General features: G+C 45.2%; 4 protein-coding genes across 15 annotated transcripts; all 4 read left to right on the top strand.

The window, feature by feature from the left end:
* The first annotated feature begins 34,968 nt into the window (after positions 1-34,968).
* Positions 34,969-39,715, top strand: SRSF6 (serine and arginine rich splicing factor 6). Its single transcript, XM_031433778.2, has 6 exons — positions 34,969-35,219; positions 35,444-35,592; positions 36,878-37,002; positions 37,149-37,357; positions 37,598-37,681; positions 37,774-39,715. The coding sequence occupies exons 1-6, from the start codon at positions 35,113-35,115 to the stop codon at positions 38,135-38,137; spliced, it is 1,038 nt and encodes a 345-aa protein (XP_031289638.1). The 5' UTR covers positions 34,969-35,112; the 3' UTR covers positions 38,138-39,715.
* A 12,282-nt stretch (positions 39,716-51,997) lies between these two features.
* Positions 51,998-89,108, top strand: L3MBTL1 (L3MBTL histone methyl-lysine binding protein 1). Of its 7 annotated transcripts, none has more exons than XM_064475664.1 (22): positions 51,998-52,076; positions 57,141-57,286; positions 57,451-57,683; positions 58,003-58,144; positions 58,448-58,598; positions 58,740-58,872; positions 59,526-59,610; positions 66,361-66,449; positions 66,950-67,054; positions 67,916-68,051; positions 68,383-68,474; positions 69,695-69,846; positions 70,255-70,331; positions 70,870-70,955; positions 71,141-71,251; positions 71,721-71,835; positions 72,570-72,669; positions 72,844-73,181; positions 77,458-77,615; positions 78,058-78,120; positions 85,577-85,685; positions 85,807-89,108. In XM_064475664.1, exons 2-21 carry the CDS (start codon positions 57,151-57,153, stop codon positions 85,637-85,639), a joined length of 2,565 nt encoding a protein of 854 aa, XP_064331734.1. In that variant the 5' UTR covers positions 51,998-52,076; positions 57,141-57,150; the 3' UTR covers positions 85,640-85,685; positions 85,807-89,108. The 7 variants fall into 7 exon arrangements, with proteins under 7 accessions (XP_064331734.1, XP_064331737.1, XP_064331738.1 ...); XM_064475667.1 differs by lacking the exons at positions 85,577-85,685; positions 85,807-89,108 and adding an exon at positions 82,332-85,118 and having other exon boundaries at positions 72,918-72,986; positions 73,132-73,181; XM_064475668.1 differs by lacking the exons at positions 85,577-85,685; positions 85,807-89,108 and adding an exon at positions 82,332-85,118 and having other exon boundaries at positions 73,132-73,181.
* Positions 89,109-92,048: 2,940 nt separating this feature from the next.
* On the top strand, positions 92,049-112,268 carry SGK2 (serum/glucocorticoid regulated kinase 2). 4 transcript variants are annotated; one of them, XM_010977745.3, is made up of 15 exons: positions 92,049-92,181; positions 96,010-96,254; positions 97,336-97,395; positions 97,920-97,969; positions 98,521-98,578; positions 98,784-98,867; positions 99,754-99,885; positions 100,924-101,036; positions 101,336-101,372; positions 102,421-102,507; positions 104,607-104,702; positions 105,777-105,932; positions 108,365-108,454; positions 109,814-110,018; positions 111,868-112,268. In XM_010977745.3, exons 3-14 carry the CDS (start codon positions 97,360-97,362, stop codon positions 109,976-109,978), a joined length of 1,104 nt encoding a protein of 367 aa, XP_010976047.1. In that variant the 5' UTR covers positions 92,049-92,181; positions 96,010-96,254; positions 97,336-97,359; the 3' UTR covers positions 109,979-110,018; positions 111,868-112,268. The 4 variants fall into 4 exon arrangements, with proteins under 4 accessions (XP_010976047.1, XP_010976046.1, XP_010976045.1 ...); XM_010977744.3 differs by having other exon boundaries at positions 95,965-96,254; XM_010977743.3 differs by lacking the exon at positions 96,010-96,254 and having other exon boundaries at positions 92,114-92,181.
* A 1,388-nt stretch (positions 112,269-113,656) lies between these two features.
* On the top strand, positions 113,657-140,500 carry IFT52 (intraflagellar transport 52). Of its 3 annotated transcripts, none has more exons than XM_010977742.3 (14): positions 113,657-113,802; positions 115,854-115,978; positions 116,632-116,719; positions 118,356-118,485; positions 118,778-118,853; positions 119,971-120,042; positions 123,383-123,509; positions 126,627-126,713; positions 127,658-127,726; positions 131,290-131,444; positions 135,361-135,448; positions 136,426-136,534; positions 138,475-138,620; positions 140,238-140,500. In XM_010977742.3, exons 1-14 carry the CDS (start codon positions 113,782-113,784, stop codon positions 140,283-140,285), a joined length of 1,341 nt encoding a protein of 446 aa, XP_010976044.1. In that variant the 5' UTR covers positions 113,657-113,781; the 3' UTR covers positions 140,286-140,500. The 3 variants fall into 3 exon arrangements, with proteins under 3 accessions (XP_010976044.1, XP_031289634.1, XP_031289635.1); XM_031433774.2 differs by having other exon boundaries at positions 126,612-126,713; XM_031433775.2 differs by lacking the exons at positions 113,657-113,802; positions 115,854-115,978; positions 116,632-116,719; positions 118,356-118,485; positions 123,383-123,509 and having other exon boundaries at positions 118,837-118,853.
* Positions 140,501-142,168: the final 1,668 nt, after the last annotated feature.

Below are 142,168 nucleotides of genomic sequence, written 5' to 3'. Positions count from 1 at the left end.
ACCATGCTGCAGTTCCCCAGGACCCCAGAATTCCCTGCCTAAATGTCCTGAGTTTCCAGTACATGCACCAATCCTTCTTTGGGTCTTTCCTCCCAAGAGTGGCCTGTTCCCTCCATGTGCATCCCTAGCCTCAAAGGGCCAAAAGGAGGTTATCTGCAGAAGAATCAAGGAGGTGGAAAGGAATGGGAAATGCAGCATGGGGTGACTATATGCACGTAGGGAGACCCCTTATGGTGCAGGACAAAGCTGGGGATGGAAGAGCAGAGGATGGGCTCCAGACCAGAGCCTCCATTTGCATGCTTGCCCCAGACTTCTCCAATAGTGGGGCTGCACGTAAACATCATGACACTGATCATATCCCACCCCTTCCCCTGGGAGGCTGGTGATAAAACACGGGGAGCAAAAACAATCATTGCTGGAGGCCTAATTATGGCGAGCAGCCTGTTAGTGCTGTATATAGACTCTGCTTTGGGGGAAATGTGCTGATTTATGCAGTTCCCAACATTTAAAGGTGGAGACCAGACTGTGGCTGAATCAGATCACATCGTTCCCTGGGACAAACTACAACCCTGAGCTGCTGAGCAAAAAACGTGCAAAAGATTGTCTGTCCTTCCTTCCCCCGACCTGTGACTAGCTTCCCCTTGGGTTCTCTGGCCATTCCTTCCAGCCAAAGGCTCAAGTTGGCCACATGGGTGTTGAAGCAGAAATCAGTAATTACCAAGCACCTGCTCTGTGCAAGGCTCTGAGGAAACTGAGTCAACTCAAACCAAGGCCTCCAGGAGCTTAGAGCCCAGTGAGCTCAAACAGATCCTCTTGGCATGAAAGCTGTCCAGACGTGGAAGATTGAAGAAATGGCACCAAATCCCCTCCACACCCCATATCTGCACCTTCTTGCTGTTACTTTGAGTAACCTCCCACTCTGACTCTGCGCTCTGTCAGGTGACTTGTTGACAACCAGGCCAATAGGATGCTAGCAAACATTATGCAAGCGAAGATTTGAAAAGCTCTTGAGCTGTGGGGCGTATCCTCTTCGGGCAGCTCTTGGAATCCACCATGTGAAGAAATCTAAGCTACTCTCCTGGAGGATGAGAGACCACACTGAGCCAGGTGGAGAGAGACCCCCTGCTATCATCTCAGATGTCCCATTGAGGCCATCACAAGCCATTCAGCCCCAGTTGACGCATTGGCACACTGCAGACCCATGAGTGAGCCCAGACTGGTTCAGAAGAACCACCCAGCTGAGCTCAAGCTGCCAAAATACAGAATTGTGAACTAAATAGATGGCAATAATTTTAAGCCCTCCACAGCAGAGGACTGAGCCAGACCTACAATGATGAGGATTTACCATGTAGGCAAACGAGAAACGGTAAACAAGGCAGAGAAAACAGCACAAGTAAAGGCGTGTTGGCACGGGGGACTCTTTTCAGAGATTTACGAGTCACCCAATACGACCAGATCAAAGGGCTTCTGGGAAAGCTGAGGTTGGTGAGTGAGGCAGCGGCCTTGCCACAGGAGACCTCAGTGCTGAATGTGGGAGTTTGGACTTTATCCAGAAAGCAGTAGGAAGCCACTGGAGGAATCTGAGCAGGAGAGGGCCAACGTGAGATGTGTATTTTGCAAGGTCACTTTGGCAGCAGTGAGGGTAATCAGGTGTCCACCCTCCACCTCCAGCAAGGGGCCAGCACCACTAGCCTCTAAGGGATGTCAAGCAGCAGCCCTTCCTCCCCACTCCCCTCACCCCAACTTCAGACAGGAGGTGCTGCTGGGATCCCAAGACAAATGCACTTCAAATGAACCAATTTCCAACGCCAGTTTCCACGTCTGAGACAACAGTAATGCTGTCTCCAGGACAATGACAGGCAGATAGGGTCCTCAAAGTCAGTGACAAGAGGGACAAGTGTGGACAATGAGAAAGCAGCTTCACAAAATCATCCTTTTCAGAGCTGAATAGGCCAGTTGGCCCAGCTCCCTCTGCAGTAGGTCTCTACCACACACCCTTTCTTACATATCTCCAGTGATGGGGTGCTCAGCACTTTCTCTGCCCAAAGTTCTTCATCACGGGTTTATTGTTGGTCCTTGCTTCCTGCTTCCGTCCACAGCAGCCTTCAGAGGTGAAAAGATGCCTACTGAAACCCCTGATTTGTCTTTTCTCCAACCTGAACATAATTCTGCAGTGATCTGTAGAGAATGAAAAGGGCGGCACTTACTTCATTCTCAAATCCAAAGTTCTGTCAACGTAGCCCAGATAAGCTTTCACGGCAGTTACATCAGTCCCGCCTCCTGTCACCTCCGGGATCCCCTCTGGACAAGGTGGTATTTTGTACGTCCTTCTATTATAGCTGAATTGTAATTCTTTTCCTACGTGACAACATAATTGAAAAACAAGCCCTAGAGCAAATGAATCTTTGTCTTTGTTCCTTCCCCATCCCAGCCCAAGGTCTAGGATAGAGTAGCAGCTCATCAAACGTGTGCTGAATGAATAAGCCTGTTTCCTAAAGAGTAAGGGCTATCAGATGGGACTTAATAAGCAAAACAGCCCAGGACCAAGGATACGGGCTCTGGAACAAGACTGCTTGGATTCAAGGCCGTTTTCACTAGCCCCTTCCTGTGTGCCAAGACACCCCTGGGCACTGCAGCAAACACTCAGAGGTACCACTGGTTATCTTAAATGTTCAAGAGAAACACAGTGATATCTGTCGGACATCCACAAGCTACAGCTCATGGTACTCACAGTTTCAACATTAATTTGTACCACATTCCTTCTGATGCCATCGGATCCTTGCAAAGCTGGGTTTTCAGTGGTTACAGTAATAAAAAGCAAGTACCATGTGAAAATCAATAATAAGAAATGTCCCACCTGATTCTAAGTTTTGAGACTATGTGCAGTTCCATTACTACGTTAATTCTGCTTGTTTAAGATGGAATAAATTTTTTTTCTTTCAATTTGCATGAATTATTTTTTCCAATAACTACTAAGCTATTAGGACATAAATATGTATAAGTTGTTTGCATCTAACTACTTAATAAGCAAAACTACTTGGTATTTCTTTTGGCCTTTGGGTACCATGAAAAAATACTAAGATATTAAGGATACTGGGAACAGAGAAATTATGAGAATCTGTTTTAGGCATTTTACATCACTTCTGTGGGCCTCAGTTTCCCTAAGTATAAACTAGGCGATGACAAGAATAGGACACAGGGTTGTTGATAGGATTAATTAAGTGAGGATATATGCAGTATTTCGGATGATACCTAGTACATAATAACTGCTGTATACATATTATTATTTACATAGAGAAGCCAAATCAGTAACTGGCAAGATTATAGGGGAAATGTCTAAAACACAGCAGAGAACCATTTTCTAACATTTTCTTCTTCTATGAATAATGTAACTACCATATACCAAGTGCTCTGACATTCACTACAAAGAGCACTGGTCTGAGAGTCTCAAGGAGACGTGTTCTAGCTACAGTTCAGCTTCAAAACCTTGAGCGAGGCACTCCCTCTCCCTAAGCCTCAGTCTCCACATCTGTATGTTATATTTGCAGTGGTGGCCATGGAGTTGGCAGGGAGGGAGTTAAGATTCTTTTCAGGTGTGCAAACACCAACAGGAACCAGACCACAGATGGGATACTGCCTCCTGTACAATATAAATAGTGTGAACCTCAGGAAGTAGGTGATTAATACTGCACAATTGATATGCTAATTACAAACCATCTTTATCAGCTTGTTGCTGCAAATTCCCCCAGGCACTGGAGGCCGCAATCTGGAAGAATGAGTTTCTTGGCTTAGTCTGAGTTGAAGGTAATTAAGCACGTCAGAGTTACAAAGCCACATGCTTCAAACTGATTCAGACCTTTCACTAAATGAGACCATCTTAGAATGTGTTGGAGTAGTGAGGTTTTGCCAGCTGTATAATCAGTTCCTTATTCAATTCCTTAAATAGAGATTTGTTGATAAACCAACCTACTGTTTTTAAAATGTAGTTTTTGGGAAAAAATAATAATAAAGCTTTCCTTTAAAAAAGATTTCAGTTTTCACCAGATCAAATTTCCTTGCCTTTTTGCCTCTAGGGTTCCTAGGGATTCTAATTTTTTTTTTTTTAATGCTGAGTTATTCCTTTATTAGATAGTCATTGAAATCGACCTCATTCCCATTGATGGGTGATTATGGGCACAGAAAATACACTCACTCCTTTTACAAGGCTGGTGGCTGACAGAAGTGATTCTGCTGGTAGCTTCAGTGGAAATGTTGAGTTTTATCAAACCAGTACTGAGATTATTACAAAGCTGTTTTTGGCATGTTTTTCTAAATTAAAAAATAATGAAAGTGGAAAAATGGTTTCTCTCAGATGAAGGGCTCTACACGGAGCCCCAAGGTCTAAACTCCTCCAGCCCCTTCCCTCCCAACTAATGAAAGAAGATGAGTGGCACTCCCTGACCTTACCCTCCAGTCCCTTGGGCCACACAGGACTCTCTGAGCCTGCAGCAGAAAGCAGACCGACGGACAGTTCCCAGATCCTCCCTGTGAGCACAAGGCATTTAGACATTGCAACACCAGAATATTTAGTCTTGACTCAACAAAACAAAAAATTCTCTTTTTGGCTTTAAAAAAAATCACCTTACTCCATCCTTGAGACTGACCCCATGATCTCACAGACACCTCTGCTAGAAGGGAAGGCCTCTCACAGTACAAAGGGTGGAGTCCTTTCTACAAAGCTGCTAGAGCCAGACAGCCTAGGTTCGAATCCTAACTCTGCCACTTACTAGCTGTGTGACCTTGAGCAAATCGCTTAACCTTTCTGTGCTTTCCTTTTCTCCTCTGCTCAGTGGCAGTAACAACTGAAACTCAAACGACTTAATATTTGTAAAGTGCTTGGCATAGGGACCAGCATACATTATTTGATGAAAGCAACCCGCTAGGGTTTTGTCTTGTGTCTGGCCAACAGCCCATCCTCCTTCCCTCCTGTCCCTCTGGCACCTAGTGAACTTACCGTTCACTTTCTCACCTTTACACTCCTGCCTTCTGCTCCAGACAAAAGTCTGTCAGGCTGTGACATTGCTCTACAGCCTTCTAATTTGTCCCGGTCTGTCCTCTTATGAAGATATGAGGAGATGTTTCAGATCTGCCTCTGCCACCGAAACTCTGACCCTCACTCTCAGCCCATCTCTCCTTCACAGTGAAAATATTGCCATCAAACAGAATCTCCTCAACCTCCTTCCACATCCCTCACTCTTTCCTGCTCCCAGCCACAACCCCTTACTCCCCTATTCTCCTTCCTGCCAGAGTGAAGAAGGCCCCATCACTTGACCATCTGAAGCTGGTTATCATCCTCAGTGAGGCATGCCAGTGAAGTTGTGCAGGTTGGGCACTGCACAAGGGCCCCTAGCCAAGGTGCCAGTAGGAACTGAAATCCAATCCATCTTTGTTTTCCAAGTCCTACACCCTAGCAAGGAGATGCCCAGACAAGCGTACCTTTTCTAATACATCCACCCAGAGTGGCCCATTTTTAAAATCTGAACAAAAGTATCTTACCCTGGACCTTGAGCACAAGATTTCAGACACTCTTGCTCTTTCAGAGCTTTTTCTCACTCAGTTACCTCTTGATTTGCCTCTTTCTCTACCAGGTTCTACCGTTAGTTCAGAGTTGTCATGGGCAGAAGACAATATTAAGGAAAATGGGCTAACACTTGGAAATGAGACAAAGAAATTACTGTGTTCCTTCAGTGCTGAGTGTTGCCAAGCAGTTGCCCCACCCCCCATTATCTGAGCTTCTTGGAACTGCGCTCTCCAGTATGGTTGCCATCAGCCACATGTGGCTATTGAGCACTTGAAATGTAGCTGATCCAAACTGAGACGGGCTGTAAGTGTAAAACACATACTGGATTTCAAGGATTAGTAAGAAAAAAAAAGAATGTCAAATATCTTATGAATAATGTTTACATTACATGTTGTATTAGTTTCTGATACCTGCCATAACAAGGTACCACAAACAGGGTGGTTTACAACAATAGACATCTATTGTCTCATAGTTCCAGAGGCTAAAAGTCCAAAATCAAGGTGTCAGCAGAACAATGCTCCCTATGAAACTTGTAGTGAACCTTTACTCACGTCTTTCCAGATCATGGTGCTGGCTGCTGATTTTTCGTGTTCCTTGGTTTGCAGCTGCCTCTCTCTGTTCTCTGCCTCTGTCATCATGTGGCCTTCTCCCTGCATGCCTGCGTCATCACATGGACTCCTCCTCTCTTTTAAGGACCCTGGTCATATTGAATGAAGGGCCCACCCTACTTCAGTATGACCTCATCGTAACTAATCACCTCTGCGGGGTATGTATTTCCAAATACGGTCACTTATTCCAACATGTCTAAGAACTTCAACATATCTTTTGGGGAGACATAATTCAATCCACAACACATGTTTAAGTGATACTATTGTGAACTCACTGAGTTAAAGTAAATAAAATAAGTCTTTGCATATGTGGCTGACTTTGGGGGCTTGCCTTGTATTACTTTTGGACAATGCTGTCCAACAGAGGTGTTTTAGGGGTGTTTACTGTATTTATCATTGATCAGGCTACTTTACAACTCTGAAAGCATAGACATCAACCTTCAAAAACTAACGGTGACCAATGAATTTTATCCTGTAGAGAAGTAAAGGCAAAGATGATAACCCAAAGCTTACAGATATCTTTACATGTACTTTAGCAGTCTTATTCCAACGTTCTTTCTTTTAAGTGACTATAAATATTTCTGTCTCTCTCATACTTCTTCGAACTCTCCTTACCATCTTGCTGATTCTCTCATTTCAAGGAGTTAATTAAATCTTTGACACATGCTCACTTTATGGAAAGTTAAGTTTTCAGCATTTTGGAAATTATACTTTAACATGGGGATTCTGAAGGCAGTGCTGCATGTATGGACTCCCTTTTCTTCCCATCCCCACTCCAGACTATTGCCTTTTCTGAGCAAGAGCTGGTTCCTGAGGAAATCACCATTGTGTGACTCCATCCCTCCTGGACAGTTAACTAGAGGGCAGTGAAGGGGTAGGAGCCAAAAGTGGCCGTTCCAAGGAAAATCTAGGCATTCAGGATCTTTAGATGCTACATAAGTTGCTGAGCCTTACTGACATTTAAAGCACCAAGAAGTTGCTGACATGGACTGAGTTATTCACCCTCAAGTCTAGGAGAGTTCAGAGAGACCAGGGAATAGAGAAGCCTCTTTTGGATGCCTTGGCAGGGGGCTGACAGCCTCCCATGGATCACAGGTCCTCAGAGCCAGAGACTTTTTTCCTCTGCCCATTTTTAAAGTCATGTCTCAGTGATCTAAACTCCAAGGAGCAGAGGGCAAAAGATTACCACCCAACAGAGGGGCCTCAGAGGTGGGTGAGACAGAACAATCAGACCACATGGTCAATGAACAGAACTGCAGCAGGAAGAGACCAATTAACACCTCAATTTTTAAAATGATTGCACTCTGTAAGAAGAGCCAAACCCATCACAAAAAGAATTTCTGGAACTTAAAAACAACAACTTTGAGCTTTAAAAAAAAAAAGCCTATAGATGAATTAAAGGAAAGGATGTCATTTTGAGCCCTGAATCACAAACCTGGAAGATAAAGTATAAGAAATATCTTAAAGCTTCGAGAAGAAAGACAACAAGATGAAAGTCATGAGGGAAAAGATAAAAGATTTAGAGAAAAGATCCAGGGATGCTAACATGCAAAGACAGAAGTTCCAGACAGAGACAAAGTAATGGTAGGAAAAGAGGTAAAAATTAAGCTCAGACCAGAAGAAAATTTTCCTCAACAGAGGAAAGATCTGGGTAGCCTGAACAGTCCATCGAGATAAAAGGACAGCTGGCTAAGAAATTATTCACACAATACAGTAGAAGAAAGACACTCAAGGACTTGCAAGAACTCATCATCATCACAGTAAGCCAGCAGATACGTGACAATGTGTGTGAACCACAAAAGAGCTGCTGTTTCACCTCTGTCCTCAAAATATCCCACAGGAATCTCTCTTATGGCCCACGCTAACAAGAAATATGTACATAAGAGAATTTGTAAAATGCAGTTCAGCTGAGCCAAGTTCGCACACTTCAAAGCCACTACAACCAGCTAAGGCTGAAAGAACTGAACAGTTTTTATTATTAGCTCATCTTCACTAAGTGGCTTCTGGTCAATGATTGGGCAAGCAAGTGGTACAACAGTCTAGCCACTTCTGCCCAATGGGGGACTCCTTTCACGGGCAACTGTCACCTCAGAGCTCCCCTGTCAGGCTGGCAGAGACAGTATTAAGTGTACACCATGATGTGATGGTTCCCCTGCCCAAACCCCCTTCTTGGAATTTCCTTTCACAGGTGTTACTACACCATAAATCTCTGTCCCAGCATCTGCAATTCAGAAATTACAACCCACATAAGATAATGTTAAAGCAACTATTATGAGTATGCTCAAGGACTCAAAATATGCTTCAAAAAAATGAGTAAGTAGGGAATTTCAACTATAGAAAAGAACAAAATGAACATTCTAGAACTAAAAATTACACATCTGGAATTTTTTTAAGATCACTTGAGGAGTTTAACAAGAAATCAAAGGTGATAGAAGAGTCAATATGTTTGAAGGTAAGTAGAAGTTGTCCAACCTGAAGAAAACGAAGAAAAAACTAAAAAAATTAAAAAATTAAAAAAAAAAAAATCTCAGGGATCTGTGGAGCAATACTAAAAGGTTTAACATAGGTATAAGCGGAGTCCCAAAAAGCAAGGAGAGGAGGGGACAAAAAAAGTTTTTTTAAAGAAATAATGGCCAAAATTTTCCCATTAAGGTGTAAGTTATAAATTTACAGAGTCAAGAAGCTCAACAACCCCCAAGCAGGAAAAAATAAGAAGAAAAGCACATACAGATACATCATATCAAACTGCTGAAAACCAAAGACAAGAAAAGTATCAGGAAAGCAGCCAGAGAAAAGTTACACGTGGCAGGGAGCAGTGATATGAATGACTTCTGACTTCACATCAGACATCATGGAGGCCAAAAGACCACAGAATAATCTCTAGAGTGATGAAAGAAAAACTGTCAACCCAGAATTCTAAATCCACTAAAATATACTTCAAAATGAATGTATTGTGCATAAGAAATTACTACAAACTTAGCAGCTTTAAAAAACACACATTTACTATCTCACAGTGAATCAGAAATGAGAGGATGGCTCAGCTGGGACCCTGTAAGGCTGCCATCACAGTGTCAGCCAGAGCTCAGTCCTCCTCCAGAAGCTTGACTAACAACAATGAATCCTCTTCCAAACTCACCTCAGTTGGTGGTGAAATTCATTTCTTAGAGTCTGGAAGATGAGGCCATCCTCAACAACTAGATTCTGCCTGCAATTTTCTTGCCCTGACAGCTTGCTTGCTCAGAGCCAAAAAATGAACGAGAAACTCTAGAGTCAGCCAGCAAGACAAGAGTCTTTTACACTGGAACATAATAATGGGAGTGGTAGCCCATCACTTTTGCTATATTCTACTGGTAAGAAGCAACTCACAGGTCCCGCCCACACTCAAGCTGGGAGGTTCTATAAGCACATGGACACCAGAAGATGGGGAATCACTGGGAGTCACCTCAGGGTCTGTGCGCCGCAATGAAGGGGAAATAAAAAATATTTTCAAGTGAAAAAAAAGCTAAGAGAATTCATTGCCAGCAGACCTGCACTACAAGGAATACTAAATGAAGTTCATGAAATGACATAGAAAGAAACTCATCTCTTCTGGAAGAAATGAAAATCCCTGGAAGTGTTAAATATGTAGGTAAATCTGACCAGTTAAAGTAAAAATTTAACATTGTATTGCAGGGTTTATACTGGATATAGTTGTAATATACATGATAAATATGGTATAAAGGTTGGGGGTGTGACAGTAAAGAGACCTATTGGTTGCAAGGCTCTTAAATTTCACGCGAAATGGTAAAATGTTAAATTTAAGTAAAATGAATGAATGGTGTAATCACTAAACAACTGCTTTAAAAAAATGCAAAAATGTATGGCTAAAAAGTCAATTAATAAATAAATTAATTAATTAAAATGGAGTTCTCAAAATTATTTACTTAACCCAAAGAAAACAGAAAAGGAAGAACAGAGAAGCAATGTATGTGTAAGATAGACCTATGTCAAATCATATCCATAATCACAGTATCTGTCAAAGGCTGAACATTCCAACTAAATGGCAGAAAATGTCAGAACGGATTATAAAACAAAAATGAAAGACAGGCTATGTTCTGGCTACAAGACATACTTTAAACATAATAATACAGATAGATGAAAAGAAATGGATGACAAAAGATACATCATACAGTATACCATCAGGGCATAAAAAGTCTGGAATAGGGGCTATGCTATTTCCAATAAAAGAGACTTCAAGACAAAGAGTATTATAAGAGATTAAAAGGGACATTTCATGATAGTAAAATGGTCCATTATCATCAGGACATAAAAATTATAATTACACCTAATGACAGAGCTTCAAAATGCATGAAACGAAAACTGACAAAAATCCAACACTCCTCTCAGAAATTTATAGAACAACGAGATTTTTAACATCATTAAAAATTTAAGAGATTTGAACAATGCCATAAGCCACCTGGATCTAATTTGTATTTATAGAACACTGTACCCCAAAACAGCAGAACGCACTTTTTTTTTTTCAAATGCCCATGGCATATTCACCAAGATGGACCGTAGCCTGGGCAATTACAAAAGTCTCAATAAAATTAAATTGAAGTGATACAGAGTGTGTTTTCTGACCATAATGGAATTAAATTTAAAATCATTAGCAATTAGACACATAGAAAAAAACAAACCTTTGGATATTAAGCAACAAACTTATAAATAATCATTGAGTCCATGAAGAAATCACAAGGGAAATTTTAAAACATTTTTATATGAATAATGAAAATAAAATATATCTAAACTTGTGGGATGCAGCTAAAGCAGTGTTCAGTGGAACTTCACAATCTAAATATTTATATGAGAGAATCAGATAGATGTAAAAAAAGGACTTAAGTGTCCGCCTCAACAAACCAGAAAAAATAAAAGCAAAGCAAATCCAATGGTAGTAGAAATGAAGATTACTTTTTTAAGAGCAGAATTATCAAAATAGAAAATAAAGAAAAATAAAGTCAAAAGCTGGTTCTTTGAAAAGATCAATAAAATTAATAAACTACTAAACTGACCAAGAAGAGAAGAGAAAAAACACAAATTACCAATATCAGGAATCAAAAAGGAGATAGCCTCATGAATCCTTCAGGTATTTAAAGAATAGTAATAGAATATTATAAATAACTTTATGCTAAAAATCATTTAGACAACCTAGATCAAACAGAAAAGTGCCTTGAAAAATACAACTTTCTAAAACTGATATGAAATAAAATAGAAAACCTAAATAGTCATGTATCTAATAAGAAGTTGAATCAATAATTTAAAACTTTCCCACACATTCACACGGAAAAACCTTCCCACAAAGAAAATTTCATGTAGTTATACCAGTGAATTTTATTAAGAATTAATTCCCATCTTATAAAAACTCAGAATGGAAAAGAACTTTTCCCAACTCATCTTACGAGAATAACATAAGCCTGATGACAAAGCTGACATAGAAATTTTCTTTTTCATTTCAGACCAATATCCTTCATGAACATAGATGTAAAACCTCCTCACAAAATATTAGCTAATGGAATCCAATAACATATAAAAAACAAAACGCATTATGACCATATTGGGTGTATCTTGAGAATCTAAGGTTGGTTTAACATATGCAATGCCAATCAATGTAATTAACCATATCAACAGACTAAAAAGAAAAATCAAAGACTTATGTAAATAAAGTCAGGAAATTATTTGAAAAAATTAATCAACAGCCATTCATTTAGAAAAAAAACTTCCAGAAAACAAGAATTAAAAAGAAATTTCAACCTAATTAATGACGTCTTCAAAAATTATGTTAACATTATACTTAATAGTTAAATATTGAATAGTTAAATATTTCCCCTAAGATTGGGAATAAGGCAAGGATATCCATTCTCAGCACCTTTATTCAACACTGTACCAGAGGTCCTAGCCAGTGAAGTAAGGCAAAAAACAAAAGCAAAAAAACAAAAAAGGTGTACAAACTGGAGGAAGAAGTAAAACTGTCTCTGTTTTGAATGACTGTTTACATAGAAAACCTTAAAGAAGCTACAAAACAAAGCCCGCTCCTGGGCACATATCCAGAAGAAACCCTACTTCAAAAAGATACCTTCACCCCAATGTTCATAGCAGCACTATTTACAATAGCCAAGACATGGAAACAGCCTAAACGTCCATCAACAGATGACTGGATAAAGAAAATGTGGTATATTTATATAATGGAATACTATTCATCCATAAAAAATGACAACATAACGCCATTTGCAGCAACATAGATGTTCCTGGAGAATGTCATTCTAAGTGAAGTAAGCCAAAAAGAGAAAGAAAAATACCATATGAGATCGCTCATATGTGGAATCTAAAAAAAAAAAAAAGAACATAAACACAAAACAAAAACAGACTCATAGACATAGAATACAAGCTTGTGGTTGCCAAGGCAGAGGGTGGTGGGAAGGGATAGACTGGGAGTTCAAAATTTGTAGACATTGACAGGCATATGTAGAATAGATAAACAAGATTATACTGTACAGCACAGGGAAATATATACAAAATCTTGTGGTAGCTCACAGTGAAAAAAAATGTGACAATGAATATATACATGTTCATGTATAACTGAAAAATTGTAATCTATGCTGGAATTTGACACAACATTGTAAAATGACTATAACTCAATAAAAAAAATGTTTAAAAAATAAAAGAAGCTATAAAACATCCACTAGAACTAACAAATAAATTAGCAAACTTATAGATATCAGGGCAATATACAAAAATCAATTGTATTTTTATATTCTAGCAGTGAAAAATTGGAAAGTGAGATTAGAAAAGCAATCTCATTTATTTTATTGTCAAAAAACATTAAATACTTAGGGATACATTTAACAAAAGACATTACCTCTACAATAAAAGCCTTTACATCAAAACTACATTTAAAAACTACAAATACTGAGAGAAATTAAAGAGAAGCTAAACAAATGGAAAGATATTCCAAATGCATCAATTGGAATATTCAATGTTTTTAAGATCTATACATTTAATGCAATCCAAACCATAATATAAGTCCATTTTGTAGAATTTGAAAAAGTGATTCTAAAATTTATATAGACATGCAAAGGACCTAGCACTGTCTAAAGCAATCTTTTGTAAAAAGACAAATTTAGAGGACTAACACAACTTGACTTGAAAGGCTTACTATGAAGCTATAGTAATCAAGACATTGGAGCACTGGCATAAGGACAGACAAATAGTTCAGTGCAACAGAGTAGAGAGCCCAGGAATATATTCATTTATGGGGTCATCTGATTTTTGATGAAGAAAACAAAACAGTCCAATAAAGAAAGGAAATGTTTTCAACATATTGTTCTGTTAACTGGATATCCAATATGGAAAAAGAGTGACCCTAAACCATTACCTCGTCACACTTTGTACAAAAGTTTTAAAAAGATTTTAAAAGATTTAAATCAAGATGAGTCATGGACCTCAACATAAAAGCTAAAACTCTAAAACTTCTAGAAGAAAATGTAGAAGACTTTCTTGTCAACTAGGGACTAAGCTACTTTGGCAGGTTTCTTAGCCAGGACTTAGAAAGCAATGTTAAAAAATCATAAAAGAATAATCATAAAAATAATGATCATAAAAGAAGAAAATTATAAATTAGACTTATACAAATTCAAAACTTGTACTCATCAAAAGACACCTTTAAGAAAATGAATAAGCAATTCTCAGAATGGAAAAAAGTACACAAAACATATATATCTGACAAATAGCCAGTATTCAAAGTATATATTTTTTAAAAAAGCATCCTACAATTCAATAATAATAAATTTAAAAGCCCATTAATAAATGGTAAAAACTTTTAACTGGCTAAGCAAACACTTCACAAGAGAAAACATGAGTGGCCCACATGCACATGAAAATGCACTCAACATCATCAGTCATCAGAAAAAAGCAAATTAAAATCACAGTGAGATACCTCCACTTATTTACCAAAGTGGATATATTTAGAGACTAACAACACCCATTGTTGTTAAGAATGTGGTGTGATCAGAACTCACACCATGTTGAAGGGAGTGTAAAATGGTACATTTGGGGAAAAGATCCATCAGTGTCTTAAAAAAAAATTAGTGTCATATAAACATATACCTACCCTATGACCAGCCATCTCACTTCTAGCTATTTACCCAAGAGAAAAAAAAAAAGCATGTCTACAAAAAGGCTTGTACACAAATGTTCATAGCAGCTTTATTCATAATAATCAAAAGTTGAAAACAGCTCAGAAGAATGGATAAATATAGTGCGATGTGGTCATAAAATACTACTGAGCAAAGAAAAGGTATAAACAACAATATAAATAAATCTCAAAAATATTTTGAAGAGTGAAAGAGGCTTACTAAATAAAACATACATATACTAAATGATTTCATTTACATGCAATTCGAGAACAGAAAAAAGTGGTATGTCATGAAAAAGGCCAGTGGTTGTTTCTGAGGAAGTGGGGTGGCACTGACTGGGAAAGAGCATGAGAGAACTTTCTGGAGTGGATGGTAATGTTCTACAACTTAGTTGGGATTTGGGATACGTAGGCGTATGCATTTGTCTGAACTTGTTGAAAGGTACACTTGCGATTCAAGCATATCATTTTATATAAATTATATCTGAAAAAAAATCTGTAAACAAATACTGAACTAAAATTAATAATACGATGCTAAGTGTTTAGAGGTGAAGTGTACGGAAGTCTACAACTTTGAAATGCACCAAAAATAAGATGAACTGATAAATAAAGAGACAAATGAGTAGCTGGTAGATGAGCAAATACAGAAAAAGTTTCACTGTAAATACAGGTGATGGGTATATCGGTGTTAATTGTATAGTTCTTTTATCTATATATTTAAATTTTTCTAGAATAAAATTTTAATGAAAAAAAATACATATCCTCTTCAACTCAACAATTTTATTCTTGGAAATCTATCCCATAGAAATAAAAGTACTAGTCTATAAGAGCAGATGTATAAGAATGTTTATTGTGGGGGAGGTTACAGCACAGTGGTAGAGCACGTACTTAGCAGGCATGAGGTCCTGGGTTCAATCTCCAGTACCTCCATTATAATAAACAAATAAATAACCTAATTACCTCCCCCTGCAAAAAATTAAATTAAAAAAAAAGAATGTTTATTACAATATTGTTCCTAGTGACCAAGAACTGGAAGCAAAGTGAATACCAGTAGGAGTTCACTTGAATAAAGTGTGGCATAACCACACCATGGACTATCACATGGCCACTAAAAAAATGAATCGGAGCTCCTCCAGATAGTTTAAAGGAATTTCACTGAGATATTGTTAAGGGAGAAAAACAACTGTGAATATGATACTTTTTTTAAAAAGCAACCACACACACACATGCTGTATGGGATTATATATGTAGAGAAAAAATATGGAAGAACATGTATTACATTGTTAACACAGTTTATGGGAGGAGGCTAAGCTAAGGGTTGAGTGCTGATGTAGGGTTAAGGGGGGAAATCTATGACCAATACAGCTTGTATATCATCCCATTTGAGTTAAAGAGTCTACATGAACGCAGTATGTGGTATCTAAAGAGGTGCACAGAAGGCTAGGCGCCAAAATGCTGATAATAGTCATCCCAGGGTGGTAGGATTCCAAGGGACTCTTATTTCCTTCTCTTTGTTGGAAGGAGTAGAGGGAGGGAGCTTCCACATTCTCACCTCCCATTCACCCCTCAACCCCGCTCCAACCCCTATTCTCGCTGAGTCCTTATCTTATTTGACCTCTGTCTGGTATTTCACACTGTTGGATTTGTCTCCCTGAAATACTCTTTTCCATCAACTTCCACAGCACTCTGGATCCCATCCCTGCCTCTCTGGCCATCACTTCTCCCGTCAGCTTTGTGAAGTCATCTTCCTCTTCCCATCTTTCCCATCATTTCCCTCTGGATTTTTTCCTCAGACCTTTCCTTGTCTCAATTTAATCACCGTCTATCTGCTAATACCTCCTAAGCTTCTCTCTTGTGTTCCAACCAGACAACTCTATTTGGATGTCCTACCAGTTCATCACTCAGCAGAACCAAAACAACCTCACCTTCTTTCCCCCAAAACCTAATGCTTCTCCCCCTGCAAATCCAGTCTCAGGAAACTGCAGACATCCCTGCCTATCCAGTTGCTCAAGCCATCAGCTTGAGTATCATTACTCACTCGCTCTCACTACCACATCCAGTCAGTCACCAAGTGCTATCAATTCAACCTCTTGGGTCTCTATCAAATCCATCCTCTTTCCTGCCCCTCTACTACCACTATCGTGGCTCAGGCACCTTATCTCTCTTCTAAATGACTGAAGCAGCCTGTTAACTCATCTTTCTGTCCACTGACTCTCACTCATTCTCCATGGAAGCCAGGGAGATCTTTCTAAACCACAAATCTTACCACATCACTTTCCTTCTCAACACTCTCTGAGGCTTTCCCGTTGCTCTTGAGACCAAGATCAGACTCTTAATCATGACCTATTGGTTTAAGGATACGCTCAATCTCCCCCAACACACATCACCTCCAACCCCGTGCTTCACCCCCATGCCTAAGGAGGGGGAATATTGCTGTGGGCCAGGCTCCAGGTTTGGGCACTAAGCTAGTCTATGGCACAGCTAGTCTATGGCACAGATACTTGCAGAGGTGAGCATGTCCTTCCTGCCTGAGAAAACTACTTGCCAGGTAGCTAAAGATGTAAGAAGGTGGAGGCTGCTTCTCACAGAGTGACAGCCTGCCATCTCTCACTTGTCCCTTTGACCCTGTCACTCTCAGGAGGTTGGGCAATGGGCTAGTTGAAGGCTACTGACCACAGGGAAGAAAAGCTGGAGTGGGGATGAAACCGCTTTTCTCTGGCTCTAAGGAAGAGGTTCCGCTCTGACCTTCTGAGTTTCTGCCATTTTAACTCCTGACACCTGAATATCAGAGTTTGTGATCAAGCCCAAAGGGCTCCTTTGCTAGTGACCTTCCCCCACACATACACAGCACAGCGCTGGGCACCATAACTGTTTGATTAAATCTTCTTAGAGGAGTGTACCAGACACCTTTCCCCTCAGCTCCAAGCTCCCAAGCCTGAATAGGCTGGAAAAAACTCAAGTAAAGAGACTGTGAGGCTATGGGATGTTCTGAGGGGACTCCTGCCCTTAGAGGTGGTCCATAAAGTGGCCACACACTGCTTTGGGGTCTGCCTGTGCTTCTAGAGCTGGCCTTGCATGTCACTCACTGTGTGACCTTGGCCTCATACCCTGAGCCTGGCAGAGGGGCAGTGGAGATTACAGGGCTTGTATGTGTCTGCTTTCCAGAAAAGTCCCAACTGGAATGCTTCCTAAAGAACACTAGCCCACTCTTTCTTTGGTAACTTCCACATTTACATATAAATTGCTACCTAATGGCTCTGCCCTCCTTTATCTTAGCTCCAGGTTCTAATGAGCTGGAAAAATAGTCCTGTGCCTAGGAATAACGAAGCTCCCAGCACCGTGGGGAAGCCAAGGAGGGACGGAAACACAACGCCCCCTCCGCACCGGGACACACGTCCCACTGTCCCAAAGGAAGGAAAAAAGAATTTTTGTAACAGTTTGAAACACGGTGGAAAATCAAGCATGAAAGTATGTGAAATCCACTACACAATTTGTGAAAAGCGAGTCGTAATTCTATTTGTTCTGCCCCGTGTACCCGTCGCAAATTTTTCATCCAGACAGAAACTAAAAATAAAGGTGATCCAGGAGCGCCCTCTGGGGTGAGATGTGTCACTACCTCTGCCGCTCAAACTTGGAGGTCTCTGCAGACATGGGGGGATGTGTGAGGCAGGTTATAAAGCCCCTCTCCATCCAACACACACACACACACACACACACACACACACACACACACACAAACCCCCACTGGGTGCTAGGCCCCTCTTAAAGCATCTTAATAATCCTTTTATTTAATTTCCCCAACTCCTGCAATTTCAAGTCCCATTTAGAGACTGAGGAAACTACAAGTATCTGGCTGGCTTGGGATTCAAGTTGAGGTCTGTCTGATTTTATCGCCCAGGTTCATTTAAACTTTTAAGACTGAATGTGTCCATTACAGCAGAGTGTCTTAACTGAGGTCCACGGATAGAATTCATGGGGGGGGGGTCTGTGGTTGAAAAAAAATTACATATTTATTTTCTACTTCTGACTGCAACTGAGCACGTCCTTCTAATCTGAATGTGGGCAACAAATCAGTACCTGTGACTGTGTCACCAATAGAAATCACAGATATTTTCGTATCCTATTACAGTTGTGGCTGGTATCTCAAAATGTCATTTACGTTCATCACTATTTCAAAATGTCAGTAGTTATCAGGCCCACGACAAGATCTCATTTAATGTGTCAATAAAGAAGCACTGGGTAGCCAGGTGGCTTCCCGAAAATGAAACTCTATGCAGCATTTGCTGATTCCCATGGTGTAAATACAACCATTGCCAATTTCAAGGATGGGTATGTCTAATGACTCGTTCGCAAATTTCCTTAAAATTTAACAATTAGAAGCAGGGACAAGATGGTTCCAGCATACCCTTGGCACAGAAGTGGATTTTCCTGGGCCTGACTGCCTCCCTTCCTGTATGTACCTCTCTTTCCTCAAACCAATTGTGGCCTTCAGTATGATGATGTTAATAATAACAATAATAGATTTTAAACATATACATTAAATCCTTACTCTGTGCCAGGCATTTTCATAAGCACTGAACATGACCTGTATCAATGAATCTACTGATAATCCTGTAAGGCAGATATTACTGGAGTGGTTCTCAATGGATTAGGGAGGAGGGGGTGGGATTTTTACCATCCAAGGGATATCCGGCAATATCTAGAGACATCCTTGGTCATTATAACTGGGTTTGCTACTGGCATCTAGTGGGTAGATGCTGCTAAAAATCCTACAATGCACGGGACACACACACCATTCAACAAAGAATCATCTAGCTTTAAATATCAACAGTGCTGAGGTTGAGAAATCCTGTGTTACTGTTAGCCCCATTTTAGAGATGGGAGAACTGCAGCCCATAGAGGTTAATTTGCCCAGGTTCACAGAGCTATCATATCACAAGTTCTCAGTGAAGACGAGTTCCTACTCCCTGACATTCCCTCACTGGATGTAGGGAGAGGAGCTTTCTGAGAGAAAGCAGCCTGTTGGCATTAGTCTTGGCAATGCATGTCTCGTGGAGGCTCAGGCATTACATGTTGCAGGATCCAACCCCACCTGCTTCTAAAGAATGAAAAGGAGACTTGGCCGTGGAAATGATTCTCAAGATGGGTCAACCAGATAGCCTATTGGGCCACCTGCAAAAGGTATTTAAGGTAATAAAATGGAAAGGGGGAGTGAGAATTGCTCTTCCACAAATATTTAGTGAGCACCTACTATGTGCCAGCACTAAGTGCTGGGGATAGTGTAGGGAACAAAACAAAAATGGCTCTTGTGGAGTGCTCAATCTGGTGGAGGGGACAGAAAAGCAAATTTAAAATGGGTTACAATAATTGAAATAGATGCTGTGAAGGAAGCAAGTGAGGTGCTGTGATAAGTAAATTTAGGGAGGCTTTCTTTAGACAGGGGGGTCAAAGAGGACTTCCTGAAAGAGGTGACATGTGAGCTTAAGACGTGAAGGATGAGAAGTCAGCCATGGGAAGAGAGGGGAGAAGGAGCAAGTACCTGGAAAGACTAGCAGGGCAGGTGATGAGGGTCCAAGGAGGGAAAGAGGTGGATATTTTCAAGTCATCAAAAGGATGTCATTGTGACTGGAACACAGAGGACAGAGGGGAGAGGAGGGGCAGAAATTCAGGACCTAAGAGGTCAGCAGGGGCCATTCCACACTGGGCTTTGTAGGACTATGTCTCTTGTGTGCACAACACTCAGAACAGGTGTGATGCAAAATAAGCCCCAGGCTATGAGGGCCAGACAAGAGAGCAGACCTGGGGGGTGGGAGGGATTGTAGGTACCTAGATGGACTTCTGGCCTCTCTTCTACTCCCCCACCCACCTCCCTAAACCCAGCACTTCTGCTGAAACAAGATTCCGAGATGCCAGGACCCAAAACACACAAGTCTGTGTGTATGTGTGAGTACGTGTGTGTAGAATAATGACAATGATCAAATAATCAAATGATACTAGGGATTGTAGGTACCTAGATGGACTTCTGGCCTCTCTTCTACTCCCCCACCCACCTCCCTAAACCCAGCACTTCTGCTGAAACAAGATTCTGAGATGTCAGGACCCAAAACACACAAGTCTGTGTGTATGTGTGAGTACGTGTGTGTAGAATAATGACAATGATCAAATAATCAAATGATACTGGGAAAATCTTCAGCTCCGAGGTGATTCACAGCCCTGGGGAACCAACACACCTAGCTCTTTCCTGAGAAAGCTGCATTAATAATTAGTCACCTGGGTAGCGGCAGCCCACTTATGCCTAATCACTGCACTGCTGAACAGCAGCGGGAGGGGTTGGTGCTCCAGAGCTGGATTAGCTTTGCTGAGCAGGTTAACAAATCCAGTACCAAGCTCTGTTTACAGAAGCCCAGAATTCTGAAGTAGGGAGAGCAGGGAATGGCAGGAAGTTGGGGAGGCAGGCAGGCAGAGGAGGAGGGAAGAAAACAGACACCAAGGGCGTACTCTGTGCCAGCTGCTATGTGAAGCCTCACTGTACACCCACTATCTTGTTTAATCCTTCCAAAAACCCACATGGGGGGGTACCATGTGCCTAAGACAAATACAGCCCTGATGTGGGGAGGTAATGCTAAACAGGAAAACTTGCTGGAACTCTCCCAAAATAGTGAGCACCCATAGTCGGGCAAAGACATTGGAAACTCAGGGACCCACTGACTGTGTCAAGGGGATAATGTTTCTGAAACTATCAAATGGATCCATCTATTTTGCATCCCCATGAATCACGATGCTCTGTGTCCCTTCACCCCACCACCCTACTCCCTGTTGAATCAATGACATTTATTACCTTAAGAAGAGTGCAGACACCACCTGAAATAAAGAAGTCATAGTCTGGCTTTGAGTCTGTCTAGAAAGAGTTGTCTTAGAACCTAGCCACAGGGAAAAAAATAAAGAGTTTCTTAATTCTAGAGGCTTCCTTTTACATATCAAGGGCAAAGTCTAAATTTGGAGTTTATAAGCAATCATGAGGCGGAATTCAGGAAAAGAGGTCAGAAAAGTGCCCACCCCACTAGAAGAAGGTGATCCCTGCCAGGCCTGGTGGTGGACCCAAGGAAGGAGGGAGACTTGGAAGGAATGTGAATAGGAGAAAGACTTGACTGGGTCTCAGGGACCCAGTGCCCCTACCTCCCTCAGCCCAAAGTGAGAAGGTGAGAAAATAGCAACCCAAGTAGGTAAGGGGATAAGGATGGATCAGAGGGAGTTTTGCTTTGCTGAAGCTCTAAGAGGAAACTGTGACTTGGGATACCCCCATGCCCATGTGGAGCAGCTAAGATGGTAGCGAAAGCTGGTGTATGTCCATCAAGATTTAGTCATAGGATTGAAGCCTCTCCAAGTGCTATGGGAATGAGATACTTCATACTGGAAAGAGAACTCGCACAGAGGTGGGAGGACTTGGGGAAGGGAAGGGAATGAGAGGACCAGGAAAACAGCCACTATTGTGTCTGCTGGAAGCACTGACTCTAGTGGGCATATCAAAGCCTACAGGGAAATCCAAGAAGCCATTCCTGTCTGCCAAAAAGAGACTACAAATGGGAACCTCACTGTGGAGGAGTGGTGGCCAAGGAGATGGAGAAAAGAAGACAGACTTAAGAGATGCTTGGAGGTGGGCCTAGGAGAGAAGTAATGGGAAGGAGAGGAGCCATGGAGGATCCCAGATTTCTGGCTTGAGCACCTGAGTGGACTGAGTGCAATCTACCAAGATGAGGATGACAGAGAGACTGGAGCAGGACCAGGATGAGATGAGTGAGGTACTGCCTCGGGCACCAAATACAAGGGTGTGCCAAAAAACTCAGTAATCAAGATTAATAATGTTCTAGTGAAATATTTTTTAATCAAAATGAATGCCAAAAAAAAATCCATGATGAACAAGATCAGTATTACTGATTTCTCCTTTTGCCTCAGGCTCAGCTTGGCACTATTACTGATCCTGTCTGGATTCTGATTTTGTTCATTGTGGATTTTTTTTCATTCATTTCTTCTTTTAAAATATTGCATTAAATATTATTTGATAGCCATTTTTTTTGATGCCCCCTTAAATGTTGTGCCTGGCACAAAGGCCTCAGTCACCTCACCCTAGTCCCAGCTCTGAGAAGTAGGACTAAGAAGAGGAGGTAAACTAAAGATTCCATCTTGGATAGATGCAAGGATTAAATGAGATGGCAGATGCTAAGGGCCAGGGCCAGAGCAAGTCTTCCATCCCTGTTATAGTGGATTTTATGGGTGCCTGGCTCGAATCCACCAGGACTTACCATTTCAGGGCATGCCAGCTGCAAACACCTGCATTCCCTGCTTAAGGACTGTCTTGGACATCAAGTGAAATAGGCCAGAAGCACTGGGTAATTAACACCCCTGCAGCAGCTCTCAACCAATGATCCACAGAAGTCAGTGTATAAATACCCCAACTCCCTCACCCTCCAGTGGGGTAATTTTGAGGTGTATATGATACATCACTTCCAGAGTCCACAGGTAAGATTAAATTCCATCATTCACAATGTAAATGGCTTGATAATACATCTCCAAGCTCTGTCCCTTCCCCATCTCACTTCCCTACTCTCCTTAGGTATTTCCCAGGATCACCTCCCAAATAAACTTCATGTACTCAAATCCTTGTCTTAGGGCCTGTTTCTAGGACAGACAAATCAAGATCTATGGGTGTCCTTCCTTTCTTCCCTTACCCTCTTCTCTGTGGAAATATGGAATATTCTGCACACACTTGGAAATCTGAGCATGCCCTTGAAGAGAGACCCCTGACTCCCACACTCTCCCAGGAGGGAAGTCTGTAGTCGGGTAATTGCCAGCCAGTGCTGGGAGGCCTGGATCTGAAATCGGCTCTGCTGTGTTTCTGTAATCTCTGCACCTTGAGTGGAAAAATAATTGGCAGATACATTTCCTGGCCGTTAATTCTTCACAGCCAACACTGAGCCCTTGAGGCAAAAACTGATTGCTGTTACTGCCAGCCTGGTCCTGAATTCAGAACAGGAAACATGAGTCTCCCCTCACCCTCTTCACAGCCAACCACCCCTCTTACCTAGTGCTCTCCCACCCATCCCCAGAGCCCAGGGGGAGGCAGAGAAGGCTGTTGGTGCAGACTGAAGATGAGAAATGGCCCGCAATCCAGAGGGATGAAGGGGTTGAGGGCCGTGTGTCAAAATTCCTGGAAGGTAGAGACTTTATTTATGCTTCCTTTTTAGAAAAAAATTTTTCAGCATCCACACTTTTCCTTATGATCTCCATTAACACTTGCAACAGTGATGCAGTGCATATGATTGTTATACCCATTTTACAGGTGAAGAGGCTCAAAGAAGTGTCTTAGCTTAGGTGACAAAGAGTATCTCCTTGACCGAATTTTAATCAGGCTCCTCTGCATTCTCTTCCCAGCTAGGGCCTGATTTTGGAACCTTAGCTCATTTCTGCTAATATATACAGTTTCTGCAAGAATCTTGCTAAGTTGATTTAGCCAGAGCCCCCCACCCTTGGTATCTGATCACACTCAATATTTGATCAGGTTCCTCATCTCTACTGTCCCCCAGGTGATGACTAATCATCCTGGCCTGCCTTCAGCAAGAATCCTGTTAGGTTGGTTTAACCACAATCGCCCCTTACTCCTGATGTTTCTTTCCTCTCAGTAATTTTCAATCCACCAACCCCCCCACACCCTGCTCTTTGGGTATAAATTACCTGTTTTCTTTACTATATTTGCAGTTGAGCTCAAGCTCTCCTATCACAAAACCCCACTGCAGTAGTCCCTACACTTATCTCAATTTTCCCTGGGAATTGAGTTCACCTTCCCGTTTTTTAACAAGGGACATGAATAATTTTTAAAGACAGTTCATGTAGAGAATAAGCCAATTTGGACCCAGGTCTGTTTGATTCCAAAAGCTATTCTCTTCCCTATGTCGTATGTTGTTTTTCTTCCTTCAGTAAACATTTCCTACTATGTACCAGGTCCTATGCTGAGCCCAAAGGAGGACACAGATGAGTAGGAAACATTGCTTCCCTCAAAGAGGGAGAAATAAAATCCTCCCCATTCTGCCCATCCTCTACCCCAGGGGTCAGTGCTTGTTTTTAAACATTTACATATAGCCTATGGGGGCTTGAGACTTACAAGGGCAGACTGGGGAAAGTGCAACAGAGACCATCTGGCCCACAAAGGCAGAGTATACACTGCCTCATCCTTTACAGAAAACATTTGTTGACATCTGGTCTACCAGGCCATGCACTGAAGATGCATCATCTTAGTTACTTCTTGACTCAACTCTAGGAGCCTCATCCTACTATTATGTCCATTTCACAGTGCTAACTAAAAATCGGCACTTGCCATCTGCCTCTACAAGGATTGGATCACATTAGCACTTGTCATCTAACTCTGCTTGGATTAAATCACGAGCCACTACAGTCGCTGACCTCCAACACACCCTGCAAGGAGTTCAGGATGGAGGTCAGGAATGAGGCACTCTGTGCTCTGAGAAAACTGGCTGAACAGGCCTTCAGATAGTTAGATATTTTCAGAAGATTTTATGAGCCCAAATTCTTGCATTTCCTCCTATCTAGAAAAACACTCAATTCATCAATAGTGACAACTGCTACTTGTGACTGGCAGCAAGTGTGTGCTTGATTGCACATACAACACCCCCTTCACTGAAATCACATATAATACTGAGTTCTCCCATGCCTCCTCGGAACAGTTTCTCAGAGCTTTCTGAGATGCTGTCTCCCGGGCTATAGTCCTCATTTTGCCCCAAATAAAACTTAACCCACAACTCTCACGTTGTGTGATTTTATTTCAGTCGACAATAGATAAGGAGTGAGACTCAGATGCATGACATGAATTGGCACACTGCGAGAAAGGTGAAAATTTGGATAATTCCAAAGCTCTCCACCCTTTCTTCCCAGGTGTCCCTTCAAGTCACATCCAAAATATTGGTGGCCAAAGTTTTGAAACATTGACATTCACTCTTGAAACAGCCTATAACCCCTACCAGGAGTGGGCCACAAGGCCAGTCCCTTGGCTCCCGCCTTCCCTACCTCCAGATACCTGCCAGGCTGGTATTAGAGCTGAAGCCTGCTTGGTCTCAAACTTTGTATCATGCTTTTCTCCAGCACGTATCAAAGGGCCTTTCATGGGGGGAGGGCATAGCTCAGTGGTAGAGTGCATGCTTAGCATGCATGAGGTCCTAGGTTCAATCCCCAGTACCTCTGTTAAACAAACAAACAAACCTAATTACGTCCTCCCAAAAAATAAAAATAATTTTTTAAAACAAAGCAAAAGGTTTTTCACATGATAAACATGTATTCATGTACTAATCCAAAATCTGAGGCCCCGAATAATTATTTCTGTTGGTTTTATTATTGACCCTTTATGGGAAGGACACAGCAACAACCACTGGGGTTGGCATGTCAAGGAAGAGCTGATGAAGGCAGGGAAGATGATGGGGACAGGGACAGCTGGAGTGTTCTGCACGACAAACATGTCCAAAGGTCAGTTCACGAGAAGCCATACATCTCTCCATTCTTATTAGGGGAAAATGCCATGAAAACAGAATTGCAAGGGGAGGTGAATTGACATGCCCATGGCAGATCTGAACTAGCTGCTTCATCTTCTCAACATTCACCATCTACGGGCAAAGTCAGATTGCTGGGAACATTTGCCTCAGGGCTCTCTGCCCCAGGGCTTGCTTTCTGGCTGTGGGAGACACTCGGCCACTTGGGCAACCTGGGACCAGTAGGGAGTGAATGCTCCTGGAAGCAGCCCTCCTCCAACACAGCTGGCCAGTTGATGTACAGATACCCCAGCTTCCCCTCGGTTGGGAAGAGGCCATTCTCTTCGCTGGTCTGAGATGTGTTTTGCACTGACTCCCAGAGTCCCCAGGGGAATGAAGCCCCAGTTGTCCGGCATGTCATCAGCCCAGAATGCACCCTTTACTGCCTTTCTTCCCTTCCTTGTTCCATATCCTTTTTTCTCCCAGCAGTGTTTCCTAAGATCACCTCCCAAATAAACAATCTGCACTTGTATCTTGTCTTAGGGCCTGCTTCCAGAGGAATCCAAACCCAGACAAGAACAAAGAACTCCACAAGCCATCTCACCTGAACTCCTCCACAGCCCTGGAGCTGAGATCACCCCATTCTTCAGAGGTGGAGACTGAAGAACTCAGAGAGGATAAGCAATCAGAACCCCAGCCTGTCAGGGATTAGCAAAGTCCAGAGCACTCAAAAAAGGCCAAGCATCTTGACCACAGCTTGAAACTGTCCCACACCCAGCTGAGGCCCAACCTTACAGCTTATTCTGCTCTCACCTCCCAAGTAGCCATTCTCTGGGAATCCTCCATCAGTGAAGACAGCTAGAATTGGACCGGAGGCTGCTTCTAGAGTCGGCCTGTCATAAAAGATGAAGAATCAACAGCTCTTAGCTTGCAGCAAGTCCATAAAAATGATCTCAAGGGGGAGGGTACAGCTCAGTGGTAGAGCGTGTGTTTAGCATGCACAAGGTCCTGGGTTCAATTCCCAGTACCTCCGTTTTAAAAAGAGAGAGAGATAGATCTCCATAGCTACATAGGTCAGGGAGTAGCATGGATGAAATTTGCATTTACTAAATAATAATAACCAATACTTACTTAGTGCCTACTACATGCTAGGCGCTGTTACAAATGCTTTAGAATATAACTTTAAAAAATTCTCACTCTTTGTGACAGATGCTAGTCCTTTCTTTACTTTACAGTCAAGGAAACTGAGGTAAGGGGTTAAGAAATTTGCCCAAGGTTACACTCCTAGCAGATGATAGAGCTGGAAACAGAACCCAAGCAATCTGGCTCCCAAGACTTGCTTTTAATCCTTGTTAAAAGATAACATTATAAAGAGTTTATTTGAGCAAAAATGGATTCAAATCAGGCAGCAACAAACCAGAAGGAGTTAGGAACACTACATCACAGGGTGATGGGAAAATTACATAGAGAAGGTGCTGAAGCAAAGAAAGGATACAGCTTAAAGCCAAGTTAGCTGTGATTGGTTATCCTTAGGTTTCCATTTCTTAACCTGCAGGCATCTACATCCTTCAGTTTTGGTTTGCTTACACAGGCCACCAAAACATTAGAGGCGCTTCGGCATAACAGATCCCTCCTTTAATTGATCTAACACTCTCTTTTCCATACTCTGCCTGTAGCAGAAAGCGAGCTTCTCCCAGTGGACTATCAAAATGAGACACTGCAGGAGACAGAACCCCTTTCAGGCCTGGAGGTCCATCTTTCATTTTTGGCTGGATGAGTCGGGTAATGGGAGGCTTAACCCTAGGCTCCCTGGAAATAGCAGATGGTTCAAAGCACTCGATGGTATGGTCTTGTTGGGTGTGGTTTTTATTTAAATGACTTTTATTGATTATAATTTATATACAGTAAAATTCATCTATTTTAAGCATCCACTTCAATGAGTTTTGTTAAACGTACACTTTGTGTACACACTGCCACAATCATGACACTGAACATTTTGCTCACTCCTGCCTCTCTGCTGTCAATCCTCCCCTCCAAACACCAGCCCCAACAACCACTAATCTGTTTTCTGCCCCTTTAGTTCTGTCTTTTCTAGAACACCATATAAGTGAACTCACACAGCATGGAGATTTCTGAGTCAGGCTCATTCTACATAGTATAATGCGTTCATCCACATTGTTCCTTTTTATTGATGAGTAATACTCTATTTTGCAAATCTGTCACCTTTTGTTTATCCATTTACCTGCTGATAGACATTTGGGCTGTTTGCAGTTTGGGGCTACTATGGATAGAGCTGCTTTGAACATTTCTGGTTTTTGCAAAGATTTTCATTCACTTATTTTCATTACCAAGTAATGCATGAAAACACTCTTCCCCTTATCAAAATAATACACAAGTAGGGTCAAAAGCAAGACTCCCTTGCACTTTGCACTGGCAATGTTTCTCACACTTTTAACGTCCACATGAATCCCCCTGGGAATCTTGTTCAAATGCCTGCTATGATTTAGTAGGTCTGGGGTGAAGCCTGAGATTCTGCATGTCTGACAAGCTCTCAGGAGATGCTGATAGGGAGTGGTCCACAGACTACACTTTGAGTAGTAAAGTCCCAGGCCAGGAGTTCCCAAAGCATCTGCTTTACATTCATGCAGGAGGATGTAAAACATGCAGATTCCTAGGCCCTGCCCCACACCCACAGACTCCAAGCCTGAGGGATGGAGCCTGCAAAGCTTTGTGCTGAAATCGTCCTCGCCAATGTCTGAGGACCACTGCTTTGGGACTACAATCTTTGGAGAGCCTGACTGGGTCTGTCTTGACCTAGGAAAGTCCCTGGACCATGCAAAATGCCTTAATAAAGACTTACTTCCCCTCCCTCTCCTAGGAGTTGGGTTTCTGTGCCCTGGACACACCCCTGGATGCTCTCCTGCATGTGGCGGTTCCACTCAGCTTCTCTGCCCTATGATGTTAGAGGGCCACCACGTGATGCAGCTTTTGCTGCCAGGATAAGGGCTGTGGTGGTAAGAATGAGCACTTAAGGCATTCAGGAATATGCTTCTGCTTAAATTTGTCCAAATAATGGCATGTGGAAGTAATGATAGGTAAAATGTCTGCAAGCCGCAGCTCAGTGCCAGGTGGAAGGACAGAAACCCACATGCACCAGCCTCAGGGAACATCTGCAAGGGGACCCAGCATCGCCTCTCATGGGACTCTGACAGGCGTGGAGCCCACAGCACTCGCTGAAGTCTGCTGTGGGTTCTGGACTAACTCTTTTCAGATTTCCTCCATGGCCTCATGCTCTTCACCCAACACGTGGCCAGCTGGGATCTTCCTCATCAGCACTTCTGCCTCCCGGCTGCCCTAGGGACTGGAGCGATGATTCTGAGTCACCTGCCCATGAGCACTGGATTTCCGTTCTGTTGCCTAGCCTACCTCCATTCCCAAGACAAACACTGCCACAGTGGGCTATTCCAGGAGAGTCTCAAACCCCGTTTGGCTCCATGCAGCAGGAGAGGTAGGGCTGAGTAAGGAATCAGACAGCAACCACAGCTCTTATGTGGCCCAGAGAACAGCATGGCCGCAGCAGCAATGGGCAGGTCCAGACAAGCCCAGGGGAGCTAGCTCAGTCTGAGGGCCACACCTGAAGAGAGCCACAAGTGAATCTACACACAGGAGCAGTTAGCAGCCAGAATGATGAGCGGACTTGAAAGCAGTCCCCAGAAAAGACTTTGGGAAAACTGTGGACATTTCACCAAGAGAGGACATGAATAAGGAGAGGGTCTGAGTGCTGCCTCCAGACACCTGAAAGACCTGTGTAGGAAACAGGTGAGGTTACTGAACTGCCTCAGGGGCACGACCAGAAGCAGTAGGCAGACAATTCAAGGCAGAAATTTTTTACTTTTTATAAAGAATTTAATCACAGTGCAAGATGTCCAAGAATGGACTCAGACTTGGATTCCTGGTTAGGCAGTGAACTCTCCATCGGGGCAGGGAGGTGTTCAGGTAAGGGCCAGAAAACCTCTGGGTGAGTAAGGGCTTAACAATTAGAAGATTTGGATTCAGAGACCTTCAAAGACCATCTAGCACCGAGCTTCACTGAGGCATGGATGAGGCAGGTCGGGGGGGCGGGGGGGGATTTATCTTCCATTGTAATAACAAAAAGCCACCAGATGGCGACAGAGCCACATCTTCCCAGCCAGGGAGCAATTAGCCTACAGAAACCTAATTGAAAACAAATAAACTGATTCAAATTGACATTCATGGTCAAAGACTATGGATCAAGTCCCCAGTAGACCTTTAGTCCCTAGCATGACCCAGAGGGCCCCAGGTTAAGTAAGTTATAATTTTCTTAGATTTTTTTTTCACTTTCCACTAAAGTACAACATACATACAGCAAAATGCACAAATCGTAAGCATACAGCTTAACGAATTCTTACAAACAGGGCACAGCTATGTAACCAGCATCCAGCTCAAGAAACAAAATATGGCCGGAACCCCAGAAGTTTTGTCTCTAGTCACTCCCCCGGCCCCCTAGTCCTGAATTCTAACACCATAGCCCAGTTTTGCTTGCTTTTTGGCTTTACATACGTGAAATCATTCACCAGGATTCATTTGTGTCTTTCTTGGAGGGCTACAGTGTTGTGAGAGCTACTGACGGTGCTGTGGATGGCTGTGGTTCCTCCTTGTTGCTGTGTAGTACACTGTGGTGTAAATAAACCACAGCTGATTTGTCCATTGTCCTGTTGATGGCATCTGAGTGGTTTCGTTTGGGGGCTAACGCACATCACGCCACTATGAATTTCTAGCACTTTCCCTATGGAAAGCGTATGTACACAGTTCTGTTGGGTGTGGAGTAGTTAGGTCATGGGGGAAACACTAGCAGCTTTCATCCTTAGTAGACATTATCACTCACTTTTCCAAAGTGACTTTATTAATTTGCACTCCTACTGTCAATGTATGAGAACTCAGGTGGCTCCTTAGCACCCCAGAATTAATTCTCCCTCTGTCCAGAAGAGACTCGGTAGAGGAAATGTGAGATCTTGATGAACATCTCTGCACATGTCTTGACCCTCAGAGGGGGCGGAGGTGAGTGTCTGGGTGGGTGAGCACAAGCCAGGAGGAGGAAGATTCCATCCCGCCAGCATGTCTTCATGAGCTCCTCGGCACACCGCTATCCGCTAAGTGGAAAGCCTCACTTCCCAGGCTCAGAACAATTACGAGCACTGAGCACTTACTGTGGGCCTGGCATTTTCCTTGGTGCTTGGGGTATAACAGTGAAGAGACAGAATATATGCCACGGGATGAAAGTTTAATAAAGAAAAAGAAAACAGGGTAAGAAAGTATAGAGTGCAGGGAAGGATGCTGTTTTGAAGTGGGTGATTACAATAAGCTGTCACCTCACACCTGTCAGAATGGCTATGATCAAAAAGTGAGGATATGGGGGGAGGCGGCGTGTGGGAAGGAACCCTGGTGCACTGTTGGTGAGAGTGTAAACTGGTGCAGCCACTATGGAAAACAATACTAAGGTTCTTCAAAAAATTAAAAATTAAAGTTACTGTAGATCTAGCATTTCCACTTCTGGGTTTATAGCATATCCAAAAGAAATGAAAGCATTATCTCAGAGAGATATCTCTGGTCCCATGTTCATGCAGCATTATTCATAGTAGCCAAGACATGGAAACAAGTAAAGTGTCCATCAACAGAAGAATAGGTAAGGAAAATGTGGGGTGTGATTGTGTGTATGGAATATTATTCAAGCATAAAAAAGAAGGAAATATGACTTATGCTACAACACAAATGGACCTTGAAGGCATTATACTAAATGAAATAAATCAGACAGAGAAAGACAAATACTGTATGTTCTTACATATATGGACTCTAAAAAAGTAAAGGTCATAAAAATAGAGTAGAATGGTGGTTGCCAGGGGCTGGGGTGGGTGGTGGAGGAACTGGGAGAAGTAGGCCCAAGGGTACAAGCTCCCAACTATAAGATGAATAAATTCTGGGGATCTGATGTATATACGGTGACTATAATTAATTATTACCAATACTGTATTAACAACTTGAAAGTTTTTAAGAGAGTGGATCCTAAATGTTATCACCACACACACAAAAATAGTAATTATGTGAGGGGATGGAGGTGTTAACTAATCTTATTGTGGCAATCATTTCACAATATATATGTGTATCAAACCATCACACTGTAGACTTTAAACTTACATGTGTTATATGTCAATACTATTCCAATAAATCTGGGAAAAAATAAAATAAATAAAATTAAAAGTGGTTAGAGGGGTGATAAGGTGACTTGAAACAGAAACCAGAAGTGAGGGAACAAACCATTGGAAAAGAAAGCTCCAGATACAGGGAGACATTCAGTGCAAAGGCCCTGTGGTAGGTGGGTGCTTGGCACATTCAAGGCACAGTAAGAAGCAGATGGGAGGAGGAAGGGTCAGGAACACTGGGAGAGGGTTAGAAGGGACATGATTAGGTAGGACCCACACGGACTGATGCTCAAAGACAACCCAACCCTTACACAAATGTATATTCATATACAGGGTTGGGCTTGGGAGTTAGGGGTGGTGGTTGTTTATAAACATGGCACCATGCATATATTAAAACTGGTCTTTCTTATTTAACAACATACCATAGACATCTTTACAAGTACTTAATGTGGATCTGGAGTAGGCAAACTTTTTCTGTGAAGAACCAGCTAGTAAATATTTTAGGCTTTGTGGGCAGTCTCTGTGGCAGCTATTTGATACTGCTATCATGGCTTAAGTTCAGACAATAGGTAAGTAAGTGGGTGTGGCTGTGCTCCAATAGCATTTTATTTACAAAACTTGTGGCAGGCCCTGTTTGGCCTGGAGCCATAGTCTGCTGCATACATTTCACTCCAGACACCTGAGTTGCCTTGTTTTCCCAAAATCCATTCAAAATGACAGCCTCTGGAATGATCAATTTTTCAGACATAAGAAAGCAAAACCCATCAGAATCTAGCTGACAACACTTCAAATCACTTGGTGCTTGGGAAATACTTTTGGTTTCCAGCTAACATATATAAAAATAGCCATTGGATTGAAAACCACAACTGTGTGCTGCTCTAGACTGTGTTTTACAACCTGGGTAATTATGGATTTGAAGTTATTAACTCTCTTCTGGATCATACTGAGGCTACTCTGCCTCTCTTGCTGACAGAGGGAGCAAGAGCTGTATGCTGCAGTTACCCGCACAACTTTCAAATGAGCAGTGATCTTTATCTGCCACTGTGTCTAAAGACACTTCAGACACTGCCACAGCATCTAAAGAAATGAGCTCCCATGCTGTCCATCCATCATTTCTCCTTTGAGTTGTTCTTCCGAAATATCAAGAGGTGCGTGAGATCATCGGCAAGATCCACAGAATGCTGATGGCCCAACACTCCCTTCACCAATGATATTTAAGACTGTTTCCTCTTTTACTATTCAAAATTTTTAAAGAGTAACCATTTTAAGAGTAACTGAGAGAGGTGAGAGAGAGTGAAGGGCGGTGTCAGCTGCATTTTTCCTCTTTGGGCAAATTATCAGCAAGGAGAGAGGAGGCAACATCCCACTCCAGATATGCATCTTTAATAAGTACCACCTACTTACCTTCCCACAAGGGACGTTCAGTCCCACCAGTGCTACGTGAGCAGCATTTCCAGGTTCACCTCTTACCAACAGTGAATTTTAACAAACTTTATTTAACAAACAAATTGGATGAGTGGGGGAAAAAAGTTATCCCATTGTTAATTCTCCTTACCTAATTACTATATTGCACACACAAAAAAATTTAAATATCTACCTATATATTTTATTTACCTAACTTTAAGCACAGACAGTATAGCCTCTACCACTAAATGTCAGTTATCAACACTCCCCCCCGTCATGACAACCTACAGACCCCAAACTTTGCCAAATGTCCCCTGGAGAGCAAAATCACTCCCCTTCCAACCAGAAGCTGTAAAACATCAAGGCTTCCCTGCTCCTGACGAGCTGGAATATGCGTAATACCTAAACAGCCAGTATTATCTCAGTGTTATCCCCTTCCTCCCTGCTTGTGTGACATCATGCTCACTGGCTCTCTTTCCCACCTCCCCAGTCACCCTTTCCCAGTCTCTTTCCTGTCTTTAAGTTTTAGAAGACTCCAGGGTCTTCTGCTCTCCACTTACATTGACTCCTCTGGAGTTTTCAGCTCTAAATGGCATCTCTAGTGGTAAACTCCCATGACGTGCGTTTCTGCCACATAGATAAGGAGCCTTCCCAACCAAAGGGGTAAGGGATCGGGTTGGGACAAGGGACCCTCCGTAAGAGGGAGAAAATGAGCGTACCTCTGTGGGAGGGCTGCCAGGTCTTGCTCAACTTTCTTGGACCTGAAGACTTGGCCCGGTTCCCCTTGTCAGCACCTACAGCGAGCGTAGGGCTGCCAGGTACACCTCAATCTACAGGTGACTCCAGGTGCCAGTGCTCCAAGAAAGACCTCTGTAAGGAGAGGTGGACATTTAGGGAGGCCGTGAAAGTGAGACCACGAGGGACAGAAGGCTGTGAGACAACGAGAGACAGAAGCCGGGAAGGCAGTGCGCTCCCGGCCGGGTCTCCACGACCTGGGAGCGCAAACCTCGGATTCTCTGGAAATGGGCGACTAACCAAGTTCGAGAGCGCCTTCCCCACCAGGCTGAGCGTGAGCCGAGCGATCCATGGATAAAATTCGCAGCCAAATTTTCAAGGGGCCAATCAGACCACGGAGGCCTATTATGACAACCTGGAGAACCAATGAACACAGGGATTCTCCTAGCCGGCCTCCCGAGCGGCAGTCCCTGACAGAACCCGCAGAGGAACAGTTTCTTTTTTAAGGTACAAATTAGAAAACTAGTCCTCGGCTGGACGACGGGAAACGACGTTTACAAATCTGGGTGGAGAAAATTCGGTAAGCGGGTAGAACCGCACTCGCCTGAAACTCGGCGGGCAGCGGACCTGCAAGTCGCCGTCTAGCCTCGCGCTCCAGCGCGGGAGGGTGCGTGCTGCGCGCTGACGTCATGCGCCGGGCCCCGCCCCTGGCCGCCCGCCCTTATAGCGTAGCCCAGGCGCGCGCGCACCATTGTGTGGCTGGACTCGGCCGCCGCTGCGGTGTGAGGCGCGTGTCCCGGCTCTAGCCGTCCCCGCACCCGCACCGCGGCTTCTGCCTTGCGGTCCGCCGTTCGACAGCCAGCCCTCGGGCCCCTCGCCCGCCACGGACATGCCGCGCGTCTACATAGGACGCCTGAGCTACAACGTCCGGGAGAAGGACATCCAGCGCTTTTTCAGTGGCTACGGCCGCCTTCTCGAAATAGACCTTAAAAATGGGTGAGTCGGGCCTAGGCGCCCGCGTCCGCCCGCAGCGCCCTGGACCTGCGGCGGCAGGGCCCGTCGGAGGGAGGAGACGGCCAAGGCCGCAGCGCCGCGTGGCAGGGCCGCCAAAATGGCGGCGGCCCGGGGCCGCGGGAGCGCGCGGGGGACTGGGCCGCGGGAGCGTGCGCGCCCCCGGCCTAACGACGCCCGCCGGCCTCCCGCCCTCGCACCGCCCCCAGGTACGGCTTCGTGGAGTTCGAGGACTCCCGCGACGCCGACGACGCCGTTTACGAGCTGAACGGCAAGGAACTCTGCGGCGAGCGCGTGATCGTGGAGCACGCCCGTGGCCCGCGCCGCGATCGCGACGGCTACAGCTACGGAAGCCGCAGTGAGTCCCACCCCCGCGCGCTCCGCGTCCTTGGGACCCCGGGGGGTGGGTGCAGGCTTAGGGTGGGCGGGGTGGGGCCTCCCCGCCGGGCAGGCGCGGTGGCCGGGCTCGTTTGACTCGGGTGTCCCCGGGGCCTGCTGCCTTCACGCCTGCCCGGGGAAGACATGGGACACCGGAGCGCGGGGATTGGGTTTTGCCTAGCCAGGGTTTGGGTGTTTGGGGGCGGGGGGTTGCTAAGTTGGGAGGGGGTGGCTTGTGCTGGGCCCCTGTCAGCACTGGCGTGGGCTCTGCCTACGAAGGAAGTGAGGGATGGCTGTATTTGTTGTATCCTCCTTGCTTACCTGTCAGTGCATTAGCTAGAAGTGTGAATAGCTTAGCGTAGAAGTTTGGGACAGGCTGGGGGTGGGGTGGGGGCGGGGGAAGGGGTGGGGTCTTAAGCATAGGTATTAGAGTTATTAAAATTGGCAGGGGCCAAAGAAAATACTGTTTTGAAGTAACGTGGTATTACACCACAAAGTAGATTTAAATGAGCTTTATGCTGTATTTGAACTAGTTGGGGCATGTTATTGGGAGGAGGTGGGGGGATTTTTGGTTATGTTAAATGTTTGATGTTGAAATTGTTGCATGTTGAATTCCAACTTTTTAACAAGTCCTTGATGTTTCAATTTGAAAGTGACCAATGGGGCTGAGGCTGTGTCCACTGAGGCTAAGATGACTGCCTTTCCTGATTGGCCTTGGCTTTTCCATACATTGTGTGACCCTTGCCCTATGACCCTTTGGCTGACCTTACCGGAAGCCATGACGACAGCAGCCTTTTGCCATTAGACGCAGGGTGATGGTGAGGATTCCAAGGGTTAGACAAAACTGGTTAATCTGAACTAGGTGACTGTTACCTTGCGTGTTTTGTGGCCAAACCACCACCAAAAACCTCACACTGTGATGTAAGTACTTAGTGTAACTAGTAAACATTTTTGTAAAATGTAGAAATGCATGTAATCAGTTAAGTTTTATATTTTACAATGTTCTGTAAAATAAAACTTAGCGAGGTAAATTGAATAAAGGAGCAGTCACTCTCTAACAGATTGTAGGAGAAGTTTAGTTGGATTTAGTCTATTTGACTTGCCCTTAATTTAATTTATGGCAAATCACAACTGTATCGAAGGTTTAGCAGTATAATAGCAAAGTCCTACTCCAGTAAATGAAAGTTGATATGTTTGTACTAACTTTCAAAAACATGCATCCCTATCATTACAAAGCATCTAATTGTTCTCTTCATATGATAAAGGTGGTGGAGGTGGATACAGCAGTCGGAGAACCTCTGGCAGAGACAAATATGGACCACCTGTACGCACAGAGTTCAGACTTATTGTAGAAAATCTTTCTAGTCGTTGCAGTTGGCAAGATTTAAAGGTACATATTATAATTTGAGATTAAAATGGCATGACTAATTTTAAAAAGTAGACTATTTAATTGCTCTTTTATCTCTGAGAATCAAATATAGCACATAGATTTTTTTTCTTTACATACCTGGGTCTGACCAGTCTTGATGTTTTTAGGATTTCATGAGACAAGCTGGTGAGGTAACCTATGCGGATGCTCACAAAGAACGCACAAATGAAGGCGTCATTGAGTTTCGCTCCTACTCTGACATGAAGCGTGCTTTGGATAAGCTGGATGGTACAGAAATCAATGGGAGAAATATTAGACTCATTGAAGATAAACCACGAACAAGCCATAGGCGGTCTTATTCTGGAAGCAGATCAAGGTAACTTGTTTAAGGATACGGAGAGGGGAGGAAAGAGTATTTGCCATGAACAGGAAGATTCAAACAGCAGTATTTCAATTGTTGCTTAATTGAAATTGGGTCAGTTCTTAGTTTCCTTTTCGTTGTGCATCACTGGGTTCTTTTTCAGATGTTTTGAAAGTGGATTTAATTTGTAGTGAGCAATTAAACATTCATGTCAAGATGTCTTGACATGAAGGTTTATCATGTTTTTTGTTGTAGGTCACGATCTAGAAGAAGGTCACGGAGTAGGAGTCGCAGGAGCAGCCGCAGTAGATCTCGAAGTATCTCAAAAAGTCGCTCCCGGTAAATGTCACTGTTTTTCTGAATAACATACTTTATAGAATACTCTTATGTTCTGGCAAGGTATTTAAAAAAATCTGGCTTTTCTTGTCTAGATCCAGGTCTCGGAGCAAAGGTCGATCACGTTCTCGTTCAAAAGGCAGGAAATCTAGATCAAAAAGCAAATCTAAGCCCAAGTCTGATCGGGGCTCCCGTTCGCGCTCTCGAAGCAGGTCGAAGGATGAGTATGAGAAATCTCGAAGCAGGTCTCGTTCTCGATCTCGTTCCCCTAAAGAAAATGGAAAAGGTGATATAAAGTCAAAATCTAGATCAAGGAGCCAATCTCGTTCCAATTCACCCCTACCTGCTGCACCCTCAAAAGCCCGTTCTGTGTCCCCTCCACCAAAAAGAGCTTCAAGATCCCGTTCTAGATCTCATTCAAAGTCAAGGTCACGATCCAGATCGAGTTCCAGAGATTAACCCAGAACTCTACGTTCTTTGCACACTATTACGGAGAACACTTTCCTACTTGCTTAGGCAGTTACTCTTCCATGTTTGTACTTGGCCTCTTCTGCAAGAGGAATCTCCTGAAAACAGGGGCACACAAAAATTTGATTCGTGGCCAAATTTAATGAAAAAGATGAGGTTCTAAAGAAATAACATGAAGTCAAAGATCCTCTCCCTTCTTTGTAGAATTAAGATAACTTTGATTTTGTAGCTTTTGAGCTAAAATAACTTTTGTAAAGATTAAAGCTGATTTAGATTTTTTTTTTAAGTATTTCAGCAGGATCTGCTGCAGGGGTTTTGTTGTTACATTTGTTTGCTTTTAAATTAACCGTTTCAAGCTTTGAATACTTAAGGCTTTAGAGGGAGAACCCAATTTTCAATTATGTTGGCTTTTTATAAAGCTTGAGTTATGTAAGATTTCAATAAAAATTTGCTACCAAGATGATTGCCTTACTGAAAAGATCATTCTTAAATTCCTTTAAATACTGATAATCTATTAGTGGAAACTGTAAATTCTACTTAGTATAAAACAAGGCAAGTCTTAGACCAGCAATAAATTATTCAATTTGGATAACATTATTTTGTGCTGTTAATCACATCTGCCAAAGTTATATTGGCCCCTTTAACAGGTTAAGTCAAAAATAAAAGATTTTGTAGTCAATCTGTTATACAGTTTTGCCTAAATAGAGTTTAAATAATGAAACCTTATTCAAACTTGAATTTGATTGAACTCTTTAAGGAATAGTTCCTAATACTTGGATCTCATCTAGCCCGGTAATCCCACTTTCTGGAAGTGGTCCCTGTAGTTAGTGTTTTGTTAGAGTGTAGTTCCATGGTCTCATGTTTGTTACATAAAAATTGTAGTAGCTTTTCTTTGATCAGAAATTTAGTATATTCGAAATGGAAAAGTAAATGCTTCATTTTCTGTTGGAAGATCCTAAATATTTAACAGGCACTTAACAGATCACTTGGTAAATCAGTTGCTGATTAAAGTAAAATTCCACCTAACCATCAGTCCTCTTTGTAGTTAGTGGGGTTGTATGATAATTGGTTAGATCATCCTCGTAAGCTTTACAATGTGTGGTTGGCTTGGAAAAAATTTAAGTGGGTATACCCTGAATTTTTTGTACTTTATCAGGAAGTATAATGAATACTGTGGAAACCAAGTTATAATACTGCAAATTTGTAGGAGTTACTGGGTTGCCAATCAGTCCATACATCTGCAAGCCTAATTAGTTGAAATTGCAGTTTGAGAAATTAACAACTTTATATATCTTTGTTCAGATTTTTAAAATAAGGTAATTTCATGTAAAAGCATTCATTAACTTTAGTGTGAGATGAAGATGTAGGTTATTTGGCTCAGCTTTAACATCTTCCTAGGAGCTGTCACTTTATATAAGGTGTCAAGGGCTAGGTTGTGCCAGGGCATGGTGGCATATTGCCACTGTGTCTCAGATGTGACTAGAAAGCATAATCTCGAATTGGTTTGTAGGTTCACATAATCCAGAAGGCAAACGTAATAAAGTGAGACCGCTTTTTAAAAAAAAAAAAGTCATGAAGATCTAGGTGTCAAAATGACAGTGTAACAGAATATTTGCTAATGAGTAAGAAGACTTGTTTTTAAGAAATTTTGGGGCTTCCTGTTAGGAAATTTCAGAGCCTAATCATAGGACCATAGTGCACCGAAAGGTTGATGCATCTTCCATGACCTTATTTTCTTCTATACTTAGTCTGATTTGGGGTTTGGTTTTCTTTTTTTTTTTTTTTTTAAGGGTATTCATGAGAAGTAAGAGGGGCTTTTTTCTCAATATAAACTTAAGATTTTGAGAGAAGGACTGGTGTTTGCAATTACAGTTCATTATTTTGCCTATTTGAAAGAACAAAAGTTATGACTTTTACACAAAGAGGCAAGCCTCCACTTGCTGCCTTTCAAAATGTGTTTAAAGACAACTAACTTAAGAATTGGTTTTGACCGAAGTTCTCGTTTGCAGGGAAAGAAGAAAAGCTTTTAAAACCGTAGCCTTTTAAAATGGAGGGGTTGGGGTATTACAGTGTGAAACTGGGCTTTCTAGAAGCACGCAGCATCCTTCAGCTGGGCTTTCATGTGTTAGGATCACCTCACTTGGTAATAGGCAGGTTTGTCCGCATTGTCAGCTGACCCCTAGGTGGGTAATAATATAGGTAAATTCCTGTGCCCATAAAATTTTAATAGCAAAAACCAACTTATTAAAAATCGTTTCTATTCCACACCTGTGGACCTACATTGGACATGCTAAACCACTATATTTCTAACACTGGCCCATCTGAGAACAGAGTTGACTGATAAAATTGTTCAGTTCCTTGCTTAGAGTGAGTCTCTGCAACTTGCCACGTGTTCATCTGTGGCTAGATGGAGTACAAAACTGATGGCAAATCGGAAGTGAATGATGCTTTGATTCCTCCCTCCCCCCTTTTTTTTTTACATGGTAGTGTTGACATGCCATGATGCCTTTATGGCCAGTTTGAGTCCTTCCTGCTCCTGTGACTTAACATCCCCCTCTGTGTTGCAATCTTTTCTCTTGATAACTTCTTTCTCCCACCTTGTTAACATATTTTATGCTTTATTGCCTCAATAAAATGTTAACTGAGGGAAAGGCTTGTTTTGAATTTATTGTGTATTCCCACTTAGTGCCAAATATTTGGCAAATGGTTTTTTTCAATTGGAATTGCCATTGGCAAGTCATTCTTGAATATGAGAAAAGGTCTTGTTTTCAGCTCCTCAGAATCATGGGTTTAAGATCAACATAGTAGATGTTTACCTTTCAGAAAGCATTGTTTTCTGAGTTCATCCAGTTTTTGTGGTTGTACCCAATTTGTCTTGTGGAATTGAAATGTTTTATTCTCTTAAGTTCTGATATGATTGTAGTTACAAGAGTAATACATACTTGGAATAATTCTCTCTCCTTTAGAGTCCATTTTACTGAGGTAGCTGCTATTAACCCAGTCTGCCCAGACTTCTCTACTCATAGAGCTTGTGCCCTTCAATAAGCTACTCACACCATGAGTAGTGTTCTGCAACTTGTTTTTATTTAAAATACGCTGGTACAGAGATCTACTTTAAATTGTGGACAGGTATAGAATGGTTAAGTGCCAACTTACTTTTATTAAAGAAGTAACCTTTCGGTTGGTGTAATACCGTGAATGAAAATGTTCACTCAAAATGAAAATACGTATTTTTATATAATTTAGCACCTAGTTCACGCTAAATTTTGAGCTGAGACAGCAAACATCTTGAAAAAGAACGCACCGTATATGCTTCTATTCACTAAAAAGGTGAGTAGATACAATTATGTAATTGGTCTTCTAGAACTATTTAGGTGGTTTAAATTTGTCTTAGAGCGGCTCCACAGATTGGCTCTTGGGATAGTACTTAATAAAAGTGATTAACTTTTTACACTTTTTGAACAGAAAGGGATCATGATTCAAAAATCAGAAGGTAAATACAAAAGGGCAATACCATACAACAAATTCTACCTTTGACCCCTTGGAGGAAGCCAGGATTACTAGTTTCTTACACATCCTCGAGGTAGAAATAGAGAAAAATCTGTTTCCCAGGTAGTTTGATCACAGCTTATTTGCATTTTACAAAGTCAAGTGATAAGCCTAAGAAACTTACTAGTAATTAAATTTATTTTCTAACTTCTATATGTTTGCACCCATTTTTGAGATAACTAAGGAAGTTACGGTTTTAACATGGTTCAGTTCGTAACAGCCCTAAAGTGTTAAAACAACGCCTACTTCAGATACTCAATTCTTTAAAGTATGAATGAGCAGGCTGCTTTTATAGTTATTTCGATAAAATTTCAAACTTAGGAGAAGCTTGCAGTATAGTACAAAAAAGTTTATACCTTTTGCCATTCACCAATAATATTGTTTGATATATAATTTTTCCCCTGAGTCCTCTGAAAAGTTAGAGACATCTTGCTGTTTTATCCCTAAAAACTTGTGTATTTCCAAGAACATTCTCATAACTATATATGTCTACTTATCAAAAACATGAAATTGGCATTGATTTAATCTTGTCTCAGCCATTGTCCATATTATATTTCATTGGTTGTCCCATAATGTCCTTTATACTTTTTTCCATTGGCCCAGATTATTTGCTGCATTTTTCTTGTCATGACTTCACAGTCTCCTTTAAACTGGAACAGGTCCTCAGCCTTCCTTGACCTTGTCATTTTTGAAGAGTAAAGGATGGTTATTTTGTAGAAATTCTCTCAATTTGGGTTTAGACTGTCCTCAGTGCATCATATCTGGTGGCACACCAACAACCTAAATCGCTTACAAAGTCATTTTTTCCCCTTTATAATCAGTGATTTGTGGAGGATAACTGGAGCCTATTAAATGCCCAGTTTCTATGAAACTGTCGCCCACTATTAACATTTATTGTTGATTTTCTAAGTTCTATTCAGCATTCTACTGTAAGGAAATGCTTTTGGAGAGGGGGTAGGCTTTTAAAAGTCAGATCAAAAGGAGAGATGTTTGGTTTTTTGGAGGGGAGAGAATTGTTAGAGTTTAAGAAAGATGCTGAAGGGAGAGCTTTGATGGCATCAGTTTGTACATTATGGAAAGTGGTTCCCCTCGCCAAGGGCCAAAAAGGGAGCTGGAGGCAACTTTTACATAGAAGAGAGGAATATGCAATAGAAAGTAAGCTGTGTTCCTAACTATAAAACAGTCTTCTGCTTATTTTACTAGTTTTTTGATACTGTGGGGAGTAAATACTATTATCAAAGCATTTAGCACAGCCGCTCATGAAATAGTAGCTGTCTTTATTATAAAACATTCTATAAATAGAATAGTCAAACCCTAATGTTCTAGCCAGTGGAGAAAAAGGCAAAGCAGAGTTGCTGAACACGGTGCCCAAGTATCGTCACTACTTTACAGTCATTCATGAACAGCCTTGAGTGTACTATTAAAATATATTGCGGTTACTTTTATGCAAAAATTTCAGCCACCAGCTAGAGAACAGTATGATGAACCCTCCTGTGTGCTCATCCAGCTTTACCACTGCGTATGCCTGTCCACTTGATTGATACTTCTGAAGGAGGTCCTAAATATTCCTCTGAAGATAGTTCAATATATATACGTCTAAAAGACACCTTAAGTTCCATTTACCTGTAGGGTCCTCTTTTTTTTTTTTTTTTTTTTTCTCCTTACAATATAGTTGTTGAAGGTCACCATTGAGTAGAGTTTCCCAGTCCTGATTTTGCTGATTGCATTCTCATGCCTTCAGTTTAGCATATTATCCTGTCCCTTGCATTCCTTGTGAATTAATAAACCTGGAGCAATGGTTCTGGAAGTGTGGCTCCTGCATCAGTAGCATCAGCATCATCTGGGAACTTGTTAGAAATGCAGTTTCCCAAGCCCCACACCAGGTCACTGAATCAAGCAAGGAGGGGCCCAGCCATAGCTGTTGTAACAGGCCTTCCAGGTGAGTCTTGGGCATGCTAAAATTTGAGACCCATTCTGGAGTCTTGTACCAGATTCTGATTCGGCTTTTGTTGTTCATATTGGCAGCCACTGATGATCTTTGTCAAAATTTGTTAAACCATGAACCCATGATTTAAAAAGTTTTTCAATCCATTGCAGTTCTTATTAATGTAGCCTTGTTCTTTCTTTGGTCGGTGGGAGTCAACTCAGGTTGCCTCCTAAGTTCTTTTGAAACAACCCTAGTAATCTTACCAGGTGTCTTTTGTTTGCTTTCTTTTATAAGATTTCCAGGCTCATATTCCTATTCTCAAGCCTGGAAGCAGGCATTTCTCTGGGCCTTTGGGGTGCTCATTGCTGCTAGTTGGGTCTCCCTCAGGCCACACAGATCATGTTGCTTTTTGTGAGTGTCTCTTACAGGGTGGAGGTCACTAGCAGACCCAGCACTCCAGGTTTGCTCTAACCTACACAGAGCACAGCAGTAGTATGTGGCCTCCCTGCTGTAACAGACGCACAGCTGAATTCGGGGCCGCTTCTGGCAAAGGCAGAGGAAACTTGAATAGCCCTGCAGAATCCCTTTTTTAAAGGGTTTAGAGTAGATAATGTGTCATCTTGCTCTGGGTAACAGGAGTTGAGGAAGAAAGAAATTAAAAGCCGAAATTTCAATGTGATTCTAGAGTATACAGTAGTAGTGTAATTAGAATGAGCAAGTAAGATCTTAAATTACCACTTTCAGTCACCTCTGCTGTAGATGACATTGCCCTGCAGACCCAACAGGAACTCAAGCCTTGATAGCTGTGGCTGTGATTGTAATATAATTGATGCTCATAGGTGCTTTTCAGATGCTCTGAAAGAGTGTCAACCTGAGTCACCGTGGTCCAAACTTATGTTCAATAAACACTTACTAAAGGCCTTACCCGGATGTGGGGTAGATTTGATTACTGTCAGAAATCATACTCACACTATATCCCCGTTCTCCATGAGCAGAGTACTTCCCATCCCTTGATTTGACTGTGGCTAATGGAGTTTAGCAAGCATGACGTATTTGGTAGGCTAGATACTGCCCTCATCTCCCCCAAAGGTGCTTTACCGTCTAACCCTTATAACCTGTGAATGTTACTTTACATGGTAAAAGGAACTTTGCAGGTATGATAAATTAAGGTCTGGAAATGGGGAGATTATTCTGGATTATCCAGGCAGGACCAGTGAGATCAGAAGGGTCCTTGTAAAAATAGGGAGCTGAAAGGTCAAAAATCAGAAAAAGTCAATGTGAAGACAAGCAAAGTCAGAGATTGGAAGATGCTACAGTACTTTGAAGATGAAAGAGGCCACAAGGCAAGAAAACTAAATTCTTCCCTAGAGTCTCTGGAGAGAGCTTACCCCTGCCCACACCTTGGTCCTGACCCAGTGAAACCCATTTTGTACTTACGATCTCCAGAACTGTCAGATAATAAATTTATGTTATTTGAAACCACCAAATTTGTGGTGACTTGTTACTGCAGCTACAGGAAACATGACTAAAGGTTTTATAAGTACTTGCATAATTGGACTTGGTCTTTTCATCTCTGTCATTGCCATAAGAACAACATACCTGTCTGCCTGCTGGACCTAGGAGATGATAGACAGGTGGGGGTGAGCTGCCTGTTAGCCCCAGCTACATACAGCTTGAAGCAGCCAACCTAAATCCAGCAACCTGCAGATGTATGAAAAACAGTTGTGAGCTGCTCAATTTGGGGGTAAGCAGTAATCACTAACTGATACAGGGTGGTCAAAACTGTTATTAGGCATTTTATAGATTGTGAAACCAGTGGAATTAATCCATGTCACCCAGGTCACACATAACAGTAATTTGAAATCTGGTATGTCTTGCATTTTGCCTAAACAAGTGTGATAAATTCAAACCCAGTGTGTCTCTGTTCTGAGTCCCAGGAAGCTAACCTCTCTTGACTCCATCCACATACTCCTTTGCCCTCTTGTTTGCTGATCAGGTTCAGCCATTTGGGAGCAGCAGTAGGACAGGGAGGGAGGGAGGATATTGAGGCTGCAGTTCCCACAGCTCCCTCCCTGTAGAGTTCAGGCTGGTGGTGGCTGTCAGCTAAAGGGCACAGTGTCTGCTCTGCAGTGCACCCTTTTGTTCCAGGTCCTTAACCACTGCCTTGTCCTAGCCTCATGGTCTTATGCTAACAATTGTGATTTTCTGACATCCCACCTACCTACACATTTATAAACAGACCTGTTATTAAATTCTTTTCAAAATTACTCGGAGTGTGCCATCTTTTTCCTCCCATGACCCAGACAGATAAGTAAGTTAAGCAGTAAGTAAATATTTAGTATTTTAATAAAGTATAAAATATTATACTGACTGAATGATGTGTATTAAGCACATTTACAAATGTTCACTGTTTTTTCACTTGCTGTCAAAAGCCAGGAAGAGGTTCCTGAATTAAATACACCAGGGAAATTTTTTCTTGCCTCTCAATACATTAGTCTTTCTAAGGCAGATACTACCAACTCTGCCACCCCCATACCTGACTGACATTGTCCAAATGTCTGGCTTGTACCAGAAACCACAGGAGACAGATAGGAGGGGCGAAGACATGGTACAGTCAGGAACCACGCTCCTGAGTAGGTGACTCACAAATGGGAGGATGATGACAGTTGCAGAGGTTCTCTCCAAGGAGCAAGGGGTCCAAGCCCACTGGGCTGCCCAGCCTAGGGGTCCTACACCAGGAAGATGAGGCCCCAGAATGTCTGGTTTTGAAGGCCAGTGGGTCTTCATGCCTTTTGAAGGCACGTGGGAGAGCCAGAGGATGGTAGGAAAAAGAGACTCTGCTCAGAGGGCACATGCAAAGTCTCACACGCTCTGAGTCCTGGTACAGAGGCAGTAACTTCAAAGGAGCCTGAGTCAGACCCACTTGCTGACCTTGGGGAGCCTCCCAGTGAGGCAAGAGGCAAGTGGGACTTCCCCCTGGGGACACAGACATGAGTGGCAGCCATGTTAGGGAGCTCATTCTACCATGAGGTCACGGGTGCTGGCAAGTGTCATTTTGGAGTCCTCCCTGTGGCGTATGAGCACTGGGTGCTAACTCACTAACCATGCCCCAGCTCCACAGCCAACTGGGCCAGGGGTCAGCCTCACCTACCAGTGCACCCACGGTAATCAGCCCCACCACAACAGAAGGGCCATGTAGCCCACACAGGGGGCACTCCTACAGCATATAGGTGCCCAGAGGGGAATGTGCTACTGGGCCCCATGGGACATCTACATACAGCCACATCTTCAAGATAAGGAAATGTAAGCAACCTACCTAATCCATAGAAATAAAAGCAGAGAATAAGGCAAAATTAGGAGACAAAGGAATATGTTTCAAACAAAGGAACAAGACAAAACTCTAAAAGAAATAAGCAAGGTGGAAATAAGCAATCTACCCAATAAAGAGTTCAAGGAAATGATCATAAAGATGCTCAACCAACTCAGAAGAAGAATGGATGAACACGGTGAGAAGTTTCACAGAGTTAGGAAATACAAAGAAGAACCAAACAGCTGAAGAATGCAATAACTGAAATAGAAACGCACTAGAAGGAATCAACAGTAGATTAGATGATACAGAGGAACAGATCAGTGAATTGGAAGAGTAGTGGAAATCACCCAAGCTGAACAGAAAAGGAATTTTAAAAAATGAGGATAGTTCAAGAGACCTCTGGGTCAACACTAGGTGTGCTAACATTCACGGTTTAGGGGAAGGAGAAGAGAAAGGGGCAGAGAATCTTCTTGAAGAGATAATAGCTGAAAACTACACTAACCTGGGGAAAAACACAGAACTCCAGGTCCAGAAAGCACAGACAATCCCAAACCAGATTAACCCAAAGAGGTTCACACCAAGACACACTGTAATTAAAATAGCAAAAATTTGGATACAAAGAGAGAGTCTCAAAAGCAGCAAGGGAAATACAATGGAACACCCATAAGGCCCTCAGCTGATTTTACAGCAGAAACTCTGCAGGTCAGAAGGGAGTGGCGTGATATGTTTAAAGTGATGAAAAGAAAAAAAAAGCTTCTGCCCAGCAAGGCTATCATTCAAATTTGAAGGAGAGATAAAAAAGAGTTTTATGGACAAGCAAAAGACAAAATTAAACCTGCCTTAAAGAAATGCATACGAGGGGGGAGGGTACAGCTTAAGCGGTAGAAAGCATGCTTAGCATGCACAAGGTTCTACGTTCAATCCCCAGTACCTCCTCTAAAAATAAATAAATAAACCTAATTACCTCCCTGCGCCAAAAAAAAAAAAAAAAAAAAAAAAAGCGTAAGAGACTTCTCTAAGTGGAAAAGACCACAGCAAGAAATATAAAAATTACAAAAGGAAAGATCTCATTGGTAAAGGCAAACATACAATAAAGGCAGATTGACGAAAATAATACAGTAAGAGAAGGGGACTTTAACAACCCATTAACATCAATGGACAGATCATCCAGACAGGGATCACTGGCCTTAAATTACGCTTTATACTAGGTGGACCTTACAGGTACATATAGGGAGCATTCCATCCAAAAGTAGCAGAATACCCATTCTTTTCAAGTGCACATATCAAGTATCTTTTCTGAGCACAATGCTAGGAGAGTAGAAATCAACAAGAAAAAAACTGCAAAAAACACACGTGTGGAGACTAAACATGGTACTACTAAGCAACCGACTGGTCACTAAGAAATCAAAAAGGAAATAAAAAAATACCTGGAGACAAATTAAAATGGAAACCTAATGATCCAAAGTCTATGGGACACACACAGCAAAAGCAGTTCTAAGAGGGAAGTAATGTCAATCTAACAATCTAATATGAACAGACCAATTACCAGTAAATTACCAGGAATGACATTGAATCAGTAATTAAAACAAAACAAAACTCCCAACAAACCAAAGCCTAGGACCGAATGGCTTCACAGGTGAACTCTACCAAACATTTATAAAGAGTCAACACCTCTCCTACTCAAACTTTCCAAAAAAAATTGAAGAGTAATAAATCTAACCAATGAGGTGAAAAACCTATACTAAAAAACTGTAGGTCACTGATGAAAGAAACTGAAGATAACACAAATGGAAAGATACACCATGTACACAAATTGGAAGAATTAGCATTGTTAAAATGACCATATTACCCTCAGTGAAGGTGATTATGAATGCGGGCACTTTGTAAGAGGCTCAGTTATTTGACCAGCTTTATTGTTTATGTGGTAGGCAGAAAAATGGTCCCCTAAAGATGTCCACATCTTAATTCTCAGAACTTAGAAATATGTTATATGGCAAGGGGGAATTAAGGCTACTGATCAGCTGACCTAAAATAGGGAGACTCCTGGATTATTTGGGTGGGCCCAATATATTCAAAAAGGTCCTTAAAAGATGGAAAATGAAGGCAAGAGAGTCATGGTCACAGTGACGTGACATGAGAAAAACTTGACCGGACATTGCTGGCTTTGACGATGCAGGGAGGAGCCTCAAGTCAAGGAACGTGGATGGCCTCTAGAAACTGGAAAAAAGACAAGGAAATGAATTCTCCCCTAGAGCCTCCAGAAAGGAATGCAGCTCTGCTGACATCTTGGGACCCAGTGAGACCCATTTTGGTCTTCTGACATCCAGAACTACAAGATAATAAATTTGTGTTGTTTTGCACCACTAACTTTGTGGTAATTTGTTCATGAGAGACTAATAAGCTTAATCCACTGGTTCTTCTCATTGAGTTCCTCAGTACTATCATAAGACATGAATTCTATCGGCGTATCGAGAACAAGATTCAGATATTTAGCAAAGTTAGGAAAATGGAGCTAGCTGATGTTCTGGCCCTCACTGAGACAAATTTTCCTACTGGTTGCAAATATAAGCTTCAATTCCCAAAGTCAAACATAAATTTCATCAGTCTGACGCTTTGGAAAACATACACCCCTACCCAGGAGGAAAGCAGGACCTGAAGCTAATCATATCTGGAAACTTGTGTCTCCCCTGCTTTTTTCACCATGGGCCACCCAGGTAGATAGTATCCAGTCAGAGGGGTCCAGTCTTCATGCAGGGAATTCAGTTCCAACTCCCAGTACCAAGTGGACCCCAGATCCCATCATTGTGTCATTGTGTGTGATGACACACAAGTCTCTAGCAGCTGGTTCCTGTCTCTATCCAGTAACCACCTCCAGGACAAGAGAGACCTGAGGCCACCCCCTGGTTGCTCTATTTCTGTCTTTGTTTCTGGCTCCTGCTACTTTCCCCTTCTTGCAAGTTCAGCCGTGAATTTACTCTCCTTCCTTCTTGGCTTGCCTGCTTCCTTCCTCCCTTTCTTGTAATATTTTATCCAGGATTTGGGGGTGTTTAGGCTAGAAAGGGCTCCCTATTAGCAAAATGTGCCATATCGCTGGAACTAGAAGTGTTTTCCCACTTACAAAAAGGGCACACCCTGATGATTTTCCTAAAATACATAGACTGTCCCAATGGTGAATGAGAATCTCCTCTAGAAACAGAAAGGTGTGAGCTGCTGTGAACAACAGTTTTCTCCATGCTTCTATTCATCAACATTTCAAAAAACTTGGGGTCCACCCTTGGATAGGGGGTTAACTTGGAGAAGACACTGGGGGCTATTAACTTGTAGAGAAGGGGGCTGTCACTTGAGGGAAGAATTGGACTTAATCACTTGCTTCTGAGGGCAGCCTGGACCAGCAGAGCAAACTCTGGCTATATTAGAGGCAGAGCCTTCCCCAAATCACATCCACTTGGTAGAAGCTCCCCATCCCTGAAGGTGTTCAAGCAAGAAGGCCAACAAAGGGATCAAGGCCACCAAAATACTGTTCATGAGCAGAAAAATAACGTCTCAGGAACTCAGATCCACATTAGTTGTTCATTCCTGCATCCCACTAGCTTAGGTTACACTAGTCTGTCTTAACCCCTGTCTAAAAGATGCATTCGTTATTGAAAAGCTGCGTTTGTGTAGTTTCACCACTTTCTTTTAATCTTCTGAGTACCTAAAATAAACCTTTTGGAATCTAGAGCAAGCATAGTCTGGACAGAGATGAGAGAAAAATGAGTGGATGGTGTGTGTGTATTGGTGTGTATAAAGAGACTTCCATTGTTATGGCAACCAGCATCCTCAACTGATGCAATCCTGTTCCCAATAATACGGGTTGTGATTAAAACCTGACACTGCAGCAAGGAAGAACACATGTAATGCGTTGGTGTGGCAACCAGAATAAAGTCTGCATAAATTTAAACCTGATGATCACAACAATTCGGGGAGTTTGCCTACAATTAATTAGGAACCCCTTTTTCATCTGGACTGGAAGTCAGGAGGCTGGAGGTCAGGCCTGTGGCCATGACCTTAGGCCAGATGGACCTCAATATCCTGTTCTGTAAAAGAAGGGATTAGATTAAATCATTGGTGTGGGTGTGGGGCACAACTCTGGGCTGTTCCAAGAACTGCCCTGTTTTCATCACCATGCAGTACATGATTAATCAGTCAACAAACATTTATTGAGCGCCCAGCTGTGCTAGGTGCTAGGGATACAAAAACTAATGTGTTTACTTCCTTCTTGGAGCTTGCAGTCTCAACCTCTCCAATTACACAAATCTATATGAAGTTACAGCTGCCTTGTGTGTAAGAAAGTTGTTTTGTGCTACGAGAACAGGGAGATTTGACTAGTTTGATGAACCAAGGAAATCGAAGCACAGAGAAGCAATGACTTGCTCAAGGCCACACCACCCCAGGAACCGTTATTGAAAAAAAAGAGAAAAAAAAATTCTATGCCATGAAGTAGGCGATAGTCTTTACAAACGGAAAAATGGAGAATCAGGAGGATACAGATCACACCACCAGCCAATGGCAAAAGGGTCACCCAAACACAGGTGCGTCTGCCCACCAGGGACAGGATCGAAACCCACGCCCCGCGGGGCTTCCTTTCCTCTGGTCGCGCGGCCCTTCACCCGCCCTGAGGTCGTTTTCTAACGCTTCTTGGCTCCCCTTCTCAGGTAGGGAGCAGGCGCTGTGGGAAGGCACTGGACAGTGCAGCTACCCGGCAGGGGTGCGTGCGGGAGGGCAGCCTCATCTTTTGTCACTGACCACTCAGCTCGGGGGCCCACGAGGCTCTCTCTTCCGGCTCCGTGGTCCCCGCGCCCCGCTGCGCGCTGCTGGCTGTGATGCTGGGGGTGGAGGACAGGGAGAATCTCGAACCGCCTCGCCTGCGCAGCAATCCGTCCGGGGGCTAGAGGACATTAGGCTCACGAGGGCCGGGCCTGGCAAGAGGGCCTTCGGCCTGCGCCCCAAAATCTGCTCCGCGCGCCGTCCGAGCCCCGCGTCCTGCGAGGAGGCGAGCCCCCTACCCCACCCCCCACCCCCCACCCACCCTGTGCGCGCAGGCGCGCGCGGCGCGGCGCTCGGACCGCAGCTTGGCGCTGGGCGGCCGCACGCGGGCCTCGCAGGTAGGGACCTCGGGGTGCGGGCGCCGCGCCGCCCGGCTCGGCCCGGCACGGCGAGTGCTCGAGTCTGCGGCCCCGAGACTTCATTCCTCCCCAGCGCCTCCGGCGAAGGGCACTGGCCGGGGAGGAGGTTCGGGAGAACCAGATTGCAAGGGGTCTGGGTGGGTGCGGGGCTCGAGGGCGAGACGAGGCGTCCGCCGTGCTGCTGCTGCTGGCGGCTATCAGCAGGGTGGGAGAGAGGCGGCTTGGCTTTTAGAGAAATGCAATCAATTAAGAGTTTTTCATGAATAGAAGAGAAGGTACAGAGGGCGGGGTTTGGGTTCTCTTAGGAAATGGGTCATTTGGCAAACTTTCTCCATACCGTTAATTTCCGATTTTTTATAACGGAAAATTGAATTATTGTTATTATTTTGGCATAAAGGGAAAGAATAAAAAGAATTCCGCCATTTTGGCGCTTTAAAAAGTAACCGTTCTGCGGGGCGAACCGATCAGTGACCGCCCCGCCTGCCGCTGTCTACACTAGACCCGGGAGGACTCGAAAGGCAGGCGGCGGTCCTGACCCTGGAACCATTCCTCCCGCGTTCCCGCCGCAGCTGCGGCGGGGGGCGGGGCCGACGCCCCAAGTTTGCGACGCTCACTTGGGGGCGTGGAGCGTGTATTGGGGGTGTTGGGAGTTATCTGTCTGGGGTGGTAGCTCCCCACCCCGACACCTAGAGCGAGGGCATTTATTGAGCCTCTGTTGTATGCGAGGCCTTGACGGGCAAGGGGTGGGGGGAAGCCTTGGCAGACAGACCAAGAGAAAATAAACACGGACCCATTGGCTCAGTAAATATTTATTGAGCATCTGCTATGTGCCAGACACGAATCTGGGCTGGGGATTCAACGGTTGTTTTAGGTCGGGTTCCCTGGAAACAGACTCTGAGGAGGTTTGAGTATAGGTTTATCAGGGTGCCTTTGGGAATATCACCTGTAGGGGAGTGAAGACAGCAGCGTTGTTGGGCAGAGAAAGAAGTTAAACTGCTGATGTAGTCTCAGCAGAGGCCTCCGCCTATCCCAAGAGAAGTAGGGACGTTCTGGAAATGAGATGGCCCTGCAGAGAAGTCCCAAATTGAGGCAAGAGGGCGGGGCCTTTATACCCCATATAAACTAGTCAGCGGATAGCTGCTTCCAGGAGAGGGCACTTGGGCGAGGCAGCTCTCCTGGCTGAGGGCAATTCAGAGAGGAGCTGATAGCTGAGGGCTGCCAGTGACAACCTGCACAGTAGTCGGGACCTCCCACTTTATCTCCTCTTCTTCCAGCCTGTGAGTGACACAGAAGGAGGAAACAGTATTCTAGCCCCTAAGGCAAGAATGGCTAATCCATTTATGGATTTCTTCTGTTATTGACCACTCTTTACTCCCAGCTCTCTTTCCTTCATTCATTTACTGACTATTTGTGGATGCCATCTCTGGATCAGGTTCTTTGGTGCTTTGTTCTGTCTCCAGGGAAGACAGACAAGTTAATGCATAGTTAGATTGTGGTGGAGTGGAGAACAGTAGAGGGAGTGATTAACTTTGTTTTGGGGGTGGATTCTGGGAAGGCTACAGAGAAAAGGTATCACTCAAGCTGGGTTTTGAAGGATGATCAGGAATTTTCCAGATGTGTGGGATGTGGAAAAGTACAAAGCAGAAGGAACAGCATGCGCAGAGGCCGCAGAAGTGGCATTCTGAAGATGTGACCAGGCTGCAGTGGGGGAGTGGATGGATTCCTGGTATCAGACTCAGGCCTGGGAGCTATGTCAGACTGGTTGTGCTGCTATGTGGACCCAGTGGGACAAAGCTTATGAAAATTCTGTGTGAGCTACAAATTTGGGGGGTGGTAGTGGTAGAGGTGAATTTAAATCACAGAGAAGGTAGTTCCTAGTCTCAGAAAAGTTAATGGTCAAGCTGAGGGGAAACAGAAACAGTAGGTGCTGCTAACCAGGAGCTTACAGCCACATGTGATGGGTCCAAACAACACGGGTGCCCTGGGTTCTCTCCTCTCCTGCACTGTCAAGGACTTGTCTTCTAGAATTTTCTTTTTCCCTTGCTCTGTCAATTTCTTCTTTTACAGGCTCATTTTCATCAGCTACAAACATGCTGTGGCATCTTCTATTTAAAAAACAAAACAACAAACACCCCTTCCTTCCTTGAAACCTCACTGCTGTGCAAATACCAACCCCCACATCCATGTTCTCCTTCACATCAAGACTTCTTCAAAGAGTTGTTAGTCCCACTGTTTCCACTTCCTTTTCTCCCATCCCCCTACAAGGACCAATTCTTAGTGTCAGTTTCCTCACTAGAATGCAGACTCTATAAAGAGATTTTTGTCTGTTTAGTTTACTACAAATCTGCATTGCCTAGCATAATACCTGGCACATAGTAGGTGCTCAGTAAATTGAACTAATCTATGATTTCTCTCTAGAACCCACTCTGATCAGATTCTTGTGTCCACAGCCCCTTTTGAAATGGCTTCTGTCAACATTTCTGATGACTTCCGTATTGTTAAAATAGTCAGCTCTTAGCTCTCATCTAACTTGATCTCTCAGTGGCATTTAACACCATTGAGCAGTCCCACTTTCTAGAAACTTTCTTCCCAAGAGTCTTCCAGAAGCCCAGATGCTTCAGGATGCCCTTTCATCTCACTATAGGCTCCTTCTCAGTTTCTTTTGTTAGATCTTTTTCCTCTTCCCAACCAATAAATCTTGTTGAGCTCCAAGGTTCCCACTTTTTCCTTTATACTCAGTTCTATGGTTTTCACTGCTATCTGTACCCAGTGGTTTTAAAATTTATATCTCCAGCCTCAACCTTATCCCTTATTTCTAGAATATAGGCTTCATGAGAGCACTTTCTCTTGTTTGAGACCATTCCCAGGGCACAAAAGGATGCTGACACCTAGTTGGCTCTCCAATGTCTGCTGAACAAAGGGCAGAAACCTGAACAGAAGGGCATTTCTCTCAGCCACCCTCCCTTGACAAACCCGAAGTATAGGATAGGTTTTGAGACAGAATGGAATTCTTTCAGGAGTAACCACATTCACTCCTAATGACTGACAATGTTTTGAATAAAAAGATTAACTCCATTTAAAAGAACTTAAAGGGGTACAACTATGTCAGCTGTGCAAAGCAAAATAATTGGAATTGAATTTCAAGGAATGCTATTTTGTAATTTTTTCAAAGGGGGACAATAAATCTTGGTTTGAATGTTGCCTTCATTAATTAGGTTATATATCTAAGACTTTGCCTACCTGATTACACATTCTGTATTTAGAGGGTGTGCTCTGTATTTTAGGGAAGAAAAGCTAGAAGATAAATGAATGCACAGGAACAGCAGGAAGGAGGAATGGAGGGTGGGAAAGACAGCAACCATTGTAAGCTCATTTTGCCAGCAAGCAGCTTGTATGTTACTGGGGCTACCAAGCTCCTCAAAATTTCTGTTAAAAGGGAGCGAATTGGTATTTGTTGAAGGTCTGTTGGTATCAAGACTTTACTATTTTTTCTGCTTAATTTTCATCTGAGCCCTTTGAGATAGATACCATTACCACCTTCATTTTACACGTGAGGAAACTGAGGCTCAGGAAGGGTAAGCTGTTCACTCAGAATGACAGGTATTAAGAATGGGAGCTGAGATTCAAACAGACTTAAGTCTGTCTTAAGCCTCCATCTATGTTCTTTCCTTTAACCTGTATGCCAGAAGCCATTGTCAAGCACTGCTAACAACTGAAAGCAACCAAGTATCATTCATGCACTGCTTTTTATTAACCAGTTCCAATGACTGAAATCCAACACAGCACCTACTGTATGCCAGAGACTATGCTAAGTGCTAGGGATGTAGCAGTGGACAGGACGGATAAAGCCTTTGCCCTTGAGGAACTTACATTTACATGGGGAAGACTGATCAAACAGAAATAAGTAAATGAAGATCATTACTGATTATAGTGATGGACGTAAAGGAAATCTACACAGTAATGAGATAAGTGGTAGTGAGATGGGATGAGGGGTGCGCTACTTTAAACTGAGTGGTCAGGAGAGACCTCTTCTGGGAGTGGTGACTGCTGAGCTGAAGCCTGGTGAATGGGGAAGGAGGCAGCCAAATAGAGAGCTTGGGAAGAGCATTCCAGTTGGAAGGAACAGCCAGGGCAAAGGCTCTGAAGTGGGAACGTTTGTCAAGCAATAGAAGGAAACCAGAGTCTGTCGAGGGTAGAGAACAAGGTGAAGAGTGGTGGAGGATGAGGTCAGAGAGGAAGACAGAGGTCGAATTCTATGAGGTAAAGCACTTTGATTTTTTTCTAAGGGCAACTGAGAGCCACTGGGGAATTTTAGATAGGGGAATTACATGATTTGGTTTACATTTTTAAAGCTTTCTCTTACTGGAGAATAGACTGTAGCAGGGGCAGGAGAGGAAGCAGAGAGACGGATTAGGAGGCAATTTCAGAGTCCAAGGAGAGCTTTCTGTCGTTGGGACCAGCACGGTGGCAGTGAAATGTAAAATCATACACTGCCTGGGTTCTCATACAAAGATGCTCTTCATATGCATACATTTGTTCAACAGATGTCTGAGTGCCCACTCTGTGCTTGGGATGGAGGAAGTGGTGGGTAGGTAGCATAAAAGCTCACCTCCTAGGAAAATGAACCTGTATGAGTGATGGAGAATCTGGTACTTGAGGGCTCTGAATCCCCAGAGAAAGAATGGAATGATTCTAGTGGGGATGGAGTTGCAGACTGAGAAAGACGGAAGTTTGGACTTGGCCTGGGCTGTATCGTGAGACAGCTGTCCAGACAGAATCTTGGCCTGAGACACACTCCTAGAGTCAGTCATAGTTTACAAAGCACCGTCACACACGTTCGTTCGTATTACAGAGTCCGGGGGAGGTGCAGGGCCTGGCCAGAGCCTGGGTGACCAGGTGAGAGCCAGGAGCCACACTTGATGCTGGGCTCCTAATACACCCGACGTCCCTCAGGGCTGAGGATTTTCACTGTGGGTGGGTAGTTCCTCCTCAAAGAGGCCCCTCCCCTCCCTGATCGCCCTGGGGGCTATGTTCCAATTGTAGGCCTACCAGGATGGAGGGGCATGCTGAAATGGAGATGCTGAGGACACTGAAGGGGCCCTCCACAGGGGAGGTCAGCGTGCACCTCGTGGCCAGAGACAGCCCAGGTTCCGGTTCTCACCTGCCGGCTACTGCCTTCATCATTCCAGGTGGGCCATGCAAGAGGTCTTGGGAGGAGAGCATCCCCATACCTGCCCAAACTGATGTGGGTCCTGGCGAGATGATACTTTTCACCAGTGTGCACACATGCATGCCAGGATTGCAGGGCCATCCGGCTCACCTACGTCGTGTCTGCCCGTGTATTTGTTCGCAGCCAGCTCGACCACCCTTGGCCTGCCCAGCAGTGCCTTGGATGTGTCCTGCTTTCCGCGGGAACCGATCCGTATGGGCTCCCCGGAGCAAGTGGCTGCCAGCGTACCTATCACGGCCACCGTTCTGCCGCAGTTAAGCGCGGGGCCAGCGGCCAGCTCCAGCGCCAGCACCAGCACAGTGAGGCTCCTAGAGTGGACTGAGGCCGCGGCCCCGCCTTCTGGGAGTGGCGTGCGGGTCAGTGTCTGTGGGGATTGGTGAGACCCAGCAGCTGTGGGGCGGGGCCTGTGGGCCCAGGGGCGGGGCCTGAAGCGGAAGGTGGGGAAGCTAGCCGAGAGGGAGGATTCTAGGGGTGGGGCTTGAAGTGAGGGACTCTGGGGGCGTGGCTTGGAGTGCGGCGCTTCCAGGACATTTGGGGTCTTAGGGGCGTGGCTTGTGGGGGAATGGGTTCTGGGGGCGTGGCTTGGAGTGAGGTGGCGGGAGGGGTACCGTGCTGACTAGGGTGGGTCAAGGGCCAGTACAGGAGTCCCGGTACTCAGACCCTTCCGCGCTCCAGTTCCGGATAAGCGAGTACGCGCCGCCGAACATGGTGGGAGCGGAGCAGCCCCCGAGCCCCGAACTGCGGCAGGAAGGCGTGGCCAAGTGCGAAGATGGCGAGGCCCCGGCGGGAGGTGGCGATGCGGGGCCCCAACAGCCGGGTACGAGCCCCAGGCCCGGAGCTGGGCCACTGCGTGGGTGAGGGGAACCCTGAGCTCCCTGAGGAGCTAAGGCCAGGGGCGTGGCCCGAGGGGGCGTGACCTGGGTTCCTGCAGGTGCACCCACATCCACAGGTTGGTCCTCTGGCGAAGAAGAGGGTGCTGTCCAGTAGTGGATCCCGAGGGGGGCGGGACCAAGGAGGAAGCCAGGCCTGAGGGGGCGTGGGCCCCTAAGTGGGCGGAGCCGGAATGTGGAAGTGATGGGCGGGAGGCCTGAGGCTCCTTTGGCTCCCCCTCCCCCCGCAGCGGACCTCCCCCAGAACCCTCCAGAAGATCCCCCTCAGGACCCACCAGAGGATGATGGCACCTGCCAGTGCCAGGCGTGTGGGCCTCAGCAAGGCGCCGGTCCAGATCCTGGTTCTTCCAATGATGGCTGTCCCCAGCTGTTCCAGGAGCGGTGAGGGTTGGGGGTGAGGGGAATTGCAGCCCTACTTCTCTGTCTTTGGAGCCCTTAGGGCCACACTCTTGCAGGGGGCTTAGGAGAAGGGGTGGGTGGTGCAGGGTGGGTGGTTCTTCCTTCAGGCTGCCCCTCCCTCAGGTCAGTCATAGTGGAGAACTCAGGCCAGAACAACTCCTGCACCAACGCTTCTGAGCTCCTGAAACCAATGAAGAAGAGGAAGCGCAAGGAATATCAGAGCCCATGCGAGGAGGAGTCGGAACCAGAGGCCATGGTAGGAAGAGGGCAGTGGGAAGGGACGGGGAAGGCTAGAGGCTGTACCTCAATCCCCACTGTTCCCTCCATTAACCCAGGTCATGGGACTGGGCCAAAGAACACACATAATGACTCATTCATCATCTTTTGGGGTCCCAGCCTGTGTCAGGTCCTGTACTTGGTTACAGGGAAATGAATAAATCACTCTCCTGTTTTTCTAGAGCTCACATCTCGGTCTAGTGGCAGGGCTAAGTCATATGCACATGAACAAGCACCCAAGTAGATGTGCAGGCAGGTGGAAAGCTTCATCACTAGAACCAAGTCACCAGGCCAGAGGCCAGGGAGCACGGGGCTCTAGTTGCAGAGAATCTGGAAGAGACAGAGCATGAAAGTTCCACTGGGCAGGTAAAATCAGCACAGAGCAGGTATTTATGTCCTCAGTTTCCCCACCTGAGAATAAGGAGAATTGTAGTCAGGCTGTGAAACCAGGGGGTGTGTGCTCAAGTGACTGTGCCCAAGTAGCAGGGGGTTGTCTGCTGGAGCTGTGTTCCTGCTGGTAGCCTAGAAGAAATTCCACTTGTTTGGGGCAGAACACCATGTGGTCCAAGAGCTAGGCAGGGGCCATGCTGACCCATGAGAACAGGAAGCTTGGATCAGGCTTGCCTTTCACAGGAGAAGCAAGAAGAAGAAAAGGATCCAGAGGAACAACCCACCGCTAGCACCCCAGAAAGTGAGGAGTGGAACAGCAGCCAGCCTGGTATGGTGGCCTGTGTATATATATTCGTGTGATGTATGTATACACTTTTGGAGGTGTAAGGCTGGGAGTGTGGGTTACTGTTGTGATAGTGTGTTGTACATACAGACAAGCATGAGTCAGCATGTGTGGATGAGAGAGTGTTTCTGGTTTATGCATTAGTATATGTGTGTTCATAGGGATTATACCGTGTGTTTGTCTATTATCCAGTTGTGAGTAGGTCCTACTGCCAGGCTTAGTATCCGAAGACTTGAGCAGCCTTTAATGGCACCACGTGGTGTTGCTTCCCCTTGATGGTGTGAGCAGGTCCATTCTGGTCATTGGTCCGACCCTGCTATTTGGGCCTCCAGTCTGACTCTTTGGTTCTAAGAAAAATGGAAAAAGGTCATTTGTAGTCAGCTCTGGCCCTGAGGTCTTCTCCATTACCACCTCCACATTCCCATGTGACAACGGCCAACTGGAGCCAAGTAGCATTTATCACACTAATAATCACCTAGACACTTTGTAGCAATGTTTGTCTTCCTCCCTCAAAACTGAATCTATTTTATTAATCACTGTATCCCTGGTAAATATCCCAGAGGCTAGTGTGAAGTAGATTCTCAGTAAGTGTTCAGTAGAGAGAGGAATGGATGAGTTATATGTTGGTGGTTCCTCTCAGAACATGGCTCGGTGGCATGAGTCACTGTCTTTCCTGTCCCAGAGAGAGCCAGAGGGTGAGGTCAGTCCAAGGACATCATTCTGCCTTGATGGCAATGCCAGCCCAAGGAGTCCATTCTGCGTCCAGGGCTCCAAACTCTATAGTGCCTATTCCATATTCTGCCAAACCAGATTTTCACTGCTCTCTCTCACCCAAGGCTATCACATCAGAAGCCAAGTCTTAGCTCTCATTGGTTTATGGCTTCTTAAGTCTTAAACAGAAGAAGGAGTTACTATCTAACTACTATTGGCTCGACTGCTCTATCTTACTTAAGGAAATACATTCATAAACCAGCATTCTTTTAGCTGGGTCCTCTTGACCAGTCCAAAGTTATATTTTGATTTACACATCTCACCATCTCAACTGTGAACATTAATGTGGTATTGATTCTGGATATTTTCCCTCTTCTGCCTTTTTTTTCAAGAGAAGAAATTTTATCAGTAGACAAATTTGCACTTATGACTGAAATCTTTTTCCACTCATTTTTGGGGTCTTTTGGCAGAAGAGTCTGGGGGCAGGGGAGAGGGTGGCAGGGCTGCTTGAATGTCCTGTATATGTGGAGAATCTACGTTTCGTCTACACTCTTTTTGGCATTTGATGGCTACTCTATTGGATTCATGTTCTGCAGACCTGACGCATCTAGTCCTGATGGAATGTTCCGATAGTTTAAGAGTTAGAACCCTGTAACATGTACAAATGCAGGCCTTCTCTCTCATCTATCTCCTTCACCTTTTCAACCGTTCTGTGTGAAGGATCGTCTTCTAACATACCATTGCAAAAGTCTTTACAGCTCATGTAGTCATTAATAGCTGTTTTGATCATTTTAAGAGTTAGTTATATTCTCATGTCAGCTCTCATTCTGCCCACGTCCAGATCTGCAGTGGCATGCTTCAGGATCAACTTGTTATATATAGCCTTTTCAGATTCAGAGCAATGCTACAAGCATCCTGGTGTTCCTTATAGTTTTTTTGCCCACTTTTAATTGCATTATCATCTTACTGTTAATTCTTTATGTATTCTGGCTACAAGTTCTTTGTCAGATGTATATATTACAAATATTTTCTCCCAGTCTGTGACTAGCTTTTCTTTTCCCTTCTGAATGATGTCTTTTGAGAAGCTGATAGTTTTCATTTTGACAATGTCTAATTTATCCATTTTTTAAGCTAGTGCTTTATATGTATTTTTATAAGAAACAGCTTTTTAATAGCTTTATTGAAATGTAATTCACATACCATACAATTCACCCATTCAGTGGTTTTTAGTCTACTCATAGAATTGTATAACCATCACCACAATCAACTTTAAAACATTTTCATCACTCCAAAAAGAAACCCTGTACCCATTAGCCGTCATTTTCCCCAAACCACCAATTCCCATCCAGCCCTTAGCAACCACCAGTCTACTTTCTGTACATATGGATTTGCCTATTCTGGACATCTCATATAAATGGGATCATATAACATGTAGTCCTTTGTGACTGGCTCTTTTCACTTAGCACAGTGTTTTTCAAGGTTTATCTATGATGTAGCATGCATCAGTACTTCATCCCTTTTTATTGCTGGATAATATTCCACACATGTCACACTTTATTTATCAATTGATGAATATACAGGTTGTTTCTACTTTGGGGCTGTTATGAATGATGCTTCTTGCAACATCTGTGTACAAGTTTTATGTGGACATAAGTGTTCATTTCTCTTGAGTATATACCTAGGAGTGAAATTTTTGGGTCATATAGTAACTCTATGCTTAGCCTTTTAAGGAACTGCTAGACTGTTCTGCAAAGTGGCTGTACCATTTTAGATTCCTACCAGTAGTGAGGATTCCAGTTTATCTGCATTCTCACCAACACTTATTCTTATCTGTCTTTTTTTTATTGTGGCCATCCTAGTGGGTATGAAGTGGTATCTTATTGTGGTTTTGATTTGCATTTCCCTGATTGCTAATGATGTTGAGCATCTTTTCATATGCTTATTAACCATTTATATAGTTTCCTTGGAGAAATATTTATTCAGATCCTTGCCATTTTCAAATTAGTTGTAACAAACACATTTTCTATCAAAATACAAGGAGTGCCATGGGGAGTTGGGGAACATGTTGAAAATATGAGTGTGTGATTCAGTACAGGACATTGATCAGTATGCCTCTTACAGCAGTGCCTTCTTAACTGAGGTCCCTAATCTAAATTTCCATTCAAAATTCTGTGAATTGGTCACTTTTTCTAGGGATGGTCCAGGGCTTTTATTAGATTTTTAAGAGTGTCCAGACTCCCTAGAAACTGAAGGCCTGGTAAATAGTAGATCATAGCATTACGGGGCCCAGCCTCTTGTTTGGTGCTCTGAGACATAGATCCCTTGTACTCGTTGCACACAGGTACCAGGCTCTTGATTAAGCATTCAGTCTTAAAATGAATTGAGTATGAATTGGCTAGCTACACTCTGTAAGAGGCAGGTAAATACAGAGATGTATCTGTAACAATTTAAAACAAAAAGACACAACACACAGTGGCACCTTGATGACTGCTTGTCATTGGTTGTTCTTGAACCATGGTGTTCTGTCCTTCTCTTTACACTCTCTGTCTTTCCTATGGACCTTGTAGTGAAAGGTCTGGCTAGGACCATTAATGTGTAAATTATCTCTACTGAAACAACAGAAGCCATGCTGAGGAAGCTTCTAGAGATAAGATGGGAGGGAAATACTGAATTGATTTCTAGGGATCCATCCTTAAGTGAGCAGGTTGGGGTGGGAGAAAGAAGAACCAGTAATGGAAACAGAAGAGGTGGAAGATACAGCCGAGAAAGTGCAGCAAGAAGGAAATACTGAGATAGAACAGGTGGTTGATAGCACAAGGAGATCAAGAGAGTTGAGGAATAAGAAATGGTTATTGGATTGTGTCCCTGGTGACTCAGGAGAGCAATTTCACTAGCGTGTAGAGGTAGGCTTAACACTGGGTGATTAACAAGAGAATTCATCAATGTCACATTGTTCATAATATCCCCTTATCCCCATAAAATCCCCTTTTTGAAGTCTGCAGTGTATATAATGATCTCCCTTTAAAAATTTCTTATTATTATTTGTGCCTTTTCTCTTCTTTTTTTCCAACTTTATTGAGATCTAATTGTCATAAACCATTGTGTAAGTTTAAGGTGCACAACATGTTGATTTGATATGCTTATACATTGCAAAATGATTACCACCATAGTGTTACCTGTATCATGCTACATAATTAGCTTTTTTTTTTTATGGTAAGAATATTTAAGATCTACTCCCTTAGCAACTTTCAAGTACAGAATACAGTATTATTAACTGGAATCACTAGGCTGTACATAGATCCCCAGGACGTATTCACCTTATAACTGGAAGTTTGTACCCTTTGACCAACGTCTCCCCTTTTCCCTTAGCCACTCTCCCTGTTTCTTAATCAGTCTTGTTAGAGCCTTATTAATTTTATTGCCTTTTCTTTTTAATTTCCTTTCTTCAGTTTTCTTTGGACTTATTTAACCTTTCTTTTTCTAACTTCATGAGACAGATTAATTTTTCAGATTTAATTAATTCAGTCTTCTTTCTTTTCTAACATGTTCATTTAAAGCTGTCATTTCCCTCTAAGTACTCCTTTAGCTGCATGTCACAGAGGTTTTTGTTTTTGTTTTTGTTTTTTGAGATGTAATTGACATTAACATTATGTTAGTTTCAGATGTGCAACATAATGATTCAGCATTTGTATATGTTGTGAAATGATCACCACAATAAGTCTGGTTCACATCCATCACTACACATAGGTACAGTTTTTTTTCTTGTGATGAGAACTTTTGAGATCTACTCTCTTAACAACTTTCAAATATACAATACAGTGTTATTAACTATAATCACCATACTGCACATTATATTCCCACACAGTTTTTGATATGTCATATTTCCATGATTGCCCTTTTATTTAACAGATACTAAGTACCTGTTTTGTATCAGATACTGAACCAGATGCTAAGAGTTCCAAGTAGGCAAAAAGCATACTAGCCCTTAAAGAGCTCACAATCTCATTGCAGAGAGAGCTATGTAAACAGGTAGTTATGTTGTAATAGTGTAATTAGTGTTATATTTGAGGTATATAGATACAAAGGACTGTCACAGAACAAACTCCTCCTCATGTAGTTAAGGAAGGCTCCTTGGGGTAGGTGGAATGCGTTCAGTCCATCCATCCATGCATCCATCCATCCATCCCTCCATCCCTCTAGTCATTCATTTATCAAACATTTGATGAGCATCTATTCTCTGTAAAACCTTATGCTAGGTGCCAGAGATATGGCTGGGTCTTGATGAATGACAGAAAGATAAGAGGATGGGACAGGGTTGGGGCAAAATCTTTGAGGCAGGGAGATCAGCATGTGCAAAGGCACAGAAGTACACAGAGGCATGCAGATACTCAGAATTAAAGAGCCAAGGCGGAGCCCAGGTACCTGATATGAGAAATCTGACAAATGGTCAGCTCCTTGGCTTGCTATAGTTTGGGAAGAGTGAGGCAAAAAGAAAAATGATATCTATAGAGATAGAAACGGGCGTTGTAAAGGGATTGGTGATAGTAGTGGTGATTTGGAGAAAGTAAAGAGGTATTCTGCAGGATGATGTGGAATTCCAGTGGCCAGAAACAGCAAGGTAATGCTAAGCTGGTGTTCTGAAGCCTCCTCTGTTCCCCTCCCCTTACTCAGTCTGGATAAGGAGGGTTTCTTGAGGGACGATAGTGGGTGATATTGTCTAAGGGCCAACCCACGTTTCACTCAGGACAGAGAGGAGCAGGAAGAGGGCTGCTCTAGGCTGCTGTGTCGGTGCAGGTCTCTGAGAGAGTTTCCTGCCTCGGTCCATCTGTTGGTGAAGACAGTACTGGCTTTGGCCCAACTGGGTCAGATGGTTGGGATCTTGAGGTTCAGTAGAGTGACTGGGGAATTTAGGCAGCTCCTGGGAGTCACAGAGGTTCCAGCTCAGGAAACAAGGTTCGTCCTGAGTGACAAACCACTCCACACCTGAATGACCTGGAGCAGAAGCCAAGTGACCCAGGGCGAGGCAGAGCTGGAATCCAGGTCAGACTCAGTGGAGACTTAGGAGGGACCAAGTATTTCATGAAGATTTTTACTCACAACAGCTCACCTAAGAGTTCCAAGTAGGCAAAACACGGTACTAGCCCTTAGTCTCCCTAACGACCCTCTGGGGTAGATGGAGTGATTTGCATTTGACAGATGACAAAATTGAAGCATGGAAGTTTCTAGAAGAAGCTGGAGCTATTTAGTCAAGCCGATTTTTGTGAATTTTTTCAGACTTACCTTGGGAGCCTTCCTTACATGGTGCCAGCTCTTCCCATCTTTAAAGGATGTTACTCCTCTGTGCTGGAGGCCAGGACTCCCTCTCAGGCTAAACTGAAGGTCCTCCAGGGGAATTCATCTCCCCCTCCCCAGGCCCTGACCATAGTGTGTGCTTGTGAGTGTGTGTTTGTGTGCACAGCGTGTGTGTGTCGGTGGTGGGATTGTGGACTCAGTCTCTGTGGGCACGCCAAACACACGTACACACACCTATGTCCCTGTGTGTGCCTGTCCGTGTTCAGGGGAAGAAGAATAGGATAAAGGGAGTTTCTCATTTCTGTGTGATCTTCTCTGTTTCTTCCTCTTTCTACATTTCCCTCTGATTTCTCTTTTCCCTCTTCTTTCCCAGTGAGCCTGGGTGACACTATGATTAAGTCCTCTGACTCAACACTTGTCACTCAGCTTTGTCATTAAACAGGGTCCCTTGTGGCTGAGACTGTAACCTCAGTTAGTTGCTGTATGTGCTTTTGCTGACAGTGGCCTGGGGGTAGGGGCGGGTGGGCAGAATTTTGTGCGGCCTCACCTGAGATAACTCTCACCTGGGCCCCCTGGGCCTGGCATCATCATGTCTGCAAGGGACCAGAGGGCAGCCTGTGATCACAGACAAGGTCTGTTTTGGAGGTTCAGGTCGAGGTGGGTCAAGGGAACTTAGGAAAGTGGTACTCGCGGAGCAGCCCGGGGGTCAGCCTGTCCATCTCCTGTCCACAGCCCCCGGGGAGAAGAAGGAAGGCTGGTCATGGGACTCCTACCTTGAGGAGCAGAAGGCCATCACTGCCCCTGTCAGCCTCTTCAAGGACGTGAGTTGGACAGTTTCCACCTGGGAAGAACTTACCTTCCCAGTCCAGGGACTCACCACCAAACTCAGGCCTTCTGGTCTTTTCCATGCCTGATGTCCCTCAGAGGATTGGCATAAGGGAAGCGGGGGAAACTGGTCAGGGGCCCAGAGTAGAAAAGGGCTCACTGTCAGGGGTTTCCAGGGTGGGAAGAAATAGGGAAGTAGGACCCAGGCTCACCCATCCCTGGGCTTGCAAACTTTTGAATTCTGGTGCTTTCTACTCAATTCCATACACTGGTCTTTCCATGACTTGGGTAAGAGGGAGCCCTGAAGTCCGTTCTTTGAGGGATCTGGGAGCTAGTCTATCCTGTTTTAGATCCCTGCATGAAAGCTCCCCAGATAAATTATCCCTTTGATAGTACCAGGCAGGTGGGGCCCAAAGGCAGTTCCTTCACCCCAAGCCCACCGGGCGAGGATAAGGCCTGAGGGAAGCTGGGTCTTCTCCTATCTGTGCGTTGACAGTATCAGGCAGTCACTCATAACAAGAATGGCTTCAGACTGGGCATGAAGTTGGAAGGCATCGACCCTCAGCATCCGTCCATGTACTTCATCCTCACTGTGGCTGAGGTGAGCTGAGGCTTGGATGGAAGGGGCCAGCCGGGGGTGGGGGGGCACAGAGGGCCTGGGCTCAAGTGAGGGAGACACTGCCCTGCCCTCCAAAGCACACAGTGTAATAGGGGATTGAGGTGGAACACACAGAAAGCTAATAAATGGACCCAAAACAGGCGACGTGTTGGGGTGGTGATGTTCCTGAGGAAGAACGTTCCCCAGGGCGGAGATGGTGGCATGAGTCCAGCAAGGTCCTTGTCCTCCTAGGAGCTCACAGCTCTTGTGGAAATCAGCCATATAAACAGTGATGCAGCATCGGGGTGATGACAGTGGGGCGCTGAGCGGGTAGGGGTGGCTTCACAGAGGGAGGGTCTCCTTTGCTGAGTCTTGAGAGATGAGCTGTGAATGAGTAGGGCATTCCAGACATGAGAGGCATTGAGCACAAGCCCCGTGGCACGGAACAGGGCACTATGTTCAAAGATCCACTGTCAGTTCCCCGAGGTCCTAGCCATGAGAAAAGCAGCAGAAGGAAAGGTCCTGAGTGCCCCCCATGTAGGCCTGAGCCTTGATTGGTACCCTCGGGGTTCTGTCCAGGGCTCAGAGGAAGCAGGAGGATGTCACAGGATCTGCCTGTCTTGTGCCCAGAGCTCAGGGCTAATGAGTACATGGACTCATTACTCATTAATGAGTATGAGTAATGAGGGGATTGTGGGGCAGAGTTCAGGATGCAGGGAAACCTGAGTGTGAGGAGGGGTGGGGTGGGGAACCTGCTTGCACCAGCGCCCCTCCGACCACCAGGCTGGGCCAGGAGAGGTGAGGGAAGGGTAGTGGCAAGTCTGCTGGCATCAGCGGCCCTGTGATTCCCCCTTACGGGGCCAGGTGTGTGGCTATCGCCTGCGTCTGCACTTTGATGGGTATTCTGAGTGCCACGACTTCTGGATCAATGCCAACTCTCCTGACATTCATCCCGCTGGCTGGTTCGAGAAGACGGGGCACAAGCTGCAGCCCCCCAAAGGTAAGGCCTAGCCGGGTTGGTCCCAGTGAGGCAGTGAGCCCACAGACCTGTTCCTTCTCCCCTGAGGTGCCCCCTTCCCTGTTCCTGCTGCACAGCCAGCCTCTCTGCATCTCATCCTTCTATGACTTGGCCCCCGGGGCTTCCACTCCACCCTGGCTCTTTGAGCATCCACCCACGTTGTGTCCTGCTTTGGCAGGGGGTCCCTTGGCAGGTTCTTGAGGGTTGTGGGGTCCTCAGGCCTGCCTGATCCTGCTGCTTCAGTGTGGGGTGCCCTCGCCACAGTCCAGCCTCTATCTGCACAGTGCTCTGTTCATCCCCCCGAGGGGCCTAGGTTACAAGGAGGAGGAGTTCAGCTGGAGCCAGTACCTGCGCAGCACAAGAGCTCAGGCTGCCCCCAAGCACCTGTTTGTGAGCCAGAGCCACGTGAGTGCCCCCAGCAAGTGGACATGCCCCTAGGACAGAGTCCCTGCAGCCGCCAGGGAACCTGACTCAGCAGAGAGCGCTCACCCCTCTGGTGCTCTCAGCTGGGCTCCAGTCTTAGACCAGAGGGGAGGGGCCCACTGGGCAGGCCATGGGCCTGAAGGGGAAGCTGGTTTCCCCAGTGCCCTCCCTCCTCCCTACTGCTGAAATCCTCTCCTCCGCGTATCCTCTTGGAGCCTAGGTGCTGGGATATCATTGTTCTTTCTTGCGTGGATCTCTCTGCAGCTCTTGGTGTCAGGTACAAGCCTCTGTTCTGGGAGCAGCTTTTTCCTTCCTTTTGACCAACATTGAAGCTCTCCCATCCGGTCCCAACACTCACTCTCTGTTTAAGGCAGCCAGCCGAAGATACTTTACTCACAGTTAAAGTATCTCCGAATCTCAAGCCAAAGGTCTGAGAGATATAGGGAGCTCCCAGTAAAACTGTCACCATATGAAAAGTCCAGGGTCCTCGTGGGCAGGGGCTGCACCATGATGTTCAGGCAGGGGCAATTACTCCCCGGCCCCAGTCTGGCTCCAGGGACCATGCTTAAAGGTTCCCAGGTGATTGGTAGGGTTCTACCAGCTTATGTGACAGGGGATGCAGATTTTAAACTGTTTAAGTCCTGGCCCCACCATTGACCAGCTCTGTGGTTGTGGGCAAGTCACTTACAAAATGGGGTGATGCACTCCTCTCCCTAGGGTAGTTATAAAGATCAAGGGAAGTGATGGCTTTTGAAGCTTCTACCTGACCCGTGGCAGGTGCCTCCCTGCACTCCCTCCCTGCTCCCTGCCTCACTTCAGCTCCCTTTCTCACTACCCCACTGCTGACCCAACTGCCTCAGCCCAAGTTGGGCCAAGCTTGTCTGGGAAGGGGAGGCTTGTGCCCAGCCTGGCAGACTCTTGGGGTGAGTGCGTAGCCTCCTGCCCTGTCACTCATCTTCTACCACAGGGAGGCTTCCTCCAAGAGTACCTTGGAGGCCAGAAGTTTCTGAGCGGCTCAGGGCTGGGGGTTATGATTCTGCCCTGGAGGGACCCTCTTTCTCAATCTGTTTCTCCTGCCCTCCCTCCGCCCACCCACCAGGCATGACCCCCGGGGAACCTGCTCCTCTTCCTTTGCCAGTGGGTCCTGGGCCAGCCCTAGCTGGCCTGGGCCTGGCCGTGGCAGCCGTGCTTCTTGCCCCCAGAGTCCCCCACCCCTGGGCTTCCAGGTGGGCATGAAGCTGGAGGCTGTGGACCGCATGAACCCATCCCTCATCTGTGTGGCCAGTGTGACCGACGTGGTGGACGGCCGCTTCCTGGTGCACTTTGACAACTGGGACGACACTTATGACTACTGGTAGTGGGAGGGCCCAGACTTGGCCTGAGGGGCGGGGGACAGGGCGTGGAGGGGATGGAAGGCACCATGTGGCTCTGGCCCAGCCCCGACATATTGCTCAAAGGGGTAATTGACTGTCCTGTGGATTTGATCCAGAGCATGAGAAACACAATGGCAATGAATGTTTCACCTAAAAAATACCAAGGTTAAGATAAGCAAACCCCTGTGATCCATGATTTTCCCTGAGATATTAAGGTGATGTTACAGTTTTTAGTTACTGTTGGAATTTTCTGACTCTCTCTCTAGTCATCTGTCTGACCCTCACTCAGAAGTAAAACAAGGGTGGGCCCTACAGACATGATGTCCTAGGACAGCAGGCCCAGGGCCTCAAAGTTTCACCTGGGACAGTGAAGCATTCTTGGGTTTCAGGTGTGATCCCAGCAGCCCCTACATCCACCCGGTGGGCTGGTGCCAGAAGCAAGGAAAGCCCCTCACCCCTCCACAAGGTGACGCTGCAGCCCGAGCCCACACCCTTTCCCGGGCCTGGCCCACACCCCTCTCCCCTGGTCCCTTACCAGCACCTCATTAGCTGGGGCAGGGTGAGGGGACAGATGTGTCCTGGAGCCTTAGCTTATTTGCCTGGGAGTTGAAAACCCTTTGATCTTAGGAGAGTGCAGTCAAACTCTGGCTCTGTTGAGGTTGAAGGGAAGAAGGTTAGCTGACTCCCCTCAGGAAGGGAGCAGGACTCCAGAGCAAAGAAAGTGTGTCCTTCCCACATACCACAGGCGTTCAGATGGGGCCAGGGCTGGAGCGGGAGCGACACAGCCAAGGAGAGGGGTGGGAGCCAGGGTTCCCAGACAGCTCTGTGACTGTGTGGTCATGAGCACCCTTGTGCCTCAGGAGCCCCCTTTGAGGAGCAGGCTGTGGTGATGCAGAGGGATTTCTCTCCACCAGCCTCTGTCCTTCCTGGGCTCCTGGTCCTGCTGGGAGGGGAGAGCTCCCTCAGTTTAGGTGCCTAGACTTTGCTGCCATCCTCTCCTCCAGACTACCCAGACCCTGATAGCTTCTGTTGGGAGAAATATCTGGAAGAAACCGGGGCCTCTGCTGTGCCCACCTGGGCCTTCAAGGTGGTGAGTCAGCTCTTCCTGCCCCCAGAGCCCAGCTCAGGAAGGTGTGGAGCGCTCAGCCAGCCAGGATGGGGCCCTGGGTGCCCACTATGGTTGCGGTTTCCCTGGGCACAGCACCTGGGCTTCCTCCTTGGGGCCTCGGCTCTGCTGAGCTGGGTCTGGGCCTGAAGACTGCTGTCCCCCTGCAGAGACCCCCGCACGGCTTCCTGGTCAACATGAAGCTGGAGGCCGTGGACCGCAGAAACCCAGCTTTAATTCGAGTGGCCAGTGTGGAGGATGTGGAGGACCATCGGATAAAGGTGGCTCTGGGACTGTTGGGCTAGGGGAGTGAACAGGGCAGAACTTCTGTAGACTGGTCAGAGGTCAAGGGCATGGCGTGAACCAGACATGAGGGAGGCTGTGTGTTGTGGGGAAGAGAGTTCTAAACCCAAGGCCGTAGATCTTGGATCTCATTCTGGCCTCTTCTGTGACTTAACCTTTATGAATTTAGAAAAGTCACTTCACTTCTCTGAGCCCATAAAATGGGCCTAATAATGCTTATTCTTCCAAAGATTGATAGGAGATGCCAGTAACTTAATGAATGAAACCCTTGGAAAATGTGGTGGCCGAGACGGATTATTGTGGGGTTGGCCCCTTGGTTCTTCCAATCCAGAATCTTGCTTCTGACAGGCCCCAGGGATGGGGAGAGCCTCCTGGAGCCTGGAGGACCTCCTGGCTGAGCTGGGCTCCACGAGGAACACCTGACTTCCAAGGGCCTTTCCTCCCTAGCTCCATTTGGATGGCTGGAATCATGCCTATGACTTCTGGATCGACGCTGACCACCCCGACATCCACCCCGCGGGCTGGTGCTCCAAGACAGGGCATCCCCTGCAGCCTCCTCTCCGTGTGTACCCCCAGGGCACTCTGACCCATTCCTCCTGCTGTCCGACCCTACCCCCTGAGCTCTGGCACCCCCCCATAACATGCCCACAGTGAGCTCTGGGGTCCCCCATCCTCTCCACCCCAGGGGTCTCTGCTACACTTAGCAGTGCTTCTGGTCTTCACAGTTGCTGGGCTTGGGGTCTGGAGGTGTAAAGGGCCAAGCTCACTTGGGAGCATAAGCTCCGGAGGTGCTGTACGCCTGGGGAGCTCTCTCGGCATCTAGCAGAGCGACTCAGAGGCTGCGCTGTGTTCGCTGAATCAGTGCGGCTCCCTAAATCAAATCCTGGTCCCCTCTGCAGGCTGGGGTTAGAGGTCACCCCCATCTGTTTCACAGGGGGTGTTGATCCTTCTTGTTGTTTTCCAAGTATGAGTAGAGCTTTGAAAAAGCCACCAAAGCCTTGGGGAAGAAACAGGGTAACAGTCAGAATAACATGAATCTGCCTGACGTGATTTCTGATATTGCAGGTTTCCACAAAGTACATGGGAACCAAGCCCTCATTCCCCTCATTCCCCAAAGAGGGGCTGCTATCCACTGACAGGAAATGGTGTCCCCGCCTAGCTCAGGGCCCCTGTGCCTGGGGAACTAGTTCCTAGTGCTGACCTTCCCTGTGGAAACTTCCTTCCCTGCCCTCCACCGCCCCTGCCCCATCCCCACCCCCAGGGTCCAGAGCTGACCTCCTCTTCCTCCCCTTCCAGGACCGAGAGAACCCAGCTCTGCCTCCCCTGGGGGCTGTCCCCTTCTCAGCTATCGGAGCCTGCCGCACACTAGGACCTCCAAGTACAGCTTTCACCACCGGTGAGTGAGGGGTTCCTGCTAAGAGACCCCCAGGCACTGCTCAGAGAGGGCCTATTTTACACCCATGTGTGGCCGACCAGGGCTCACAAGACTGATCTCCGACGCGGCCAGGAGTGGGAAGAGCTATGCAGGAACAAGTAGATTTAGCCCATCTTAAGCCTTCTTCTTCTCCAGGAAGTGCCCCACTCCTGGTTGTGACGGCTCTGGCCACGTCACAGGCAAGTTCACAGCTCACCATTGCCTCTCAGGCTGCCCCCTGGCCGAGAGGAACCAGAGCCGGCTGAAGGCAGAGCTGTTGGACACGGAGGCCTCGGCCCGTAAGAGGAACCTCTCCAGCTTCTCCCTAAGGAAGAAGCCGCGCCATCACGGCCAGTGCGGAGGGCAGGGGTGCAGGGCCTCGTGTCCTCTTGGGCCGGGCCAGGCACAGACTCCCTGCGACGGATCTGGTCCCTCTCTCTCCAGGATCGGACGCCCTTCAAAGTATCAGAAGGTCCCGAAGGAAGATTTCCCAAGTGAGTCCTGGGTCCTCTACTCCCCTGTCCCCACCCCCACCCCCGTTCACAATGAGTGCTTAGTAATTGGTGGGCGGAGTCACCAGGGGTGTTTCAAGAGGGGAAGCTAGAAGGGAGCCTCCTCTTCATTCAAGATGCTTGGGGATACAGAGCAGTGGCGAGAGCACAGGGTGGGGCCTTGAGGGGCCTCAGATTCTGGCCCCTTTTCACCTGTGGCCTTGCTGTGAGTCTGCAGGAAAGGCACAGAGCCTCTCTGGGCTTCTGATTCTGCACTGTGAGGCAGGAGGATGCCCCCACCACCACCCGGCTCTGCTTTTCTCAATTCTGGGCTTCTTGGGAGGGGGGCCATGGCTGTCACTTTCTAGCTGTATTACCTTGAACAAGCCACTTAACATCGCTGAGCCTCAGTTTCCTTATTTGAAAACATGAATAATACCTGCTTTTCAGACGTCAACTACCTGGGAGAATAGTGGCTATGACTACTGTTTATAGAGCACCTACTGTGGGCCTGTTTCAGGTGCTTGACCTCTACCACCCCTGACTCCCACAAGCCATCTAGATGTTTTTGCCCCAAGAGGAGAGGAGTGGGAGGTTGGGAGAGTGAAGTCATTTTGCCCAAGGTCATTTGCCTTGTAAGGGGCCGAGCTGGGCTTCAAACTCCCGTCTGACTTCACCTGTCACTTGCTGCTGGTATAGCAGACAGAAAGCACCTGACCCGAATGTCGGTTCACTTTTCCACCCACTTTGTCTTAGTCAGCTTGGCTGCCATGACCAGGTACCAAAGACTGAGTGGCTTCAACAACAGAAATGTAGTTTCTCACACTGCTGGAGGCTAGAAGTTCAAGATCAAAGTATCGACAGGTTTGCTTTTTCTGAGGCCTCTCTCCTCAGCTTAGACAGCCACTTTCTGGCTTGTGTCTACATGATCTTTGCTCTATGCCTGTGTGCCCCCGGGGTGTTTCCAAAATTCCTTTTCTTGTAAGGATACCAGTCAGATTGGATTAAGGTCCACCCTAATTGCCTCATTTTAACATAATCACCTCTTTAAAGGCCCTATCTCCAACTACAGTCACATTTTTGAGATACTGGAGGATAGGGCTTTGACATATTAGTTTGGGGCGGGGCTGGGGGTGGGACACAACTCAGCCCATAACATGCTCCAAGGGAAGGGACAAAGTGTCCTCACTGCATTACGAATTCATCTCACATCTTCAGCCTGATACACTGCAGGGACACTGGGCATCTTGCCTCAGTCGAGTTGAATGCACATCATTTTAAGGCAAGAAGAGACCTTGAGAAATCACCTGTTCATTGCCTAATTTCTGAGCAGGACCCAGGCTATTCCAATTCCTCAGAAACAGGCTCTGTAACCTGGGCTCTGTATACAGCACAGTGATTAAAAATACAGCCCTCAAGTCAGACTGCCTTTTATGTCCGGTGAGACCTCAGACAGGTGACGCCACCTGTCTGAGCCTCAGCTTCCTCATCTGTAAAATGCTCATAATAACAGTGCCAATCCTAAAAGGCGGTGGGAGGCTTCAATGAGATGGTTCACATGAAGTGTTTAATAACCTGCTGGAATTATTATTTAGTCCTAATAATTGGCCCTGACTCCCTCTTGCTGCTGTCCCATACTGTTTCCTCTTGAGGGAAACAGAAGGCAGTTCCTACAGCCTTGGGCCTGAGTGAGGAGGGTCTTAGCCTGTTTCTGGCCCTCGGAGTGAGGACTTTGGGGATGGGACCTAAGTGGGCACCTCTTCTCTCCACGCCTGGTGTACCTGGTGCGCTTCCATTGCAGGGCCATGTTCTGCCCACCAGAGGGCTCTTGCCTGCTGTGTGCGTTTCCAGAATGATCCTGAGGACACGGGAGGTCTTTCCAGAGACAGGCTGTGGCCCAGAGAGGACCAGGAAGGACTCACTTAAATCCTGAGGCACTTCAGGGACAGAGCACGGGACAAAGCCCAGGTCTCTGAGCTCTGTTCAGGGCTCCCGTTTTACCAACTGGCTCTCGTATAGAGGGGACACTGGTTACTCTGGGTTTTGTTCCAGAGGAGGCTTCTCACACATCCGTGGATGACCCCTCAGTGTGGGTTTACTGGTGAACAGCTCCCAGGGGAGGGCTTCCAGGAGAGGACAGTACTCAGCTGTGTTCACCCTGCTCACAGGGCCATTTGAACCCCATGAGTATCAGCTGTTTGAAAGAACAAGAGGAAACTGCAGAGATTTCCTTACCCAACTAGTTCATTTAAAGATGGGGAAACTGAGGCCCATGTTAAGTGATGTGCCCAAGGTCAAAAAGCAAGTTGGTAAGGAGCTAACCCCATTTCCTGATTCTGAGCCCAGTTTGTGTTTTCTGTTACACTGCATCCTCCCCTCCCACCCTCCATGCTTCCCCTTGCCTTTCCGCAGCACCTAGTCAGCACATGGTTATTAAGTTCCAATAACAGTGTTATAGACAAAGAATGTTTGTGTCCCTGCCCAAATTCATATGTTGAAATCTAATCCCCAATGTCATGGTATTAGGAGGAGGGGACTTTGGGAGGTGACTAGATCATGAGGGTGGAGCCCTCACCAATGAGATTAGTACCCTTATCAGAGACCCCCCACCCCCCGAGAGCTCCCTTGCCACTTCTGCCAAGGAGGACACAGTGGAAGATGGCAGCCTGAGTCAGGAAGTGGGTCTTCACCAGATACCAAATCTGCTGGTACCTTGGTTTTGGCTTCCAACCTCCAGAACTGTGAGGAATAAATTTCTGTTGTTTGATAGCGCCCCACCCCCTGGAAAAAAAAAAAGAGAGAGAGAACAAGAGGAGCTGTTTCTGACCCACAGCTGGATGTTCTGCAGTTAGATAAGACACCAGGGCAGCCTGTGCAAGCTCCCGTCCTGTGCTCCAGGGAAGACAAGGGGCTCAGCTCCCAGACTCCTCACTATGGTACACGGAGCACCAGACACAGGGCTGCAAGAGGGGCACCTGGGTGGGCAGGAGGCCAAACCCATGGCCAGGTAGAGGAAGTGCTAGTGGTGGAACTGTCACAGGAGTTCCAGGCTGTCCTGGGACGGCTGGCTGGGCTGTGCCATGGTTGCAGGCTCCCTGGTTGTCCTGAGGGTGGGGCTCTTCTGGGTGTGGACAGGAGCTTGGCTTTGAGCTGATGAGCAGAGAGGCAGCAGGCAGGCAGTTACAGAACAGTCAGTGGGGCTGGAAACGAGATCCTAGAGGCTCTGAGGCTGATTGTGAGGTGCAGGGGAGTCAAGGCAAAAGACTGAAGCAAGGGGGAGAGACGGAAGGACAGTGTAATGTGCAGGGTGGGCCTGCGGGAAGAGGGTGGTGAAAGGTCACGTTCATGAGAGTCTAGAATTAGCACCAAGTGAACAGGAAAGAGCCAGCTCTCTTGGCCTCTGGGCAGAAGCAGGGCAAGCCCGATGGGAAAGTGGCCACATGGCCCAAGGCCAGTCAAGGCAGGTAAGGTGGGCAGGGGCTACATTTGTCAGAGTCACCAAAAGTAGATGAACTCCAAGCAGACAGGCCCCAGGCCTGGCCAAGGAGGAAGCCAGGTCTCAGGGTCCCTCATCAAATCATGGAGCCGCTTTGAGGCTGGAGGTCAGGGGCCAGGGATTGAAGGACCAGATCAGGAAGCAGAGTGACAAATAATGTGGAGCTGGCGAGTGGGTCAGGGATCATCCTACAGGTGCCAGAGTAGCCCAGGGGCTGGCACGCAGGCAAGGAACCAGACTGGGCTGGGATGCGGAGGTGGGGAAGGAAGGGAACTTGAGGCAAGTGTCAGTGTCTTGGGGGTGCACCTCAGACTGGACAGGCTGATTCTGATTCTCAAACAGAATCCCCCTGACGCTGCAGGAATTGGCTGGGGCCCAAAAGGACTTAGGAAAAGGAGGGCAAACAGAATGGACTTTTGATGTCAGAGCTGAGGTTGCCTGGAGGTTGGAGGCCGTTTTGATGCAGGGTATCTAGACAGCAGTGTTTCCAGGATGCTGCAGCCGCACCAGGAGAGAAGAGCATCCTTGTAGCTCCTAGGGTGATGCAGCCTCAAAGGGATGCGGGTAGGGTCATTATACTCAGTCTATAACGTGAGGAACCTACTTTGCCACAAGGGAGTCAGGAGATCTGCACTGGCCTGTTGGCTCTGCAGGGCTGTCAGAGGAAGCTGTGATCCTGTCCACTCTGCCAGCCAGGCTCCCAGGTGGCCTGGGTATGAGTGGGCTTTGGGGACCAAGTTAGTCCTCTGCCTCGGCCTGCCAGCCTCTGCCTCTGCCTTCCAGCACTGACCACCGACATCATGCACCAGTCCCTCTTCATGTCGGCCCTGTCGGCCCACCCTGACCGATCACTGTCAGTATGCTGGGAGCAGCACTGCAAGCTGCTGCCGGGCGTGGCGGGCATCTCAGCCTCAACAGTCGCCAAGTGGACCATCGATGAGGTGAGGGGCGAGGGCCCCTCCCTCTCCCTCTGCCTCTGCTTTGCCCCACCACACCCTGGCGGGAGGGCTGAGGAAAGGTCCCTGTCAGACAGAGCACACCCTGCTCCTGACACAACCTCTAACCTCCTGCTCATCTCTCCGGTCCACAGTCCCCTCCCCGCTGCCCTGCGGGGTTTGATAGGCCCATCCTGGTGGATGGGGCAGGGGGCATGCTGCTGGTCCAGCTGGAAGTCCAGCAGGAGAGACAGGTTCAGCCCTGGGCCTTGGGAGCAAAGGGCCTCACCTCACATACCCAGCAGCACAGAGTCGCAGGATCCTGTCAGGCTGATAAGAAAAAGCAACAGTGTCACAGCCCAGAAGGCACCAAGGCCTCCTGGGCTCTCCTCTTCCCTACACTCTTGAGCCCTGTCCCCTTGGCAACATGTCTTCTTTGGTTTCCAAGGTCTTCGGCTTCGTTCAGACCCTGACAGGTTGTGAGGACCAAGCACGGCTCTTCAAAGATGAGGTAAGGTACAGAGTGGGGACAGAGGAGGGTCACCGTGACTGAGGCGGCAGGAGGCAGGTGCCCTCCCCAGCACCACCCCCAGCTGGGGAGGGCTCTCATTGGTCCCACCTGATGGGGACCAGTCATAGTGACCCATGTCTTTGAGAAAAATCCGGTACTGACCATGGCCCAGCTTGCAAACGGAACCCTCTGTGTTCAGACCATCCTCAGGAAGTGAAAACAGTCCTGAAACAGGATTCCATTCACTCCTTTGCTCAGACTTTTGTTTTCCAAATTTAGCTTCCCCAGTAACAGCCAGTTAAGGTGTATTTTGAATGGCACAGGTGTTGCCATTTACCGCAAGATCCTAACACACTTAAAATCAAGACCCAAATGCTTACCGAAGATGAGAAGCAGTGAGTTTTAGGGAAAAGAACACTAGCTTTGTAGACATTTGGGTTTGAATCTTAGTTCTGCTGATTAGAATTTAAATTTTGAGTCTGTCTTCTCATCTGTAAAATGGAGATAAAGTGGGTGTAATGATGACTATCTTGCAGGGCCATGTGAGCAATGGAAATGATGAGTGGATCGTGTACCAGAATGTCTAGTGCAACCGTATTACCAGCATATCTATTACTATATAGCAATACGGTACAGTAATACGTAAATCACATCACTGTACCCACATACAGCTAGGGCTCCGCCAGTGGTAGTTCTGACTTCCAGTGTGTAGTTGTCCTTAAAGAAAGAACTTTACCTTGACTCTCCTAATCTGTAGTGTTTGAAACTGGAAGGGACCTTTTGAGTTTGTTTAGATCTTCCTTCCAAAGAGTACGTGCACCTGCTTCACGCAGGGGAGTGTGGCCTCAGCCTCCCACAGACGCCACCTACAGGCCAGGTGCCCAAGAGAAAGACGTCTGCTCCCCCTTCCCTGGAATAGTCTCTTTATCCAGGCCCAGTGCATCCAATGTCTTCGTCAGATCCTTGTGTGCTGGAGCTCCCAAAGGCCTCCCCAAACTGGGTGCTTGCTGTCTGGGTTGGTGATCTTCTTATTGGAAAGGGTGTGTCCAGAGCTGCGCCCCATGTTTCAGATGCCCTCTAACCCACACAGAGCACCCTGGGCTGCTGCTCCCCTAGGTGTTTCTTGCTTTCGTTTTTAAAAAGACTTATTTTTTGAAGAGCAGTTTTAGGTTCACAACAAAACTAAGAAAGCAAGGTACAGAGAGTTCCCATATATACCCCCAGCCCCACTACACATGCACAGCCTCCCCTGCTATCAGCATTTCCCACCAGAGGGGCACCTTTGTTACAACCGACGAACCGACACCTAGATGTTTTTCAATGGAGGTAAAATATTCATGGAGTGAAATGCACGCATCTTAAAAGTACAATTCTGCAAGTTTTGTGAAATGTATACACCCTGAACCCAATATGTCAATCAAGATATAAAACATTTCCGTCATACCAGAGAGTTCTTTCTTGGCCCTTTTTGTCAGTCTCCGCTCTCACAGGCAACCATATAAATTAGTTTTACCTATTCTTGAAACTTCATATACATGGAGTCATACAGCACATACTCTTGTGTCTGTCTTTCTTCAGTGTAATGTTTTTGAGGTTCATCCATGTTACTTTGTACACCAGCAGTTAGTTTCTTTTTACTTCTGAGCAGTGCTGCATTTTATGACTATCCCACAGTTCTCCTGTTAATGGGCATTTGGGTGGTTTTCTTCTCTATATTTGAACTCTGTATGTTTATTAGCAAACCTTTAGTTTGCACTAGCTTTATCATAGCCACATCACGCCAGTTTGGAGTTCCTCAAAGTCCGCAAATACCTTTTATATCAATTATCTATTATATTCCAACCAAATTTTCCAGTGTGTTACCTGTACCACTGGTTTTTTTAATCACTCTAATGTAAAATTTTACACTTATCCCTATTAAATATTATCTTGTTGGTTTCATAGTCTCATTGTTTTAAATCTTGATTCTGTCATCTCTGATATTAATAAGGCTTTCCAGCCTCATACAGCTTGTACTTTTGATAAATAAGCCTTCAGTGTCTTCAAGCAAATCTTCACTGTACATGTTTAATGAGACAGAGCAGAGCCACGTGGCACCCATTAGAGATCTTCCTTTAGGTGACAACAGGTTGTAAATCAATGCTCTTCAAGTGCAATGATTTAGCCAGCTGCACAGCCACCCCAGAATTCGATCCTTTTTTAGGAGAAGGTCTATCTCTCCCGGGAACATCTGCTATGTATCTCGGTACATCTGATCTGTGATACAAAAAAGCAATGGCAAAAGCTGGGAAGGTGTGCTGGTGGACCACCAGCATCAAATAGAATCTCAGGGTGGAGGAGGACCTTTGCAGGGTCTGAGGATTGCCTTCTCCAGGATCTGGTCCACATCATCAATTTCCCCAGGGAGGACCACGCTTGAGGGAGGAGGCTTTCTCTGGCTGAGCTGATGCTTTCAGGGACATGAGTCAGGATACTTTCCAGCTGGGGCATAGATCAGTCATTAGAGGGATGCTTTGTGAATGAGAAACTAGAGCATATCAGAGAGATGGTCTTATGGGCAGTCTGTACAGTCTGGTAGTCATCACTGATGGTGCTAAGGAAAGTGCCTAGTTCCCTCTTCATCACCTTTATTGTAGCTCTTGTGTATTCATTTAATTTATTCAGCAAATAATTATTGGCATCTATTGTGTTCATGGCCCAGCATAACATGATGAGAGCAAACTCCTTAGCCTTTCTGCCTCAGTTTCCTCATCTGTAAAATGGGGGTAATACTGGTACTGCTTCAGAGGGCTGTTGTGAGGATTAAATCAGTTAATATATGAAACGTGTTTAGGAACAGTGCTGAGCACATAAGAAACAGCATAGAAGTGTTTCATTTGCCATGATTCTTAAGGAAGGAGCATAGAAAGGATGCCTCTTCGAAAAAGGGGTCCCAGTACCCAGAGGAGGGGGTTCTTCAAGCTCAATGGTGGGACCAGGAGCTGCATGGACCTCCTGCCCAGAGGCTCTCCAGCCCAGCCAACCCATCCCCAGAGAGGCAGTGCCCTGCGTGCTCACCACCCCACCCCCACCCCATCCCTAGCCCCACCTCCTCCCTCCCTGGCTCTCTTCATCTCATTGCCTCCTCCGTGGCTGCTTTCTCCCCTCCTTTCCCCTACTCCTATACCTCTCCTGTAGAATTAACAATTATCAGCAGTTTCCATATTTGCTTCACCTGTTTTTAGATGAAGTCGTTTTAGGTAAATAATGGCCATCCTGACATTTCATCGGGTACTTCAGCATGCATCTGAAAACAAGTCTTTCTCTCCATAACCACAAACTTGTTATCCCACCAAACAAATTGACAGTAACTCGTTTATATCACCTGAGACCCAGTGTGTATTCAAATTTCCCTGCTTGTGCCCAGAATATCTTTTTCAGTTGGTGTTTTTGAGCCAGGACCCAAACAAGGTCCACATAATTGATTTGGGTTGTGATGTCTCTTAAATATCTTCTATTCTAGAGTGGTTTTTTCCTCCTTTTTTTTTTTCTTTCTCTTTTTTCATGACATTGGAAAAAGTCTTGGAGAATGTGTCCTGGATCCGTCTCATTGCTTCCTCATGGTGTCATTTAACTAGCTTCACTCTCCCCTGTGTTTCCTATAAACTGACGTCAGATGCAGAGGCTTAGTTGGATTCAGATTAAATCTCTGTCTTTCCCTCTTCCTCTCTTCCCCACCTCTTCTCAAGAATAGCTCATAGGTAACATGGTAGAGCTCAGCCTGCATGGTGTTGGAATGCCCACAGTATCTGCCTGTTTACCATAGCAGCACTGAGAGTGAGCAGTGGGTTGGGTGGGGACAGTCACAGCAGGTTTTTTGAAGCCACTGTCAGTGAGGACTCAGAAGACGTTATGCAAATACACACTGAAATCCAGACCAGTCAGCAGAAAGAGGAGTGTGTGTGTGTGTGTGTGTGTGAACGTGGGGAACCAGTGGATATCTTTCTCTCCTTCTCTGTCCCCATTGCTGTCTTCCTTTTTTCCTTTCTCCCTCCCTTGTCCTTTCTCCTTTTCCTTCTTCTCCCCCTCCCTCCTCCTTCCTTTCCCCCATTGGTCCTTGACTCCAATTTTCTTTCTCCCCTCCCCACTCCCCACACATATCCCTGCCCTCCTCCTTCCCTGTGACCCTCTCCACCTTCTCCGCTTTCCACCGCCCTCCCGCAACCCCTCAGATGATTGACGGCGAGGCCTTCCTTTTGCTGACACAGGCTGACATTGTGAAGATCATGAGCGTCAAGCTGGGCCCCGCCTTGAAGATCTATAACGCCATTCTCATGTTCAAAAACGCGGATGACTCCTTAAAGTGACTGGCTCAGGGCTGGCCCTCTCTCTGCAGCTGATGCCTCCTTCCCGCCTTGAGTCCCTCATACCCCATCTATGCCCCACTGCCCTTGGTACCTTACCAGGGGTGGTCCCTCTCTCCGGGTCTGCCTCTGCAGGAGAGCAGAGGAACCCTGGGGAGAATGGAGTCCTAGCCCCCCCCTCAAGTCCTGGAGATCATCTGCCACCAGGCACACCGGTGAGGCTGTGACCGGGCAAGGGGAGCATTACTGACGGAGCAGGTCGGAGGTGCCCCACCTATGGCCGCCCCACATCTCCAGCCAACTTGTTTCATCCCCAAGGGTTGTTCTGTCAGCAGTTAAGAAGTCTAGTAGAACGGGAGTCCTCCAATCTGAGGCCCTTTTCTTCTCGGCATCTCTCTGTGCTTTTCTTGCCTTGTCTCCTTTCCTCCTACCAGGAAGCGACCCTGCCCCATATGTATTTACTCAAAAACACCTCCCTACTTTCTGTCTGCTGGTTTTGCTCCCCTTATTCTGTTGCCTGGTTCTCCAGGCAGTGCCCCCAGCCACAGCCCAGCCAGATCCTACCGGCTCTTCCCCCCTCGTTGGGTGGGTGAGCCCCAGAGACATATCTTCATAGGGTCGATCGGGAAGGTATGTCCGCCTTTCTCCCTTTTGTCCAGAAGTGGAGGATTCGGAGCCAGGATGCCTTCTTTAACATGCCCAGTTCTGGGCCACGTGGCATTTCAGTGTTTCATGCCCAGTCCTGTTTCCAGCAGAGCAGGTGGTTAGAGCCTGTTTAATGTCTGTAGCAGAGGTTAAGTTTCCACGGATGTTCCCCATGCACCCCTCCTGTGTCAAGTGTGGAGAGGAGGCAGCCTGGCCGGCTAGGTAGCCAGCCCCAGGGTACATCAGATAATCTCAGGCCTTTGCCCAGTGGGGCAGCTCTGGCAGGCATGGCGGCCCTCAAAACTGCACGTAGCATCCTTCTCTGCAGCCATGGGGCTCAGCTGAGGTGTTTCCCTGGGGGTCAGGACCCCATGCCTGCCAGGCCTCCTGCCCTGGGAATGTAGCAGTCTGCCTAGCACACCCCTCAACAAAACATCATATTCAATCTGTCCCTTGAATGTCTTGGGGAGTGTTACAAAGACCCCTCGAAGTTGGGAGCTGGGAAGGTGAATTCTTCTGTCCTTGAATTCTCTGTGTCCCTTATGCCTTTCCATCTGCTTTGCACTGCCAGCTGGGTGCCTGTTGGGGCTCTGGGACTTTGACCTTTCTGTCCAAGCAGGGGCCTCGCCTCCAGTGAGCCACTGCCAAACCTGGTGGGGGCAGAGGCCCCAGCAAGAGCTGGCCTCACACACTGAGGCGAGGAGTCACCACCAAGCTCCTGCGGCCCCGGGTGCTGAGATGGGCCTGCAGGATATGCAGCTGGGCCTTCCCCAGGCACCTTCTCTCCAGCGCCTGATGTGTGTGTATGTGTGTGTGTGTGTGCACGCGCGCACTCAGGGCAGGCGCTCTCAGGAGTGTTTGTCGGTGCAGACGTGAGGCTCGGCGTGGGGAAAATGTCAAGGGCTATTCTTGTTCAAACAGGAAGCTTTACGTTTCCTGCAGAAGTGGGAAACCCAAAGTTCTATTAAGTTCCTGCCCCAGCCCAGGAGGGGACCCTCTCTCGAAGAGGCCGGGGCAGCCACTCAGCCCCCAGCTGAACTGCCGCAGGGCTTCAGACGGTCCTTAGAGGCAACGCTGTCCTGGGAGGGCTGGCCAGGCCCTGCCTCGCGGGGGTTGGGTTTACAGAGACTGCACGGCGGGGGTGGGGTGGGGTCCTTTGGCCAAGAGTAAGGAGGAGCAAGTCTGAGCCTCTCTATCTTGGTTGCTTGGGTGGTGGTGAAACCCAGCAGCTCCGTGGCCTTGGGTGCTTGTCTGTGAAACTGAGGAGGGATGCTCTTTGACTGCGTTGTGGAGAGAAGACGGCAAGTTCGCTCAGCCGTGCTGTGGGGCCTCACCTCTTCTAAGGAGAGCAGCTGGGGTGACTTTGCCACGTGGGTCTGCCCACCGCCGTCCCAATGCTTGTCTATGGAAAAGGCAGGATGGACCAGGGGCCTTGAAGAAAAGAGCCCCCAGGCCTCCGAACTGGGAAGCCTCATCACTTTTTGTATCACTGTCAACTCTCGAAGGAAACCAAATCATAAAAAATGGAGAAAGAACTCTGCCTGCTGACCACCCCACTGCCCCTTCACCCCCATTCCTTCCCAAAGTGAGATCATTGCACCTTGAACTGGGAGCGCAGTGAGGGGAGGGAGTGGGCACCACTGCCCTGTGCCCTCCACCCTGCTCTCCAGCAGCAGGAACTGCCTACACTTTGGCCCCTGGCAAGCTTCTCCCATCCCCTGCCCTGTTCCGCCCAAGGGCAGTAAGAAGCATTCTGTTTAATTTCTGGAGCAGAGAGAATGATCTCAGAGTTCAAAAATGAAGCCTGTTTGCACTTTCATTCATATGCACTTTGGTGGAGTTTTTTGTACTTGCCTCTTGAGTGTGTGTGTGCACACACATGTGCGTGTTCTTTAAGAGAATCTTCTGTTTTAAGATAAAGTGACTCTTGACTCTTGCAGGAGAAAACAAAATGTGGTGTATTTTGTCAGTGTAATGAAACAACATAAATAAACTTGAAGAATTAAATGATTTGCCATCAGAGTCTGTTTCTGTTTGGTGATAAAACATCCAGAAGAACACAGAATGAGTATCAGTGTCATTACTGAAGAGAATAAAGCATGCTCTTTGCTGTTGGAGGTCCTAAAGAATTTGATTTTTTTCTGTTTTAAAGACAAGAAATAGAGGATAAAGATAAATGGGTATATTTGTCAACCTAGAGAAATATAAACAACAGAACCCCCTAAGAACAGCATGAAAGCAGCCTGATCCTTGACAATTTATAAATGGTCAAGGGCAGAAAATTCAGTGAAGCCTCTGGTTTTTAAAATAATCTCAAATTTTCAGGTGGGGAAATGTCACACTGAATAGGTGGAGTTTATTAAGTTTCCCAGAGATGCTGTGAGCAGATGGGAAGGTGGCAGAAATGTTCAATCACATCAGCCCCTTGCTGTTAACATACTTAATTCCTTTGCCCTGCTCTCTTCCAGAATACCAACCATAGTGCTGTTCAGGAGCCCATCTTCTCTACACCTGACGAAGAACTTACCTGAGTGAGCAGTTTGGTGCCATGGTTGACTAATGGTCTCTGGCTTCAGGGTAAACCCTTAGGGCTGCCCCTGGAGTTTTGGGGTAGGGGGTAGGGAATTAGCTTTGACTTCCCTTTTCAGTGCTCCTCAAACCTCCTCCTACCCTATTACCTTCCCTGTTGTCTCAATAGTTGGCCTCACCATCTATGTCACAGAGCAAATGGAAGTCATAAGAATGAACACCCCTCCTTCCTGCCACCTCACCTGACAGTCTCCCCTACCTACATCCATCCTTCCTTCTTCGCCACCTATCACAGTGAAAGAATTGATCCTTCCACTTGTCGGAAGCTAATCCTCTACTGGCCATGGCTGCTATAAAAGGAAAAGAGACATTGAGAGACAAGTAAGGACTTTTGGAAATTTAAATTGTGATGGCAGAGATAAAATCATTCAACACAAGAATTGAAAGATAAAGTTGATATTGCCTGGAAAGTAGAATAAAAGAAGAGATTAAAAAGGGGAAGAATAAAAAAAAATTATGGGACTAACTGGAAGTCCAATATACAGCTAATAAGAATCCCAACAAAAGAGAACAGAGAAAACAAATTATATAAAATGAAAACAAACTTTAAAAAAAGAGGAAATTTCAGGCTTGAGGGACAAATCAAAAGTTCCCTCTGAATGCCCAGCACAATGGATGTAAAAGGAACGACACCAACCTACATTATTGTGAGATGTCAGAAAAATAAGAACAAAGAAAAGATCTGAAAGCTTCCAGAGAGGATAAAACAGGTCACATCCAAAGGAACATGAATCACAGTAGCACTGACCTTCTCAATAGCTATGCTGGAAGCAAGAGAAAGGAGGAGTGTCTCTACAATTCCAAAGGAAAGTTATCTCTACCCTAGAATTCGTACCCAGCCACACTGTCAATCAAATATGAAGGCAGAACATTTTTGAACATACAAGGTTTCAAACTTTTACCTTCTGTGCTCCTTTCCTCAGGAAGCCACTGGAGGATGTGTTCCATCAACATGAGAGAGTAAATCAAAAAAGCAAGATCCCAGGAATGCGAGGCTATGTCTTTTCAACATAAGAAAATCAATCTGTATCATATGCCACATTACTAGAATGAAGGGGGAAAACATGATCATTTCGATTGACGTAGAAAAGGCAGTTGACAAAACCCCAACATCTTTTCACCATAAAGACATTCAGAAAACTAGGAATAGAAAGGAACTTCCTCCACATGACAAAGGGCATCTACCAAAAAAATCCTCAGCTAATGTACTCAACAGTAAATGACTGAAAGCTTTCCCCCTAAGATCAGAAACAAGACAAGGAAGCCCACTCTCACAACTGCTATTCAGTATTGTACCAGTAGCTCTAGCCAGGGCAATTTCATAAGAAAAATAGAGTCCAAACTGGAAAGGAAGAAGTAAAACTACCTCTATTCATAGATGACAGATAACAACACATACAAAGAATCTGCAAGAAAGCAGCTAGGGCTAATAAACAAAGTAGCAGGGCATAAAATCAACAGGCAAAAATTATTTGTATTTCTACATACCTATGACAAACAATCCAAAAAGGAGATTAAGAAAGCAGTTCCATTTACACTGGCATCTAAAAGAATAAAATGCCCAGGAATGAATTTAAATAAGGAGGTGAAAGATTTACATACTGAAAAGTACAAAACATTGCTGAAAGAAATGAAAGAAGACCTAAATAAATGGAAAGGCAATATTCATGGGTAGGAAGACAATATTGTTAAGATGTCAACACTGCCCAAAGTGATCTATAGATTCAGTGCAAATCCTATCAAAATTCCAATGGCCTTTTTTGCAGGAATGTAAAAGCTGGTTCTCATATTCGTATGGAATTGTAAAGAAGGCCCCAAAGCCAAACAGTCTTGAAAAAGAACAAAGTTGGAGGACTCAGACTTCCGGATTTCAAAACTTAGTGCAAAAATAATGTAATCAAAATGTATGGTACTGGCGTAAGAACAGACAGAAAGACCACTTGGCTATAACTGAGAGTCCACAAACAAAACCAAACATCTATGGCCAGTTGATTTTTCATAAGTGCCAAGTCCATTCAGTGGGGAAAGAATAGTCTCTTCAACAAATGGCACTGAGACAACTGGATTTCCACGTGTTAAAAAAAGTCAAGTTGGATGCCTACCTTACCCTATATAAAAAATGAACTCAAAATGGATCAATGACCCAAATATAAGAGCCAAAACCATAAATTCCTTAGAAGAAAGCATAGAGGTAAATCTTTATGACTTGCAATTGACAACAGATTCTAGATGTGACACCAAAAGCACAAGCAACAGAAGGAAAAAGTAGGCAAGTAGAACTTCATCAAAACTAAACGCTTTTGTACATTGAAGGACATTCTCAAGAAAGTGAAAAGACAACTGACAGAATGGGAGAAAATATGTGCAGAGTGTATATATCTGACAAGGCTTTAACACCCAGAATATATATAGTGAACTCCTAAAACTAAACAACAGAAAGACAAGCAACCCAAATAAAAAATGAGCAGAGGTGGGGGAGGGTATAGCTCAGTGGTAGAGTACGTGCCTAGCATGCACGAGGTGCTAGGTTCAATCCCCAGTACCTTCATTAAAAATAAATAAACTTAGTTACTCTCCCCCCAAAAATGGGCACAGGATTTGACTAGACATTTCTCCAAAGAAGATATACAAATGGCTAAAAACACACAAAAAGATATTCAACATCATTAGTCATTAGAAAAATGCAAATCAAAACCACAATGAGATTAAAAAACCCAACACCACAATGAGATACCGTATTACACCCACTAGGATGGCTATGATAAAAAAAAAAGGAAAATAATCATTGTTGGCAACGATGTGGGGGAACTGCTGGTTGGAACATAAAATGGTTCAGCCACCGTGAAACGTTTGGCTATTTGAGGAAAACTTTAATTCCTCAAAAAGCTAAACATAGAATTACCATATTATCCAACAATTTCACTCCTAAGTATATACCTAAAAGTTTTGAAAACAGATGTTTATATACCAGTGTTCACTGAAGCATTATTCACAGTAGCCGAAAGGTAGAAACAACCAAAGTGTCTGTCCATCAATAGATGAATGGGTAGACAAAATTTGGACTGTCCTTACGACGGAATATTATTCAACCAGAAAACAGAATAAACAAAATGGATGAACCTTGAACGCATTATGCTAAGTGGGATAAGCCAGGCACAAAAGGAAAATATTACATGATTCCACTTATAGGAAATATCCAGAACAGGCAAATTCATAGAGACAGAAAATAGAGTAGAGGTTACCAGGGGCTGGGGTGAAGGAGGAATTGGGAGTTATTGCTTAATGGCTAAAGAATTCCTCTTTGGGGTGATGAAAAAGTTTTGGAAATAGATGATGATGATGGTTGCACAACATTATGAATGTACTTAATGACACTGAATAATGGTTAAATAACCTTAATAAATGGTTAAAATGGCAAATTTTGAGTTATATAGATTTAACCGCAATTTAAAAAATTTTTTAAAAGAGGAAAACATAGGATCCAGGAAACAGGACATCTTACAAGGAGAGGGACAAAAGGAATGTCCAGAGTAATGGGAAAGGAAGGGCCAGGTTGACAACTGAGCGACTATCTAGGTGAGAAGAGGATGAGAAACAAACAAACAAACTGAAACTGATATATTATTGTATTAGGAGAATGGTTTCAGCTCTATCAGAGAGTAAGAGAGAATTACATGTGTGTGTGTACACATAGATATATGTTCAGTATTTCAAACCATTAAATGAGGCAGTTTTTCATTAACTTTAGGAAAAGCGGAAGCGTGTGTTTGGATGGGCAAGATCTAAATACTGTAGGAAGGAAGTCATCTGAAAATTTCTAAAAATGAAAGACAAACGAATAGCAGTATGATCATACTATTTAGACACGTGGAGGTAAATACCAAAGGAAGCAGCTAAAGCACATAGTCCAGCTCGATTTTTAAAATAGTGTACATTTATCACTTTCTAAAAATCTTCCCTTTCTAAAAGAAAACTGGGGGGCTCATCTCTGGCCTATGTATGAACTCTGTTGGCCAAGGGTCCTGCACCCAGCCCATGGGGGTAACAGGTTTTTCAGTGCTGCCCCGATACCTGTTATTCCCTCTGCCCATGGGTGAATCTGCAGGTGGGAGAAGGTGTGTGCAGGTATGGGGAGTGGTGGGATGTGGGTGCGGAGGCAGGGGTGGTGCAGATAAAGTACAGAAAAGTGAGCTGAGAAATGGCAAGGTGGAGGGAACATTCACGGAGGTGGGTTCTCATTGGTTTAGGCTCTTGTTTCCCGTTCTCATCCCTGAGAATATATATATATATAATATATATATATATATATATTTTTTTTTAATGGAGGTACTGGGGATTGAACCACCACTGAGCTATACCCACCACAAACCCACACCCCCTGCACCCCCCATCCCCACGCCCCTATCGGCTCACCCCACCCTCCCTCCAACCCCTGCCAAGAACATATCTTTGACCTTCCTACCCAAACAACAGAAACCAGTAGGCTGAGAGAGAAGACACAGGAAGGGTGGGAGGGGAGAGAAGAAGTAAGAGGAAGACGGGGAGGAGATGCTTGACTGCAGTGGCCTCAGGGCAGGAGTGGCCTTGACTATTTTCTGCAGTATCTTTGAGGGGAAAGGGCAAGTTTAAGCACTGCTGATAGCCATGTCAGTTGGGACAGCTTATTTCAGTAATTTTGTAGAGAGGTCAAAATTAACCCAGCACTCCCATTTACAGGAGTTTATCAGAAGGAAACATGAGCACAAGGCCACAGGGAATGAACACAAAGATGTTCTCTGCAGCCGTGTTAGAATTATCGTGGAACTGGTAATAGGTTAAATGTCCATCCACAAAGGAACAGTGAACAGGGAATAAGAATGGGGCAATTTATCCCACGGGGTACATACAATGTGATGCAAGTGTTTTTAACAAGTTGAATCTCTAGGTGTTGACACGGAAAACCGTGTGTGAGAAAAAAAAAGTGAGTTGCTAAACAATATGTAGAGTGGAGGAAGAAATGTCTGAGATACGGAGATTAGGGTGTAGACAAAAGTCTGGAAGGAGAGTCACTGTTTAGGTAACAGCAGTTACCTCTGGAAATGAGATTGAAGATGGGCTGGAGGAGACGCTTTCACTTTTATTTCCCTTTCTTCCCTGTGTTGGAATTCTTCCATACAGTTTGTGCAATACCAATATGTGGGCTTTTTTTTTTTTTTTTTTTTCCTTTGGCTTTGGGAGCGTAGGGGAGAAGGAATGTAGAGGAGGAGGAGCTTGGTGGAACCAGAGCAGCTCAGCTGGGGAAAGGGTCAGGACGGGGGCTCTGCCCTGATTTGCTTGGTGCGCTGGGGCCAGCCAACGCCCCTCTCTGGGTGGGAGCCAGACACCTGCTGCTGAGTGTGCTGCTGGAGGCGGAGAGTGGGGCAGGCTGGGCTCCTCCAAAGCACATTAGAGCAGCAGGTTTCTAAGGCACTAGAATGACTGGGAAGTTGTTGACATCTTACTGGAAAGGCCACAAAGAAAGAAGCGCAGTAGTCAGACTTTGAGTTGCCTGCTAAGAAGGGAGGCACTGGGCAGAGCTTTTCTCACCTGTCCAGCAGGCCAGGCCCTGAGTTAGGACCCTCGGTCTGGGCACTTCAGATCAAGTAGGAGAAAGCTTGGAGTGAGCTGAGCCCTGGTTCCTGAGCCTCAGTTCTCTGAAGGGCAGAGTGGGGCATGGGTCTCCTCTCAGGTCAGTGCCCAGGCAGTGCCAGAGCAGGGGAGCTCTGGGCCCAACCTGTGGCTCAACACAAGAGAATGCTAGATGTGTCAGGCTGGCTCCAGAGGGAGTGCACTGCCCCTCCCCAGATGTGTCCACGAATGGACTAATCACAGAGGCTGGTGGTCCCCATCTGGGAGAGTTTTGCAAGACAAGCCCTTTTCATGGTTGGTTCTCCCTGCTCTAGGAGATAGGGAAAGTGAGTCTGCTGATGGAGTCAGGAAAGGGTCTGTGGGAGAGTCAGCATTTGAGCTGGACTTGGAGAAGGGGGCTGGGTCAGGGGAGAAGATTTCAGAGAATGAAATGTGACAGTGTTGCAAGGGACTTCAGGGACCCTCCCTGTAAGGCAGAACACACACCATCATCACCGATTCACATGAGGCTCAGGGAGCTGGAGTCACTTGCCCAAGGTCACACAACTTAAGTTGTGCTGTCGCTTTTAAAAAAGGGTCCCCAGGGCAGGGCCCTGTGGAGGAGCCAGTGGGTGCAGACAGCATTGTGATTCAGGTCCAGCGGTTAATTAGTAACTGGAAGGTCCTGCAGCCAGTTCCCAGCCAGCAGCACTGGAAGGTTGAACTGTAGCTGGTTCGGGCGCCTGAGCGAGTGGGTGACAGGTCGCTCCTGACTTGGAAGGTTGTCCAGCAAGTCAGGATTGGGCTTCAGGGCAGAGGGACCATGCAGAGAAACAAGAAGGCAGAGCTGTGCACGGGGCTGCTCCCCAGGACCTGAGCTGTGACCCAGAGCTTTCAGGTGAGAGGCTGAGCCGTGAGCAGGACACCTGCCTTCCAGCCTGGTGATCTGCCAAATTTAGGAATTAGTTACCCAGCTAATTTCCTTCCTAACTACCCTATTGACTTCCTTCCCTCCCCAACACCCTCCTTCCTAATTCCTCCCTTTCTTTTTGATTCTTAACTCTCCCCTCCCTCCCTTCTTCCTGTTTTCCCTCCTTCCCTCTCAACTAACTTTCCACCTTCTCAGCTGCCTAGTTTTCTTCCTTCCTAACTAACCCATTTAATCCTCACTTCCTTCCCACTAACTTCCTTCCTTCTTTTTCTAAATTCCTAACTTCCTGCTGAAATTCTAGGCCATGGGCTCTGGAGTCAGACTGCCTGGTTCAAATCCCAGTCATATCATTTACTACCTGGATGCCGCGATCAAGTCACTTCACCTCTCTGTGCCTCAGTCTCATCCTCCTTAAAACAGGAATGAAGCGTTCCTCACCCATGGCACTGTGGGAACAAAATAAGATCAGTTGGCACTTGGTACGCACTGTCATTGGTGGGCACTGGGCAGGCAGGCGTGTGTGAATGAATTACAGTAGGGTGAAGACAGGTGTGATAACAGAAGTGGGCACAAGGAAGGGAGCTAGGGTTCATGGGGTTGGGGGTGGTCTGGGGAGGCTTCTGGGGAAGACAAGTGAGGACAGGTGCCAAGGGTTAGCTGAGCAGATCAGATTGGGCAGGGGGTTGTTCCAGGAAGAGGGCACTGTGTGATCCCCATTCCCACCGCATTCAGCAGATCCATGTAGTGATGGGGGAAGAGGGATCCAAATCTAGGCTGGGGCAAGTTTGGGGGAGGATTGGGGGAGGGCTGACGGAGGAGCTAGGACCACCCCCTGGGAGTGGTCTGAATTCTTGTTGGGAGAAAGTACTGATGTTCAGTCTCTGGCCAAAAAATCAGAGAGCAGTGGTGCAAGAAAGAAAGATGCCTTAGGAGCTGAGAGTTGCTCAGGTGTGGGAGTCACAGTCAAGGCGATGGGAGAATGTGGTAGTTGGCAATGAACACGTCCAAGTTCCCACCAGGACTTAGTACCGAAGTATTAAGTGAACAGCAACACTTTGAGAATTTTTATGCAATGGTACAAAGATAAAAAATAACCTAACCCACTATCACCTTGGATTGTAGCCCTCCAGGCTTTTTTTGGTGGCTATGTGTATTCACATCTTTATTTTCTTTACAAAGATGGTATTCTTGGTCACCTATCATTTTGAAACCTGCTTTTTTTGCTTGACATTGTATCACATATATGTTCCCATTTCAATTTATGTAGGCTTGTAAATGGTTTTTTAGTTAATTTTCCATTTTATATATGTAATATAATTTATCTTATATGAATCAATTCATTCTTTGATTCAGAAATCAAATAGGTACTGAACACCAACCATATTCCAAGCTTTAATCTAGGTGCTGGAGATTGAACACTGAACCAGAAAAGTCTTTGCCCTTGCAGAGTTGATGTTCCAGTTGGAGGCAGAAAATGAACAATGAAAAGAGTTCCATGATAAAGTACCAGAGAGTGATAAGTGTTACAAAAGTAAAACATAAAGCAGAAAATGTGGATGGGGAACAGGTGGGAGTGGCCAACCATCCTGGTTTGCCCAGGACTGTACTGGTTTAAGCACTGAAAATCTCATATCCCAGGAAACCCTTACGTCCAGGACAAACTGGGACCATCAGTCATACGTAATCAGAAAAGACCTCTCTGAGAGGTGACATCTGAGCAGAGACCTCTGTGATGATAGCAGAAGCCAGCCCTGCAGCAGACGTCCAGGGGAAGAGTCTTCTAAGCAGAGGGAAAGGAAGTAAAAGAGGCGGGAAGCCAGAGTGCACTCTGTGTGTTCAAGGCGCAGCAAGAAAGCCACAGGGGCTGCAGTGTAGTAAGACCCAGAGCCCAGAGACCAAGGTAGAGATGGAGTCAGGAGCCAGGGCATGTGGAATCTTTTAGACCGTGGTAAAGACTGGATTTTAATCCTAAGTGTGATGGGAAGCGACTGGAGTTTTTTGGCAACAAAGTCACATGATCTGACTTACATTTTAAAAGAATCATTCTGGTTTTTGGTGAAGGAAGAGTATAGAGGGTAAAGGGAATAGGGCCACAGTAGGGAAGCTATTGCAATAATCCATGCACATGATGATGGTGGCTCGGGCGGGGTGGTTGGAGCAGTGGTTTCTGGATATATTTTGAAGGTTGAGTCTAATGGAGATTTCACGGTCAAGTGGGAGTGGGGTGAGGGTGCAAAGTTTCTGGCATAAATTCCAAGTTGCTGGCTTGGACTTTTCAGTAGGTGGTAGTGCCACTGGCATGTTGGAATGCTAGCCTCTTTGGAATGGCTTCAAGAGAGAAAAGGAGAAGGAGTGGGGACTGAGTCCGGACAACTCTCTCAGAGAGTTTACCTGAAAAGGGGAACAGAGAAATGGGACAGTATCTCAAGAGGGATGTAAGGTCCAGAGAGGAGCTGTTAGAGTCGGCGGGTATTCTGAAGTGCCCTACAGTGGGACCTGGAGATTATTTTTATTATCACCATTGTTTTCCGGTTCTAAGTAGTGCTGCCAAATGAAGGTCACATCAGGGTCTTGTCATTGAAAAGAGATGCCCTTGTTCTGGGCATTTGTTTTGTCAACATGATATCATACTCATCTGTGTATTGGTTCAACAATTCTATTTCCTTGAAAGGTTGGAAGGCTCTGATACTGTTCACTTGGGTTTTCCTTGTATGACACCCTCACTTTCAAGTCGACAGAGAACATCTGAGGCCACTGGTCTCAGGTCCCTCTCTGACCAACCCACTCCGACCCTAACTGCACAGGTCCCCCCGCTGTGGTGAATTACAGAAGTCTGGGTGTGGTATGTGGTAGCCACACAGAAAGTTCCAGAAGGGCAGAGGCTGTGTCAGGCCCTGTCAACTCCTTCATTCCCTAGAATACTCCTCATTACCTCCAGGAGAGAGGAAGGGAACCTGTGAGTACTTCATTATCCCACCAGGCAGCAAGGTTATGAGCCAGGGTGCTGGCTGGGACGCTGCTTCCTGGCTCTTCCATAGCCAACCAGCCCTGCCCCGGAGACAGTGGTACAGCCCTGGAGGGCCAGCAGGGAAAGGCCCAAAGGGCCAAGTGTTCAGCAAAGACCAAAGCCAGGGGGACTGAGCCAGACACCTGGCCTCTGAAACACCTGCAGTTTCTTGGGAGGCAAACTCCTCTCAGCTGCCATGATTGAGGTCTCTGGAACCTCATCTTCAGCCCTAGATGGTCTGTACCAGGCCTCGGTAGGCCCTGGGGAATGTATCTTCTCACAGGCCGGAGCCCTACACACACACACACACACACACACACACACACACACACACACACACACACACACACATACACACACAGATATACTGACATACACCAATATGAACACACACACACAATGACTACTGTCATACACATATTCATAGACCTCACACTCATACACACAACACATTAACATACAGAGGTAACACACTGACGTGTCCACACACTACACAGAGGCTCACTGAAGCACATCTCTACACACACACATGCAGAGTGAGAACACACAGTCATAGATGCACAGAAACACCTACAAAATTATACAAACGTAGTCACACTGAGGCACAAATACCTTGACATCCAGAGAGACACTGATACAGCAGACAGACAGACACACTGAAGCGCATCTCTGCGTGAACCACCTGCACACACACCCCTGCCCCCTCACGCGCACGCATTCTAACGAGCCCCCCGTGTCTCCAGGGCTCTCCTGCAGCTGTGCTCACCCCCTTCCACCCACACGCCCAGGGGGAGGCGATGTCCCCGAGGGAACAGAGGTCTTCGGTCCCATCTTAAGCCCTGCTGGCTCCCGCGTGACACAGCAGTCCCCTCGCTGCTGCCGGGAGTCGCAGGCTGGGTGCTGGGGCCGGGCCGGCGCCAGGCACAGACACTTCGGCCCTTGTTGGGAGAACAGAGAGAGACTCTCTTGTCCGCTGCCCATCCTCCGGCTCCAACTGCTGCTTCTCCCGGCGGCCTCTCCTCAGGCTGTGCAGGTACGAGGGGCCAGGGAGGTCAGAGCCAGGCCAGGAGAGGGTGTGGGTTCTCTGCGGGAGCGCGGACCATGGGGTGCTGGCTGAAGCCAGGCTGCAGTGCCTGTTTGGGAAATTCTGCGGCTCACTCTCTCAGGGCTCAGCAGGGCTGGGCCCACGGAGCAGCCTGGGCAGGGCGATCCCCTCACTTGCCCCGCGGTCACTTTCTCAGCTCCCAGGAAGGCTGTGGGGTGGTCGCTCCAGGACCTCCCTTGTAAGGGTGAGTGGTCTGTGCTGCTGTGAGCAGGTGAAGGCTGTGGTCTTAGGATGCACAGTACCCAGCAGCCCCGAGAACAGTTCAGTTCTCAGATGAGATCTTGATTTTTGGCCTTGACCTTCCAAGCAGGAGTGGGGTTGTGGGTCCCTGGGCATCCTGAGCCAGGGCTCAGATACACCAGCCTCCTCCACCCTGCAGGCTGAGGGCAGGGAAGGTATATGCTCCTGGTCACACTCTCCACTGTTTCATCTCAAATAGACATAGACCAGTGGGTCTGTCCATGGCTCTGGCCCAAGGTCCCCAGGGCAGCTGCCCTTCCAGGGCATTTTAGACGGAAGTCCTTGTGGCAGAGAGGTAAGAGCCAACACAGAGCCCAGCCTTGGGCTGTCAGCAGGAATCCAGGGTTGCAACATGCCCATTTGGGGGCCTGCCCCTCACAAGCTGTGGGACCCTAGGCAAGCCCCGTTCTAGGCCTCAGGTTTCCCACTTGAGAAATGGGGGGACAGGTTCAGACTTCATGCTCTGCAAGGGTCCTTCCAGCCCTAGCCATCCCAGACATTCCAAGCTGCCTTGGCCATTCCCAACCCTTGAAAAGACTCAGCCTGGAAGGGGCCACCCCTGATCATCCTTCTTCTGTCCCTCTTGAGATGTTTGGAGAGGCTGGGTCCAGGGAATATACTTTGCTGGCCTCGGGTGGGAGATGCTTGGACTATGGAAGGTGCCTGGGGTTGGGGAGGGGTGGAGAGGACAGCGGTGTTTAAAACCCTAGACAAGTGACAGTAATTCTCAACAATAGCTCTCCCATCCCACTCTTCCTTGTGCCCCCAGAACCCACCTGATCACTGTTACAGGATGGACTCTAGCCCAGCTGGGACCCCCAGTCCGCAGGTGAGTGGGTCTTGGTTCCCCCGCCCACCACTAGGAGGCTCACCTCCCAAGGCTGAGGAAATCCATGGAAGCCCCAGTCAGTTGGGCGGGAAGCCCAGGACTGGGGAGCCAACAGGGGTCACTGGGAGCTCATAGAACTGGGCCATTTGTAGGGCAAAGAGAGAAGAGATTTGGGCAGAGGAATCATGAAGTAAATGGGGTGGGAAAACCATGGGGTTGGCCCTGAGGACACCTGGGTTCCGATGCTGCTGGGGCTGCCTGTCAGTCCTTGGTCAGCTCTTCTCTGGGCCTCAGTTTCCTCACCCTCACAATTGGTACCACAGCCAGCAGCCTCCCAGGGCTGCTGTGAGAAGCAGGTGAAATGGTGGATCAGTGGGTGGGTTGGTGGATGGGTGGAAGAAAGGCAGGCAGGCAGGCTAGTAGAGATGTTGGAGAAGGAGCAGGGCTTGGACCAGGGGAAAGGGTAGGGGCCGAGGAGTAAGGAACTGTTGATCTTAATCACTTCTTTCTTTAAATGTCTTTAGCCCCCAAGGGCCAATGGGAATATCAACCTGGGGCCTTCTGCCAACCCAAAGTGAGTTCTGGTCTCTCAAATAACTTTCCTCCTTGGCTCCCCTCACACCTGACACCCCTTGCCTGGGGAATATAATCCAAGTTCTCTGATCTAACGTCAAGAACCTCTGCCACCTGGACCCAGGACCGGCTCCCATTCTTTATCTCCCACAAATTCCCCAGCCTCTGCCCATGCTGAGCCCCATGGCTGGGATATCCCCCCAGAATCTGCATTATTAGCAGCCCCTCACCCTCCAGGCCCTTCTCAGTCTTTGGAGGCCAGATTCCTTGCCTTCTATACAGTTGTGCCTGGTTTTCTCCCTTCCTTGCCTGTTGCTTACTTGATTATGAGAGCTCCAGACACAGGATCCAGTTTTATAAGCCCCGTCTTGGCTGGGAGAACATGGCATTCTCCAGGGGCAAGGGGGCTTAGCTCTTAGAAAGCTTCCTGCCTTTTCCAGCTTCAAAATTAAAAAGGAGCTGTGATTTCCAGCTTCAAAATTAAGAAGAAACTCAGATATCAGTTTCCCCAGGCTTGCAAATGCTGACCCTTGTTCCTCCCTCTTCCCCCAGTGCCCGGCCCACCGACTTCGATTTCCTCAAAATCATTGGCAAAGGAAACTACGGGAAGGTAAGTGATCAGTGAGTGTGGGAGGCCTGGGTCTCTCCTTCTTTGGTCTCCTCCACCCTCTGCTGTCTCTTGACTTGCAGAGAGGGAGCTTACAACCTGCAGAATCATGGTTGCAGGGCCAGGGCTGGAGGCCTGAACTGCTGTGGAGAAATCAAAGCTCAGGGGAGTGGTCACCTGTGGGCTCTGTGTTTGTCCTTCTGCTCAGGTCCTACTGGCCAAGCGCAAGTCTGACGGGACGTTCTATGCAGTGAAGGTGCTGCAGAAAAAATCCATCTTAAAGAAGAAAGAGGTACCAGAGCTCAGGGACAGGCATCTCCTCTCCTGCTTCTCAACCCCCAGTCAGATGGCCTCCCTTCCGAAAATGGGTCCCAACTCTGGGTGCAGAGGTGGTCCAGCCAGAGGCGGAGGGCTGGATGGATCCCAGAATGCTGACCCTTCTCCAGGAAGGCAGGCTAACTGCCTTCCAGTTCTCACCCTCTGTGCTCCCCTAAAGAGTCAGGGCTCCGTGGTGGACAAGTCCTCCACCCTGTCGAGGTTCCTGCTTCTTCATCTGTGCAATGTTGGGGTCACACTTTAGACTCTCCAAAGCCCCTACAAGCCACAGCCCTCCTGGAGTTCTAGATGCTTCTGCTGACTTGGGTCTCTTTAATGCCAGCTCCATAAGGAGGTCATAGCAGGCCCTAAGACTCAGGAGAAGGAATTAATGTTAACAAGGCATCATGGGGCAGGTCTTTCTGAAAGAGGTAGCCTTGAAGATAGGAATTTGAAGGTCTGAAAGGCAGGTATCCAGGCAGGGAAACAGCAGCAAAGGCCTGAATGTGAATAATGCATAGCTTTTTTTCTCTCAGAGATTTATCCTTGGGACTCGTTTGTGAAGTAATCATTTATAATTTTCTTATCACCCTGGGGTGGGGGCCAGGGATTTGGATCCAGGGCCAGAGCTGCACCCATGTGGACTGGCAGGGGAGGAGGTGGACCATGCAGAGTCCTGAATACTAGGCAAGGCGCCTCAGCTTGGCTCTGAGGGCAATGAGGAGCCACAGTGAGTGTTTGAGCAGGGGCATGAGAAGGTCCCAGGCCAGGCAAGTCCCACTGGTGAGGCCCTGTGGGCTGTGCCAGGGTGAGAGGGGCTGCGGTGGGCTGTGACACGGCCCCCCGTCTGTGTGACTCCACAGCAAAGCCACATCATGGCGGAGCGCAGCGTGCTCCTGAAGAACGTGCGGCACCCCTTCCTCGTGGGCCTGCGCTACTCCTTCCAGACGCCCGAGAAGCTCTACTTTGTGCTCGACTATGTCAACGGGGGAGAGGTGGGTGGGCCCACAGAGTCTCTGACTGGCCCTCACTGGGAGCCACCTGTCCCACATGCCCACTGTGTACCAGGTTCTAGAACCATCTCCTCTCATCCCTGTAACAGACCCATTTGCAGCTGAAGAAACCGAGGCTTAGAGCAAGAAAGTCACTTGCTCAAGGCCCCCCAGCCTGTACCTTTGAAGGCAGGTCTGTCTAACTCCCAGCCATTATCATTTCCTGACTTCCTCACACAAAGCAGCCCAGAATCCCTTCAGTGGACCTGGGAAAGGTCAATGTTAAAGGAGCTCCGTGGTCAGTATTTCCAGGGCCACTGCATGGGAGTGATCAGTCCCTGCAGAAAAGATCTGAGGCCACCTGTTGACCCAGAAGCTCAGCCAGGATAAGCTGGACTCCCTCCTTTGTCTCTTTGGGCAAGATGACAAAATGTAGTGGGGCACTTCTCAGTGACCCAGATTTAATCAGTGGGACCTCATGCTGTTTGCCCTGATGCTAAGAGGGGAGTTTTTGTCCTATATGCTTAAATTCCTTGGTAGAAGTGAAAGGCTTTCTTTGCCAGCAAAATAGACCAAAGCAATTGGCCCAAGGGCAGAACTAACCTGGGCTCAATTCAACCATCATAATCATTTTATTACTTGGGTTGGAGGAAGAGCACATCTTTGACCCATCTGGATTCAAATCACAGCTCTGCCAGTTACAGCTCCATGACCTTGGGCAAGTCACCTGACTGCTCTGACTCTCACAGTTTCCTTTTCTATGAAACTGGCCTCATATTTAATACCTGGAGGGTAGTCAGGAGGATTAAAGGAGGTAAGAGACATGAAAGGGTCTGTCTGGAGCCTGGGACACAGTAGGTGCTCCATCCCTGCGTATTCAGCTGTCCTGCTGACACTGCCAGCTCTGTGGGGGTGGGGGCTGGCTGCCCTTCCTTGTATGTGTACATTGCATCTTAGAGAGGGGGTGATTTGGCCAGCCGCCCCCACCCCGCACTCGAGGAGCTCCCCTAGAACCCTCTCACACGCCTCCTCCCCCTCCAGCTCTTCTTCCACCTGCAGCGGGAGCACCGGTTCCTGGAGCCCCGGGCTCGGTTCTACGCCGCTGAGGTGGCCAGCGCCATTGGCTACCTGCATTCTCTCAACATCATTTACAGGTGAGGCCTGCCAGTGGCTCAGAGCCAGGCCTGGCCCTTCTGCCTCAATAGCCAGGGGGTGTATGGACCCCTAAATCCTGATAATATTCCAGGGAACTTGGTCCTTTGTCTGAGGAGGAGGCGCCCACCAGTGGGTGGGCGCCTCCTCCTTTGCAGGATTGAATGCCCGTCTTCCTTGGGCTCTCCCTGTACATCTCCGTGAGCCTCCATGAACAGTCCTTCTGCAGGACCCCAGGTCCCCAGCTCTCCTCACTTGGTGGCTGAGACATCACAACACCCTTTTCTCTCATTTTCTGCAGGGACCTGAAACCAGAGAACATTCTCTTGGACTGCCAGGTTGGTGTGTGTGTGTGTGCACATAGCTGCGCATGTGTGCTGTGTGCCTACGAGTGTGTGTTCATGCATTGTACATGCACCATATGCGTAGGGACGCATCCAAGTATGTGTGCACATGCATGCCCATGCCTGTGTGCATGCATGTAAATGTGCACCATGTGTACATGTGACCGTGTGTACCTGCCCACCCATGTTCATGTGTGTGTGTGCAAGGTCTGTGGAGGGGGGCAGGGGTGGAGCCAGGTGGACGCTTGAGGATTTTGTAGTCCTTCCATGTCTTAGACTGGATTCCCTGGAAACGGATGCTGAGATGGAGCACTGGGTGCAGAATGTTATTGGGGTGAAGAGACCCAACTTTAAGGGGGTGAGGAGGCAGGATTGGACAGAAGCAGAAGCTCACCTGCATTGTGGTTGCAAGTGAGGCCGTGGCTGATCTCACAGGGGTGGAGTGGACCTGAGCTAGGATGGCTGTTTAGAACTGTTCCAAACTGAGGCATGGAGGCTGGGCATTTGTGCCCCTGCATTGACCAGTCATTGGATGGGGACTGCCCCTTGAGAGGAGCATGACCTTGGATGAGGGCAGTGGCCCAGCATGGAAGGATGGGCACGATGGCTGGTAAGAAGGGACCTGGGCAGAGCCCGTGGTGTCCACCCACTCCACGACCACCACCAGCCACCCTCTCGCCCCACTGTCACAAGGAATGGCTGCTTTCTGGTTCTCAGCCCTCCGTTAAGGGGGCTGCTTCCACCAGGCCCCTCCAGTGAGGACATTCTGGAACTGCTGCTGTTTAGGGTGTGGATCTGAGCCTGTGACGAGCTGGGGGCAGACAGTGGAACATCCTCCTCTCCCCGCCTGGCCCCCTGTGCTGCTCTAGGCATCCAGGCTAGAAGCACTGAGTCTCTGAGTGGAGCCTCCAGCCTGTGCCTGTGCCTGGGGCATCAGACCCCACAGCCACTGCCCCGGATGTGGCATCTGGGCTTTGGGGATAGACCCAGCCATACTTTTGGCTCAGGCAACCTTCCCACCCCTGCCCTCCCTCCTCTACAGGGACACGTGGTGCTGACAGATTTTGGCCTCTGCAAGGAAGGTGTAGAGCCCGAGGAGACCACGTCCACGTTTTGTGGCACCCCTGAGGTAAGCGAAAGCTCCTAGGACGGGTGAGACCACAGCTGCTGATTAGAGCCACCAGGTTGCACTGGAGGGGCTCACTCCTCCCACCCAAGCACATCCCCTGAGCTGGCTGGGTGCTTAGCCTTGGTTTCCTCATCTATGTCATGGGGGCACCAGCTCGAGGGGCTGCTGGGACCCAGCTGGTGAAGCTCTGCAGCAATGCTGTCTAGCAGAAACAGAAAGAGAAATGCAAACCATTTATGCAATTTAAAAATCTCCAGCAACCACATTTAAAAAGTAAAAAGAAAGATGAAATCAGTTTTTATAATCTGTTTTATTTAGCCCAGTATAGACAAAATATTATCATGTCAACATATAATAAATGTAAAATTGTTGAAATATTTTACCCTTTTTATCACTAACTAAATCTTTGAAGTCCAGTGTGCATTTTACACTTACAGTCCATGTCAGCTCAGATCAGTCACGTTTCAAATGTTCAGTAGCCACACATGACTAGTGCCTACTGTATTGGACAGCACTGTCCTACAGGGTGAAGTCCATGTGCCACAGGAGGGCCTGGCCTGACAGTTAAGTTCAAGGTTTGCAAGCATAAAAACACTGATCTATCTACCTCTTTCTTCCCGACACCAAGAGCCTGGAGGGTTAAAATTTGTGGGTCTCAGCAGTAATTCACATGTGTCTCTGTCCTGCAGGCCTCCCTGTAGCTTTGGGGTTTAAAACTTTTCCTTAAACTCCTCCCAATGTTGAAACCTGGCCCTTAGCCCTTGGACCCAAAGGGGTTCCTAGCCCCTTGGACAGGTGTCTGGGTAGGGGGTGGGGGCGCTGAGGCTATAGGGCAGGCAGGTCCTTCCAACCTGGCATGAGACAGGATGTTAGCTGCTATTTTTCTCCATATGCTTGAGAATCTGGGTTTCAGATTCAGCTGAGCCTCCTCAGTTTGGTTTTAGAGGAGCCAATGGACAGATGACCTCTGTAGGCAGCAGCCACTGTCTGTGTTTGTGTATTGGAGGGTGCCCGCTGGACACAGCTGGCCTCGCAAAGCCTGCCAGCCTAGCCATCCCTTCCTTGGATACTGCCAGGGGCGAGGAACAGGAGACATGTGGCCCTAACTCATCATCTCTTCCATGACTCAGCCACTGCTGGGGAGCACAGATGAGAATAACCACAGTTGCTCCCATTGTTCACAGGCCAACACATATATTAGCCCCTGTCCTGAACACACCCTGTAGGGGGGCGATTCTGCGACCTCATTATGTGGATGAGGAAACCAAGGTTCTGGGAGGTTCAATGACCTGCTTGTGACCACACCCCCAGTAGGGCTCAGGTCTGTGTAACTCCCTGCCTCTCTCCACACCCACACAGTCTCTCACAGTGGCTTTGTCTGTTGCTGAGACCCCTTTTCTCACTGGCAGAAACACCAGGTTAAGGGGTCACCAAGCCCTTGAGTTTGGCAGGAAGCACAGCTCTGGCCCACGTTCTCTCCTTGTGCGAGGCACAGACACATGGCATGTATTCGGCTGTCAGTAGGAACTCCAGTGTTGCTCCCTATTTCCTGACTCCTCTCCATCCCTCCGTTACTAAGATTTCTAGTGCAAGTACCTGCCACATTGATTTACGCTTTATCGTTAGTCTTCCCACTGCACTGTGAGTATTCCCGGGGCTTTCCTAGCCTCAAGACACTGATTGGATGCTTTTGAGCAAATTAGATGAGGGCACCGGCTCTGGACAGACTAATTAGAAAAAGTTTCCCCTTGAAACACATGTGAGATGCTAGATACAGCCCTATACTAGGGTTCTGGCTTGCTGAATTGATCACAGCCAGGCTTGCATCCCTCTTTACCCCTTTGACTGGTACTTCTGTGTGGTGTACAACATACACAACTGTACAGGGAAGTTGTGTGATCTCCTCTATGTCCCTAGCACATTGGCAAAGGGCCCTGCACAAAGCAAGCCTATGGCAAATGGATGCTGATTGGATATATGCACAGCCAAGTAAATATCACAGCAGGATCAACCCCTGGTGATTTTTTTCCTCCAAGCGCCTTGTTCACCAATGGGGAGAGGCCGAATGTCTTTCGTATAAGTGTGTTTCCCCTTAACAGTACTTGGCTCCAGAAGTGCTTCGGAAAGAGCCTTATGATCGGGCAGTGGACTGGTGGTGCTTGGGGGCGGTTCTCTACGAGATGCTGCATGGCCTGGTGAGTGGGGACACAGCTGTCTGCAAGGGACTTCTGACTCAAGGAGAGATGGGGATGGATCTCTCTCTTGTGTGGCTCGCTCATGCTCCTCAAGGAACTGAATGAGCCATCTCTTCTCTAAGCTAAAAAAGATGCTGCCGGTGGGGAGAGAAATAGCTCAGTGGTTAGCATGCACTAGGTCCTCGGTTCAATTCCCAGTACCTCCATTAAAAAGAATAAATAAAAATTTAAAAGATGATGCCAAAGTGAACACAAGGATTAGACGTATTTTTTCAATAATGTTCAGCACTTCGTAATATACTGTCTCACACGTTACTCCTTTGGTGCCTCAAAACAGCCTTTGGAGGCTGGCACTGCAGAAAATGGAGTTGTTCTTATTTTACCGAGAGGGAAACTGAGGCCCAGAAAGGTCACAGTGCTGGGAGGTTGTGAAACCAGCTCCTGGACGCAGTCCTTGGCTGCCTGCTTAGGTGGAGACTTGTGTAGACTTGCTCAAGCCTAGACTTTACTCTGGGGGCTCTTTGCTGCACAGCTGGGTGGATATGAAGGAAGAGGCTCTGTGGAGTCGGGAGAAGGAAGAGCCAGCAAAGGAGGTGGGGGAGATCATCAGGAGAGAGCAGTGGGCTCAGGATACGGTTTGGGGCCTGGCTTTCTTTTCTTCTCTCTTCATCTCTCTGAGCCTCTTCTCATCTGAAAAGTGACAACCTGTCTCAAAAGATGTGTGTGAGACTGGGATGAAAGATGACACAAACAGTGTTAACTTTGCAAAGTGCAAAACTGGTGCATAAGCTGGATTAAGAGAGGTGGGAGAGAGGAGGCACCTGGGGGGTCCATACGCCTCACACTGGTGGGGAGAGACTTGGCCTTCTCAGCAGGCTCGCCACCATGCTGGAAGCACAGGGATCTCTGTCTCCCTCCAGTCTGCCACGTGACACAAGACAAGGCAACCTGCCATTGCACCAGACACAGGTCTGGCTGAATCTTTCCAGCTACTCAGTGTTGCTCCAAGTGTCCCTGAGAACTGTGCCCGCTGTAGCAGGGATGACCCTCCCATCTCTCTCCCTCTCTCACCAGCCGCCCTTCTACAGCCAAGACCTGTCCCAGATGTACGAGAACATTCTGCACCAGCCGCTGCAGATCCCTGGGGGCCGGACGGTGGCCGCCTGTGACCTCCTGCAAGCCCTTCTCCACAAGGACCAGAGGCAGCGGCTGGGCTCTAAGACAGACTTTGTAGGTGACCTGCCAACAGAGCACTGGCCCCTCGTGGGGCTCTCTGAAACTAGGAACTGCTAATTCACTCATTTGGAGATTCACAGCTGCTGCTGCTTATTTACTTCCTTCAGTCGAATGCTTTTATTCAGTCAGTATTTATTTATTGAACACCTACTATGTGCCAGACATTGAGCTAAGTGCTGGGGATTCAGTAGACTGGGTCTCTGGCCCTATTAAGTCTATGGGGGAGGTACAGGGAGGCAGACAAATAAACACATACAACTATTACAGAGTGTGACAGGATAAGAGGCCAGATGAGAAATTCAGGCAAGGCTTTACTGGGACTTACATTGCAGCACCAGGGGGTAAAAACAAGTAACAGGTGCCCTTGCTCGCTCCTGAGGTGGGGAGTGTGAACTGGTTCCTTAAATGGGGTGAGTGGAGGGGCGGACCAGTGGGTCGGGCAGGAGGGGTGGCTGGGGTGGTCTGCCCACCTCCTTGGTGGTGCTGTGTGCAGGGATCATGTGCAGTCCTCTGCTTTTGTTCCCTGTGCCTCAGAAATGGCAGTTGGTTTTTGGCCTTTTTGTATCTTATTGTTCATAATTTGTCCCAACTGTGCATAGGTAAAGTTATTTTTAGTCCCTTATAATGTCTTTGTATTCTGTTACTTGAGGAAATATTTATCTAGTGCAAGCATTCCAGTAAATGGTCTCAGGTCTCAGAAAGTCATGAACAATGAGTGGAGATAGACAATAATGGGAGGAAGTCACACTGGCATGGTCAGGGAGGTCCTCTGTGAGGAGGTGACAATTAAGATGACATTTGAAGGATGTGAAGGAGCCACCCACAGAGAAAGCAGGGAGGAGGCATCCCAGAAACAGGGGCACAGCATATGCAAAAGTTCTGCAGTAGGAACAAGGTGGACAGGGGTCGTTCATCAGGTAATTAATTAGGGTACGTTGAGCAGGGGAGTCACAAGACCCAATCTAAGTTTTAAGAAATTCCTCTGGCTTCTGTGCAGAGAGTGAACTAGACTTGCTTTTCACAAGCATCTGAGCCCTTCCTCCTTGCCAGTTGCCCAGGGTTGGGCATCTGAATAGAGGGATGGATAATTCACAGTCTGTTCTCTTAGCAAGTCCATGGCATTTTTAAAATTAAAGCAAAACCTTAACAATAAAAACACATTCTTTACTAAAGAATTCTTTACTATAAATCCAAAAGAGCATTTGGATTTATAAAAAGACCACAGAAATTTGTTTTACTCCTGGAATTTTGTTCTTTCTTCTAGTGTAGTGGTTGATATGCATGGACCATGAGACAGACTTACTGGGTTCAGATTCCTCCTCCATTAGTTACTAGCTGCAGGACCCTGGGCAAATTGCTTAACTTCTCTCAGTTTCCCCATCTGTAATAAGAGCACTCAGTTCATAGCTCTTATGATCTAGTATATTCAACCACTTAGGCCAGTGTCTGACACATACTAAAGGCTTTTTATGTGTTTGTACAAACTGCCCCACATGCCAGAGACTGTGAAGTGTAACAACATTTAGGGCACTTGCCTACGCATCCCTGCACAGTTTAAAGATCAGGGCTTTCATGAAGATTGGCCCCCTCCTTCCCATTTGCATTTTAAAAATATGTATTGTTTTAAAAATAAGGTATACATTCCCATAGATCAAAATTCAAAGGATATTCAGAAGAAGTCCCTCCAGCCACTCAGTTTTGTTTTGTTTTAATTTGGAGGCAACCAGTGTTAGTTTCTTGGATAGTCTTCTGGAAATAGTTTGGATCTGACTTTTTAACAACCCCCCAGGGGGTTCTGATATAAGGGCCAGAGAAATCAGTCTTCAAGAAACACAGATAGAGGGAAGGGTCTGCTGGATCAGGAGGAAATTGGTGCCAACATTGGCTTGAATTAGGAAAGATGTGGTGAATCATGCCTAGGGCTGAATCCTAAATTCTGGATCTCTGGGAACCTGCAGCTTTTCTTGGGGCTTTATTTCCCAAATCTTCCTTTGTGAATTGATTTGGTCTATTTCTCTGATTAGATTTCTGGAAGAGTCAGGATGCGCTGATGCAAAGTGTGGGGGAAGAGGGTCCCCAAGGTCCCCGGGGACCCCCAAGAGCAAGTTCTGCAGTCTTATTCACTGACATACCTCCACAGCCTAGTATGCTGCTGGCACAGAGCAGGTGCTCAGTAAATAGCAGTGGAATAAACAAATGCTATAGGGGAGAAAGTTTGGGTTCTAGATAATGGCGAAGGGGAGAGGTCTGACTGCAGATGAGACTTTGTTCCAGGAAACCAGCCAGAATGGCAAGTTACTTTCCCAGTAAAGATGTTAGGGCTTGATGGTCAGTTGCCAGGAGAGTTGGGAGCTCCAAGGCACGTCAGGATGGGATGGGAGCGCCTATGGAGAGGGTGACTTCTCATCTGCACCTTCTTCCTGCAGCTTGAGATAAAGAGCCATGTATTCTTCAGCCCCATAAACTGGGATGACTTGTACCACAAGAGGCTGACTCCACCCTTCAACCCAAATGTGGTAAGAGGTCATCACATTCTAGATTCTCGGTTCCCAGGGCTGGTGGAAACTTGGAGGGTATCTGGGCCAGCTCTCTTTTCACAGATGGGAGAACCGAGGGTCCAAGAGGCTCAGTGATTTGTCCAAGGCCACCCCTAAATTAGAGGCAGCATGGATCTAGAACCCGGAAGTCCTGACTGCCAGTTCAGCTCTGTGTGGGCAGCCAGGTTGCCGCTCCTTGACACTAGCACCGATAACCCTCGTTACTGAGCCCTTTAGTTTTCAAAGTGCACTATGTCATGTGACACACCCAGACAGAGCCAAGCCCTGCTAAGATTTGTTTTCTATGTTTAGCTTTCTTCCTGATAATAAAAATGACACGTATTTATTGTAAAAGGTGTGTAAAACAGAGGTTTAAATTATCAAGGAGAAAAAGCTTATTATCTCACCCCAGAGAAAGCACCGCTGGCAAGTTTCCTTCAAGTCTTTTTCTACATGTTTTTATATAGCTCGTCATTTATATATCTCACCCTCCCCCCAAGAACCCTAAACTTTTTGCTAAAAACTATGCCATTATTCCCCTAAGTCGTACAAGACTTTGTAAGTATGATTTAAAGTGGCTGCATAGTATTTCAATCCTATTTAGATAGCATAATTTATTCAGCCATGCTCCTAATGGTGAACTTTTTAGGTTATTACCATTTTTTTATTATAATGGACTGATGAACATCTTTAAGTGTACATCTTCGTCCAAAGTAGTTCTGATTATTTTCCTTAAGATGGATTCCAGATGTGGAATTACCAAGTCAAAGAATGTGAACGTGTATTTTTTTATTAAGGTATAGTTGACTTATTAGTTTCAGGTGTACAACATAGTAATTTGATATTTTTTATAGATTATATGCCAGTTACTATAAAATATTGACTATATTCCCATATATAATGTGCTGTACATTACATCCTTGCAACTTATTTATTTTATACCTAGTAGGTTGTAACTCTTAATCCCCACCTATTTTGCCCTTCCCTCCCACCCTCTCCCCTCTGGTACCTCTCATGTTTTCTGTATCTGTTGTGCATGTATTTTTAGGTTCTTGACTCACACTGCCTTCACTGCGTGCTAGGGAGTACAGTTTACTTCCAGCAGTGTCTGGAGTGTTGAAGTGGAGCAGGCAGGGTGCCAGGTAGTGGAAGAATTGATAGGTAGTTATTGGACCTACTGGAATACAATGACTAATGTAAATGCATGAATAAGTGACAGTTAAGTAAGGGTGTCTGGGGGGGGGGCTCGGGGGGGGGGCCCTAACATCCCTCTCAGGGCTTGTGGGCTCCTTTGGCAGCTCTGAGTGTTCCCTTCTCATTATTGGCTTATATTCATAGGCAGGACCTGCTGACTTGAAACACTTTGACCCAGAGTTCACCCAAGAAGCTGTGTCAAAGTCCATTGGCTGCACTCCCGACACTGTGGCCAGCAGCTCTGGGGCCTCAAGTGCCTTCCTGGGATTTTCCTATGCGCCGGAGGATGATGCCATCCTGGATTGCTAGAAGTGAAGCATCGTGAAACCACTGAAGCCAGCTGGTTTCTGTAAGGAATTATCCTCAGCTGCTAGTCACAGAGACCCAAAGTAACAATGGCTTAAATAAGAGCTTTTTTTCCAGCACATAAAAGGAGGATGGTGTTAGGTGGTCCAGGACTGGTACAACAGGTCATCAGATACTCAGAGGCTTTCTGCTCTGCCATCCTTGGCAAGTGGCTTCTACTGTTAGGATTATGATCCTATCACAAGATGGTACTGGTGCTCTAGTCACTGCTGCTGTGTCCTGGGCAGGGAAAATGGAGGAAAGAGCAAAACGGCACCTTCAGAACTTCCCCAGAAGCCACACCCAGTGACTTCTGCTTGCCTCACTAGCCATCCACTCTACCTGTAATGGAGGTTGGGCTATGTGTCTAATTAGCTGGGCACATTACTCCCCCTAATAACACAGGGGTTCTGACACTAAGGGAGAAGGGGAGGCAACAGGCTCCTCTTTACCAGAGGGTCACTTGGTGTTTGGATTTTCATCTCAATGTGTAAAATGAGAGATGCAACAAGCCAATAGGGTACCACCCAACATTCTCTTATTTTCCTATGTCAATGGTGTCTTTCTAGGGTGGTTGGTATTGGACATTTAAGTTTGTCCTCCTGGCATGTGAACCCCTTCAGGTAATCTACTTTATGAGCCATGATGAGAGGGAAAAAGTACCTCCACTTACAGTAGCTGAAAATGCTAGATACTGACTTTCCCAGCCTCCCCTGCAGTTTGGGCCAGGCATGTGGCCCCAGGATGCACCTGTGCCAGATTTTTGACTCAAAGAAGGAATGGTGAGCTCTCTTTCATGTGGTAAGTGTGGTGACAAAACCCACAAAAATGAGTTCCTGGTGTGGAAGTGGCAACAGTGCAAACTGTAGCAATTGGTATATATTGGCAGTATCAGTTTCCCCATCAGATCAGTACTGCAGCAGCATTCCTGGGAAGCCTTCAGTTTCTTTCTCTAGCTTTCCTAATGATTTTGAGCTTCTGATTCTGTTAACATACTCTTTTTTTGCATAACTGGTTAAAGCCAACTTCAGAACACCTGCCTATGCTGAATCAGTTTCTGTACTAAACTCTTTCAAGTCTATTATCAGTTTTCATCCAAACAACTCTAAGGTAGGAACTTTTACTATTCCCTTTACCAATGAAGAAATAGAGGTAGAGAAGTTATTTCTTGCCTGGAGGTCACAGAGCTAATATGGGCCAGAGCTGGGACTTGGAGCCATATAAACTGACTGCAGGGCTCTCATATGTAACCTTTGTGCTAGTCTACCCTTCACTCTGGCTGTCAGGTCTAAGAATGACTCAAAGTCAAAATCTCAAAGGAGAGCCAAGCCAGGAGTTGGCTGGAACAAGCCAGGTGATGGGAAATAGGGTCTTGAAGAGGAGGCATTCGACTAGATGCTTGTGGTCTGGGCCTGGCTTCCCAGCTCATGCTATGCTTCACCTCACATGCCCCTGTATGCTTGGTAGGTACAAGGCCATAGGGAGCCCAGGCCTTGGACAGAGCTGGAGGCTTGTGCGGGCCTGGTGACCAAAGCTTCCCAGCCACATACAGAGACCTCCATATATTCAAGATTAGCCATTTCTGAAAGTAATTCTGACTAGACAGAACGTGAGGATATAACACCTTGGGTCCAGGACATGCTGCACTTGTCGGATGAATCATGCTAACTTACTTCAGTGAAAGTCTCTTTTTCACAAACCTGTGGTTCATGGTCTACTTCAGGGTGGTCTTACTAACTTTTTGGTTTGTGGACAAGAGGGGAACTTTCTGAACATCAGTGTGTGCTGGTGACTTTATTGCCTTTTCCTCTTAACTCAGTCCCATTCTTTGCCTTACATTTTTGTTTACCCAGCCCCCTGCCCCAGAAATTATGGGGGATGAAGCTGGAAGACCATGGAAAACACACCAATGACACTGACACTGACCTACGGGGGATCACAGCTGGGTCAAGAAGAGCTACAGCTACCCTTTGACATGTGCTGAGAATTCTGAAAGAAACACTCTGATTTCATTTCCGTGTTAATGGCATCTGCTAATAGACAATGGTGGAACACGATGAGGGGGAGGCCAAAATCCCAACTTCCCAAAGCAAAAAGCAAGAGTGTGTAATTGTCAGAAATGTGATAGTGCTCTCAAAAGCACACAACCCACTATGGGTTGTGAAACACATAATAGTTCTATCTGTTCCAAGACTGTAAAATCACAAAATTTTCACCAGGCTAGAAAATAAAAATGAAAAAATACAATATTGAATTGATCATGCAAGACCTCCATTTATTGAGCACATTCTGAGCTTCATATGCATTATCTACAATCCTCACAATAAGCAAGCATTTTGAAGTTACTAACCTCACTTCACAGATAAACAGAGATAGTAAGCAACTTGCCCAAGGTCACCTAAACTGGTACAAGGCACAAGTGGGAACTGAACTTGGTGGTAACTGATTCTAAGGCCCTTGCTATTTCTACAACTTCTAACAGTGGAAGAAGTGCTATGGGAAGTAGTTTTTTTGGTCTTCTAGCAAACACTGACTGCAAACTGTACTCATCCAATTTTGCATCAAAAGACAGCATCCCGAAGAAGAGAAATCACAATCATCCTCTTTTCGGCTTTTTAGCTTTGCAGTGACAGTAGCTTTGAAAAGGCAACAAAAGTGGTGTGTGTGTTTTAAGACCCTAGAACGCCAACTATGCTGTACATGCTGCAGACTGTCATAGACATAAGTCAAAAAGTCTCTGCTCTCATTGGTTTGAGGCAGCAGCATTGCACACATGGCCACACTCCCTTGGGGGAGGCACTGAGCGCCCCCTCGAGAAGGTGGCGTGTTTGTGATTACCGGCGTCTGGTTTCTCATTTTCACAGCGACTGCAGGGCAACCGGAACGTGGCGATGGTTCTTTCGCATAAACAGTTCCTTCTGCACGTCACCAGACCCTGCCTTAATGAACCATTCTTCTTTCACTTCTCTACTCAACAGGGACCCCTGTCTGCCCAGCCCCAGCCCTTCACAGCTCCCTTAAAGCAGTTCACATTTTTTACTTTTTGGTTGTATCTGACCAGGTCTAATTCCCCGCCTAGGGATGCTCACAGGGCGGGTCCACCGCCTCATCCCGGGCCTGGCACCGTGGCGCTCAGGGATGCGGGGCTAATCAAACAGAAAGATCTATCTCATGTTCCCATTCTCACCACTAAACCTGCCCGCCCTCTTCCGCGAGGTTCTCCTCGGCCTTCCAGGGCACCGAAACCCTCCCAAGACACGCCTCGAACCGCTCAGTCCTGCATTCCCATTGCTGCGACCCACCAGACAACATCGCAGCCGCAAGGCTCCGCCCTCCTCCGGGCCGCCGCTCTGCGCCTGTGCTCTTGGGATCGCGGCTGGGCCTTCTGCACTCCCCCTCGAAAGCCTTCACTGTTCTCCTCGCTCGAGGTGAAGCGAAGTTTGAGACCTTGGAGCCTCTAACTTTTATAATTATTAAATAAGACTTGATATTAAAGGATAAAATTAAGTGGGTTTATCTCTGGCCTAAAGTTAATCCACGCTCTATTTGGATTTACCCCTCATCCAAAATAATGGTACAGTCCTACATTAGCCCTGCCCCCCCGCCCCCACCCATACTTCCTCCGTGACGCGGTAGGTGAACTTGCGTCATCACGTTGCCCCGGAAGTAGATCCACGCCCCGGTCCACGCCTTCTTAGCGCTCCTCTTGCGGTTGCTAAGCGGCCTTGGATACCTGGCCGCGGGATGCTGGGCGGCGTCAGGTGAAGATGGTGGTCAGTGGGCCTCAGGTAAGACAGACTTCGACTGGGGTGGGCCGACCGGGGCGTTGAGGCGGCCTGGGAGCTGGCGAGGGCCTCGCCTGACTGTCCTCGAGGCCTCTGGCCCTGTCGGGAAAAATCGAGGTCTGCTAGGATAAAGTAAAAGGAGGGCGCAGATATAGGCCCGGATCCCGGACCTCAGACTGCACTCGAATCTGAGTCGCCTCCAGCTGGAAGATTTTTAGTCATCCTGTTGACTGTGTAAAAATCATTAGACAAGAAACCGTAACTTAACATCCTAGTCTCATTCTCTTTTTCTAGGAATCTTGCTATTAGGAATCTGTCCTATGGTAAAAAACTATTAACGGCAGAAGTAGAAATGTGTAAATTTCAGGAGTATCTATGATGGCAAAAAATTGAAAAGTATTTATAAAGGCGGCGATTGAACTTATTATGGCATAACCATGCAACCACTAACCTAATCAGAAGGCAGAGTACATTGTTGTATATACACACTGTGAAGATAAGCATGGGCCTGCATGGAATGGAACATGAACGGACAGAATCATGGGGGTATTTTTTTTAACCTGACAAAATGATTTTAAAGATCAACCTGAAGAAAATACCTGGGACCAACCTGGAAAATTCTAAAAATTAAGAGTAGTAAGAGGGATTAACTCTATCAGCACCACCAAATATTATAACATACATATTATAAAGCTATAGTACTTAAAGTAGTGTAAAACTGAGCTGTGACTTACAGACAGATAGAATATATAGAGTTCATAATAAAATTTAATTTTTAGGGATTTATTGTATAGGCAAGGTGGTATTTTAAATCAGTATTGAAAAGATGGAATGGTTTCAGGTGGCTTCCTAGTAATTAAAAAAATAACAAATTAATTTTAAACAACAAAATAAATTCCAAATGGACTAAAATTTAAATCTTAAAAATTATGACATCATAAAACTACTAGAAGGAAGCATTGTCAGATGTATCTATAATCTTAGCATGGCAAAAACTCTTCTAAATATGTCACGCAATCTAGAAGCCAGAAAGGAAAAGATTTAATACTTTTGACTCTATAAAACTTAAAACATTCTGTATGGCCTGCAAAATTCAAACAAATTAAACCCAAAAAGCTACCAGTAGCTAAGTCTAAAAACAAAAAAACTTATGAAAATACTTGTGTCATGATCAGTTAAGAAAAATATTAAACTCAGTAGAAAATTGAGCAGACTATATGAACAAGAAAATTAGAAGATATACAAGTGGCTAATATACACAGTAAAAGATGGCCATCTCACTAATTTCAAAGTGCAAATTAAAATAATAAAGGGTTTTTCTTATCTATCATATTAACAAAGATGAAAAAATTAAAAATAGATAGGATTGTATGGAAACAGAAATGTATTAGAGTTAGTGGAAGTAAAAATTAGTACAATTTTTTTGGAGGGCAATTCAACAGGTAGGAATCTATTCTACAGACATGCAAAGTACACAAAAATATCGTGTTCAAACATGATGTTTGTAGTACTTTACTAGCAAAAATTTGGGGGGAATAGCAGATATCAATCAGTATATGACTGGTTACATAAATTATGGTACATCTATAAAATGGAATGCTGTGCAGCCGTTTAAAAAGTGGTAGATCCATGTATAGTGACATGGAAAGATGTGAAAGATACAGGTTAGGTGAAAAAACTGTGTTGCAGAATAGTGTATGTGGTCCTATTTCATAAATAAAACTGTAAGTTTAACATATGTATAAAGAAATTTAGAAAACTATACCCCACATTTAACAGTAGTTAGCAGTGAGGAATCAGGTTGGATACATGGTTCCCCACATGGTAGGGTGGTGGCAGGGCAGGGCCATGGAAGTGGGCTGGTGGGAAGGCTAGGGTTTGCCTGGGGTTTCTGCAGCTGTCATTTCACTCTCAGCCTTTGGGAACTGTAGGGAAATTGTAGGTTAATTGCAGCTGTATACCTTTTCTTAATCAATTAGAGGAAGTAGACTATTTTAGGGTTTTCCTTTTGGAATGTTGTTTCCCTTTTTCTGATCCCTTCTTTTTTCTATAAGGTAACCATGGAGAAAGAGCTTCGGAGCACCATTCTTTTCAATGCATACAAAAAGGAATTATTTACCACCAGCAATGGCTATAAATCCATGCAGAAAAGACTTCGGAGTAATTGGAAGATTCAGAGGTGACCATGTGTATTGTTTTCCCTTCTAAGTGATGGTAACAGCCTGCTGGTAACACTGAAAAGTCTTTATTTTCTTACATAAGATAGATTGTTTTGGTGAGTGGAGTTCCGTTTAAAGATCGTTCAGAGATAAATTATTATTAAAACATCTCTTTTGAAATTGGTAATTAGCATATTATTAAGTTGTCCCCAAATCACAAATCAAAAAAGTATTCTAATTATAAATATACAGGTTTTTAAGAGGTTAGAGACTTCCTCCATATTTTAACTTGGGTCAGTACTTCAGTTTAGGGAAAGGAAAGATGAGAGTAACTGTGTGTGTGTGCAGTTTTTCTTAATGGGTAAGGATATGTAATCATATAAGCTAATTGTAGGACCGATTGAATTAGTAATTCGAGGACTTCTTTATGCTCTAGTATGGTTTAATTTGGTCACCTTGGCTTATAGGTAGTATTTGACCAGTGGCTGATGACACTGGGGCAGGCCTATTAGAGGGGATCTCACTTTGGAAGAGAGGCTTGACCAGGTACCTCTAAATCTCTTCATCTCTGGGACTCTGTAGCCTCTGGTTCCATACAGTCTAGATGCTAAAATAGCTCGTAAATTGATTTAAATAATGGATCTAACACTTGCTTTTCAAATCATGTTTCTAGCTTAAAAGATGAAATCACATCTGAGAAGCTAATTGGGGTGAAACTGTGGATTACAGCTGGGCCAAGGGAAAAATTTACTGCAGCTGAGGTAAGAATTGTTCATAAAGAAGAAATGTAGTAAGAGAGTGAGGAGCATGGGCTCTGAAACCCTGGATTTAAAATCCTCCTTCACCACTTACTGTGTCGCCTTAAGGTGGTACTTTCATCTCTCTTCATCACAGAGTTGTGATGATTAACTGAGTTAATGCCTGTGAAGTGCCAGACACATAGTGCAGGCTAGTTAAATATTAGCCATACTTCTTTGCCATTTTTTTTCTTTAAAAATAGGAAAATTCCAGTTAAAATTAAACTTTTTTATTCTATTTCATGGATAGACAGTTATTCCAAGCATAAATAACAAGTGTTAGCAAAGATGTGGAAAAATTGGAACCCATGTGTACTTCTGGTGGAAAGGTAGATGGTACAACCACTATGGAAAACAGTACAGCGGTTCCTTAGAAAATTAAAAATAGAAATTTATATGCTTTAGCAATCCAACTTCTGGATATATAATTCCAAAAGAATTGAAAGCAGGATCTCAAAAAAGAGGAATTTGTTCATCGCAGCATTATTCACAGTAGCCAAAAGGTGGAAGCAACCCAGATGTCCACTAGCAGAGGAGTGGATAAACAAAATGTGGTCTATACATGCAATGAATTATTATTCAATCTTTTTTTTTTTATGGAGGTACTGGGAATTGAACCCAGGACCTTGTGCATGTTAAGCATGCGCTCTACTGCTGAATTACCCACCCCCTCAAGCTGCCTCAGTCTTAAGTAGGCAGTTCTGATGCTTGCTACAATATGGATGAAAATTGAGGACATCATAAGTGAAATAAGCCAGTTACAAAAAGATAAATGCTGTATGATACCATTTATATCATGTACCTAGAGTAGTCATATTCATGGAGAGAAAGTTAGAAAGTTGGTTGCCAGGAGCTCGGGGGAGGAGGGAAATGGGTAGTTTTTTTTTTTAATGGATATAAAATTTAGTTTTGCAACTTGAAGAGTTCTGTAGAATCACTATGAACAGGACAGCCTATTGTGTGGAGTCCAGAATCTGTGAAATTCTGTCTCATTTGTGAGCAGACCCCCTTGGAAATGTTAATTGTTGCACTATACTTTCTATATTTAGGGGGTTGGAGGAGTGAAAAGAATCCAGGTTGTATGCAAGAGCAAGAGGGTCGTGCATAGCAGAGCTGGTCTGGGCCAGTGGTTTCCAAAGTGGGGTGCATGTGATGACCCACTGGGTGCCAGAAGGAAATTATATTTATTCTTCGTATTTCTTTATCCTTAAAAATTTCCTTTGAGGAGTATGTTTTATAACTATATAAATATACACACTTTATATACATATTGGAGTGCACATTCGAATTTTTTTCTAATGGTGTCTGATTGGAGAAGACCTATGAGCTTCCTTTAACTAATAGTTTTCCACTTTTGTCTGTTGTCTAGATAGCTTGGAAAATGGCATTTCAGTTTGAGTATTTTAGAGCTTTATGCTTAAAGACAAGCATGGAAATCCTATGTAGAGAGTAAATTTTATATTATCTTAAATACATTTATATTTAAGTGCCTTTATAGTTTTGAAGTGTTTCTTTTTCAGCTATTTAAGGTCTTATTCATTATTATTTTGCACAAAAGTCTTTTGTACATATTTATAGGTTGTTTTTTTCCTTTGCATAGTTTGAAGTCCTGAAGAAATACCTTGATGGTGGTGGAGATATCCTTGTGATGCTAGGAGAGGGTGGGGAATCCAGATTTGACACCAATATTAACTTTCTCCTAGAAGAATATGGAATCATGGTTAATAATGGTAATTATTATAATTACTTTAATAGAAGCAGTGATTTCCTATTTATTATTCATACTGTAGCCCTCTGGCCTAATAGTACAATTGGAAAAGCCCTGGGCTGTGAGGGTGCATGGTTCAGCATTCTGGCCTGACCAGCAGTCTGAATTTTCTGATTCTAGGCTTCTTCCATTTATAAAATGAGAGGGACTGGAGTATAGTTCCAGGTTTCCTTTCAGGTCAAAATTTGTATGTATCTATAATATCTAACTTACTTCTGATCTAAGATATATCTTCCTTTCTTTTCCCCTTAAAGATGCTGTGGTTAGAAATGTGTATTATAAGTATTTCCATCCTAAAGAAGCTCTTGTCTCCAATGGAGTCTTGAATAGGTAAGCATGGAAAGCAGAAATGACTTCGCGAATGACTCTCATCTTTCCTGCAAGAATCTTCCCTTCTCTCTTCTCACACATTCTTTTCTTTGGCCCCTTTTCCTTTCTCGCCTTTCTGTTTTATTTTATTACATCATAGCTTATTTTATTATAATACTTCTCATCCATCAGATTATGTTCCTCCCATCTTTTGAAACCTTACTCCACATCAACTTTAGGTCAGTTAGAATACATTCAGTTGCAAGTAACAGAAAACCCTATTCAAATGGGATTAAATAATAAAGAGACTTTGTTGATTCATGTAACTGAAAACCCGAGAAATACGGCAGACTTTGGATATAGATTGACTGAAAGATTCATAATCTCATCAGGGCTCCAGTTCCATTTCTCTGCAGTTCTCTTGGCTCTGCTCTCCTCTGTGTGTGGGCTGAATAGTTTTGACAGTTCCCAAATTTGTATCCTCATGTGATACCATTTAGGGCAAGAGCACATGCCTTGGTCCCAGCTTTCCCAGAAATAATAGAACTGACATTTGCTCTGTTTGAGCTGGCCTACACCACCTGCCCATCACGCCTGGTCACTGTGGCAGAGGGCATAGAGTGCCATGATGGCACAGCTGGGTCATATTATTCTCCACCCCTGGAGCCCGGGATAAAGTCAGTTTTTTCTCACCCACTGGATCCTAAAACATAAATTAGGGGCTTTGAGAAAGTGGGAAATGAATGCCTGAGGGAGCAACGTCAGGTGCCCTCTGGGAGCTTTTCCCTATATTCACAGCGGTTCATTCCACACTTGAATTTGCTATATGCCAGGCACTCTGCTGGGTCTGAAGATACAGAGTCTAGAACACAGGCCTAGAGGTATAAGTCTAGTAAGTCTATGGACCCTTCCCTCAGGACTCAAGAAAGAGCAACTGATTCTTACATTTTAATGTTACTTTTATAGGCTTCCCGAAAGAGGTGTAGGTGTATAGGTGTACCTTTATTTAATTTTTAAGAATTGTATTTTGAACAAGTCTGCATAGTTCTTGTGTCTAGTTCATACTTAACTGTTAATGAAAGGATTGTGAAATTTCTAAATTTTTTTGTTTACTGGATTTTTAATTTTTGTCTTCAAGGGAAATCAGCCGAGCTGCAGGGAAGGCCGTACCTGGAATCATTGATGAAGAGAGCAGTGGAAACAATGCCCAGTGAGTGTGTTTTCTGAGGCCACCTGAAGAGAATGTATTTGTCATTTTGAAGAGTTTTCTTTTTCAAAATGAAGAGTTTTCATTTCTTATTACAAAAGTAATTCTCACCAGAAAACCAATTTGAATGGTTCAAAAGGAAGAAAATAGAAATTCTCCAGTGTAACTCCATGCCTCTCTCCCCAAAGATGATCTTTCTTAACAGTATTTAGACATTTTATTTTTTTTTAATTTATAAAATAAAGATAGGTACCTTATTCTTTTAATGACTGAGTTAAGTTGGATATGTCCTAATTTAACCAATCTCCTATTATTGAACACTTAGGTCATTTATAATATTTCGCTTTAATAATGCCACCTAACGTTTATTGAGCATTTACTATGTCACAGGCAGGTTTTATTACCTCATTTAATCCTCACAACAACCTGTAAGTTTATTGATGAGATAATAGGTTAGTTTTCAAGCTCACTTGACTAGTAGTAAGTGTCAGACCTGAGTTTCAAACCTCAGTCTGCTCCAGGGCGTATCTGTTATATAAACAGTTTTGTATTTGTTATTGTAAATAACAAAGCACAAAGTGATCATCTTTGTACATACAACTCTTGTGCACTTATGCTAATATCTTAGTAAGCCAGATTCTTAGCATTCAGATGTCTAGGTCAGAGGTCTTCTAATTGATGCATTGCCATGTTGCCCTCCAGGCATTTGTAACATTTACAGTCCCTATGAACACGCCCCTTCTTCCTCTCTCGCCAGCATGGAATACTCTATTGAAAATGGTACCACTTTATTTTAACTTTCAGTTCTTTGATTATTAGTGAGTGGGGTGACCTTTAAAGTCTGTTGGCTGATGATGTTTCTTCTGTGAATTTCCTGCTTACTGCTTTTTGCTATTTTTCTATTGATGGTTTGTCTTTTTTTTATTCATTTATAAGACCTCCATGTGTTGCAAATATTTTTTCCGGTTTACCTTTTTACTTTGGGGTATTATGCCCCATAGAAGTTGAATGTTTTTATATAATTAAAGCCTATTACAAAGTTCTAGTAATTGAAATAATGTGGTATTAATGCAGAAATAGTGAAAAATAAATTTAAAAAATTAGAATCAGACCCAGAATATATATAGAAGATAGGGGTTATTAGTTTGTAGTAAAAGTGACATTTCAAATTATTGGGGAATGGATAGCATAATTTTGGCTAACCGTTTGGAAAAATGGTTTCATTTTTATGCCACAAAATACATTACAGATGAATTAAAATTTTAAATATTAAAAATGAAACCATGAAAGGACTAAAAAAACTATAGATGGGTATTTTATAATCTTAGGGTAAGAAAGACCTTCTTAGTATGAAACCAAGGTAAAGTCATAAAGGAGAAAAATATATAACAACATATATCATAAGTTAACATTTTTGACATTCAAGAAATCACAATCTAATTCTTGGTAAATAAATGAAAGAACTGTGGACTTGGAATTAGAAGGATTTAGAAGTTCCTGATTTCATGTCTCACTTTCAGGGTGACCCAGGGCAAAGTAATTGTTACCTTTGGTTGCTCTATCTGTGTAATGGGAACAATATTAATCTCACAAACTTGTTGAGAAACTCCAATGAGGCAATACTTGTGGAACTGCTCTGTAAGGTGTAAGGCATTGCTGTTGAATTATTGCTTCCTGGTAGTTGTAGTGAAGGGCAAATGGCTGGTTGTTTGTTTTCTGGGTTATCCCGGAAGCAGCAGTGTCTTGGGAGGCTTTGAGGTGTGGATAAACAGTCCTGTTTTGTGCTTTGAAGTATCTTGACCTGTTGGAGTCTCAGGCTCTCATTTAGCCTCATTTTTTATCATGTCCCCTTTTCCTTCTCTCACTCTGCTGTAGCCATACTGACTTTGTTTGAATTCCTTAAGTACGCTAAGCTCGTTCTCACCTTTGGATCTTTACATTCCTGTTCCTCTTTCAGGAATACGCTTTCCCAAACTTTCCACCCAGCTAATCTTACTCATTCACAGGTGGTTAGGAAAAGTCTTGTATTTGTTTTGGGCATGGGTGTTTTTAGGGGTGGGTGTTTAGCCTTATGCTTAATGTCAGTCTGATTGATTTCTTAATAATAATAAAATAAACAGAGGAGTGTAAATACTAGCTGACAACTTTCATTATATAACTCAAGTGTTCATTCTCCCTTCCTTCCTAAGAATTACCTCCCTTGAGTGCACTGGAGAGAGTGTGGGGAAGGATGTGCCCTGATATCCACAGAACTATTTCTCCCACTTACCGTCTCTTCCTCCTTGACAACTGCTCATTTCTTTCTGCTCTTGCCCTAGAAATCATGGGCTGAAGCCCCGCTTACTGGGGTACTCCTGGGCTAGGGGTGGAAAGGGGAGAGTGGGGAACGTGGGGCAGGCATCACTTCTCAACCACAATGTGACACCAAGTCATACGGGTGGATGAGACTTTACTGAAGGAACGGGGGAACTAACACTGGAAGGAAATAATTTAAAACTTAAGCTAAAAAGAATTGTCTCATGGTCTAAGAGCAAGGAAAATTAAAATCTTTATAGGAAATTCTTCATGGGTGCTCTCTCTGCCCATCCCCCCAGTCTTCTAATTTTATGCTTTGTTTTTAAGATTCTTGTTTCTCTGCTTTCTGAGGACACTTCCTTCAAACAGCTACTTTTCAGAGCTACATCTTTCTTTCAGTAAAACTGTTCCCTCGTGCAGGGATTGGCTTCATCCTAGGGTCTGCAACCCACCTTTACCTGCCTCCATCCCAAACCCTTTCCGGAAGTATATTGCCCCATGTCAAGCTGTGTCACTCTAGATACTCAAAAGTCTTGGCTAGGACAGTGGAAAGTAGAGGAAGGACTCCAAGGCAGGTCTGTGTGGAAGTGTCCAGTGTCGGATAAATATATGCTGCTCTTCATGTAAGCACTCAGCCACTAACTGGCCCTTCTAATGACAGATACTCATTCTTGGAGGTAACACCAGTCAAATCTGTAAGGCAGAGGAAACTAGCTCCCTCTAAGACGTTGTTACATAGAGCAGGCTCATGTGTAGCGTTTGTTCAGTTCTTAGATGAGGCCCCTCTTCCTCCTCCTCCATAGGGGCTACTTTAGTTCTTCCAGTTACAGTCATTTATAGGTATGATTGTAAATTGTTAATTTAGATTCATATTTCTTAAAATGCTTTATTAAACTTGTAGCTAGAGTTATACTAATTTTTTGAGTTAACATACCATAGCTTATAGTAGATTTTGTGTTTGATTGTGAATTGCTCAAGAAACACTGAGATTGTCCTTAAAATTTTTTCACTTTTAAAAAGACTGGAATGCTTCTTTAATTTCTTACAGGGCTCTCACCTTCGTCTATCCTTTTGGTGCCACATTGAGTGTCATGAAGCCAGCAGTGGCTGTTCTGTCCACAGGCTCTGTCTGTTTCCCGCTTAACAGACCCATCCTGGCTTTCTATCACTCGAAGGTACAGCCTTTCTTAGATATGGGTGGATATGTTATTTTTATTATTGAAATAGTAAAAACGACTTTACTATTTCTGTAGTGGTTTCATATATTTTCTCATTGGTCTTCACAACAGTCCTGTGAGGTAGTATTTCAACTATCTGCATTTTACTTATGGGGAAAGAGTGGATTGCCCAGTAATTGATGGAGTCAAGACCTGTACCCAGCTCTTATTCTAACATGAGGCTACCTATAGTATAACTGTCTCTGACTACGAGCTCTTACCCTCAGTGTAAGGAAATCCATTCAAGGAAAGGTTGAGTTAACAAAATGCATGGAATTGTGCAGCTAGTATTTTAGTTTATCGCAGGAAAACATATCAGAAGACTACTTGTCTGGTTCTCATCCTGGAGACCCCACAACATGTGGGAACAGGTGTTCCCAAAGGACACAGCCCTCCTCATCATCACCCCACATATCCACTGCCTTTTAATTCATGTTGGCTGAATTCACCTTCACCTGTCTACCAAGACTTAGAATTCACCACTGACCTCCCAGTTTTTCTCCAGAGACCTAGATGTCTCTTGCTCCTCATGATCCTATTTTTCTTTGTGGGACCTACGTATTACTTTTCCCTCTCATATTTATAAGCTCTGACATCATTTTATTAGAAGTAAATAAACGTCTATGCTGTGTTTGAAAGATGATATTTATACGAAATTCATGTATCTATTACGGTAGTTAGTCTCTCCTAAACAGTTGGAAATACTGTTTTAAAATTAAAGAGTTGTTGAATGATTCAAGATGTGGAAATAATTGGGTGAAATGTCAGTTTGTAGGCACAAAAGTAATGCGACACCATCTGAAAGGGGCCTCTAGAGTATAATACTGGAATTATAATTACTTGATTTTTCAACTGTGCACAGAGATTTTACCTGGCTTAATCAGTGGATTTTGATGGAGCATCTGTTGGGTACAGAATTCTGTGCTAAGTGTGGTGGTTCTTCTAGAACTCTTGAGAGTATTGTCTGCTCATTACCTGGCTATTTAAAGCCCATTTTCTCCTCCTAATAGGCTTTTGGTCCTGCCTTATAAACAGTTTTTCAGAGAGGTTGTTGCCTGTCACTCTTGTTTATAAGAGACCAAGCAGTGATCCCATAGAGGAGGCCGCTCTCTGTCAGGAACCCATGAAAGGGCCAGGCTGGCACTAGGGGTTCTACATCCTTGCCCAGGGCCATTGCCTTCACTGAGCTTTATCATGAGCCTTTCTAGGTCTTTGGTTTGCTGGGATAGACTCAACATTGAAGGTGCAGAGTGGTTGTTGAGTAGACATACTCTTATTTAATTGAAACAAATTATAGACAAATGCTGGAATAAGAAGCTGAAGACAATGGTGAAATCTCAGTCAGGACAGAACAGAAGGACTAAAAGAGGATCTATAATCTATTTGAAATAAATGAGATGGGGAAAAGGAAATACAGCTGACCCTTGAACGATGCAGGGATGAGGGTACCGATCTCCTGTGCAGTCGAAGATGGTGTGTAACACACAGTCGGGCCTCTGTATATGCAGTTCTGCACCTGCACATTTAACCAGCTGCAGATCATGTGGTCCTGGAGTATGTACTATTGAAAAAGTTTTCTTATAAGTGGAACTGTGCAGGTCAAACCTCTGCTGTTCAAAGATCAACTGCATTTTAAGGAAAAAAACAGAAGTCTAACTGGGAGTAGAAGTATAGGTATTTACCTACCTACAAGGTTTCAAATCGCAGCCCAGTTCATCCAGTCCCTTCCCTGGTCTTTCTGTAGAGTTCCACCAGGTTCACTTCCTGTTCTCAGTAACTGATCTGTTTGCAGTGGCTATGGTATACTAGTCCTGTTATTTTTCCTCTGAAGCGTTTGCTTTTCAGGTGGGACAAGTCAGTTTGGTTTGTAAATTTTATTTATGGACTTTGTGTATTTGTATCTCTTAACATCTCTGGCTTAGATGTCATTCTTTCCCGGTGCCAGTATGACTGTGCCTGTTCCCTGTATGTGTTGTTGCTAGAAAAATCTGATTTCATTTTGTATTTTTAATATTGCATTGTTTTCCTCATTACAAAAATAATATATTGCTCATTATAGAAAAATTTTAAAATACAAAAATGGAGGAAAAAAGAATGCCACCCATTTTCACTGCTGTGAGGCAGCCCAGGCTGGTGATTTGATCATTTTCTCCCACTTTCGCTTGTGCCTCGTTTTTGTTTATTTGCTTCATAGGCTTTAAGCTCTGATAACTGTACAATTTGATGGTATACATTTTTTTTAATCTAATGTTGTGATAGAAGCATTCTTGCACATTGCTGAAAACCCTTTCTAATATATAATTTAACAACTGGAGGAGGTTCCATTATTCTTAACCATTTTCCTATAGTTGAACATTTGGATTTATTTCTAATCTTTTGTGTTTGTGACTATAAAATTGTGCAGAGTTTTTGGTATATTTCTGCAACTGCTTTCTTGCATATGTTGACAGTTTCAGGAACAGTATGTAAAAGAACTTAACTAAAACTTGACCAACATTAATAGTCATTTTTTCCTTATTTATTAATCTGATAGGAAAATACTTTGTTTTTGTTTGTTTGTTTCAACCAAAGTCCATAGTTTACATTAGGGTTTACTCTTAATGTTTTGCATTCTATGGGTTTTGACAAATGCATAATGACTTGTAGCCACTATAGTATCATACAGAATAATTTTATTGCCCTAAAAATCCCTTGTGCTCCATCTATTCATACCTCCCTCTGTCATTCTCCCCAAACCCCTGGAAACGACCATCTTTTTATTGTTTCTGTAGCTGTGCCTGGAAAATACTTTGTTTTGATTTTTCTAAATTGCTAATACTGACTAACAATGGGAAAATACTGTTGAACCAATTCACATTGCTTTTTGTTAAAGTCAGATAGAAGTGTCTAAATTGAGAGGCAGGTTGGAATATAGTTGTTATCATAGTTTATATTTCTAGACTGTTAAAATACTCATGAATTGGCACTTCTTAGTATATGAGACATTTGCTCACATGATTCTGATGAGTTTGGAGACTAGGATACATGTGGCACATTTTGGTATCTGAATTTCTTACGCAGCTTTGTCACCAACAGAACCAAGGTGGGAAACTGGCAGTGCTTGGTTCCTGTCACATGTTCAGTGACCAATATTTGGATAAAGAAGAAAATGGCAAAATCATGGTAAGCTCTTCTTTTTTATCATACTAATGAATATTGTTTGTGATTTTCATGTCTTTTAAAAAAATACTGCTGCATTTATCTATTCATTTAAAACCAGCTATTCAGAGCCCATTATATGCCAGGCACTAAGGATACAAAGTTGAGTCAGGTGTAGTCTCTGCCCTGAAAAAGCCTGTAGTACATTGAAGAGCGAGCATGAGAGACACAGAAGTAAATCCAGAAGGATGCGGCGAGCGTTTGTAAGCGTGCCACCTTGGGGTGGGAACTACCCTGGAGAAGTGGGGAGGAGCGAGCCCAACTAGGGTCTCATATATAAAGCCGAAGATCTTAAACTTTCTTCAGAAAGCCTCAGGGAGCCCTTGTAGAGTGTCCAGCAGCCTTGGGCACAGTCAGATCTGTGTTTTAGGAAAACTCCGTCAGTTGTCTGGAAAATGGGAGGGAGAGATCAACCTGGAGCCAGTTAGGAGGCTGGTAGAGTCAGCCATGCAAGAAGTGACAGTGACCTGAATAGAGGCAGTGAAGGTGTGAGTGCGGGGAGGGGCTGGCCAGCACGAGTGGGATGTAGGAGGGTTATGATAGGACACATTCTGGGGGGAGCTAGATATATTCTACTTTTTAAGTTCCGACTGTCATCAGCACATTAAGCAGGGGTTGTTTCAGGACTGTGAATAAATTTTAATAAATTCTGGCTTGTGCTTAGAGAGGTTAGAGTGCCCTAAGATAAATTATAAATTTTCTGTGAGAAAAAGGGCACTAGGGTGAGGAAAACTTTTAAGTTTTCATGTGATTTCACCAAGAGAGACAGATGGCTATTCTTTTTCCAATCACTGGTGTAGTCTCTTTCCCTTAATCATGTTTTCTTGGTTGATTTAATTCTCTAGTCCTACCCTCAGCTTTCTCAAATAACCAAGTGTCTAATTTTGTGTTTATTTTTTAAAATCCAGGATGTTGTTTTCCAGTGGCTCACGACAGGAGACATCCACCTAAACCAGATTGATGCTGAGGACCCAGAGGTAGGAGGTTGTGAATCATTAAAAAACTTTGAAATGAAAAGTGGGTCCAAGTTCTCAGCACCACTTCTGCCAGTTCCAGGGGAATATCTATCTTTTACTTTATTTGTAAGACAGATGGAAAGAAGTGATGCTCTTTAGGGAGATGAAGGCCACGTTGTAAAAAATAACAAATCAATAAATTACATAATTTGTTACAGTATTCAATGGGACAGGAACCTCTATAGATGTAATAATTGGAATTTAATATATGCTCTCTGGCCCAAACTTTCAAAATCAGTACCTGTAGAGAAATATGTTTTTCAAAAATATGTAAGATATAAAAATAATTTTATCATGAAGAAACAAAGATCACCAGAATTTGTTTTAAACTATAATTTCGTTGCCTTTAGGAAAAACCATCCTAAAGACATTGTGATAATAGTTATCAGAGAAGGCATAATGGTGAGACCAGCACTGGAATGGGAACCAGTAACTATATTCTAGGTCCTGTTTCATCACCAGTCCTGGGACCTTAAGCAGTTTATTTCGGATCTTTTTTTGTCTTAGTTTTCTCATCTGTGAAGTGGGGGTGCTAATATACCTGTGTTCTCTGTCTCACAGAATAGCTGTGAGGCCTAAATTAGATGTAAATGTACTTATTAAACTAAAAGGTGTAAAACGTGCTGTATATCTAGCAAGATTTTTTTAAATTCTTGTATTATATACCAGGCACTGTGTCCACATAAATCATCTTCTTTAAACCTCATGACAGCCCCAGAAGGTAGATGGTCTTATTCTTGTTTTATAGAGGAGGAAACCAAATTCTGCAAGATTGCAGCTTGCTCAAAGAGCAAGAAATTGCAGGGCCAGGACCCATAACCCAGCTCTCCTGATTCAAAGTCTGCTCATTCTACAGTTACTTCTCAGTTTCTTAAACTCTGAAATGTCAGGATAATAATTTCTTGGCTGTAGACAGCAGGAGGTGGTCAAGAGGTGATCAGAAATGGCTGTCCACTGACTACTGCCCTCGACTGGAAAGCCCTATGTCTAAAATATCCCCTTATGTGGAAACATTAAGAGTGTGGCTGTTTAGCTTAAATTCCTCCTGAAAAGTGATGTAAGCCCCCAAAATGAAAGAACTGGGGTACAGCTAGGAATACACTTTTCAGCTCTCACAGGACCCAACTCTGAGTGGATGGCATCTTTGGCAGCTGCCAAGCTGAGTTAGTGTTGTGGGTCAAGGGAAGCAGCACTAAGATGCTGCATCTGCTTCTGTTCTGTGTGGCCACCTTGCTTCTGCTAAGTGTCTGTCATTCCTGTTTTCTAGTTGAAGAAGTTGAAGTAAGAAAATTCTTCAAGGTGCCTGCTTAGATTTAATACCTGGCCATGCCATTATCGACGCCTATTTCAGGCTGATTCTGGAGCCTGTGCCTTTTCTGCTGCCCTGTTGTTCACTCTCTTAATACACGTGACGCTGGGCTGGTTCTGAAGGGAAGCATCAGTAGAAAGCCAGAGGAAGGGGATGTTGTTAAGACCTTTCTCTAAGACCATGCAGTTTTGTGTATCTTCCAGATGTGAGACCTGGTGAAAACTGTCCTTTGTATTGCAAGGCTTTGGAAAGTAAAATACTGGATCCAGGAACATTTCACAGTAAGAAATTCCAAAAATCTGAACTGCCTAACTATGGTTTCAGATTAAATCTTGTTAGGTTGGAATGGGTTTCAAACCCAGAAATAGATCAGTTTCAAATGATAGTTAATAAAATAAAATGATAGCTTGATAAAGGGCTGAAGGAATTTATGTAACAAGTTTTAACCTCAGCATTTGCTAAGAAGTCATGAAAACCAGTGGTTCTGGTAGCACTCTTTTAATGTTTCTGTCTGGATGTCTAAGGCCTTGTTAGTTGTCTGAACTAGGATTTTGTAGCAGGCTTCTGTGCAGAGCCGAGAATCAGCCGCAGGACCTTTGGGATTGCTGGCCTGTTACTGATCTCCATGCCACGTCCCAGGTGTGTGTCCTGCCCCAGTCAGGGCCCTTGCTACTGCTCTCACCTCCATCCCTGTCCTATAAGAGGGTTTAAGCCTCTGCAGCAGCCAGATAGTGCCAGGAAGGGCATCTGTTTGTTGATCCTTCTGCCTTGTTTCTTGTCTGAAAAAGAGTTTGAGGACTGGGGAAGTTTTTGACCCTTGGGATATAAAAAGAAGTGAGCCTGCTTGTCTGGACTTATTTCTGTAATGCTTAGGTGTCTTCTCAAGTGCTAGTGCCGGAGAATGTGCATGTTGTAGGTGACTTCAGAGGACCAGTTTTTAAAACGAGCACCAAGTTGGCCTTGTTGGAAGTCAAGCCTAAATGAGTTCAAAGGGAGATTAGGAATAAACAAGCCTCTTGTTGCCAGCATGCGTTCATTTAAATTTAAATTTATTGCTGGACTAGGTAGTGCATTCACATAGTTTGGAATTCAGAACCCTGCACAATGAAGTCTTCCTTCTGTCTTTGCCCAGCTGCTTGTCTCCCTAGTGACAACAATCTTAGCAGTCTCTCTTTTGTTCTTCCAGAGATGTTTTATACATAGATAAGCAAATTTGTGTGTGTGTGTGCGTGTGCTCTCCTTCCCCGTTTTACTTAAAACGGCGCTGTGTATGCACACTGTCTAGCACCTTACTTTTCAAAATTACCAAATATGTCTTGGAGGTTTTTCCATATTTATACAAAAAGAGCTTTCTTTTGACTGTTTTTGTTTTGTTTGTTTTATTTTTTGAAAGCTGTATTTTCCATTTCTTCTTACTGTAGTACATTTAACCAGTCTCCTAACAATAGGCATTTAGGTTTTCCCTGTCTTTTGCTGTTACCAGAGTGTCATCATCAAGCTCTTGTCATCATTAAGCACATGACATAATTAAGGGCGCCTCAGCAGTGCTGGAGGCATGTCCTCAGTTAGATGAGAGGGGCTGGAGTCTGGTGTCTGAGGAGGGGTTGTCTGTTCTGGGGTCACAGGCGGTTTGTACACAGGACAGAAGAGAAAGCACTGTGTGCAGCCCAGGTGCTGGTGGCTGGAGAGAGGATAGAAAGGACAGAGGTTGAAATGGGAGATGGAGACTTCCTTTTATGATTGCTTCTGTTTTCTCATTGAAGTAAAAAATAAGGTCATCACCTAAAATTAAGAAAGGGAAAATCATTTTAGATGGTTGAAGTGACGGAAGGAAGGTGTTGCTGAGGAGAATAGGAGAAGGGAATGAACTTGAGAATTTAGCTGATGGCTGAGCACCCAAGATCAATGATCATGAGATAAAAAGGAGGCCAGTCAGCAGGGTTGTGCATTTCTCTGGCCATGTTCAGCTGTGTGCACACTGGTATGAGTAATTGCAGAACTGGATTTTGCCAGTGTTCAGGTTTAGCCAGGTGACCTCTGTCCTTCTTTCCTCCCAAAGTGGCTTATTTAAGATTTAGTTGTCAGTGATCGTGCATAGTGAAATCTCTTGGCAAGAGAGTAGAAATATTGCAGATTTAGACCTGAGTCGTCAGAGACCAGGCAGAGTAAATTCTTGCCCCTGATCTGCTGAAAGGAACCCTCTTGTGGCTTTCAGATTTCCGACTACATGATGCTGCCTGACATGGCCACTCTGTCCGAGCGGCTGCGAGTGTGTCTCCAGGAGGGCGATGAGAACCCGCGGGACTTCACCACCCTCTTCGACCTGTCCATTTACCAGCTGGACACCACTTCCCTCCCCAAGGTCATCAAGTCAGTACCACAGTTCTCTGCTGCTCTGCACTCCATTCTGAGTGTTCGGTCTGAAAACACGAGCCTGGGGATGGGAGTTAGGGTTACAGCAAGTGTGGTGTGCAAAACATGTTCTCAGCTCTGTGATGAGGTTGGCTGAGATCGCTGGGAGACTGGGGTGGGGGCTTGATGCAGAGAAAACCGCCAAGAGTTATCAGCCCCTGCTGTGTTCCAGGTTCTGTATCAGGCATATGGAGGAGCCAACTTGTCCTGGTTTGCCCGGGACTTTCCTGGTCTTAGCACAGAGCATCCCATATCCCAGAAACTGACTCAGTAAATCAAGACGGTTAGTCACCCTATAAGCACTCCAAATTGTTCCTTCATTTAATACTTTCAGTAGTCCTCTGAGTTACCTGCTTCATTTGGTACTTTCAGTAGCCCTCTGAGTTACCTATCCTCTGAGCTGAGGAAACTGAGGCTTAGAGAGGGTAGGGATTCTTCCAAGGTGGGAGCAGGGATTTCAAGCCAGGCCTGAGTGACTTTCAAGCTGGTGCTTGACCCTATTTCGTTGCCTGCTTTGTTATTGTTTTCCATCCCTAATGACAGGCACAGGGACTAACATTTTTGAGCATCTTTGGTCTGGCACAGGATGTACATCTGGATAAATCAAAGGCTGAAGGTGCAGCTACAGACGATTGTCTAACTTCCTGCCGCTGTACTTGTGTTCAGGGTCAGCAAGTACTTATAGAGCTCAGACTGTGCCAACAAGCACTGTAGCTAAAGTGTATGGTCTTTGGAGGAGCCATACAGAGGAGACAGACAAAAGCTGTGACGCGAAGTTATTATACTAATGCTAAATGTGGAAAAATAAAACTGGACGCCATGGGCATAATGAAAAAAGAGAATTCAGTTCTGACTGGGGTGAGTGGGGAAGGCTTTATGAAAGAGGGGTCCTTGTGGCCAGGCATTGATTATTTCAACAAACATTTCTTGGTGACTTGTGTCTGCTTGGCACTCTGCTGGGAGCTGCACTTTAAGGGGTGAGAGGAAATTTCAGGAGATAGTTGGGGCACTGGGAGAGAGCACTCTGCAGTGAGGTCCTTCATGAGCAAAGACAAGGTGAGTCCAGGCAAGGAAGTTTATTCCTAATTGCCCTTTGAACTGCATTTAGCTTTGACTTCTAACAAGTACCGTGTTAAGTTTTTTTAATGTATGTTGCTTTGTCATGTGATAATCATAATGCAGTTATTATCCCCTTTTTACATATGAGGACATTGAAGCACAGAGAAGTTAAGTGACTTGCCTAAGGTCACACAGTTAAGTTTTCAGTGGGGCCTGAATTTGAATCCAGCCAATCTTAACTCTGAACCTGGGGAGAAATTATCTGGAGATTTGTTACCATAGGAGGTCACAGTGTTTCTAAAAAGCAGAACAGCACTGATGCCCCAGAGCTGCCAGGGCATCTCTGTTATCCACTCACCACCTGCAGCCTGCAGGTGACAGCCAGGTCATAAATCCTGGCTGCATGTTTGGCTCTTTGTTTGCCTGGTTTTGATCTCTGTTCTCCTTCTCATGCAGGGCTTTTCTTAGAATAACAAAAGCTTCATCAGGCTGCTCCACTAACTCCTGCCAGTCCAAACAGCTTCTGCCATTTTGGCTGCTTCATTCCTGATGTGGTAACAGGCCATTAAGACCCCTCCTCAGTGTTGAATGAGGGACTGATTGGAACTCTGTATGATTTTAGTGTCAGCAGAGTCAAGTAGCAGATGTTTTAGAGGCTCTTTTGGTTGTATTTGTCTTTCATACCACAGCAAAGGGCAGGAGTTTCTGGCTTACAGTTTCTGTATGGTGCTTTTGAGTAGTGTTATTTGCATGTAACATCTTTTGAATGCAATTTCTCTTTTTGACTGAAAATTCCATTAGTCTTTAAATATTTATGTCAACTGTAGGGTATTGCTCTAAAGTACCTTCATTTGTCCATCTAGTACTTCTTAATGCCTCTGGGACTTGAGGTGGAGACAAATGGTGTGGCGTCCCTGCCCTCAGAGTTCATGGTGGGTTTAGGAGTGAGACACCAGTGGTGAAAATGCAATGCTGAAGTTCAGGCCGGGGTATGTTGGCATATGTAGCAGCCCCATTCACAGATTTGTGTATAGTCATGACAGTCATTCTCCCCCTCTTCCTATACTGATCGTCTTTCTGAACTAGGTTTGGCTTAGTTTTAAGATTAGCCGTTTCCCACCCCCACCAAGTACATGTTGACTACTGGTAGGAGGAAGATTTGGGCAGGTGGTGAGCTGAGTAGAGAAAGGGAAGAGTTAATGGCATTTGTTTTATTATTAACATAGGCCTTCAGCACAGTCAGCTCTGTCTAGGGACAGAAAACAGAATCTCATGGTTGGAACGACCAAGGGCAGGACTCGGCAACAGGGTTCTTCATGTATGGGTAGTAGGACCTCTAGCTTAGAACTGCCTCTAATGTCATTCTGCCTTCTGGGTGGACTGAGTCATGGGGCTTCTGGTTGGCAGGGATTGGCCAGGTCTGAGTTCTGATCTTGCCTTTGTTGCTTCCTAACCATGTGACCTTGAGAAGCTGCTTCATCTCTATACCTCTGTTTCCTGTTCCATAAAAGATTACACCCACTTCTCAGGGTTGTTTTGAGGATTAAATGGAATAAGTACCTAGCACAAGGTCAGGCACAGCGTGTGGCATGCGGCAGATACTCAAGAAAAGACTTCTCTCTCTGTGGGGATCTTCTCATTGCTGGGAAAGATGCTCTCCACACACCTGAGAAATGTAGAGGGGGTGACAGTGGTAAGGTCAGCTACCTGCTCTTCTGTAGTCACAGACCTCTCTCCTTTCTGAAAGCACCCGTACGTGGAAGGGGGCATGAATTTTGTCCACACCTCTTGGCATTTGCTTATTCAGATGCATTTTGAAAGGCCACCGTTGTGTGTACAATTTAAATTGAGTGAGTGTATTTTAATTTGCCTCATTCCCAGAGGAGGTCAGCCACCTTGCACAATTCTGTACAATAATGCAAAAAAGGTCAAATGAATATTTGAGAGAAGGGAGGCAAAGGGGAAGCCACAATAAAAAAAAATACCATGGGGGGAGGTCAGCAGTAGACTGGAAACTTGTTGCTACTGCTCTCCCTCCGCCGCAGCCACTCCGGCTGCCCTGCTGTTCTGTGCAAGTGCCTGGCACTCCTTTCCCTGTTCTCCTTGCTCTTGCCTCTGGCTGAGACACTTCTAAGGATGACTGCATGGCCTGTCCCTCCCTTCACTCAGGGCTGCTTGGACAAGCCATACTTCCTGCCCCTTCCCAGTCTCCGTCCCCCTCTCCTGATCCGCTTTTCTTTGTAATGCCTATTCATAGCTGGCGTCTTGGCTTTAGTTTATCATGTGCCTCTCTTCCGCTGGAATGTAAGTTCCACGAGGGCCTGCCTTGGACTCTTTTTCCCCTGCTACTGTACTCCCAGTAGATAAAGCTGCCTGGTACATAGTAGGTGTTCAGCGAATATTTGTGGAGTGAATGAGCACACAGCAGTGCCTAATCCTCCTGATCTGCACAGTTGCCAGAAGCTTACTTCAAATTTGACTCGTCTCTTGATGGTGAAAACAAATAAGGAAACACAGTGAGTTACAAGGTTCCCAGTGTCCAGTGGGTAAACATTAAAAGTCTGTTTAGGAGAAGCCTGATACGAAACTTGAAAGCACCTTTCCTTTCTGTTCTCAATAAAGTCACTCTGTCTGATACAGGAGAGAAGATTCTTGAAAGGATCACTGCATTCCATATAACAACTTTTTTGTGTGTGTTTCTGCCAAAGGGCTGAACCTCCTGACTTGGTGGAGAAGAGCACCATGTGATCAGTTCGATGTGCTTTGCCCCAGTGTCTCGTCTTGATTCCTTCCTTTTATCTTCTTGTTAACACAGGGCTCATGAACAGCTGAACGTGAAACATGAACCTCTCCAGCTCATCCAACCTCAATTTGAGACGCCGCTGCCAGCCCTTCAACCAGCGGTGAGTAGGTATGCAGGGGACAGCCCACTGCAGGGCCCTGCCACTTGCCCTTCCCTGGCCAGCTGGCCCCTCGTATGTAGGTCTCCATGTCTCTCTGGCTCTACACATGCACAGAGACCAAACCTGTTAGTTTTTTGTAGGAACTTGCATTTGGTGTCATTCCCAACTGAGAAATCAAGGGCATGGACCTTCCTGACTGTTAAATACTCCCCATCTTCTGGGGTTGGAGGGCAGATATGAGAACTCCTCAGGGAAAAGGATGAAGAACTTTGTGCTAGAAAACTTTGAGCTTTCTAGGCAGCAGGCACTCAGATTTATAGCACAGTTCTAACAGCCCTCGTGTGTCTAGAGGTTATTTTTCCACATCCCAGTCCAGCATGAACTCCACTGCCTTCCAAATTGTCTTATCCCACCACATTCCTGGAATGTTATGAGCCAGTTGGCTTCATCTTGGTAGCTTGAAGCTGGCCATGGTGAAAGTATTTACAAGACAAAATGACAAATGCTACAGATCAGGCCTTTTGTTTTGAGTGATAGTCAAACATTTATCAGCACACCACTGGTTCATTCCTGCGAATTCTGGCTCTAAGTTCAGCACTTTCTACATTAACCCACAGCTGTTTCCCCAATTTCTTCCCTAAAGAACTCATGATTAGATGAGAAACAACTTGTACAATCAAATGTTCAACACTAATAAACCTAATAAGCCCCAAGCTCTGTGTCCTTGCACGAGTTAATGGGCACTGGTACGTCAGCTTGGTCAGGTCAGTGGTCTGGTTAGAGCCGGTTCCGCTGAGTTGCTTATAATGGACTGTTGTCTTGTTTGCTGTGGTCTAATGGGTCAGGGCAGGAGATGCTGGCGCTGGGTGGTTCATCCTAGGGAAGGGCTGAGTTGGCCTCTCATACTCCTTTCGTCTCATCACTGTTAGTTATGGCTTTGGATATGCTCTTTCATGAAAGACCTTATTGCCTTTTAGGTTTTCCCTCCGAGTTTCAGGGAATTACCACCTCCTCCGCTAGAGCTGTTTGATTTAGATGAGACATTCTCCTCTGAGAAGGCTCGGCTTGCTCAGATTACCAATAAGTGTGAGTCTTGTTTGTTTCCTTTTGTGAGTTTTATTGTGAATTTCTGAGATTAGCTGTGAGACAAAGCTTAGAGATTGTTTAGGAAGAACAAAATGTGAATGGGCGTATAAAATTAGTTTTTATTTCATGTAAATGATGTTGATTATTTCTCTAGAGGCCAGTTAGCTCAGTGAGTTAGAACATGATGCCAAGCAGAAGCCAAGGTCTCAGCCTTAATTCCTGTGGGTGTTTAGTTCTGACCTATTGAGTGACTCTAGGATGAATTCTGACCTTGGCTTCCAGTTATCAAATCTAGGCCTTTGGTCATAGGAGCAGTTGAGTAAGAAAATTCAGTCACAGCCAATAAAATTACAGAAACTTCACATTGGAAGGGATCCTAGAGTCATATGTGCCCACCCTGAGCTGTGGATGAGGAAATGAGGCCCCAGGCCACTTGGATGCATGGTGAGTGGTGCTCCTGACTTTTAGTCCAATGCCTCTCCTGTCAAGCCCTGTCTCACACAGCAGGTGGGCCTGCACATGTGTGCTCAGACACAGAACATTAACCATACGTTTTGAGGCAGTGATCCCACTCCTGGGAAACTAATCTAAGGAGTTGGTAAATGAAGATACACAAATGATTACTACATTATTTAGAAAATAAAATACAATTGGGAATAGTCTTAATGTTCACTAGCAGGGGAACAGTAGTAAATTGTACCACGTTCAATCAGTGGGACAATACATAGTCACTGTAAAAGAGATTTACAAGCCCAGGGAGTGACACTGATACAATTTAAGCAAGATTCCTTAATGAAGAAGACAAGATATAAAACTCTACTTATAGTAGGATCCCAACTATGGGAGTATCTGTATGATCTGTCTGTGTTCAAGGACTGGAAAGGAATATGCAAAAATGAAAATGGTTCAGTATAAGACACCTTTACTGCATCTCTTTTCTGTGCTAGGCATTGTGGTAGGTGCTGTCCAATCAGAAATTAGCAAGATCCAATAATTAGTCCAGTAGGAATAATAGACCTGTGAGGGACCAGATGCTTTGACCTAGCATTTCTGTTTCTAGCAATTTATCCTTCAGAAATCCTTGTAGAAATACAAAACAAAAAAAGATTAGCTACAGAGGTATTAATCATCGCATTCAAAAAATTGGCACCAGTCTAATGGTCCATCAATAGGATTGGTTAAAAAATATATCAAAGTGGAATATTATACATCTGTTAAAAGAAAGATGTGGAGCATAAGCTTTGACATGGAATGTCCGTGTTCTGTCGATAAATGATGAAGGCAACTTACACAACTATTGTAGTTTGATCCCATTTTTTACACATGTAAATATGTAGGCATACATGGCAGTAATTACCCTAAGTGGTGGTGGTGGGGATAGAGCTGGGGTGAGAGATCATAGCTATGATAACTATAAAAACGCAAATCAGAGGGGAAACAAAAAGAAATGACAATGTTATGTTGGAAAGGCAGTAATGGCTGTCCATCCTTGATACAGGCCTGGGGTGGTGTCACAGAGATACGCTATTGGTGGAATTGTGGGTGATATTTTTTATTTTTTCTTCATTTCCTATAATAAATGCTATTTAAAACACCCACATGTCCTTCTCATAATGGTCCTTGTGGCATTAGGAGAATGGTAATTTAATTTCCTACTGGTTTTTCCTGTTCTTTGTAACGTAGGAGTGTGGGATCTGGGAGTAGGCGAGCCAGAACCAGTCCAGCCTTATTCTCACTAGGTGTCACACTTTTGTCCTAACTTACAAAAGCAGCACACAGAGATCTCTACAGTTTGTCATTGTTTAAGTCCCTTGGTCACGTTACCCTAGGGAGAGGTGGGTGATCTTGAGACAACTCAACAGGGGTACCTCAACCACAAAAGTCTGTAGTTGGGAAAGGGCAGAGTTAAGGGTGAATCTAACTGCCCTCACTGTGCTTAGGTACTGAAGAAGACCTGGAATTCTACGTCAGGAAGTGTGGTGACATTCTTGGTGTCACCAGTAAACTACCAAAGGACCAGCAAGATGCCAAACATATCCTTGAGCACATCTTCTTCCAGGTGGTAGAGTTCAAGAAATTGAACCAGGTATAGCGTCTGGAAGGCCCAGTGAAGTGGGAGCCCTTCGGATGGTGGTATCATCCAGAAACTGGACTTCTTGTGTTTAATGCCATTCATTCATTCTGCAAGTATTTTGGTATCTATTGGTGAACAAAACAGATAACAGTCCCTGCATTTATGGAGGGATTTAGCTGGAGGAGACTGTAAACAACAAACAATACATAAGTAAATCACAGGATATTCTAGGGGATGATAAATGCTATGGTAGAGAAAAGTAGAGCAGGGTGAGAGGGAAGTGTGGTGAAGGTGGCAGTGTGGATATTCAGAATAGGCTCCACTGGAGCAAAGACTTGAAGGCATTGAGGGATTTGGGGACTAGTGTCCGACAGAGGGAAGACCCATGCGGAGTCCCTAAGGCTGGGCTCTGCCAGGCATGTTTGAGGGACAGCAGTGATGCCTGTGTGGCTGGAGAGGACTGAGCTAAGGGCGGAGCAGTACAGGACGTAAGGTCAGCACCTTATATTAAGGATCATTTTGCCCTAGACTGAGGTCCAGGAGCTTAAAATTTTGCCTGGCCTTCATTTTGTCTATCCCTGGACAGGATTTCTAAAATTAAAAGCCCAACCGCTATTGTTAAAGGGGCATTCATTTATATACTACTGATGGGAGAATAAGTTAGTCCGACTTTTCTGGAGCTATTTTTTGTAATATCGTTCAGAAGCCTGAAAAATATATATACCTTTGACCCAGCAATTCTAATCCTCAAAATTTGTCTTGAGAATATAATACTGAATGTGTGTAGATTTACAGTCAAAATGCTCAGTGCAGCATTGTTTTAATGGAAGAAAAGTCTTCATCAGTGGGGAACTGGTTAAGTACCTAGGGTGTATCCTGTAAGATTAAGAATGTTTAGAAGAATGTTTAAGGACTTGGGAGGACATTTATGATACAGTAAATGGGGTGAGGTGGGAGGAAGGGCTATAAAACAGTATAAAGAGGGAGAGTCCGTTTTTCTTTAATATATGTACGTTATGCTGAGTAGAAAGACTAATTAGGATCTGAGCCACTACTGGCAGGGGGCTGGATCTGCTGGGTATTCATAGTATACACCTCACTTGTGCTTATGGTGCTAGATGTCGGGGCTACAGCAGTGAACGGGATGAATGCAGTCCTTGCTGTCTGCCTCTGAGCTCCGTGCAGTGGGGGAGACAGGAGTATACGGGCGAGGACGGTGCTCTGAGATAAATGCCAGGAAGGGAACTCAGGGGCAAAGTACTGATATACTTGCTCAGCACTGAAATATGGGATGGGGCTCAGGTAGATTCCCACCAGTACTTACCTGGGTGGCAAGGCAAGGAATGGCCCCCAAAGCCAAGGTAAGAAGTTTTGTGTGGTCTTTGCATCAGTATCTCCAACTGTGTTTGCTTCCCACTCATCATGAGGGGTGGTGGGCTGTGGTCAGAGCCCTGTCCTGATCATGAAAATTTGATTCTTGGTCTGGATTTAGCCTTAAAGCCAGAGATTACCTGTGTGTCCCAATTAAAGAGGATTTAGACTCTCTAATCAAAGCCAAAACAACAAAGAATTCACATTTCAGGCTTTGTACTGAAACACTAAAATTCTATGTCTTATTCCCTCATCCAGGAACATGATATTGATACAAGTGAAACGGCATTCCAGAACAACTTATGAGGACCAAGCCTCTTGAAGCATTTTCTGCCTCCTGATTCTCTCTGTAAACTTTTTGAATTACTCCTTTTCAAAATTGTCTATACAGTTTTTCCTCTGTGAGCTGTGGAAGGTCCGTGCATCTTCTGTAGTGCCCGGAGAGGGATAACGTTTCTAACTTACAAGATCCTTATGTAAGATATGTTCCATTTTTTAAATTAAATCTGTTTGAATCTGTACTTTTATAATTTATGAATCAGTCTTTCATTGAAGTCTTTTCTTTTGACTCCAGTTCTAGATGTGAGTCTCTTTTATCAAAAGCATAAATAACTCTCAAGCTTCTGAATCCTTATAGCTTTTGGACTATCAAAAGGATAGAAAACAAACAACCCACAATCTGTTTGCCCCACTGTACCTAATGAAAAAGATTAAATAGTAGATAGGTACCTTCCTTACATAGACCGCTCACTCCTTCTCCCAGCTGTCCACAGGCACAACCATTTGGAGGCTGTTGTCTCCATCCTCACTTCATCCCCCTCCTCTGAGCTCCTGAACCGCTGTATTCTATCATCATTTTCGGTTATGATGCAGGGCAGAATGTGATCATCCGTCCCAAGGACAATGGGAGAGATTGTACCTGCTTGAATGGGGCAGTTGGCATTAAAATGTACAGCTGGGTACTGGATACATTGAGAACCACCTTTGGCGAATGCTGAAAGCCAGACAGAAGATTGAACACCACTGCCAGTGTGTAAGAGATGTGGTACAGTGGGAATAACCTAGCTGGTGGTTCTCTGAAGATGGGAACTGTGGAAGGAAGGTCCTTTGTGGGAGATTGTGAAATAACTCCAAGAAAAAGTAATGAGGATGTGGACTTAAGGTGCTGTTGTAGGAGAGGTGGCATTCTGAAATAGATTTGGTCTGGGGGTTGAAGGTCAGGTTGGCAAGATTTTTGAGCCTGATTGCTTGGGACAGTGGTGGAAAAATTGGAAGATGGCGATTCCGAAGGGTGAGCTATTTTGGAGCAAAAGAATCTAATTGAGACAATGGCAATTCATGCAAGTGGTAATAACCAATAAATAGCATAGCAAGACATCCCTAACTGAGAGTTAGAAAACATCCAGTCTCAAGATACAAGTTGTTCACATGGAGTTGATAATTGAAGCCAGGAGAATAGCTTGTCAAGGAATTCACATTTTTGGAAATTTAAAACCTTGGGGAGAAAGGCTCAAATCACATCCTGAATTTCAAATGATTTATTTGTATTAAAGCTCTGTTCATAGGCTTCCATTCTCTCACTCTCAAGCCCTAGTGCAGGGCTTATACAGAGTAGCCAAACCAGAGCACAGAGTTGGGGATGGGAGAAGCCACTTTGCTCAACGCACAGAATCTCGGAACCAGCTGAGAAACAAGCAGCTATGGAACAGCAGGGGAGTGTTGTGGAAATGTATTTGGAATACATTCTAAAAATGTACTCAACAATTAGCTCCCAACCCCTGTGCTCTTCTCTTACACTGGGTTTGGTGCTCCTGCCATTAAGAGGTGAGGTCTGTGTTCCCTCTCTCTGAATCTGGCATTTATGGAAGTGACACTCTGTTGACTTCTGAGGCTGTGTCATAAAAGGCTGTACAGCCTCTGCCTTGTCTTCTTGGGACACTCACCTTTAAAACCACAAGCCTCCTTGGAAGAAGTCTGAGGCCACTTGGATAGACTACGTGGATAGGCCATGCATAAATGTTCAGGCAAACAGGCAGAGGTCCCAATCTTTGCCAGCATCACCTACTAAACATGTGAAGAAACATGCCTCCAAATGATTCTTGCCCCCAGCATCAAGTCACCCCTAGTTGTCATAGCGGAGGTTCAAGGCATCATGGAGCAAAGACAAGCAGTCCCTGCTCTGAACTCTC

The sequence above is a fragment of the Camelus dromedarius genome, chromosome 18 (assembly GCF_036321535.1).
Source record: "Camelus dromedarius isolate mCamDro1 chromosome 18, mCamDro1.pat, whole genome shotgun sequence".
In the NCBI taxonomy this organism is placed as follows: Eukaryota; Metazoa; Chordata; class Mammalia; order Artiodactyla; family Camelidae; genus Camelus; species Camelus dromedarius.
Note: the sequence above shows the minus strand (reverse complement) of the source record. Positions and strands in the feature narration are given on the sequence as shown.

Excerpts from the sequence above, each read along its gene's own strand:
- SRSF6 (XM_031433778.2), top strand. The coding sequence starts at position 35,113 with ATGCCGCGCGTCTACATAGGACGCCTGAGCTACAACGTCCGGGAGAAG. Across the intron at positions 35,593-36,877 it reads CTACAGCTACGGAAGCCGCA|GTGGTGGAGGTGGATACAGC; the intron begins GTGAGTCCCACC and ends CATATGATAAAG. Across the intron at positions 37,358-37,597 it reads TATTCTGGAAGCAGATCAAG|GTCACGATCTAGAAGAAGGT; the intron begins GTAACTTGTTTA and ends TTTTTGTTGTAG.
- L3MBTL1 (XM_064475662.1), top strand. The coding sequence starts at position 57,151 with ATGGAGGGGCATGCTGAAATGGAGATGCTGAGGACACTGAAGGGGCCC. Across the intron at positions 58,599-58,739 it reads CCCCAGCTGTTCCAGGAGCG|GTCAGTCATAGTGGAGAACT; the intron begins GTGAGGGTTGGG and ends CCCCTCCCTCAG. Across the intron at positions 71,836-72,569 it reads TCCCCTGCAGCCTCCTCTCC|GACCGAGAGAACCCAGCTCT; the intron begins GTGTGTACCCCC and ends CTCCCCTTCCAG.
- SGK2 (XM_010977745.3), top strand. The coding sequence starts at position 97,360 with ATGGACTCTAGCCCAGCTGGGACCCCCAGTCCGCAG. Across the intron at positions 97,970-98,520 it reads GGGCCTTCTGCCAACCCAAA|TGCCCGGCCCACCGACTTCG; the intron begins GTGAGTTCTGGT and ends CTCTTCCCCCAG. Across the intron at positions 99,886-100,923 it reads ACTATGTCAACGGGGGAGAG|CTCTTCTTCCACCTGCAGCG; the intron begins GTGGGTGGGCCC and ends CTCCCCCTCCAG.
- IFT52 (XM_031433774.2), top strand. The coding sequence starts at position 113,782 with ATGGTGGTCAGTGGGCCTCAG. Across the intron at positions 123,510-126,611 it reads TGGCTTTCTATCACTCGAAG|CTTTGTCACCAACAGAACCA; the intron begins GTACAGCCTTTC and ends TTTCTTACGCAG. Across the intron at positions 136,535-138,474 it reads TGCTCAGATTACCAATAAGT|GTACTGAAGAAGACCTGGAA; the intron begins GTGAGTCTTGTT and ends CACTGTGCTTAG.